Genomic DNA, 118,962 nt, shown 5'->3' on the forward strand with positions numbered 1-118,962 from the left:
ATGCAGAAAATGTTTGCTTTGAATTTCTTAAAGGAAAGGAGAATTTCAAGTTTACCGATACTGTCACTCATTGCTGATAATATATTCTACAATAAATACATTCTCCTTGCACTCTTGCATCTGCTTCTTAAGGAAATTCTGTTAGTGACATATTGCACTTTACATTCGATAAAATCAGATGACATTGTTTGCTTGTAGTTCAACATATTTTTGATTGCAAAAACACCCTCAGCATAGTTATTTAAAAAAAATGTATGTACAGGAATTTCGCCTACATTTTATAAGGGGAAAGCACTGTATAATATTTTCTTCTTGAGATTTTTCTTCCACATCGACACGATTTGTTTGACTGTCTTTTGGCAGAGACCTCACCTTGATTACTTAGTTTTCGAATAAAAAGGCTTTCGACCACTCCTCGGAACAACAAACAAGAGAAATAAAAAAAAAACGTGTGAATCGAAAAAAGGGGAAAAATCAGGTCAGAACAACTCTCTTTATAAAAGTGACTTGAGAATGATCAAACCTATCATCGTTGATTGCTTTTTCTCTATAATTTATCATTCTCCATCACACAATGCATCTTTGAAACAATATATTTAAATAGACCCTCTCCGGAAACTGAGTTGGAATAAAAATCAGCCTCGTAATTAACTTTTATGATAATGATGATTATCGTTATTATTTTTCGTACGATAATATATAGCTTATTTTAACCCATTTATGCGCCGAACTTTTGTTTCAAAAATCTGATGCAGGAAAAGAAGCTTCAAAAGTTATTATTATATTTATTACAAAATGCAACAGATTATTTTTTACAATGTAATCATAATAAGCTTTTTTAATAGAATATCTAAAATAAAACACGTGAATTAATAAAAACAATATAAATTTTTCCTTTCTTTTAAATTTTCTCTATAATTTATTAATCTCCATTAACAATGCGTTTTTGAAAAAATGAAACTTGAGACAGAATTAACAATGCAGGCAAAAATTAATTTAATAATTTTTTTTTTACATTGTTAAGAAAAAGACTTTATAATTTATATTTAATCAATATGTTTCGATCCATAGTTTGTCATCATCAAAAATGATGTCAGATACATTTTAAAAAATAGAGAAAATACAACTATTTTCTTGGTGAAAATGATTGTCATGCACTGTTAGAAATTTCTCGGAAAAAATAGTTGAATAAAAATATATTTATTGTTATTTTACCATATTCAAACGAAACAGTCAAATAACCGTAAATAAGCTAGTATTCAAACTGTCTACTGTGAGAAAAACCGTTTATTAACTGCTTTTTCTTACTACGATTAAACAACCAGAATTTTATCGCATCAACTTGACTCACCTAATGAAGCCGCTTTATTCCTTTCAGCTAGGTACATATTATATAACCGATATTGGTAATCTGTCAATTTCATGACTGACAGAACGAGTTCCAACGCCGTAAATATTTCTTCAAATCTCTTCAACTCATAAAGAGTTTCCAGTGTCCCGCACTCTCCAATTTGTGACCATTAGAATATAATACACTCATTCACGAATAGATGGCAGTACCATACACCTGCTTAATACGAAACTTATAGTATTTTCCATCTTTTACGATAGGTGAAATAACCAGGTGAACTCATTAAGCCATATTCCACGGTTCATTTGATAAAACTCAAACACAAAACTCATGCTCATTACCTAATGAAAAGCCTAGATCAAATGTCCAGTTAAATTTCTTTTTTTTAAAGATTCCTAAGACCATACTAGTTGTAAACGGTTTCAAAACCGCAAAGGTAAAAAATGTTCTATACTTTTAATTGGATGGACAGAATGACCATTATTAAAGAACGAAAATTTTACGAATGTGTACTCCATTCTAAAAACATGGGCTAGAGAAAAAAAATAGTTTGACTTTAAAAACATTCTCGCATTTTTGAAACTACTTATTTCTTATGGTAACTATTTAAAACAATTTTTAAACTTTCACACCCACTTCTCTACCCCATAACAAACACGATTTTGAACTGAATAGGAAAATAAATAAATCAATCGCTCGAACCCCAACCGAAAAAATTTGTTTTAGAACCCGTCATTTAGTATTATTTCAACAATGTGTATATTAACTTCATTACATTTTTTCTTCTTTTTGCAATGATTTTGAACATAAGAAATCATATAGCGTGGCATTTTTGTTACAATTGCATATAAATAAGCTTCCAGAAAAATAGATTTTGACACAATAATAAATTTTAAACAGAAACTATTGAAGGCATTCTTTAAAGGTACCAATTTTATAATAAATTCTGATGTGAAAGTTTTGAAATATATTGAGAATACGAAGTAAATTGTTTAATGAAATCTACTTCTTTTTGTAATAAAAATACAAATTTCTTCAATAATTAAAAGATTTCTTTAAAATGTCCGAATCACTACTTATGATGTACATTTAACTACATCTGACAACCAACATCTAACTTATTTCATAAACAATTTTTTCATGACATAACAATTAAAATTACAATTTCATAACAATTAAAATATAAATTTTTAATTCCTTTTAAAATGGTTTTAATTTTTATTTTTAGAAAAGGTTGAAGTTGTTAATACAAATTCTTAAAAACTGATAAATCTTTCTTTTTAGCATAATATTTCCATCTCTTATTCGAAACTAGCAAAGCTCTTTTTTTCTTTGATCACAAAATTTCAAAAAAGTAAAAAGTATACGCAAACATTTCAACACTAATTTTTGTCAATAAAAAGTAATTCAAAACTTCTGATAAAGTATTAGTTTGTTAAAATATTATGCTATTCATAAAATATATTTCTATTTTTTTTTAAAAAAAAGTAAAGTAAGTCGTTTTTATAAATAAATTTTTATTTCAATTGTTTTTTTTTTAATCAATTATATTTTCCTTCCTTTTTCAACGTAAATAGTGTCAAAAGCAATGATTAACTAACGTAATAAAGTAAAAGTCAAAACCTATCGTTCTTAAGATTGACTGCTCTTTTAATGCTTCAAAAAGACTTAACTAGTAAGCAGACACACACACACACAAAAAAAAAACGATGATTTGTTTATTTACAATTTACTTTGTCTGGATTATTGTCATAAAGAAATTTTTTTATTGTAATAGTATTGTTTTCGTCTTTTGCTAAACTAACTGAATGGAATTTCTCCTACATATCCTTTGATACAAAAATGTATGTTTTTATGAAATATAAGATCATTTAAATTTCACGCTTTATAACCTGATAAAACGTTGAACGATTTTTAAGAGGGATACACATACTGGAGAAATGTAATTGTGAACACAATTTAAACCAGTTGCGAACTTCAGAAGAATTTCTTATGAAACAATAAAATTCCGGCATTTGGCATTTTCTAGTATGTCAGTATTATGTTGCATCTTTTTAATGTCAAATTAGATGACTGTTGTAAAATTGTTACAGTAGATGATTACTTAAAGCAAAACCAGAAGTGGTGTGATTTTATTACATAAGCATGGAAAGGGGTTTCTGATTTGCTTATTTTTGCTGAAAGTAGTCCAAAATGTACTAACGTAATATTTGAAAAACCCCTATGATAGAAAAAGCAAATTAATTAGCTCTTTAAAATTTCATTTAATTAACTTAAACTTTAAATGCACAAACAGTCAGAAAATAAAAAATGTGAACACCCTGAATAACTTTTTGATCGAATGATTAGAATTTAGCGTAGTAGGATTCAATGTTTATGATTTTAATGTGTAACTATAAATATGCAAATGAGTGAAAGCAGGCTATATTTTAATAGGTTACGGAATCAGACATAAACATCACTTTGTCTGAATAAACATGCCTTTTTTTCCGATGAATTCTGATTCCGTACTTTTAAATATATGAGGGGGGGGGGGGTAACCACAATCTGGAAAATTTTGCTCCAATAATTTGATGAGGAGAGAGGTCGACAGTTTGGACTTCCCCTTTTTAAGTATTTCTCGTAACTTTTGACCCAACTTTCAATCGCTCTCTTGACTAAACTATTGAGGTCACATTTCTGCTATCTCCCATACTTTGAGGGTTAAGAATCCAAATTTGTAGTAAAAAATATATATTTAGCGAAAGTAGGTTTTATTATCTAATTTCTCAATTTAAATATCGTCCCTGCTAATGAATAGGCTTTTTAAAGGTTAAATATTAAAATTGAGTCTTAGTTCGTTAGAATCCCATTATTGAATCTCAAAAGTTATTCAGGGTGTTCACTTTACTCACAGAATTATGGCGATAGTTGTTTGGTTTCGTTAAAGGTTAAGCACTCACATTTCTGTGTAGAATGCAAACCGTTTTGTTTAAAATTTGCTATAGATGAAATCTTACGTTTATCAGAAACAGCATCAAATTAATGTAATACTTTTAAGAAAATCAGATAAAATTGAGGAAATTCGAATGTCCACTGTCTTCAAATGACTACAAAGATAAATTTACATTATCGAATAAAGGCAAATTCTCATCATTATTTACTCGCTTTGGTTCAAAATGTCGCCCACTTTCCGACTAGCTAGAGCATTCAAAATTCTTTTTCTACGTAAGTTTTAATCTTTTTTTGACCACTGTAAACAATTATCGCAAAAAATGTTTTGCCTGCAATTAAAATTTCGACAGCTTTCCGACTACCAAGAACATTCAAATCTTAATTGGAGCTCTGCTTCTGACGGATTTAAATTGTTTCCCATAATTGTGTCCTCGAAAATTTGAAATCTTTTCCATTTTTCGACATGAGCTAGCTAACAGGTTCAAAATTGCCATAAAATAATAAATTTAAATAAAAAATCTTAAAACCCAAGACAACTCATAAAGACTTATCTACCATGGAAAACCTATAAATGTCAATTTCCATCGATAATCCTTCACAAAGTAATGTGTTTAATGTCTGATAAAAAAAAATAATAATAATAATAATTTTGTCTAGTTTAGTCAACTTTTAAAACGTAGTTTGTAAAATTTATATTGTTACACTACATTGCTATTTAAAATGTATTACAAAGCTTTTAGAACAAAGTATAAGTTGACTTTTCAAAGATCAAAAATTCCTTTTCAAATCCTATTTTCAATGTGATATATAATTTAATCTCATCGTATATTCTTTACATATCAAGAAACTTTTTTTAAGAATATTTTGAATGGCGTTCAGAAAAAAATTATGCATAAAAAAATTAAGATAATTTATTCAATAGTACTCGAATATTTTTAACTTGAAAATATTTAGCAGATTAAACCAAACAATCTATCTATCAACATATATATATGGGTGATTCTCATGAAACATGATATTCACTCCAAGATCTAATACTATAATACTAAAAGAACTTTTTTTAAAAAAAAAATTAATAAATAGCATTGCTGTTAGCATTTTAAAATGACTTTGCACTAGCATTGACTGTTTTGTAAACTTAAAAAAATTAATTGAATATCAAAATGTCATTTTCCTGCCATGTCCCAAACAATATTTCCAATAATAACTAGCTTCAAAACTTCCCATACATTTTTCAAAAGCTAATTTTTTTTATCTTATCCTACGTAAGCATTTCTAGAATATACGCAGAGGGTATTGTTTACTAAAACTTTGTTTAAAATAATTTTTCTGTCAATAATTTGTTTGTCCCATGAAAATCTGTCATTCTCCTGGCTACTTTTATTTAGTGATTTATAACCAAAATAGATAGCGCCAGGAATCAATATCTTACGTTAATAGATTGATTAGATACCCTCCTATCTGAACATGTCTTGTTGCATGAATAAAGAACCAATTTTCTGGCTCAAAATCTGTTTCAAAACTTTTTTCAAGGAGAGTTGGTTTTTATGCTGTCATTTTCCTGGCTTCTTGAAATCATTAATAATAAAATGTACATAGATTTATCTGAGTTATTTTAAGAAATACTGTTGTTTTCTGCAGAATATAAACGTCTTCGGCCAAAATATTAAATTAAAGTTATATGCTATAAAATGGCGAATTTGTCATTATCCTGGCTGTCATTTTCCTGGCTTATGAATGCCAGGACGTTAAGTGTTACCAGAAATTCTTTTTAACTGTTCATATTGTAAGGGGGAAAGCAAATATTAACATAATACCAAGTTTATGTATGATTGTAACATGCTCGGATGTAATCAAAGTTATTTATTTATTTAATGATTTATTATTATGCACAAATTTATTCTGTACATATCAGCGACAAAATTTTTTTTTGTTTCTTTCTACAGTGGATAAAAAGAATTAATTTAAGCAATTTATGGTTTATCTAACATAAAGGCTTAAGTTCAGTTGCTTACTATTATCTTAAAATGAGTGTTTTTTAAATTTCTAAGGTAATATGTCATTTTCTTGGCATTGAAGATTTGTTGAATTTCTATTTTATTTTTTTTCTCGAGCAAATGTCAATAAACTACACTGCTGTCTATAAGATATTAATAAGTGTAGCTAAAGAAGTATACAAAAAAAATTTTAGACTATTTTGAGGACTTTAAATTTGAAAAATTTTTTTGGTCCGAATTGTCATGTTAGAATCTTTCCCTCTTTCATTTCCATGTTAGGAAGCATTAAATGATTTTCCTTAATGCGTAGGGTTACAAGGTAGGCGACGATTGAGCCTTTTCACTCATTTTATGTTAGTACTTAAAGCAGGAGCGATTGTTTTCGCATGACTCATGCTGTATGATGTATTCCGTATAAGATCTGCCGGAACCATCCGAAGTTTCGTCCACCCCCCTCCCTTGTCGAGTGTGGATGTGAAATGTTATAGCCACAAGCCTACCTGTAAATATAAAATTAATGAAGGAATAATTGGTATATTGGCGAAGGAATAATTATATATATATATATATATATAACTTAATGAAGACATAAGGACTAATGTAATTAAATTCTATATAAAATTCTTGTCCAATTGTATGTTATAATTGAAAATTTTTTGTTAACTGAATTTATGCTTTTTTCATGCGCAAATCCGATTCGGGCAAATCCGTGGCTAAAAATTTTCTAATAATTAATAAAGAATTTTTTAAAATATTTTTTTTCATTAAATGTTAATAATTCAGCTTAATTTAATATTATTAATATTAAAATTCAACCTTATAAATTATAAACTTTGAATTATGCAGTATAATATTACTAATCATATTTTCAAGGACATTATTGCTAAATAGTTTTCTTAAATAAATTATTCTTAATTTGAATGAACTCCGCCTTCTTAAAAAAAAAACTCTTCCAAGACATTTTTCTTAAATATACTCCTCATAAATAAAATTTCATATGTAAAAAAAGGAAATCATTTATTTTCTTAAGATAATATTTTAAGCTCTTGCGTTGTTATGAATCTTAATAGAGTGATCTATAATCATTGCCCTCCTTAAATATTTCTAAAATTTGTTTGTTTGAATTTGAAAAGTAAATAAGAAAAATATTATCAAGTTTTGAAGAATAATAATTGATGCCAGTCAGGACAAAAGACAGATTAAAATAATCAGAAACTTGTTTATTTGAGAAAGAAACTGATAGATGATATTTAAAAGCTACCCAGGTAGCATAATGATATTATCTGACATTAGAAAGATGCAATATGCCCTGACAGAAAACGCTGAACTCATGAATCCTATCTTTTAATATTAGAGATAATATTATATAAAGTAGTATTTGATCTATCTTTCAAACTTTCAAAATCATCATCTATTTCATTACTTTTGGCTCAGGGCTACTTTTACATGAAAGGGCACCCCATATTACTAATATTTATGAAAGAAAACAATCAATCAAACTATTCCTTAAAATATCAATTTTCACCAATGCAATTTTATGCTAGAAACGCAAGAAAATAGGAGTCGAAGTTAATTCTGTTCGCGATCGATAAGAAACTGGAAAAACTTTTTTAACTGTTGAGTTGTAACTTCTTCATCGGTCAGCAACTGGAATGAATTGCTTCAAAGGTATTTATAATTTTGTAAATTTATTTAAACTTCGTAACAGTTACAGAAAACATTAAATTAGTAGTGTTTCTTCCTACAGTTTAAAATCCGCTAGAGAAATATCAAAGCGTAATGTGTTCGAGAGGATGTTATAAAAGCACTCAACGTACTTACTAATCTTGACCTTGGTATTAAAACACTTAATTACTAATTTAATGATCATGCCTAATTTAATGATCATCCAATTAAGTCAATAAATATTATGAATTATTTTCATTATGATAATGAGTATTTTTCGTATAGCAGTTAACTTCTGTGTTAAATTCTGTTTTTTTAGTGCTCATAAAACAATGTTTACTCAGTCATTCGCATCTCATAAAATTTTTCTACAACAATGATTAAAATAAAAAATGATTTCAGTTAACAAGTTTGTCATGCTAAAAAAATTATTAATTAATCGGCTGCTCTGAGCTCAATTAAAACCATTACATTTTAGAATGCTTAAAATTTTGTTCCTAAGACGAACACTATTTTTACTTTATTAAAATTTCCTTTTTAAAATATTGTAAAATTAGGAGTTAAACATCATTATTTTCATGAAATTTAGACTGATCTGCATGTTTTGATACATCATTATTTATACTAATTTGTAAATGATAGCAAATGATTAAAATGTAGGGGAGAGTGGGGTCAATTGTAACAGGGTACGATTGTAACAGAGCAAAAATTTCGAGTGTCTGATTCTAGATTTGGTTCCTAGGTGGCGCACAAGGTGTATTTACTAAATCTACATGTACACCCCTACTGGAAACCATTTTTATGTACTTTTGAAAGAATTACATCACAAAAGATATTTTCACGCTACGCAAGTACTTTTTTTGGTATTAGAATATTATATTGTAACAAAGTAATTTTGTTTAAACAAATAAAAATTATTAATCGAATATTTAAGTGGACACCTTAATTAACATTTCAAAAAAAAATATTAGTTTTGTTAATTAACTAGTATATTTTTTAACAAATGAAGCTGAAATTACGCCTTGGGAACGATTGTAACAATAAGTAAAGGGACGATTGTAACAGCTGAAAATAAAATTCATAATTTCAATTGCAATTGCTTAACCCCTTTGGTCCCATTTCTTATGTTTACAAACCATTACTTAACTCTTGAAGAACCACCAATAGTTTCCTATATCATTTATATTATGTTACATGTGCATTATTTTATTTGTCACCTTTCACAGCATAAATTAAAATTTTTAACCCCTTAAAGTTAAAAGTTTAACCCTTTAGGTCTCTGCTCATTATTATTTTTACTCCTAAAATATCACTACTATTTTGCTCAATAAAAAATATATCACAACTATGATAATATGTATAATTAACTATGTTTTAGTTGAATTTATGAACTGTTACAATTGACACCGTAAGTGGGGACAATTGTAACAAGTGCACGACTGTCAAAAATTGCTAATAACTAATATAATAACATTTAAAATAGGGTATTTATTTTTTTTATAGTAGAGGATAGTCTACTTTACTCGTCTGTCAATTAATACTAATAATACATTGGACTTTTTGTTAGTTGAAAATAGATAAGTAAGAAATTTTACAATTGACCCACTCTCCCCGACTGTTACCCTTCACACTTTGGTTAGGATGTGATCGCTAAATTTAACTTTGGTAACAGTTACCCAGGTTCAACAATAGACAAATAACCAAGGAATTACAGGAAACACTTAACATTTAAAACTAATCTTATTACAACTCTAAATTTTTAACAAACATAACTCCAATCATTTCCAAATGCTAACATGGGCATAAACATCTTCAAATTATACACTATTTCAAGTTCCAAATTTTTCTACACAAGATTAATCCTTTCAATATAATGCAATTTTAAAATTCTAAGGCATAACATTCCATTAATCCAAATCAAAAAAAGGCAAAGAAGAAATAAAATGCAATCTCATTCTAAATCTACTAAAATCACTTAAAATTTAGATTATTGTAAAAAAAATAAAACAATATTCACAAAGTCGTGTTTACTTTTAATGAAGAACAGTGTTGGAAAGTAGGTACAATCTTTATTCAGGAAGTTTTAAAAAAATCTGAAAATTTTCCGTTGCCTCTATGAACTTATGCAATATTTTGATGGTCAAGTGTCACTGTGCATTATCTCCAACAACAACAACAAAATGAAGAATATTGAATTTGAGATATCTTTGAACACGCTCAAATAAATGTTCACTTCAAATAAAAAGAACTAAAGGGTTTTGCAGCGTATTTATATAGATATATATTTTAAAAAAAAGAGAGAATAAGACTTTTACTTGAGAGCGGTAATGAATTGAACTCTTTTAGCTAATACCCATCCATCCATGATGTTTTTAGGTATCGGTACGGAAATCTACCCATTAAATTTTACTTTAAAGCATATCACAATTACTAAAATCATTTTCACTTTAATGATCAAATATTTGATGCTTAATAGTTTTAAATTTAATGTTTTCAAGTTTCTATTTTTTTTCCTCCAATAATTTTAGCTTCATCTCTAGAGTTAATCTACAAGGAAAGAACTTTCGAGATGGGCTGCTGGACACTGCCAATAGAAAAGACACACTCCGGTGGAAAACTGGGAGTTTTAAGTTCGATCCTGACAGTAAACGTTTGATCCTGTGACTGAAAGTCCTCTTGCTGGATGTTTTGAAGACTATTACTTGTGTTGATCCCTACTTTGTGTGTTTGTGAGGTATGCACATTATTAACTGCTGCGAATCATTTTATAAATATTTCAAAAAAGTATTTAAAGATTATTCGGTCTGTCGCTCGGAAATATAGTTGCAAATAAACAAACACTTGTAATTGAAGGAAGGAAATTCTAAATTGCATGAAACGACTCTAAATTGCTCTTTACAGAACGCTACTCTTACAAAATTTATTTTTGTTATAAAACATGTTATATATATATATATATATATAGCATGATAAATAAATACAAAAAAAATTAAGAAAAACAATAAGCATTCTTTTTTGTGGATATAATAGTGTGAGTTGATAAAAAGATTATATCTTTTATTTTCCTGATTTTTTTAAAATTTTTGTCCCTTTTTTCGGGATTTTTTTTCCCGGTTGCTTGTTATTTTTACTATTATTTTTCTTTTGTTTTTTCCCCTTCTTTCATTATTCTGTAATTTTTCCCTTGTTTTCTCTACATTTTGAACTTATTTGTATTTATATATCAGTTTAAAATTTTTTTAAATATTAAAACAAGGTTTTTGGGAAACATATTCACTATGTTCATAAGGCATAATCTCCAATCAGTGAAATACAAGCAATGGAATCATTTTATATAACATGTTTTATAACAAAAATAAATTTTGTAAGAGTAGCGTTCTGTAAAGAGTAATTGATGGCAGTCTTTAAAACTAAAGGCTGCTTTAGAATATGATGTGAAAAATGTTATGTTTTTTCGTCTCGTTCTCGTATGCAATTATATGTTTGTGCAAATTTAATTGAATTTTTATAAAACACCATATTTACTACTTTTATCTGGTTTGGAAATATAAATGTTAGGTAAATGTTTTGGCTAAGATTGCTGGTTTAGTACATTTAAATAATGATGGAATTGTTTAAATTTGTTTAAATTGTTAAATTTCCTCTCAATTCACATGTAATTATAACTTTATAATAATACATGGGTAGTTTTTGTTCAGAATATGAATAATGTATGCTATTTGTGAAATTGCAAGAATAAAATGAGAGATGACTAAAGATAATAAAATTGGCTTAAGATTGATATAATTGGCTCATTTCTAAAGAGAGAAAATTAAGAATACATTTAAAATTGAAAATAAACACTTGAAATTGATTAATGATATAAAATGTATCAGAAACCTCATTAGATAAAGAAAGGAAAAAAAATTATCAATAAAAGTTTAACTAGTCAAGTATTGTTTCTAAATTAAATTTGTAATATATATTTTAAAAAATCAACTGGACACAAAAGATACTTTGGAATATTGGGGGGGGGGGAATTCATAAATGTAATTTTATTTAGTAATTCTGTATTTCTAAGTAAATAATGCGTGGAATGACATTGTAAAATTATTGTTCTATGTTTCACTGCTACACAAGAATACAGAAAATGAACTAAAATTATATCGCCTAATTATTCTACTTCCATCCAATTCTTTCCCTTACTTATTCCAAAAATAAAAAGCGACGCAAGATAATAACAGAAAATATAATATTATATAGCATCTATACCAATGCAAAATTAATATTACGGCGAACGCTAGATAATATTAGTTTGCATAGAATCTAACGTTTTATAATGCTGAGAAAACAAAGACCTTTAGTATCTTTCTAATATTCGTTGCAAGTTGCGCAAGATAACGTTGGATTTTTTTGCTTTTCTGATGTTATCTAATATTAGGTGCTACTTGGGTATTTCATTTCTACTAAAACGCTTACTTTTTCGATGTTAATGACTGAGCGATATTTTCAGTGACGATGTTTACTTTTCATTAAGGATCATTTTTCTAATTTTTTTTTTCTTTATTACCTAATGACACATCTTTGTAGCGCCGAAAAGGTCTCCAATTGAAAGACTTTCGAAGTCAGTAGATGAAATATATTTATCTGAGGGATATTCCGATATACGACATAAATGTAATCCAAGGGCTCGTATTTGTTTTCATTAGTTTTCGATCCCTGGACGAAGTAATAAAAAGTTTGAAAGCTTCAACCTTAAAGCAGAATCTAACATAGAAATCAATTTAATGAGAAAAAAAGTAATTTTGACTTTATAATCAGCGAATAAAGAGTTAATAAGATAATTCGAAACGAAGGAAAAAAAAAGACTGTTTCAAATAAAAAAGACAAAAAAAAAAACAAAAAAAATATTTTTCCGATCCAATAGATTAGATGAAAATCCAATAGTCCATCTACCTCGACTTGGCGCAAAAATAAAGGGACATTGTTTGTCCTCAATTTTATTCCCTCTCTTCCTATTCTTTTAAGAGAAAAGAGGATGCAGGAGGGAAGGTGACGTCGTCCCTCTCAACGGGAATGGTTGTTGCCCGGGTGAGAAAGGGGCGCCCCCACGCGTTGCCGCCCCATCAGATGATGATCAGCCACCCTTCGCCAAAGTTTGAAGGTAAGCAATGTATCATTATTTTAAACAAAATGCGGGATTACTTTTGCGATCATTTCTTGACTTCGAAGTTATATTCGATTGTTAAGACACATCTTATTGGGGTATTCATCGTAAGGACAATCTCTCTTATTTATTCTATCTCGTTTAAATGACTACAAATAAGAATAATGTTTCGGAAAAAAATTTATCTTAGAGATTTAAAATGTTCGTATTTCTTAATTTTCCCGCCAGTTAGCTTTTTTTTTTTATTAAATTTTTTTTTCTCTTCTCCTTGTATGAAAACAAACAAAACAACGTTTTCATTCAGAGAATTATCATAATTTCGGAAATTTAAATCCCGATTTTTGAACAGTTGAAAAACAGAATGTGTTTAATTTCATAACTTTTAAGCCCCTTTAATGCCTTGATGACCAGTTATGCTTGAGATGCTTCTAAATGCCTCTTTAAATTAAAAGAATATTGACATAAATTTCATATAATTTTTAAGCATTAATTTCTTTCAAATTTATTAAAAGTTGGTAATGTGATATTTTTTTAACTGCTGATGGCCTATTAAGTGATTAATTGAGAACAGAGCACTTATTTTTTAAAGCCAGGCTCAAAAATATTAATTTATTCGAAACGTTAAAAAAACGAGAGTAATTTGTAGAACAACTTTTGAATTTTTATTTTCTTAAACATATCATTTTAAAAACACAATTATAAATACTTGATTTCTTTTTTCTTATATGAACTTTTTTTTTAAAAATTAAAAACAATTAGGGAAAGGAGTTTTTTCTTGGCATGTTGCATTTTATTTCTTATCATTTAATATTCTTACTTAAAGTTTAAATGAAAAAAAGCGACCTGGCAGTGTTTATTGTTGTCTTGATTTCCCTGACAGAAAATACTTTTTTTCTATATTTGTTCTGATTTCTTACTTTTTTTCTGATCTGAGTGTTCAAAACATCCCATGTTCTACAATCTCAAACGCAGATTTTAAATTAATTGCAGATTCAAATACAGATATGAAGTAAATTCAAATTAAGCAATTAAATGAAATTAATTTTAAATTCCAGCATCTTTTACTTTAGTTAATAAAGACATTAAAAATTTCATAATTCAATAGTTCAAACTTACCGTGCATTAATTATTTATACATGGTTCAGGCATATAGCTTTTCGCGTAGGAATCATTGTTTCAAACGATATGGGAATGTGATAATTTTATTAAAAATAAACACAACTTTAAATTTTGCAAAGTTAAATTTTTATAATAATTTATTCAAGTGTCATACGTCTTTTTAACGTATTCAGCTAATGCCGAAACAAATCCTATATTTTTGCAATCATTTTGTTGTTTTGTTGTTGATGAAGTCTTGTAGTTTCACAATAAGTGATTCCTCTCTTTCATATGATTTTTAAAATGGATTGATTCCAATCAATAATACAGCAATCATATAAGGTTATTAAAGAGGAAATTCGGGGATTATTTACTACCTTACTTTATGCATACTTTATACCCTAAACGAAATATTCACTGTGTTTTCATTTTGAAATGATTTAAACTCTGCTTTAAAATTATTTGATTAAAATACGATTACAAATCTTACTTAAATGTTGCTATGATTATTATTAAGAATATTAACAAATTGATGTTGGTTATGTTTTTTCCTAATGCAGCAGTACCATAAAGCTTTCTACATACTGATCTCAAGCTAGTATGAGTTACGGTTAACAAAATTATTTTGGAAATTGTGAAAAATTTATGTTTAGAACAGAGTAATTAAGATGTTCAAAATAGTATATTTTAGTGTTCCTTCACGATAAAACTTATTACATTAAGCAAATAAAATTATACTTTTCTTTTAGTTCGTCTTTTTTCCGTTTTAAAAGTCTACTAGCATGCTGTAGTTTAATATACATCTCCAAAAAAATTCCGATCTTTCTTGATTTTTTCTATGGACGTGGATTGGACTAATGAGTTAATATGTTGGAATATTACTTCAAATTTCCAAACTATCATTCGTGGTATACAAAAGTTATAGATAGGCAAGTTTTTAAAAAAAATTTGATAAAACGATTAGACGCAGATTTTAATCAGTGAATAATTAAGAATTTTACTTAGCTTTTCTTGGAATATTTAAATAAAATTTCTTTATTCTTTTAATATATGTGGGTGAAGATATAAAATCTAACTTGCTATATATTTAGGTAGTACAGCACTCAAAGTTGACAGCGTTTAACCCTGAATAACTTTTACGTAAGGGTCGAATTTTTAAGTGCATTTCCGTGCTTTGGGGCTCCTCTTAGATGTTATAATTGTGGGCTAGTAGTTACCGACAATGTCAACCTCCATCTATGAAAAGTAACTCGACATAGAATCGAGTTAACATGTCGTATATAGAATTGGAATTATATTTTTCTAGTGGTAGATATACACTACATAATTAATTGGTACAAACGAGGATTCAAGTTATGAAATTAGAATTTTTTTTTAAAAATGTAATTTTTCATTCGAAACATATTTTTTCTAAACACAACAAAAAATATTCTGCATTCGAATTGCTGACCCCTTATAGCCACACCCCGATATGGGGTACGTCAGCAATCTGAAAGAGTACGATATTAACAGTTAAAAGTTTGATATTATTTTTTGCGTACTTCTTTGTATCTCAACTAAGAATATTTAATAGCTGTTGGAAGCATTTTATACTACTTGTTTGCTGGTCAGCCTACACGCACCGACCCCACCGGCTTTGCGTCTGGCTGGATAAATACGTCTATTAGGCTAATCACCCCACAAAATATCTAAATGGATCATTTATTCTTATTATCTTTTAGAGACTGAACTTGACACTTCTATTTTAGTGAAAACACGTTGTTTTGCTTCACGGTTAATTGAAATAATTACTCCGAAAAGAAACTATATATATATATATATATATAAATAAATTAAATATAAGAAAACACTAAAAAAGTTAAGAAAAACAATAAGTATCATTTATTGCGCTTAAGCTGCAAGTAAACAGCACTCATTAGATAAGTTCAAAATGAAGAATAAAACAAAGAAAAATTATAGACATATGAAAAAAAGGGGATGGGAAATAATAAGTAAAAAAATAACAAACAACATATTATTTAAAAAAAAAAAAAAAAATATATATATATATATATATATATATATATATATATATATATATATATATATATATATATATATATATATATATATATATATATATATATATATGAAATTTTAGTTAAAAAACCGGAAAAAAAGCCGAAAAAAAAAAGATATAATCTTTTCTTCAGCCCACACGATTATATCCGCAAAACAGAGTGCTTTCTGATATTGTATCAATAAAGCCAAAGCAAAATACACTGGTTATCATAAATTAAGGAAAAATCACAAAAATAGCGATAACTCTTTCAAAAGTAAGCCAAACCGTGCAAAATTTGCATATGTTGTCCACTAAGAGTAGCTGAGTAAAATTGCAATATGCAAATTAGTGGCGCTGCACTCGGCTTACGTCATCTGCCTGGAGCATAAAAGTCCAAGTTTGAGAGAAAGCACACAAATTTTACTGTGATTGCGACATTGAAAATCTGAGATAGCCAATTCGTAATAATGACCTCTAGGCATCATTTGCCTGAAGAACTACGATGGAGAGCCATCGGGAGACTAGAGGCAGGGCAGAGTCAATCAGAAGTGGCCAGATGGCTAAATGTGAGTCCATCTGTGGTTCATAGACTTTGGAGGCAATTTCAAACCACAGATTCGGCATCTAGGAGGTTCAGTCAAGGACGGCCAACTGTTACGACCAGTGCCGATGACCGATATTTGACATTAAGTGCACGCAGGAATAGAACCGCTACTCCGACACATCTTAGATCCTCTCTTGCTGCAGCCACCGGAAGGTTGGTGTCAACGTCAACTGTGCGCAGAAGGCTCCACGAAGGTGGTCTGTATGCGAGACGACCAGCCATTTGCGTGCCGCTCACATCACGCCATAGGAGAGACCGTTTGCAGTGGGCCCGACAACATGTCCACTGGACGTCAGATCAATGGAGGCCTGTTCTCTTTACGGATGAGTCCAGGTTTAGTCTAGAAAGTGACAGTAGACGTTATTTGATATGGAGAGAACCTGGGACCCGTTATCATCCATCAAACATCCGTGAAAGAGATGCATACGGAAGAGGCAGTGTCTGTGTTTGGGGAGGCATATCTTTAGGAGGGTGCACATACCTCCATGTCTTTCCAAGGGGAACCGTGAATGCTCAGGTTTATCGAGACAACATCCTTGATGCTTATGTGCGCCCATATGCCGGGGCAATTGGTGATTGCTTCCTGTTACAGGACGATAATGCAAGACCACACAGAGCTCGCATTGTTGATGATTATCTTCAACAGGAAACAATTACTCGCATGGAGTGACCAGCTCGATCCCCGGACTTGAATCCTATCGAGCACGTTTGGGATGCTCTAGGGAGGCGTGTATCTGCCATCAATCCGCCCCCTCAGACCCTTGCCACGCTTGCAACTGCTTTACAAGAGCAATGGCTCTCACTTCCTATTGAACTGATAGACCGCATAATTGAAAGCATCACACATCGCTGTTTGTGCTGTATTGCTTCTAGAGGCAATCATATTCCATATTAAAGGTACTTTTTCTATTGCAAACCGATACTTCCAATTTGTTTATTTTATACATGTGCTAATTTCTATACTACTATTAATGTCTGATAATTTCTTTTTATGTTGTTTAATACCTTACTATGTGTTGTATATTGTGGGTAAGTTTCATAAAATTCCATGTGTAATTTCTTGAGTTATCGCGATTTTTGTGAATTTTCCTTAATTTATGATAACCAGTGTATATTAATACAATAGTGTGAGGAGCACTCAAAAAAATTTTTATAAAATAAAAATTATTTACTAATAACTTCTTCATTAATTTTTCCATGTGCAAATCCATTTCGGGCGAATCCGTGTTAAAATTATCGACTAAAATGTTTTTCTTCGATAATTTATCAAATTTTTCCATGCGATAATCCATTTCGGGCAAAACAGGCCATCCATTTTTGCAAAACAGGCAATTTATGTTTCTCTTTTGTATTTTATACTTTTTCTGAAATAAATATTTATTTATTTTTTAAAACTATTCATGGTCAACTTTTTAAATTATCCAGTATAATATTACCTTGCACACATCCATTTCGGGCCCATCCTTGTAACTAACAAATCAGTGTACAGCAAAGCAAATCACTTCAGCAATGCAGTAAGGACGGCACTTTAATTTCCTCTAGTTACACTCAATTTGCGCTTTTGTTTTCATATTTTGTAATCTGGCAATTTTGTTGCGAAAATATTTTTAAATCATTCTTAAAAAATTTCCCGTTCATGTAAGTACATCTAATTTCACTACTCGCCTTAGAGGTTTTGTTTTATACTGTTTTTTATTTTTATTTTCTGTTTTTACGTGTTATTTTTACTTATTGTGTTCTATTTTATTTGTTGTAATTTCTGTAAAAAAAAATTTTGAGCGCTCCTTACACTATTGTATTAATATATTTTGCTTTGGCTATATTGATACAATATCAGAAAGCACTCTTTTTAGCGGATATAATCGTGTGGGCTGATGAAATGATTATATCTTTCATTTTCCGGTTTTTTTAAAAAAAAAATCATCTTTTTTTTCTTCTCTTTTTTTAATCAGTTGCTTGTTATTTTTATTATTTTTTTCATTATTATTCTCCCCCCCTTTCTTTTCATTTGTCTATAATTTTCCCTTGTTTTATCTTCATTTTGAACTTATATATATATATATATATATATATATATATATATATATATATATATATATATATATATATATATATATATATATATATATATATATATATATATATATATATATATATATATATATATATATATATATATATTTACAGAAGTCAAGCTACTTTCTCTTGGTAAAATGCGCAGTATTGGTGCAGCTGTAATCGTCAGCAAACTTACTCATATTTGCATATTTGGTACCTATTAAAATAAACAAATTACCATGATTCCAGTAGTAATTGTGACCAAAATTAAGAGTCATTGGTGCCTGTAATAGTAGGGCGACTTAGCACGTTCCCCTGTAACGAATAAGTACTTTTTCTGCATTACTTTACTTTATTATTAGTTCATAGCTTTTTATTTCATTATTATTTCAATTTAGACCAATTACCAAACTTAATCAAGCATCAATCACCTGAGTGATTGTTTGCTCATTTTTTACGGTTTCCTAAAAACGAATTAGTAACATTTCTCTTATCAAAGAATGAACCAACTCGCAAACCTCTTATAACCAAAACAGGGCACCACGTAATCATTATAGTAAATTAAATTGGATTACTCTCAAAATCGGCCTAACAAACATACCACAGCAATATGACCCTAATACAATAAACGATAAAACGGAAGCTTTCATCACTGACGTCACGAGTGATATCACAGGGATTTGTGGAAGGGCAACCCGCAAATCTAACGGACTGACGAACTAGCGATAGCTAGAAAAAGAGTGAGAGCCATGAGGCGGAGGTACCAAAAATGCACGGAGGCTGCTAGAAGTTGATTATAAATCAAACTTAGCAAAATAGAGAAAGCTGATTAGACTTCGAAAAAGAATAGGGGTCAAGAAATATGTCGAAAGTTTCACAACAGAGTCGGCTTTTGGGAAGCCATGTAAGATTGCATAAAACTTGAACATCAGATCACAAGGAAATATCCTTACCGTCACTAGTGATGGGAACGAAACTTCCGACTTCAAGACCTCAATTATTAACATTCTGAACCATCATTTTCCAATGATACATAATCCAAAAGTTGATATCAGACTCAGTGGTACTGATGAGGACGAATTCACTGTACCTGAAATTGAACATCAGATGTCTTAAACCTAACAAATCTCCTGGTCCTGACTACTTTCCAGCTGAGGTGTACAGAGAATTATACTACTGCAATAAATCTTGGTTTAGAGCAATCCTCAACAAATGCTTTCAACTAAGAATTTTCCCCTCATGTTGGAAAACCGCCCTGGTATGCCTTATCCCCAAACAGGGAAAGGACCCCCGACTAACACAGAGCTATCGACCTATCTCCCTGCTCTCTACCTGGGGTGAGATTTTAGACAAACTATTAACAGAACGTCTAGTATATTTCCTGGAATTCAACAATAAGCTAAACCCCAACCAATATGGCTTCAGGAGAGGCAGGGGGACAGAAGAGGCCTTAGGTGCAGTGGTTGACTTTGTAGATCAGGCTAAAAGTGAGGGGAAACATGCCGTGGGGGTAGCTTTGAACTTCGAGAATGCTTTAAATACAGCTAATTGGCAAGTCCTGAAGCACTGCCTGAATAACCTTGGGCTCAGTGATTCGGTGTTGGCCCTTGTTTACGATTTCCTTAACAACAGACATGTCTGCTATTATTTTAGTGATCAATTTGTTATTTTACCAACTAATATTGGTGTTCCACAGGGATCATCACTGGGACCAATTTTATGGCTAATTTTAATTGATTCTCTTGCAACCAGCTTTGATTTTAACGATTGCAAACTACTGAACTTTGCTGATGACGTCTTCCTTTTAATGAAGCACACCATTTTTATCGTCTCGATAAGCTGGGGACCGAAATTATTCAAAATATGGTTAATTGGTCCGGGAGCCACAAATTAAAATTCTCACCCGACAAGACAAAACTTATAACCTTCCCCAAAGACGCGAAATATTTTAAGAGAACACCTCGCTTAAAAATGGAGGGGACCAGGACGGCCTATGTAAGATGCGACAAGACATTGAAATACCTTGGTGTGGTGCTCGATCCTCAGCTGAGCTCGATCCCACACCTGGAGTATCCAAGAACAGATATCATCACGTTCTATGACCTAAAACAGTTCAGTAGAGCCACATGGGTACTTAGTCCGAATATCTTAAAATTGATATACCTGCAGGCTATTGAAAAGAGAATCATTTATGGTGCCTCCGTGTGGTATTAAAATAAAGTTAAAATAAACCAGAAGCTCCTAACTATCCAAAGAATTCCATTGCTCAACATCACTAAATGCTACTCTACAACTAGCACGGAGGCACTACAAATACTTGCAGGAGTCATACCTATTGACTTAAAAATTAGAGCAACTATTTCAATTAAACGACATACCTGGTCATCAGAGGAATTTAACGACAGCGACTATCAAACAAATGAACTTAAAAGTTATATCCCTTACTCAGTCCCTGTGTATGACCCTACGAAATTAAAGATCGTTAGTAGGGGTTTCGGCTCACCGAGGGGCGTTGTCTACGAGTTCTACACCGATGGCAGTAAGAAGCAGGTGACCGATGAAAGCACAGGCGCTAATGAAGATCGGGTGGGCTGTGGTTTCTTGGTGAAACTGGATAACCATACTATTTAAGAACAGACCGCACGTTTAAATAATGAGTGTAGTATCTACTCCGCCGAACTTACGGCAATCAAATTGGCTATCCTTTGGGCAAACAATAACAATATTGAACAATACACCATGTTTTCTGACTCAAAGTTCCCCGTTGCAGGCCCTTGAAAACCCAACCCCAACAGTCCCCTTTGTAGAAGAAATTAAGGCAATTGTCCAAAACAGACAATGCTTATTCAATTGGATTAAAGCCCACTCGGGGGAGCCTGGCAACGAGGAAGCAGATATTTTAGCCAAAAAGGGCACCTTATTAGGCAGGGTGGACTTTCACTACACCATAACAAAACCCCAGGTCAAACATAGACAGATGCAGGTCTGTAGGATTTTATGGCAGGACAGGTTGGCGCAGCTCTGCAAACGCGAGACACATGCACTATTTGATACCTACAGTTAACGAACGTTTTTTATCCAGCGATTTTTATTTTAATCAGTTCTTAACTTCCCATGGTGTATTTGGCGATCACCAAGCTAGGATGTTTCAAAAATCCTACACGTGTAATTATTGCGGTCACTATCAGACTATTAAACATCTGATGCTTGACTGTCAAAAATTTGCAACCATTAGGGGAAATAGTTTTGACAGAAGAGGCGACATAAGATCTTGGTGCAGGACTAATAAACAGAGGCAAATTATTAAAGACATCATTAAACGCACCGTGAAGGACGCACTCGCCCCTGACGACATTTTGGATCCGCTCTACACGAACTAAACTCAATCCCGGTTGCTGGGCTGCCCGCCTGTACGCTTCCCGTAATTTTGACAATGTTTTGTTGTTTTATCTATCTTATTCGCTTTTTAATTCTGTTTTAATCTATTTATTCATTACATTGTGCTTTTTAATTGGCTTATTTACATTGCCTTTCCTTGCTTTGCAAATTTTAGCGTCGCCTTTTAATTGTATTCGATAATTGTTTGTTTTACCACTTTACATCTTTACGGGAGGTCCCGTCGGCTTCGGCACTATAAGGCGGGACTCTCGGAGCACTTTAATTGTTTTACTGCTGTTGTCATCAGACTCTGTAATGTTTTCGTATTTTTGCACTTTTTGTATTTTATGCACTTTTCTGTTTTTATTGATTTTAATAAACTCGTATTTACTCGTATGCCCTAAATTGGGGCAGGTCGGGGTAAATATTTCATCAAAGAATGAACCTAATTTACAAATACAGAAAAAGACAAAAAGGAAAATTAACAATTAACATTAAAACATTAACACAAAATGGAAAAGAGCCAAAAGCAGCTAAAACCAAATTTGCTTTGTTTTAATTCAGTTATTTAAAAAAACAACTAAAGCAGGAAGATGCCATAAAAAGCGATAAAAATAAAAGATATGTGTGTTGGTAAGACAGCACTTCATCAGGGAACACACTGCCTGCCAACACACAGGAGCCTTTCTGTTGCCAGTGGAAAAACCAAAACTGACAGTGCCCCGAGGCCCCATAATGGAGAGACAAATATGAGAAAATTATTATAAGAATTGAAAAGCACAGAAAAATACTGAACCAGCAAACACAACTTAAAAGTACACATAGTAAGACTTAAAAATGAAACGCTCACTTACAAATAAAGATAGTTATAGTTATGTTGTTGTTGCTAATTCCCATCTGGTCTGACGGGGTCAGACCAGATCAATGAATCCGTTGACATTCAGAAAATCCGAAACCAGAATGGGAGAGGAATGAATGTCATTCCAGTCCAGCCCTAAACAGTTCAAGATGTGCTCAGGTGATGCCTGGTTTTGTTGGCATTTAGGGCAAAGAGGAAAGATTTTTTGATTTGCAGAAAATGTGAGACTTTTTAGGTGTCCACTGGCCAGTCGGGATAAGCAGGTGTTGGTTTGCCTATCACCAGGGAGAGATAGAGAGAGTCCTGGTCTTTCTGCTTTATACCAGTAGTGAATAGGTGGAAGCAGCCACTTTTGTTTGTTCTGGGCCTTTTGCCTTGCAAAAAGTTCAAGGTATGTAAGCTCTGAGGTGGAGGGAACTGGATGGTCTAGTCCCTTCTTTGCAAGAGTGTCAGCCAACTCGTTGCCGTGGATATCGACGTGGGACGGGATCCATTGAAAGTGGACCTCATGCTGTTGGGAAATGAGCTTTACTTTTTGTAGGATCGAAAAACTGGTTTTATCTCCAATGAGGGCCCAATTTTTGAGGTGTTGAATTGAACTACGGCTGTCAGATAGTATCCAAGTATTTCCAAGGTGCCCTTCACTCAAGATTTTCTCTAGTCCCCTGTTGATTGCAATTAGTTCGCTTCGAAAGACGGAGCAAAAATCGGGGTTTCGTTGATGAAGAGTGTAGTTCTCTCGAGGTGTTTCAATAAATACCCCACTGCCAGTCTGTCTATCCATTTTACTGCCATCAGAGAATATTTTGATGTCGTTTGGAGGGATTTTATTGATGATTTCCAGGGACAACTGTCTGAGGAAGTCAGGCACACAGTCTTTCTTGTCAAGCATGGTAGGGAGGCTTTCATGGAAACTAACATTGGAAAGATCCAAGCAAGTACTAAGATTGCTATGAAGATAAAGAGGTTCAATATTTTCAGCGATTAACAGTTGTGATTTAACATGACTAAAAGAGTTATAGTTATAGTTAGAATAACCGAATCATCAGTAAGAAAATATTATATTGTGTTATTAATTTTCTTGATAAAGATTTTGAAAGGGGTTGAATATTTCCCAAATGAAGAGAAAATCGGGGTTTCAGTTTTTTTTAGATATTGCAAAACTGTAAAGAAAAGAATTTGCAATTATAATTTCTATAGTAAAAATTTAAAAGATTTAGAGGATATTTGTAAGCAAGAGCATTTTTAAGATTTTGTTAATAATGACTTTAAGCACATTGTCACTGGTGACCTTAACCTAATTAATAATAACGGTTTAAGATTTCTCATGGGACTTGGGACTAAGTTTAGACCAAGAAAGAAATTTCTTGCTTCAATCAGTAATAATTTAGATTGTTTTATTGCAAAACGCTCAAGAAAATTTAATTGACCAGTAAAGGGATTTAGTGAATGGAAATTTTGTGTATTGTATAATTTCAAATTGAATTTTTTGAACAATAATATAAAATACCAGGGTTTTTATTTGAATTCTGATATTATTAAATATATTAAGGAATTGAGATATAATTTTATTATTTGTGTTGCTGATAAAACCTTCAATAATTTTTGCTTTATTTCCAAAAATTTTTTTAAGCATTTAATGAGTCAAGAATATTTTTTTTCCAATGACCGCCTGGGGACCAAGACGTTATTAAATATTTAAATTACGATAATATTAATAATATTCTTACATGTGATTTTGAAAATCTTATCACGAGTATACCTCACAATAATTTAAAGAATATTTGTTTGGAAATTTTTGATAATTATTTGATTAATGAAGACGTTAATAAAAAGGATTGGATAAATTTATGTAATGTAAACATTTTCGAAACATATTTTTTAATGGTATTTGCTTTTACAGACAAATTAAAGGCTTTTCAATGGAAAATTGCTATTCAAGTGCTTTTTCTAATATTTTCTTACATTATTATGAACATAACATAATTTACATTATTATGAACATTACATTTTTGCAACACAATTCATTAATTGGATTTAGATTTATTGATGATTTAATTATTTTTGATTGTAATGATTTTGATTTAATTGTGCATATTTTTTAGATCTTGATACTAAAATTCTCAACAATAAAAATTTCATTGGATTATACGATAAAAGAAGGGATTTTAACTTTAATGTTTTTAATTTAACACATTTTAATCCAAACCTTTACTTTAAGATTGTTAAGAATATTGTGATTAGTTTAAATTTATTTGTAATAATCAAGCAGATTTTCTTTCAGCCATAGGGACTTTCAGGATTACCTAGAGAATAATAATTTTCCTTTTAATTACCTTAATTATGATGTTTTATTTCAAAATATTTTAAAAACGTTCAAATAGTTCGACCGATATTGAAGCCCGCATAAATAAGCAAATTTAGGATTTTTTTTTTCAAAGCAGATGTCAGCACTTTTTTAAAAAAAATTTGCTCATTAAATATCACCGATATCTAACAATTGTCTTGAGAATGTTTCAGCAGATGGATCTTGAAGAATTTGGACGCGCATATTTACTTTTAGTTGAACTTTTTCAACATTACGCCACAGTGGAGATGATTTCAAGCAAGCATTGATCTCATCAGCGTACGTTGAACATGGAATGATATGAAGTGTTTGTCTGAAATCACCTGAAAGGAGTAACAGAGTGCAGCCAATTTTTTTGTCACGGTTTTTTATATCTTTCAATGTTCTGTTCAACGCCTCAAGCGAATGTTTATGTGCCATAGTTTATTCATCCCAGATGATAATTTTATAGTGTTTCAACACTGTGGCCATAGACGATTGCGTTTTTATTTTTTACACTGCATTTGGGTTGTTTTGAATATTTAGTGACAGCTTAAATACTGAATGAGCTGTTCGGCCTGCGTCTAATAAAGCTGCCGCAATGCTAAATGATACAACGGCGAACGCGATGCCATTATTTGATCGTATTTCACCGAGAATTAGAGAAATAATAAATGTTTTGCCAGTTCCACCTAGTGTATCCAAAAAAAATCCACCTTGTCCTGCCGAAACTGCGAGCATAATGCGGTTATAAATGCTCCTTTGTTCCTCATTCATTAGTGGAACATTGCGAGTAACAATCGCTGCAATTTATATCGCATTGTCTTAAAGTTCTCGATTCATGTCAGTGTTTAATAAATCAGATGCACTTCGATTTGGCGAAGGCATACCGAAATGACTGAGGGGCAAGTTGGCAATAATAATGCATAGATCCTCAATAGCAATCAGTGCTTCATTGTACATAGCATCGCTGAATGCTATCGTTAGATAGTTGCAACGTGTGCGATGTTGATACCATATATCGTCAGTCATCGAATATTTGTGATTATCCCATAACGTTTCTATACAGGCCGGGAAACATGTAGTTAATACTATAGCAAATAGTAGACGAATTTGCTTTGCAGTACAGTTCAATGCTGCTTCAGCAAGCATACATTCCCACTGGTTGTCGTCTTCCATCAAGCCGAGTGAAAGGCATGCATCTTTATACGTTGGATGCTGATGTCAATCGACTTTACGTATATCTTGAAAGGACAATGAGCCTGTGACATTAGCCAACAACAGTCGAAAATAAAAGCACGCAGCCTGCCTTGGATTGACCGAGACATGCATCAACTGGTGTACCTTGCTTGCGGGGTGTCCATTTTTTTGTTTGAGCCCATGTGAAATAGTGTGGTACTTCCGAGTAGAGTAATGTCCGCGCAAAGGCACCAAAAGCATCCGCACGATTACGCAATTCAAAAAATTCGCTGAGTGTAGTTTTTGGTGGATTTATAGCTCGGTCAATTGCTGTCTCGTTCGTGAAATATACGCTCTGACCGTTTTCAAGATGGACGGCTAAATGAATAACGGTTGGATCCCGTTCATGAATTGGGAAACCAAAGATACGCCAAACAGCTTCATCGTTGTTATTCACTGGAAGAGCAGTCACATTGGTATTTTCAACTCGAAATACTGCCATATCACTGCCTTTATTCACATACTTGCAAATATATTTGAAGCTCTTCTTTCAAGAGCGAGCATAAGTATTATAGATTAACATGACTTGCTGCAACGTCCAAAAAATGAAAAAATCTTAGTTATAAACCTATTCTCAGACCTACTGAATATACATATAAAATTTCGTCAAATTCGGCCAAGCTGTTTCGGAGGAGTATAAACACTAAATCTATGACAAGAGATTTTTATATATACCTAAGATATAGTTTGTTGAACACAGCTGTCTTTGTTTCTATAAAATAAATTTTAAACAAAAAACTAAATAATTTAGTTACTAGTTTTATTCCCCTTTAAAAAAGTACCCGAAAAACTGTGAGAGATCAGGTAGATAATGGATAAAATAAATAAAAAACTAAAAAGCAAGTTGCGTCAAATTTATGTTTAAAAAAAGTGCTATTTACATCATGCATTTTTATAACCTTCACTATCGGGTTTACGGGTGTTAAAAATAAAGATAATTTTCAGTGATAATTCATTTTAAAGATATCTTTACAGTAATAAATCAAGTGCAGTTTCTCCTTATTTTTACTCATTATTTTCACTACCGTTTCACTCTCTTATAAATAAATAAATAATCAAAACGTGATTACCACATTTTTTTTTGTAATGTCTAAATTAAAAGTTATATATTAAAATGTAGCATGGAGTGTAAAAGTAAATGTATAGATTAAATGTATTAATGTGCCATCTATATTTAAAAAATTATAGTGCTAAAAATATATATAAATTCGTCAAAAGATTACCAAAAATTTAGTTTAGTAAAACTTGCAACTTAAAATAATGTGTATATTTTAATGCATTCTTTTAAATATAATTCAAGGAAAAAAATTATACTCTAAGAAATTTCCGTAAAATTAGGAGAGTTGACCGTAAATTTGTACAGCCAGTTCTCTTCAGTTAGAAAAATAATCCTTGTGATCCCTCTTAACTTACTCTGGACGGGGTTTGGTGGTTATAGCATCTGGCTAATTATAATTAAATAATAATTTTTAAGCTATTATTTAAGTGTTATTTTATTAGTAGCATGTTTATCTCATTTCTTTAATGGCTTAAGAAAATATAGACTAAAATTTGACAGGAGAGTATATCGCACACTTTAAATTTGGTACTACTTGATTTTCACGACGACTGCGATAAATTGAAAACCTAAAGTGTAGCCAAACTAAGAATTACGTTTTTACTTTCGGTTCCATTTAGGCTTTGCATTCAAACCGCGTGATATAGTAATTAAATTTTTTCCAATTTAAGCATTGAAAATTTTTTTTGATGATTTATAAGTTACCGAGGAGTGGAGAAGATGCTGTTTTGTTTTTCCTGAAAAAAGAGGCACAACCTCGCTATATAATGTGCGTAAATGGATACGAAATGAAATTCCACGTAAAGGAATTTCATTTCGTATCGATATGCAGCTCTTTATTTGTTTTCACCAAATAAAGAGCCTTTCTTAAGTTAAGAATAAAAGACAAATAATCAGAGTTCGACATCCTTTAGAGTCTTATCTTGCGGAATTGGAGAATTCATAAGAAAGACAAGTCTTTTGATTTAGTATTGAAAGCAATCGTGGAGATATGGAAGCCACAAACTAAATGCGAAAAATTTTAGCTTGAGATTAGAGATAGCGCTTGACTCAGGAGATAGCGAGTTCGTCTCCCAACGAGGTGAAACGGGTTCGAGTCCCTGCAATGGCTGGTCCATATGAATTCCTCACCCGGCTTGCACCAACCACAATGCTGACACAAAATATCCTCTGCGGTGGATGGATCATGGGTTAGAGTCCCCTTGACGTCAGACAAACCTTGGAAGGTTTTCGTGGTTTTCCTCTGCATGTAATGCAAATTCAGGTTAGTTACATCAAAAAGTCCTCAACAAGGGCAAATTTATCCCAATACCTGATCCAGAAATTCCCTTGTCTTCTGGATTGGGTTCAAAAGTACAAGGTTACGGAATTGAACGTTTATAGTCGAAGCCCGACATTGATGGGTCCGCTGCTCAACCGATAGTTATAAAATAAAATAAAATTGTAGCTTGTCGTTATTCTTGGCATCATTTTAATAGCGGTCGCCGTGGAAATCAAGTAGTATCTTAATTTTATATAATTGTCTTGGGAAACATATTTTAAAATCAGAGATTTAATTAAAACTGCATTTATTCTAATAGTTTTTACTTAAAGTCACTTTTTAAAAATGAAGAGATCTTACACATTAAGCAAGCACTCCCGTAATATTAATTAAATGCTAATTGGATTATAGAGTTCCTGACGATATAGATAAGCGAAAACTTTTTTCACAGTTCAAAGATTTTTTTTTCTTTCTTTCTGCATTGTTTAGTTTTTCTTTCTTCGACCGTTTCTAAAGATTTAATTATTTTCTTGATTAACACAGAATGAAAGTAAAGCTACTATATATTTGTTTTTCTTGGAACGACTTTAAGAAATATACTTTTTATGATGAGAAAATTGATTAAATGTTTTTACATAATTGAGAGTTCAGTTAGAAGAAGTTTTAAATTATTAAATTACTTGCTTCAAATTGCTTCAAATCTACAAAAATTTATCAGAAAAAAATTTCGATTCGTTTAATAATCCATTTAAAATGCTTAAAACTTTCAAAAAAATCTAACAATAAATTTAGTATTTTACCGAGAATATTTAACATTAAATATCATTAAATTAAACATTATATAATTTATATTTAATGATATTTAACATTAAATTTACCATTAAATTTAGTATATTAATGCTGTATTTTATATGGTATTAACAAGCAGCTTAGAACGTTATATTGAAGTGGAGGTTATTTTCTCAAAGATAATTCGCTTTGCAATCAGGGAAATAAATGGCGAAGAGAAAATAAGCAAAATATACTTTGAATTCAAAAGTAAGAAAATGTTTCGATTGGGTCAATTACTTCTAGAACCTGCAATTGATTTCATCATAGGTCGATATAATAGAAATAAAATTATCATTCAACGATTATAATATACACGCATTATTAAACGTAATACCCTTCTGAGTATTACGGTATTTATGTAAAAAAGTTGACAGATATTGGATGGGTCAACCCCCAATCTCTAATTAAGGAAACATTCCAATATTAATTTCATTGGCGTATGGAAATAATAAATTTGAACTAAACTAAGAAATGTAAAAATAATAACTTAACTCGGAAATATTATAAAAAAATATACAGATCCAGATCAATATTCAAACATAATTTATTCATTTACAACAACTTCGATGTTTGTATACATAGACAGAATGTAATAATTTTTATGCAAAATCTGAAATTTAAATATATTATACTATTTATACATATCACAGCATTCATTAAAAAAATACAAAATATTCACTCAAAAATATGATAGATAGTATGTTTTTGTTACTAATAGAGTGCATTCAATTCAAACTTATTTTTAATTCACAGTAATTTAAAACAAAAATTATGTTATCATATGCCTCAATGCTTACAGTTTTAAAATTTGCGATCATCTGAAAATAATTTTCAATATTTTAATAAGATGCGAAATTTTTTGATATACTCTGCCTCATCTGAATTAAAATTTACAATATAACTAAATTTGTTTTTTACTAACATAATTTACTACTTGATAAAGGGATTAAAATTTCACTCTGTTTGGAAAAAAAATACTGTAATTTTTTTGCAAATTAGTAAATGGTGGTGAGTATTTGAGAAAAAGCACTATTCTTAATACATATTCATTATTATATTCATTATTATATATTCATTATTATATATTTTCTGGTGCTATTACTTTAACTTCATCATATTTTTCAGTTGTTAACCCCTTATATTAAAAACACAACAATATGTAAAAATATTACATACAAATAAAACTTTGGAGCCTTTTCACAAAATAATAATTGTTTTGACAAACACAGGTTCTTCATTCTCAAAACTTGAAACTAAATACATTCCTTTGTTCTGAGCTGTTCTTGAGACTAGTACTTTTGAAGTTTGATAAAACTGTTCATAATCTTCTAGAATTCTGGTAATTTCGGCAAAATAAATATTTTTATCAATAGGTTTGGCACTGGTTATAACAATATTTTTTTCTAAGCCTCTTTCTTGACTAAAAGCATTGAAGTTGTTGGCGCCTTTGTGCTAATGAAAGAAGATTATAAATCGTGTAATTAATGTAAAAGAATTGAAATAACATAAAATTTAAATCCTTACTTTTTTAAAACATAGAAAGATCAATCAAAGCAAGTCATATTTTAAATGCTATTTCTAAAATACAATATTAAAAAAATTGCGAAATTGTTGCTCCTATGTAAAAAAAAAAGAAATTTTTTTTTGAAACATTTCACCATCTGAGAAATATTTTGAGGCCAACTATTATTCGGGGGGGGGGGGGGTATTTTTATCTTAAGCCTCCTTTCACCCACAAAAATCCTGGAAAGGAAAGGAAGGTTCTGATATTTAAAATATTATTATTATTTTATTTTATTTATTTATTTATTTTCTCTGATAAAATGTGTCGAAGCACCTAAGCAGAATTTCTGCTCATCGTTAATTGAATTTTATGCAGGGTACCCCCTCAAAAAAATTGCAGAAGGAACTGTCAATTGTTAAAATATTAAATGAACAGCATCATAGTCACTTGGATAGATCAAAGAGTTTGTGTCGAGTCTAAGAGGGCGAGATATGGCAGCTGATGAACATACAAGCAGTATTCATATGGATGGTATTAAAACTCCACATGTATACTGCTTGTGAGGATTATCTTTTCTGTTAAATTTCTTTTGTTCCATAGAAGCAGATATATTTCGGATTAAAACTATTACTTCTGTAATTAAAAAAAAACTTTTCAAAAAAATTATTATTTTTTAAAAAAAAACTGTAAGTAGTATAAAGAATACATATGACCTTTTTCATGATCAATAACAATATTCGAATTCATGTTTATGCTGACTTCTCCCCCCCCCCGCCTCACAAAATACTGATGTGGGCTGAAGTAATATACATAAAACTGCAACAAAAAAAAAAAAGATTGCATCGAAAAATAACTATCGAAAGCAAAGTATTTATGAACATCTAAGAATTTTTTTTATTTAGATTTAATAAAAAAAAATATTTATTAATTTTTTAAATCCGATATTTTGTTGTCGGATGCTCCGCTTAGTTAAAAAATATTAGGAAGAAAATCTGTTTTTTCAAAAAATCATAATTAGAAATCAGCTTATTTCTAAAGGCTATAAAAAAATCTTATTCTTGTCAGTATTTTGTTCAAAATTTCAGTAAGATTCTTGGCGAATAAGAAAATGTAGCGTTTTGTTCTTTTAATGCCAATATTGGCCACTTTCTTTCCTATCTTGTGCACCCAACCAACTTAAAGAGACCCAATTTCCATGACAAAGGCTCGAGGTGAAACGGAGTATAATTCGCTTTGAAAATTTTACTACAAAAGCATTTAAGAATGCATAGACAAAAATTCGTGTAATTATGTGACATTTCAAGCGAAAATGAGCAATATAGAACATGAAGCACATGTATTGATAAAAAGTTTTAATACTAACAGAGAGTACTTACTATTATTAATTTCTTTTGTTCGTTAGAATGCAATTAAAACACTGACCTAGAAAATTTTCACCGGCAGTAAATTTGGCGGAAAGCTATGCTGCTTACAATTGCCGTATTTACCGTTTATTTGTGATTGGTATTGTACTTTCTGTGCTCATAAAATGGATGCATCTCCTTATTTACTGAAAAAGAGCTAATATAGATTTTAAAATATTAATTATTCATGCAACGAATTCCTAGAAGAAATTTGAAACTAACACTTTCAGAATGCACATCAAGATTTTTAAAGATGATATGAAAGAAATGAACTGTAATTATTGCAAATAAATACGAAAAGTTTACTTACCTGCAAAAGAAATAAACAATTTCAAAGACAACTTGCGTGAGATGATAGCAAGCTTCGACAACAAAATCGTCCATTAGTCAACAGTTACAAAATAAGTTATCGGTCACAGTTAAAGCTTGTGCCTCTCATAGTACGAAAGTTTGGTGCAATCGATTGAGCCATGAATGTATTTCTCGATCATATTTACCAATTTATGGTGCAACCTAAATAAAACAATTTTTCATTTAACCAATTTATGGTGCAAATAGAAACTTTGCACCAAGTATTGTTTAAACATTTGCCGAGTTTCTTTACAGTGTATGTTCAAATAGGTGTTTACATTCATATTTTAATTGCAGTTTTTAGAGTTAAAAAGCATTGCTTGCATTAAAATAAAACGCATACGTTAAAGGAAACAAATTGCATAAAATTGTTTGCGAGTGAACATTCCTTAAAAGAAAATTTCTCGTAAATGTTCAGAATTCTTATTTGAAAAGTTTTGGTAAAATTAATTTCGTAGCGAAATTCTAAACAGCGCTCAGGAGAGAAAAAAAAAACGTATTATTTAGCTTTATAGTAACATCAATTTAAGTATACTGTTCATACAACATGACTGATAGTGCTTATTAAATTAGGAGGAGTTTATTAATAAGACATATTAGTAACAGTTTTAGTTTTATTGTTCATTTTAAGAATGAATTTTTAAAATTTGAAATAAATCATTCCAGAACATGTAATACAAATTCATGGCTTAAATAAAAAAAAGTACAAAACGAATAAAAGAAATCACGTAGTATATAAAACTAATATAAAACAGCTAAAAGGCTGAATTTGACTCTAAATAGCCTTTAAAAATGCATTGTTGAAATTTTATACTTTTATTAATGAATCAGGCATTTTTTGTAGATAGTAAGAGGCTACGCATTCCCCAGTCGCTACGCTCACCACCAACCTCTGTAATTGTTTCTTATTCATCAAAGTTTATATCATTTTTTTTTTTTTGAAAGTCAATATTTTCCACAAAAAAAGAAAAGAACACCATCCTTTTAGTCAAGAACATTTTGTCAAAAAATATTTATGTTTGTCCTAACGAAATGAAGGCTTACCTGAATTTAAAAATTAGTTCTTTGCATTTGAAAACAAAATTGAATGGAAGGAATACATTGTGGGATTCAACAACGAGAAATAATATAATTCGTTTACGAGACTTTCACTTGTGAAAAAGTTTTCATCTCACTAATTTTTTTTTATATTTAAAAATTTCTATATGAATGTTAAGATTTATAACTGGCACACAACATCTATCTTTCTCTCTCGAATTAAAAATAGGTTCTTTTAGCAAGTCAAATTTCAGCCAAATAGTTGTATTTCAGTGGACAGCAGATCAGCTCGCATGGTTTTTTTCGTTACAATTTCAACGGTTAATAATTCTCGAACTAATTGAAGTCAAATTAATAAAACAATAATAATTTCTTTCCTTATTAATAATTCGCTTAAATTTTATTTAAGGAACCTAATGTACGTTTTTCTTACTCGATTTTGCATGAGGATTCCAAAAATATGGATTAAAGACGGTGATTACGAAGCACTCTGAAACAAAATAACTTTATATCTCATTCAATTATATTTTTCTGTCTTACCACTTCTCTTTAAAACTTCTTCGTCTCTCAGTTTTAAGTACCGATATCGAAGCTACTAGTCATTTAAAGGTTAAAAAAGAAGATTTAAGACTAATAAAACGATACTCTCGAACATAAATGACTTTAAACCGAAAATAAAATACATAAAAAGAAGTGATTTAGAATTTTTGTTCGGACTTTCAGCACTATAAAAGTATATTTTTAGAAAAAAATCAATAGCTTTAGAGCATTTCACCCTTTGATGTTCCAAATGCCCTTTGGATATTTCATGTATATTGAAATTTCAATGACCGTTTTTTTATTTTCAGTTTTTTATTACTTTATTTTTATGGGTGGACAGTAAAATAAATAAAAGGAGCAAGATATTGCATATTTCCTCCTGAGGCATAACTTTGAAAATTTTTAAATCTTGCCCTGGAATCTTCATTGATTAGTTTTACATCTTCATGACCAAGAGCTGTAATTAAGTGACTCAATACTTTTATGAACATTTTTTTTTAATTTGGAACACAATTATGTTCACTTCAAAAAGTATTTTACAATAAAAAATTAAAATTTTAAATTGACAATTTTAATTACATAATCATTTCATTATTTTCATAAAAACAAAAATAGCAAGGCAAATTATATAATATATATATTATATAATATAAATAAAATTATATAATATAAATGATATAATATAATCAACTTCAATAGCAAACGGGTTCAGCAAAAATTTCTTCGACTTCAACTACCGAATCCACAGCTCTGTCAACAACCAGGGCTGTGGAATCATTTACAATACTGAAAGGTTTATCTCGACTCTGACTTATACTCAATTGAAATTTCGACTAAACCCTAAAAAAAATATCCCCATTTTTACGTAATAAATTGTAATTTCAAATTTCATTTTTTATCTTTTATATATGCAAGACTGCCAACTTTCTACTCTTTTTGTAAAAATTTATTCTAGTGGTAGCTATATTTATGCTTTAATCCATTATTTTTTATTCCTTTAAACTTATTTTCCGCACCACTACAAACAAATGATTAAAAGTTCACATGCTTTGTTCCAGTTCTCACGTAGTGAAGCTTTTAAAATGATGGCAAAATTATCGAAAATTCTGAAAGCTTTGGCTTTTAAATGTCTACCGCTCTGGAGAATATTTTACAAAAAGCGTAGTAGTTGAAAGACCTGTATATGATTAGAGTAGGCGGTTTTTTTTTAAATTTAAATTACGTTTGATATTATCTCAAGACAAAATTCTTGATGGGACCATCAAGATATTTTAATGGTTTATGTTGTTTTCTTGGTGGCCTAACACTATTTGATAGTAACCATCATCCAACAATTCCTATCATGTTGTAATGGATTTTGATGAACTAACAAACTTCCATCATTTCATGTTGGAAAATGATATTTTACTATATGATGGTCAACCAACATGTTATGTTAAAAAATTTTTGACCAATAAATTCCATCATCTCATGATTCAAAATGTTGCTTTAGTATTATTATGGTCAATCAACAAGTTATGTTTGAAATTCTTGGCCCAACAACTTCCCCCATTTCATGATGGAAAATGTTGCTTTAGTACTATGATGGTCAACCATCAAATGACTTCTTGGTATTGGTGAACCAACAACACCCATCGTTTGATGGCGGAACGTATTAATTTACACTTACTTGACTAGTAACCTATCAAGTAGTATTTGCTGTTAATAATGGAGTTTTTCATCCTTAATAAACCCATTTATAATAAACCATTTCACAATGAATAATAATGTATTCTTTTTCTCATGCTAACGATATTGTAATTTTTTTCAACATAAAGTAATGTTTACATAACAACTGTATTTTAAAAATAAGAATTTGTTTGGTTATAAACACCAATTGTCGGGTAAAATAAAATTAAAAGTTCATTCAACGAAAATTACCAGAAAAAGTCTATTACTTTTTCTATGAGGAGAGAAAGAGTAAAGTGAAGATGATGCCATAATATCGACTATAATAGCTGTGGGGAGAGTAGTTATCGACCATGTCAACCTTCATCTATGAAAAGGTACCCCGACATAGAGTCGAGTTAACATGTCTTATATACTAGTGAATTGTAGTTGTAATTTTGCAGTGGTAGATACGCTACAGTACTCCCCCACCAGATAGAATTCGATAGATTCTGTGATAGAATTCGATGAACGAATACCACTAGTTGATTCATTGCTGTTTTTTGTGAGAAGCCGGGAGAGCTATATTAAGATCACCGTATTTTTTGAGTGCTGAATGTGAGAGGTGTATTAACTTCACGGTCGTAGTCGCTCCTGTGTTGCCGTTAGCAGTCAAGTATATGCAAGCCGACGTTGTGCGTGATCAAGACGAGAGTGAGTAGCAACAGTGCGAGGAGGTGGATAATGTCGCAGTCACAAGTAGCAAGTCAACTGTTCAATGTGTATCATCCATCGAAGTAGGCGTTACTGTCTAGGTAGGCGAGTTCATATCGAAGTGGGCGTTACTGCCAAGGTAGGCGTGTTCACATCACGTCCGAAGGTCACCAATGTGGGGTACCTTTTCATAGATGACGGTTGACATGGTCTGTAACTCAACTCTCCCCACATTGGTGACCTTCGGACGTGATGTGAACACGCCTACCTTGGCAGTAACGCCCACTTCGATATGAACTCGCCTACCTAGACAGTAACGCTGAATGTGAGAGGTGTATTAACTTCACGGTCGTAGTCGCTCCTGTGTTGCCGTTAGCAGTCAAGTATATGCAAGCCGACGTTGTGCGTGATCAAGACGAGACTGAGTAGCAACAGTGCGAGGAGGTGGATAATGTCGCAGTCACAAGTAGCAAGTCAACTGTTCAATGTGTATCATCCATCGAAGTAGGCGTTACTGTCTAGGTAGGCGAGTTCATATCGAAGTGGGCGTTACTGCCACGGTAGGCGTATTCACATCACGTCCGGGTCACCAATGTGGGGAGAGTTGAGTTACAGACCATGTCAACCGTCATCTATGAAAAGGTACCCCGACATAGAGTCGAGTTAACATGTCTTATATACTAGTGAATTGTAGTTGTAATTTTGTAGTGGTAGATACGCTACAATAGCTATACAGCTTTCAACGCAGATGACACCGGAATTCTCATAAAATCCAAAAATAAATGGAAGACTGGTGCGTCAAGTGGAAAACAGCAGTTAACGCTGAAAAATCACAAATTCTAATTGTACAAAAAAGATTTGAAATATTTCCACAATGAAAATCAAAACTTTTTTAAAATTCAAATACCAATAGTTCAAAAAGCCCAATTCCAGATCACTATTATGACTAAGATGATGTGAGTGTCCGGCAGTGTTGTAAAACACACTTTCTTCTCTTGCTTCGGTGAATAACTAAAATGATCATCGCTTGTTAAGGTAAGATCCACTGTTTGAAGTTAAATGAAAGAAGCCCGCCAAGCGAAGAGAGTGTGATTGACTCAACATGAAGCCGAGTCAATTTTAATAGTCAATTTTAATGGGCAGTCTTGAAGGTCCCAACAAAAAACATGATGGTTTGTGATGGAAAATTATAATTGGTAACCAGTAATTTATGTTGGATCGTGATGTTTTTTTTTTTGTTGACCCATTATAAGAATTCATGCTATGTTGGCCCAACACGAAATGGTGGCAATTCTTAACTTGTGTTGTTGGGCAGATATGATGGCCCCATCACGCTGTATGATGGTTTCTGATGGAAATTCAAGGTGGTAACCATCCTATTTATGTTGGTCCATCAATGGAATACCATCATGATTTAATAATTTTGTACTCAATAATCAAATTTGAAAACAATAAGAACTAGTTAGCATCAACTAACACTCTCACATACCTAAACGCCTTCCATCAAAAAAACTACGTAGTAAATATTCTTGAGCTAGGAAACTATTACAAATGATACATTTAATTCATTTTTATTTTTAGGATTAATTTAGTAATTTAGTTAAATAAATTTGGTCAAATTAAAAGAAAGCTTATTAATAACTCATGCATAACTGTAGTATTTTTTTATTCAATAATTTTCTGTGTTCTTTTTTAATAATTTAGTTAAACATAGACTCAAATGTTCTAATATTATTAATTAAATTTGTGATAAGTCACACTTTAAAAAATTTTTTATAATATTCATTCGAGTATAAATTTTGTTTACATAATTCATAATATTCCTCTAAATAATTTTCAAAATATCAAAAACCTTATTTTATTTCTTTTATGTTGCAGAAACTAACCTTTTTTCAACTGGAGTCAGAGTCGAGAAAATATTTCCAACTCTAACTCCCATTCCTGCAAAATTTTATGCGACTCCGACTTCATAGGCCTGATAATAGCACTGACGGCATTTTATCTCTTATCTCCCTCTATTTTTACCCCCCCCCCTCCTCCGATTGCATTTCGAAACTAATCAATTGATCCCAAGAGCTCAGTTTCAGGTATATTCTTGCAAGTAATTAACATGTTCCTATTAATAATTAATGAGTTTGACTAGGAAACCTTTCACTGGAATAAAGTGCTACATTATAGTCATTTTCATCAGAATAAATTAGTGTTACATCCCATTGAAATAATGCTTAACTTTAGTTTGTTGGTAGAAAGTTGTAGTTTTCAACAAGACATTAAGGGTATAAAATTAATCATATTCAACTTTTGATGTTTTAATTGACAGTAATGTCTTAAAGAATGTTGTGTAGTCGTCGTGCATATAAGAAACCTTGTGAAAAATAAAGTTGAAAAAAATAGAAAAGTTATCAAAAAAGAAAAACTTTATAGACATTTGACGAATCATTTTAGAGGACGGAGACATGAATAAAAACTTCCAAGACCTATTTGATTGTCGAAAAAAAAGAGCATTTGAAAGGCAATTATTGGAAAAATAAAACTTTATCTGACGATCAAACAGGTTTCGATGTTTCTGATTTTTGCTATCATCAATTGTGATTCACTAGATTTCGATAACGTATTTATTTTTTTCCCTTGCTTATTTTTTCCTATGTGTTTACTTTTTCAAATCAAATTTCGACATTGGGCCTGAATAGCCTGGTCGGTGGGGCACTGGGCCCATGTCCGAGAGTTCGTGGGTTCGAATCCCACCGGCCGAAGACTCCCCGTGTAGTAAAGTGACTGATGCATGTTAAATCTGTCAAGTCGAAAAAAGTCCTCCATGTTTCCATAACAAATCAATACCTCTGAGGGTACTGGGTTGGAGATCGATCGTTCTCTGATTCAGGTCAAAATTACGATCCGTGGCTGAATGAATGGATGCATGAATGGGTCCGCCCTATAAACAGGTGTGGCAGAATTCTTGGCCATAGATGGCGCCACTGGAAAAACAAGAACAATCGCACCGCTAACAATCGCACAAGAACAATCGCTCTGCCTAAACAAGGCATACGTCAACAACAACAACAAATTTCGACATTGAAAACTGGATAGAAACTTCGATAAAATTAAATTTAGTGTAAATTCAAATCAAAATATAAAGTTTCATGTTTATATAATAATATACTATGCATAATATTTACATGCTTCCATATAATTTTTCTTTATAACTATTGAACGTGTGAGGTTAGTTATCTTGAAAAGCTTTACCCGATTTCTTTCCCCAATTACAACACTCTTAATTACTTGTTATTAGAAGCCAAATGGATTTTTTTCCTCCAAAAATAAAAGATCGCGCTTTTGGAATTTATATTTTAATTCTACGAGCTGTTTCTATTATTTGTGATGTTGATTTATGCGTCTTTTTTATGACACTCTGTATTTTGCAATTATTTGTGATGATAGTTCATGCTACTTTTGTAATTGTACTCTATTTATATTTTAATTCCGTAATCAGTGTCTATTATTAGGGGAACCGGAAAGTAATGTCGCTTCGGTGCATTTGATGTTTGTTATAAAGATTTTATTTTTAATCAATAATGTATCCACCTTTGTTAGCAACGACCTTTCAATGCTAGATCAAAAATGAATTGAAATGGATTGGGGAAAAAAAATGAATTGGTTTTTAAGATTAACGGATATTTAATGCCCCGAAACGACATTACTTTCCGGTTCCCCTCATATTAATGATGTTAATTTATGCCACTTTTGCGATTACACTCGACTTATAATTTAATTAGCCAAATAGTTTAAATTATTTGTGGTAATTTATGCCACTTTTGTAATTGTGAACTCTATTTATACTTCAATTCCAGGAGCAATTTATATTATCTGTGCAAATTTATGCCAATTTGGTAGTCGAAATCCATTTTATTTTAATTCACTAATCTACCATTTGTGATTATAATTTATTATTATTATAATTTATTATGTTGTATGCCTTTTTAATATTAATTTTAATTAATTGATAATTAATTATTTTTATACATCTACTAGTCAGTCAATCAATGTTACGTTATAAAAGGAAGAAAGTTTTAAACAATTATTTGCTACTCTCTAAAAAAACAGTAACAGAAATTATATTTTAAAATTCATGAACCAAGAATAAAATGTAACTTATCAACCCAAATCCTTCATCGCTTGTCACAAAATTCTCTTTTCAAAATAAATCATATTTTATTCATAAGAATTTTAAAAATAACCATTTCGAACACAACCCTCTTTCGACTTTTAAGATAATGACATCAAAATGAAAAAAAAAAAAGAAATAGAATTATTCTCTGAAAAGTTTCCTCGCCAATTGAAATGTTGTCCAGATAGATCAAAGTGGAAAATGTTTGGCCAAGTTGATTCTTTCTTTGGCTGATTCAGCGGCACGGAAACAAACTCTTATCCATATTAGACAAGATCTTCTTGAATTCATTCTCCGGTCACGTTTTTATGAAGAACTCGGAAACAACTATTCCTTGACTCGCATTTTTTACGATCGGTCGCCAATAAGCAGAGGAGCCTCAAGTATATACTTAGTTCCAGGAATTTTATTGGATATTTAGCACTTTTTGCAAACATTATTTTTCTCTCACACAACTTCAAAACACACACAACAAAAACGAGCAAGGTTGAAACAATAAAATTTAGATTGCTTACTAAATTTAAAAGGTTTAAAAGGATTTTCGATTTCAAAAACTCAGATTTTTATTTTATTTCTGAAATTGAAAATGCAATTCGCGATCGCAACGAACTATAGGGGGCGTTGTTGTATGAGACTAATACCTGCGATTTCTATATGAACAGTCATTCAGTTACTCTAGAGACGTCGTTAATGTAGCACGTAGCATTGCAACGTTCCTTCTTTATTGTGGCTAATTAAATTTAAAAAAGAAAAATGCTTGATATTCTTTCTTATGCAAACGAAAACAAAATGGTATCTCTTTTTATTAGAGAAGGAATATCCAAAACACATCGGAAAAAAATTTGTACATTAACAGAAAAAAATATGTATATTCTTATAAGAGTTAAAACCTAATGCCCGAGAAATAGTTTTACTAAATTTAATGATATAACATGAAAGGCCCATTTAAACTTTACATTCTATAGTTTTAAGAATCATATTACTTCAAAAATTAAAATGAACAAAAAGTATACACAAGCCTCATAATTTTATGAAATTTAATTTTGTAAACACATTATTTAGAAACTAAGAAACGTAAAATAAAGAAAACTGACGAAACAAAAACAAAAAAACAATTCTTTTTTGTCGCCATTTTTAGTGCTACGAAAATTCGTCTTTGGGATTTGCCAAAAACAAAACAAGATGCAATTTTATTTTTTCAGGAGGGAAATATTTTACCGAAGAAACGAAAATGTACCAATTCCCACAACATAAAACTTTATTTGGGTAAACGTACGTTTTGGAAATGTTATTTCATTTGGAATCTTATTTATCAGAGTTCATATGGCGATATGATTGTTTTGAATCTATGCTAAACTCTATATCGGCTCATTTTCCACCGAAATCCGATTGACTACTTAAATAAAGTGTTTTATTTTATGAATTGTCGCATAAATTTTAAGTGTAGATTAGCGGCACTTAAAACCGCCAAATCTGTAGCGGCGGTGGCGTTAATACGTAAGTACCGAATTTTTATCCCATACTTTTCTGAATCATATTACTTCAAGCATTGGAATATACAAGAAGTATACATAAACACATAATGTTATGCCATTTAATTTTTCAAAAAAAGCATTTTGAGAACAATTTTTATCAAAAAATTATAAACTAAAAAACGGAAAATAAAGAATTCTTAGGATAAAAAAACGATTTTAAGAATTCTTTACATTGAAATAAAAACTTTCATATTGTTTCTTTTTTTATTATTCTTATAGTTCTTAATCAGACGTAAAAAAAACCACTCTGTAGAGAACCATCATCAAATGAAAAAAAAATATTTACAAGCATATTTTTTATTGTAAAAATCATTGCACTTACCTGATTTATAATTCCCGGAGAATTCCAAAATGATAAGTTCCTTGTTTGAAAACTTTATTCTCAAATAATAGATACATAGTTTATCCCTTCATTACTTTTAGATAACATACTACACAGCAAAATTTTATAATTGATATGAATTTGAATATGTAGCTAAAAACACAATAGCTGAATTCTAGTGGAATTTATTCTTTCAAAACTAAAAAATACTTACCAAGAAAACGATTAAAATTAATTAAGAATCAGCACAAATGGCACTATTTCATGTAACTTGGATAATTTTTTATTGTTGTTTTCCGAATTATATGGATACAGAAATTTATACTATTCTATAACGAAGAAGAATATGCTATAACTATTACAATTCTGTATGTTCTGAATTCATATTTATTCACTGGAATGACGAAAGCAATGTTGACTTCACTTTAATTCGTAATGAATTGAAGACAGAAGAAATGCATTTTACCTTAATACTCACATCTGTAACAGTATCCGAAATCGGAAGTCATCAGTTGCAAGTTTGTTGATAATAGAAATTAAAAAATATTGAGCAATTTTTCTTCAAATGTTTGGCGTGTTCTGTTCCTGAAAGATTTACTAATATTTTGGAGATTTTTTTCAAGTTCTTCGGCCTTTTCCTTAGGGAAATTTTGTTTCTTATTTGCTGCTAGAAAATGGCGTCTGATTCTGTCAACGATTTTGATGCAACTAAATGAAAACGTGATAAATTAATGTCTGATATTTACAGGCTCCCGCTAGACGGCGTACTCGAGCGTTGCGATCGCGAATAATGGTTTACAGTAACAAATTAAGTGTTTTATAATTTAATTCTACTTATGCTTACTATAATTTATGCATGACGTAGCTGTAATTTAAATTGAATGATGCCTAACAATTTTAAAGGAAAAAGAGGCGTTTTAATGAAACTTGAGAACCAATGCAGGTCGATCAGAAATACAATGATTGTCGATTCTAATGACATTTTTGTTTCTACCCTGGAATACTACCTTCACTTTTACTTACTTTATTACAAAGCTTTTTTTCGTGTTTTTTTTTAAAACTTTTTTTTATTAGTTGTCAGCTGTTTGGAATGGAAGTTTGTTCGCATAAAGGAGTGAGTCAAACATACTAGAGTTCTGGTGCTCGAGAACTACTCGAGGTTTTAATTTCGCATTTTTTGTGTGAATGTGTGATAAATTGTTTCCCATGGAAAAAAAATACGGGAACTGTTTAAAGGCCAGAGTTAGTGAAACATAGTGCATAGACATGGAGGAACACATTTTTCTTGCTGAGCAATACTTTAAGTCCGTCATTCTTTGGTTGTGTAATTTTCCGTTTGGGTGACCAAAATTGACTACTCAGATTATGTGATGAATCTTTGTATCCTTATTCAAAAATTAAAAAAATGTAAACGTTTATACCAACCATCTCATAGCCACATACGACGACAGAACAACACATTTTTATTGTTTGAAAAATAATATCCCTTTGCATAACTTTTGATCAGATTTTCAAGGGCAAATTTTAAAATTTTTGAAAGTTGAACTTAATACGCCATAATGAGTGGAATTAGTTAACGTAGTTTGTGGGCCTCATTCTGTAACTTAAGAATTTATTTTTCACCCTATTGCTAATTAATGTTATTGGCGAAAATTATTGAGAGACTTTCTAAGTAACTAAAAGCTACAGAATAAATAGAAAAAATGAATGCAAAGCTAAGAGAAGGCCAAAGCTCACTCCGATATGTTGCACCAATAATAATGATGGTATTGATTGAAAATTAGATATTTGTCATGTACACTGTTAGAAATTTTTCGGCAGAGATAATTAAATAGCAATTTATTTCATTGTTATTTTAATGTAGGCCACCAAAACCGTCCAATAACCACAAAAAATGATATTCCGTGCCAACTAGGACCACTTTATGAAGCCATTCTGTTTCCGTGCTGCTAGGTACATACTGTAGCTGAGGTGGCTAATCGGACAATCTCATGTCCAGCTGAACAGGAGTTTGAATCCCAGTGTTGGCACCACATTATTTGTTCCATTCTCTCAATATATGAAGAGATTCCAGTGTCTTGCACTCTTCTTCCATTCTCTCAATACATGAAGAGATTCCAGTGTCCTGCACTCTTCTTCCATTCTTTCAATACATGAAGAGATTCCAGTGTCCTGCACTCTTCTTCCATTCTTTCAATACATGAAGAGATTCCAGTGTCCTGCACTCTTCTTCCATTCTTTCAATGCATGAAGAGATTCCAGTGTCCTGCACTCTTCTTCCATTCTTTCAATGCATGAAGAGATTCCAGTGTCCTGCACTCTTCTTCCATTCTTTCAATGCATGAAGAGATTCCAGTGCCCTGCACTCTTCTTCCATTCTTTCAATGCATGAAGAGATTCCAGTGTCCTGTACTCTTCTTCCATTCTTTCAATACATGAAGAGATTCCAGTGTCCTGCACTCTTCTTCCATTCTCTCAATACATGAAGAGATTCCAGTGTCCTGCACTCTTCTTCCATTCTTTCAATGCATGAAGAGATTCCAGTGCCCTGCACTCTTCTTCCATTCTTTCAATGCATGAAGAGATTCCAGTGCCCTGCACTCTTCTTCCATTCTCTCAATACATGAAGAGATTCCAGTGTCCTGCACTCTTCTTCCATTCTTTCAATACATAAAGAGATTCCAGTGTCCTGCACTCTTCTTCCATTCTTTCAATACATGAAGAGATTTCAGTGTCCTGCACTCTTTCACCGCGTGCTATTGGAATACGAATAAGTGTCGCATCGCCCACAGATGTCCGTTTAAGTTTTATTTTTATGTTTTAAAACTATGCAATTTTTAAATGGTTGCAGAACTGTGTCATTTTTATTCGTGTTTTTTTTAACTGTACCAGATGTAAATGGATTCAAAACCGTAGAGGTAAAAAAAGGATTCTAACCATACATTTTGTGCTTAATCGGATGGACAGACTGAAGCCGGTTATTTTACCGTAATTTCAGAATGAAAGAATTCTAACAGTGTAGTTGTACTTCTATGAGATTGCAATTATACTTTGAACATTTGTAGCTAAATAAATCAAGGTATATTTTTCTTGAATGCCATATATCATTCCTAATTGTAATATGTATAATTATTTCAAATTATTTTTAAATATCTAAAAATTGCAACCGAAATAGTTTGCGTGAAGGGTAAGTAGTTATCTTAAGAAGACGCGCAGGTGAAGTCCTTCATGGCTATTTCAACAGAATCTGAAGTTTAGGGAAGAAATGAGTGTAGGTAAACACAAAAGTAAATGACGAAGTTTCAAATTATTATATATATATGGATTATTTGAGCTAGCACAAGGGGGAAGTTACCATGTAATAATTTGTTTACGTTTTGAAACTTTGAAAACTTCAACTTTTACAGTAGGCTTACCTGGTCTCTTTTAAAATACCCATGGAGGTGAAGCAGAATTTGAACTGAGCAGTTTTTCACGCCATATAGTGTCCTCTTAAAGAGTGCACTGCTTTGCAATTGCTTTTGTTATTTTTGCCTAACTCAATAGTATGTATATCCGAGAATATTTTTTTCTCCTTGAAGTGCAAGATGAAACTCATAGAACAGATAAAACCCATTTTGCATTATCGCACCTGAAGATGAAACAGAAATTCTTCATCTTGCACCTCTTCACTTCGTAGGGAGCATAAGGCCTTAGTCGTGACTCTTCATCTCACTCTGTACTTTCTTTTCATGTTTTGTTCATGGTCTTTAAATAATTCGTCACGTAATTTTAGGTTAACCCCTCTGTCGTTTACCTCAGAGGGTGTCTAATCCAGCACCTGTTTTACTATGAATTCTTCCGGCTTTCTGATAGTGCATTCTCTGATTTCTATTTCTATCTGTTTTTGCTTACTGATTTTGAATAACTCATTGCTAGATATTTTGTGTAACCATTTGAATTTGTTATTTGAATCTGATACAAGTTGAATATATATATATATATATATATATATATATATATATATATATATATATATATATATATATATATATATATATATATATATATATATATATATATATATATATATATATATATATATATATATATATATATATATATATATATATATATATATATATATATATATATATATATATATATATATATATATATATATATATATATATATATATATATATATATATATATATATATATATATATATATATCCTTCCACATTTTTATGTTATTAAAAATAATCTTGATTTTCCTGGCATTTTTTGAGGAAATAATTGTTCCTCATGCACCTATGTTTTCCTTAAAGAAATTACACATCTCTTTATTTGAATAAATATTTCTCTATGATTCCTTCTTTGAATGTGTTCATTAGTTCAGAAAATACAATTCTTACTTTTAATTCCCAAAATACATGCGTGATAAATAAATAAAAAAATGTAAATGTTCGGTAAAGTGAGTTATTTTCTGGAAACCGTGAAGGATAAAATCCATAAGAATATTCCTTTTGGAGGAATTGACTGCTAAAGCAATGGATCATATAACTGGATGAAAATTTACTCTGAAGGATAAGGAACATCGTTTTCAAAAGCATGTTCTGTGGATAAACGACTTTTTCTTCCGGGGAAAAAAAACCCAGATTCCGGCGGAAACTAAATCAAGATTAATGTGCGGGACGTCAGTTAAACCCTTTCCTAGGAGGATACACAGCTTATGAGAAAGTCTTTCCTCCAAAGATAGATTCCTTTCGGATGAAGAAAACTGGATATTATTTCCTGCCTTCATCAAATGTCTCTTTCTTATAACATCAATATTTCTTTTTTTCATTTCTTTCTTTTTTTTAATTAAAGTAAATTTAAAAATTTAATTTTCTAAATAAATAAAAAGAAATATATAATGAACCAATACTTCGAGGTTTCACTCATTTAATTGATTTTTCCTTAAATGCTTATCTATTTTATTTGTTTCTGATGGTAACATGAACTCAAATCATCTTTATCTAAGTCTTGGTTGAAGTAAGTTTATCCGGTAAAATACGAAATAGTTAAATATCGCAGATTTAGTTTAAAGGACAGAGTCAATTACTTTTCATTCCAGATGGTAACATAAATTTAAATCATCTCCATTTTGTTATAGAAAGTATTTTAAAAAGAGGAGATGTTAAAAGGGTGAAAACAAATCCTAATCATATTTTCAGTAAAAATGTTGTAGATTCTTTCGATTCTTAGTCACTGAAAAGGGCCCATTTGGGTGTCGTTTAAAAACTTGTAATAGAAGAACACATAAAAGCAGTCGAAAGCAAATTTTAAAATCCTCTATATTCTACCTAAATGATAGTCCAATACATCATTCCTGGGGTTTGAATTAGTTAGGAATTCGTTATTTAGAAGAAATAACAATGTTTTACAGATATTTATGAGTCTTAACTATTCTTATTTGTAGGCTTTTAAGTCCATGTAAAATATGAAGAATTTTATGGCATGTCCATTTAAACGAGCTAGGAATAGAATGCATTTTACTGTTTGTCAAAATATGTGTTGTAGCAACTGGATTGATTTGAAAAAGCGTAGAATGAATTAGTAATTTATTATTTGTGGTGAATAAGTTGATAAACTAATAAAATATTTAAAACAAATAAGCACCTATTTTTGCACTTAAAATGTTTTTTTTTCTTCTTCTTCATTACAGATGAATTGTTTGGCTGGAATAATTTATTACGTCATTTCATCATTCCTACACACAGCTGCTCTAAGTAAGTATGATCCCTCCCTTTACTCCGTATATCTCATCATCGCCCCGCTATTGAAACTCGCTCATTCGATGTTAAAGAATGGCTTTATGTCAATGTTGGTTCCATTTTTGAAATAAAGCTGTTAAAATAGGGTCAAAGAAGTTTTTAGGTATCTACATTTAATTAAATTTATGTACACGTATCCAAATTTCCATTCGTATAAACTCGGTTTTTAGTTGGTTTATTCACATTTCAATACTACCTTACTACTTGAAAATTATATTTGGAACAAAAAATTCTTAGAATACTCAATTCTACAGTTCAGAGTTAGGAGTTGGTTTAATACAACAGTTTTGAGATTTTTATTCTTTCACGAACTCGTAAATTGTTTAACATGACTGAATTCGAATGTAAATAATAACATTTTCCTTTTATAATAACATTTACATTTTCCTTTCCTTATACATTTTCCAATTTTTGTTATCTCGATGTTCCTTTGTTTTTCGAGTTATCTTATTTGAAACTGCATGAGTGTGAAAAATACTACTCTAAAGTATAAAAATACGGACAGTCGTAAAAGGGCTCTCTGAATTATTATATTTCAATAAGAATGATTTTTTCGTTAATTGAGCAACAACATGATTTAATGAGAACTTTGAAATAAAGTAGTTTACTTTTAATAACATTTTCACGCTTTTCAATTTTCTTAACAAAGCATTGCATTCCAAATTAAAAGAGCTTCGCGATCGAATAAATGGACCGCAGCAATTCCCACTCCATTCCAAAATCTAATTTCCGCTCTCGTCTGCTTTCATAATCGACCTCTTAACTTCCCCACACCGCCCACACACCCCTAGTAAATGACAAGAACCGTCCACAAGTCGATTATTTTCAATAAAATTCGCATTTACTGAGGCGAAAGACTGAAAAGCCCGTATGATGGAATTTCAAGAACAGATGTTAATAAAAGGTTACACGATAGAAAATTGCAAAACGACTAGATTATTAAATTTAGAATTTGTTCAATTTATTCAGCCTCTTTTAAATTGAAAAATTGAACACACATAGCCTTTGGAGTTGTAAATATTTAAGCTCCTATATAAGTGCTATTACAAAATAAATGCTGCTACAAAGCCATTATTTGAATCAATCGCTTGTTCTTAGCGTTTTTGGGGAAACTCGTCAATTCAATTCAAACTTTTAATCTCACTGTAAATGAATTATTTGTCTTTAAAGAAAGAATTCAGCTTATTGAATTTAGAATTGATGCCATGTATTTCACAGTCGTCTCTTTTAAATTGAAAAATTGATCACACAAACCTCTTTCGCTGTATTCAAAATTTAAGTACTTACAAAGGTAAGTGTCATTACTGAAAAGTGATATTGTACAATTCCAAAACGAATGTTTTTATTTTATAAAGTCATTATTTAAATGAATGAAGCATTCATAAACGAAGTCTTGGGACATATCCGTTTAATTCTGAATTATTTGCTCTTTACTAAAAGAATTCAGCCTATTAGATATAATTTGGTCGACGATTGTTTTTATTTTTATTTTTTTTATTTTGAATTTAAAATAAAAAGTTGGACACAAAATCTCTTGGTAGTGGTTAAAACGCAATTAATTTATGAAACCGTGTTCGTAGACAGAGAGCACTGGCTTCCTCAACTTAGCTCAATGGGAACATTGAGCTAAGTCGAATCCTAACGATGACTAAATCACTCACGAATCGCAACGATTATTATGTTAACGTAAAATCTCCCCAGGGGATAGAATCTCCTTGCCTTTCCGTTTAAGTTTTCTTAGTTTACGCTGTGTTCGAAATATGATGACGACAGAGTTTAATATTTGTAACCGTAAGTTTCATAAGAGCCGACTTCTTACTATTGGTTTTAAGAGTTTCCTTGTATTTAGAATTAAGTTAAATATTTTAAGCTAACGGTGTTGAGCATTTGTAGCCGAAAATTTCATACGGAAGAGTTGTTTAATGTTTGTTCTATGAGCTTCCTTATATTCTGGGTTGGATTCAAAATTAAAAAATATTGGTAGCCACAAATACGAGTTAATAGTTAAATGTCAATTTCAGGAGCTTCGTTACATTTTGAATTGAGTTCAAAATTAGAAGGTTACAATTATAAGTAGCCACAAATTTAACAAAAATGAGAAGTTTCTCTTACGCCTGATGGAATCGACTTGTGTTTCAGGTTGGGGTCGAATTTTCAAAGCTATGCCTTTGAAGATTGGTAGTTGCAAATTCAACACGAATAGACTGTCCAATGAAGTTGAATAAAATAAATGCACATATTTGTAAATCAAGATTCTTTAAATTGTGTCCCCTCATAGGGAGTGTTTGTCATTGCAGGCAAGTGCATCTTCCAGTTCCAGAGTGAGCAAAGCGAGAGGGGAAACTTCTCGTCTCCCATGTTCCCCAACAACTACTCCGAGTCCCTCGAGTGCATTTACAACTTCCAAGGAAAAGACCACGAAACACTGAGGCTCACTTTCCACCACTTTGATCTGGAGGCACCATTCAAAAAAGGGTAGGAAATCAGTTGATTCACTCCAAATACAGGTTGTTTATAAATTCCCGAGCCCATTTTGATGTTTAATAACTCATAAAATAATGAAGATATAAACAAACTTATGGCATTTATTGATGGAATGACTCATATATTTTCCTTTTCAGGTTTGAATATCTTTACTTTTGTAAATATCGTCTGCACGTGTGGTTAATTTCAGATAATTTCATTTTCCAGTCTAAATATCTGTACTTTTCTAAATATCGTCTGCTCATTAATTGCATTTTTCTCTCTTTTGTTTTTGGCAACTATTGCAGTGTTATGTTTACTTTTGATGTGTTTGTTCTATGTAGTACTTTTCTATGTGATGTTTTATTCGAGCGGATATTAAGAAGAATGCATACACACCACAAGAAAAAGCACAGATTTTATGGTGGTTCATAGAAACGAAATCGATAGTTCAAGCACAGAGAAATTGCAGAAGAATTTACCAAAAAGATTCTCCATCCAAGCAGCATCTTGCGGCGGAAAAAGAATTTTCAAGAAACTGGAAGTATCACAGATAAGAAACGTTCCGGACGTCCCTGCACAAGTAATTTTGACGTTGAGCGCGTCAGACAGATATGTCAGACAGACATTTTTAGACAATCCTAGAAGATCTGTGAGATCAGCGGCAAGAGAATTGGATATGCCAATTTCGACCGTGTAGAAGGTTATTAAGAAACAATTAAGACTGCATGCATACAAAGTTCAAATTGCTCAAGGTTTGGAACCGGACGATAGGCCTAGGAGGATGGCGTTTGCAACAGATATGGTAGAAAGGATAGAAGATGCTGCTGATTTTCTGAAGCGCATAATGTTCTCCGACGAAGCATCCTTTCATGTTTCTGGCATTGTTAATCGCCTTAATGTGCGCATATGGGGATCTGAAAACCCCCATGAATACCGTGAGACACAAAGGGATTCCCCAAAGGTTAATGTGTGGTGTGGACTAATGCACGACCGAGTCATTGGGCCTTTCTTTTTTACAGAAAAGACGGTCTTATTAGTCGTATACTTAGACATGCTGGAAAACTTCATATTTCCACAACTAAAAGAGTTTCAGCCACATGTTTTTTTGCAACAAGATGGTGCACCACCTCCTTAGGGTATCATCGTTCGTAGTTCTTTGAGGGACCATTTTCCAGGAAGATGGATTGGGCGAGGAGGTCCAATTCCTTGGCCACCCAGATCACCTGATATAACGCAGCTGGTCTTTTTTCTTTGGGGATTTATAAAGGGCAATGTTTACAGGAGGATCGTGTCGAACATTGATGACCTAAAAGCCAGAATTACAACTGCAATAGCCTCTGTGGATGCCGACATGCTTACCGCTACCTGGCGTGAAATTGATTATCGACTTGATATTCTCCGTGCGACGAAGGGGGCACTCGTGGAAGTTCGTTGACAAGGATCATGAAACTTTTTGAGTCTATCTAACCATTTATGTTATTAATTTTAATCTATCTTTATTATTTTATGAGTTATAAGGCATCAAAATGGGTGCGGGACTTAATAAACACCCTGTACTTGAATCAATTATTCTAATCACTTAATTTGTATTAATTGGTAATAATCACTTTAAACATAGATTCAATTCTACTCTGTTGGTTTCTATAAGTAAATAAAAATAATTTATTATAGTTTGTGACTTTCATTAAGTCGAGCAGATAAATCTCTCATATAGATAAATTTAATATATTTTTATTATTATCAAATGCCAGTCGTTCGGTTGCTATGTCATTAGACCACGGTCTCTCCAAAATTTCTCCACTTGACTACAGAAAGAAGATTGAGCATCCAAATGCAAAGCAGTTATATCCTGGCCAGTCTTATTAAAAGAACAAGCAGGAGAGCCATCAATGTTCAAACAAAAAGGATGGAAGCGAAGATAATTATGTCTCTCAGGAGTTTAAAAGGTTGTAACAGCTGCAGAGTCAAGAATAAGCTGTGGTTTAGAGAAGGACCACCTTTTGAGTGGAAAACCTTGGAGTACATTCCAAGGTTTTCCACTCAAAAGATGAAAAACCGTTTCACGGATAAGGCATTTGGAAATCCTAACTGTTTCCAATTTCAGCCGAAGGTTTCTGAGGAGCCAAAGACCCCTTCTTGGTAAGATAGTCAACCTTCTCATTCACCGCAATGTCACAGTGGGAGGAAATCCACTGATTATAGTAATTCTCGAGCAAAGTCCAACATTTCAGAGTTCTGGGAGACTCTTTATTAGAGGAAAGAACTTACAGTGCAGTCAGGGAAAAAAACACTACTCTGATCTTTCAAAAGAGTCTCATCGAATATCAAGTTATTTGGTTGTTACAAAAATGGACTGTTACTTGCCATCAAAATGAGTTGTGAAATTTCCAACTTATGTTTTTTATCTTCTGAACCGTTCGAAGTCTCTAGACCTTATCAAAGTCCAGAAACACTGCAAATACAAAATATCGATGATCTTTAATAGGTTGACTCAGGAAGTCAGTCTGTTAGGCAGTACACTGCAATCTTCTGAAGCCTGTCTGAGTAAATTGTTTTTTTTTTCAATATGCTAGTTCAGGCGAACTAGCATATTGCGAACGATCTCCAAATTAATATGCACTGGTAAAATAAATTAAGAGAATTTGCATATTTTATCGAATTTCATGAAAAACACTGAACTGAAAGTAACTACTTCTAGACCAAAATACAAATCTTGTACATCAAATACGTAAGCGCACACGCGTGTGTAACAGAACCAGAAGAGAAACAGGCTTTATAAGTGAGCTTAAGTTAAGATGCATTTCGTTCGCTAGCACACCTTGGCGAATTTCTTGGTGATATTTTGCAGCAATAGGTCAAATTCAAATTGTAAAAGTAAGGATGAGTAACCACCAACGTTTAGATGAAGGAATGAGTTGAGGCCAATCTCAGATCCAGATTTGTAGAGAGTTCAATTTAACGTCCAGCGTCGAGTGTATAACTTAAGGAAACAGTTCTAGGATACAGGATACATCGAGAGAAAGTCCGGGCAAGAGCCCCGACGGCCCCAGAAGATCACCATTTTTCCATTATAGCGAGGCGTAACAGAGGGGCTACAGCTTCTCAGCTCTCTCGTGATTTGTATGCAGCCACAGAAACCCATGTATCAAGAGTGGCTGTTTCCAAATGATTTCATGAGAGAGGGTTGTTTGCAAGAAGACCTGCTGTTCGCATTCCGCTCACTTCTACGAACAAGAGAGTTCGTTCAGCATGGTGCAGAGAGCATAGAGATTGGAGTATAGATCAATGGGTGACAGTTCTCTTCGCTGGTGAGTCCCGGTTCAGCTTAAACACCGATTCTCGCCGTACGCTCATATGGAGAGAACAATGGACCCGCTACGTACCCTCCAATGTCCACGAAATTGACCATTATGCCGGAGCTGGTTAAATGGTCGGGCAGGCATCATGTTGCATGGCCGCACATCTCTCCATGTCTTTGAAAGAGGCTCTGTGAAGGGTGTGAGATATCTGGATGAGGTCTTGGAGCTCTATGTTTGCTTTTTCAGGGGTGCAGTTGGCCCTGAGTTCATTTTAATGACGATAACGCGAGGCCACATTGAGCTCTTCTGGTCGACGAAATTTTTGAGAGTAAGGACATTCGCCGGATAGATTGGCCAACTAGACCCCAGACCTCAACCCTATACAGCATGTCTCGGACGCTCTGAGGAGGGCAAGCGCAACTCGCTACCCCATCCGAGAACCATCCAGGGAATGAGAACAAAGTTTGAACGAGTGGGACCAATTGTCACCGGAAATGATAAACTGCCTTATTTCAAGTATGAAATCACGCTGCAAGGCCTGTATAAGGGGACCACACCCCCTACTAACCATTTTTTTAAAATTTATTCTGCTACCACTGTTTCATTCCTTCCTACTCCAGCGAGTGTTACGCACGATCATGCTTGTGTATTGCAATTGTTGAATGGTAATTCGTTTTCTATTGTGTCAATGTATGTACATATCAAATTTAATTAAAATCGGTCCAATAGTTCTAGAAATAATAAACCAAGTCTACAAATTCTTATAATTTCTTACACAAGTGTACTATATTTTCATTAATTTGATGAGAATTAACGTACAGATGAGACTCAACTGATCCTAATCGTCTGAACAATTACTTACTCTATTCGAATAAATGAAACGGAACAGGCGTATGAATGAGGTTCGATCCCTTTTAAATGACTCTTTTTCATTGATTCTGTTTAATCATTTTAACATTTATTTGAATCGTTTGCTCTTATCATTTGTTTGAATCAAATTATTTTTCTTAAATTTCAATAAAATAATTTTTTTAAAGTGTTGTACTGTACAAGTTCTTTCTGTGTAGGTATCTGCAACAATTGATCCCACTTATAATACGCAATGATCCTGGAACTCAATTTCACTAAGAAAGCAGCCTCTTAAAATCATAATTTTCGAAAATGCACTTTTGCAGGTGCCTCACGGACTATGTGGATGTGTCCACGATAACCATCGTAGGTAGCAAATTCCTGGTGGGACGTTTCTGCGGCAATGACATCCCGAATTCCATGCTCTTCATGAATCCTCGGGCGGAGATCATCTTCAAGACAAACCACGTGATCCACAGCAAGGGATTCCACGGATCCTACCATTTTCAGGACGAGAGTAAGATTTCACTTTATCACACAATAGTGAGTTATTTTCATGGTAAGGGGCATCTCTGTCAGGAAAGGAATGTACACACAACTTTTGCTTTAATTTTACATAATACAGTAGTATTATCATTTTGAATCATTCTCCTGAAAGTAACTTAGCATGTACAATTGGAAACTAAGAAATATGAGAACGGTTCCATGCTTTTTGGAATGCGATTTTAAAAGGTAAATGATATTTCTGAGTCCAGTAACGATAAATTCTAAAAGCTGTTTCTTCTACACATTTAACAGCATACATATTACTAATTTGGGTTTAGCTGTACAGAATTAAAAAAATATCACCTTAAATAACCTTTGTTCTAATGATCATATTTTCCTGAACTAAATGTTAAATGGAAGTCTCATGAGCTATTCTGCTGATTTCGTTCAAATTTTATATTTTGTTATTAAAAACTTCATTATCTAAAATGATTTAAAAATTTATAAACCTTACAATTCAAAGTTGTTTCGAATCTTATTGAACGAAAAACAATAAAAGCAATTAAAAACTACTTTTTACATGGGATTATCTTTGGATGAAATAAATTTATAGCTTTTTGATTCACTTAAGAAATTCTTTAGTTATGGCGAAAGATGCTAAATGCAAAATTAACTTTAAGGGCCCCTTTATATTATCGTCCTAACCAAACTATCATCACCGTATTTCCGAGATTAAAGTTATTTGTCTAAAAAATAGGAATATTTATTGAAAGAAAAATTATTTTCTTTTGTTTGATTCTTAGCATAAAACATCATAGGCACTAATTAATTAGCGTGTTAAAAGTCAGAATCTCGGACCAATAAGCCTGAGTTCCTTTAAATAGTATCCTGTAAGAACTGTGGTGTAATACCTATCCGAAAAAACTCTAAAAACTGTATGAATTGTTAATTCCCTATCGAGCATTCTTACACACTTCAAAGGCTGTATTTAGCACCAATAATTTCTAAAGCTTACAGCAATCTGCTATTCGTTGATGATGTGTTGTGTTTTTTAGAGCTCCGTAAATTAGGCGAATAATTAACGTAATTATGCAGCTAAATTGTGAAAAATGATGGTAGGGCATATTTTAAACGAATAACAAATCTTTTTCGACCATTATTAATAGAAGAAAGGGCTAATAATTAAGCTATTTAAAAATATGGCGGTGTACTTCTTGTCGGATTTAATTGACCAAGCATTTTTTAGTATCATGTAAGCTTCAATCCTCTTTCCTTATTGATAAAAAATACTGATTGTGCTCGATTATTTGCCAAGTACTCATAATTTCCAACTTCTTGTCAGATTGATTTGACAAACTACTCATATAAACTGTTACAAAATGCATGAACACTTTTAGTTTTAGTCTCTTAAGATTTACAAAAATACGTCAATTGTATAAATTGATTTCATGATATCGCATCCCGCAAGAACAGTGTCATAACTCTAAAATGCAGCATTTGAGAAAAATCAACTTAAAGAATATTACAACACTTATCCTGAATTAGACACAAAACTGACACAACTGCCCTCAGCTGGATAAATTGTGAGTTAGAAATGTGACACTTTTTGAGCTTGACGGGACACTTCATACATATTTTTCATTGACTTAACCTCAAAATTGCTGTTTTTTGACTTGTGTCACTTTTCTTTTCTGGGGTGAGATATTTAACATTCATTTACTTCGGTTTTGTTCGAATTCTGTCTGTGCTGTATGTACGTTTGATTAGCACACTAATTATGTTTTAAGAAATATTGTATATATGCCCCCTAAATTTATGATTCTGGCTTAATATTGTATCATTAAAGTAACTTTTCTGTATCAAATCTTTCTATAATTATAAATTTAGTCTTACTGAATAACAAACATGGAACTATCTTTTGCTTTGGTGTAGTGGAACACTTAGTAAAACACCACTTAAGTGTGAAATAGTTGCCTCCATTTTTTGTGTTCAGATACTCGAACATTTTCAAATCCGAAAATTAGATCAAAAGTTATTCAGCATTTCGGCTTTTTATTTTGCACATTGTGCAACGAAAACTATATTAGTAATACATATGCTGTATATTTTAAGCCAATCTGTTAAAAAGTGAAGAAGTTGTAAGATCTGCAAGTTTAAGAAACTTTATTTTGAAAAAAGGAGTTTTGAAGTTGGAAATTTTTTTTTATCCATACTCCCATCCAGTTTTTTACTCAGAAACTTTTCTTCTAGATCAACTTTAACACCATGATCACTAATAAAAAGGTTGCAATAGTGTTAAGAAATCAGGCAATCATAAGCAACTAAAAAAGCAGCACAACAAGATAAAAAAAAAAAGCAGGAACTTCTTAGAGTTGATTGTTTTCCCGACTAAGTTTTTAATTTTTATTATAACCAGAGTACATTTTAAATATTTTTTCATAATGTTAATTTAAAGTATTTTTTTTTCTTCTTATTCTTATGATTAACTTATTCAAAATTACTGCTGTATTGACTGGTGATTTTAATGTAAGTATAAATACTAAAGAAGGGAGAGAATTTGGCGACGTCTTAAGAAACGTACATTGGCTGAAATTGAAAACCAATCCAGCCAATTGAACGACACGAAGACAAACATCAATTGATACATTTTTTTCTACTCATGACTTGAAATGTTGTGGCTTTTATGAAAATCTATCCAAAAGAAGAAAAAATAAATACATTTAACCAATAAGTAACAAGTAATCACAATGATGCGATCACAATTTTCTCTTTTTTGTAACTAATTTTCATTATATTCTTATTTTAAACATTTTATTTACTTATTAGTTTTAATTTTTGCTATTAAGAAACTTTTCTTAATTTGGTACAGTTTCCAATTTAATTACGCAAAAGTAGTTTTGTTTAAATAAAAATTTCCTTGAGACCTCCCGCCCCCCATTAAGTGACATGTTCCATCATTAACGAATTGGGTAGCAGAGCTTAATAATTCTTTTTTTGTAGAAATGATACCCCCACCAAAATCGACCATGAACGTTAGCAATTGTGGCGGTATAGTGACAGGAGTGGGTGGAATAATTGTCTCTCCTGGCTATCCTTATTATTTTCCAAAGAATATCGAGTGTATCTGGCTTCTGAGAGTGGACTATCATATGAGGATCTATGTTCGAATCATCAAGATGCAGCTCTACGGAAGTATAGGTAAATATTCACTCCCCCATTTGCATGTTTACGAAAACTTCTCTCACTGAAATAAACAAATCACTAGTAGAAATATTTTCAATGTAAGTTTACAATGTGAATATAAAAGGGATTTATTAAAAGGACACTGTACTGCAGTAAAAGACCTTCCAGGCAAATTCTCAATCAATTACGTTTGTAATTTAAAGTACAAGATTGTCCAGTGAGTCTGTCATCATTTGCTTGATATTTTGAATGGTTTGCTTTTAGTTTATCTGAACTCACGCTTTCTATACTTTAAACTTTAAATGACTAACAGAGGTGGGGAAAATTTAACCATTAAGGGTTTCTCCGCTGGTGTAGCGTCTTCATAAGACAGTCTATACTCTATTAAAAATGTTTTTTTTTCATTTGTGACGATTGGAATGTTTTTCAATTGAAAATTTAGAATATAAAATATTACACAACTTCCTTCATTTTTTACACATTAAATGGACGAAGATTTTACTTAAGGAGATTTTTGAACTTGCAAATACATTTTTAACTTTTTTTCTTCCAAATTTTGCTGGTGGGCATAGTCCCAGATAAATTCTTGATTGGAATAAAAGAAAATTTTTACGATTTTCGTCTGTAATTTGAACCAATAATATTTAAATTGAAACTGAGCATTTTTATTTTGTACTGTATAAACTGTTAATCTTTAAAGAAAAATAGGATTTTAATATTTATATGGAGAAGAAAACCATGAAATCTTATAAGAGGTTTAGAACAATGTACGGACATTTCCTCTGATCCCCCTCATCATAATTGGTCAGAAAGCATTAGATTCTCAATCTCACTATCTGTAGTCTAATCTAAATTCTCCTTTTCCTTCTTATTAATGATGCATGAAGAAGAATTTTTACTTAATGTTAGCCACTCTAAATAAATAAGACGTCCAGTTCGTTTGGTTAGCTTTTATATATTTTCTAATAACATTTTTATGTGTGCATGAATTTTGGTAGTGTGTAAGGTACTGTTATCATGTGCGTAAGGTATATCAGTAAATTTCGGGAAAAAAATCCGTTTTAAGATGTTTCCTAAAGAGTTTACAGCATATTTGAAAATTTTAAATTTAGTTCAATCTGAGTCTATTTAATGCAAGTAAATTAAAAGAACTGAAATTTATTTCATATTTTAAAATATGTCACAAGGAAAAGTCTTAATAGCAATTTTGAAATAGCAATTTTGAACGAACAATTTTGAAATAGCAATTAAAGAAATAGCAATTTTGAGCGCCTTTAGTTGAGCGCATTTCCAATCGATTTGTGTATACTACCCACAAACTATCAAACAAAACAAAACTTTAAATTTAATTTATATAAGTTTTGTTCTTGAATCGCAATAAAGAAATATTAAAATCCACATAATTAGAATAAAAAACATTTTATCTATGTCTACGCAAACCACAAAACTGTGATAATAATGCATGCTAGGCATTCCTGTGATGGATGTTCAAAATTGTTAAAGTGTTTGAGATAACACTTGGTCAATATTAGTTTTAATTAAATCAGCTAATTCATCATCTCACCTCTGTCACCCGCGATCATATATTACGCTCCTTAATTGTAATTCTGGGAGAAAATGATGCATAAAGCGTTGGTATTCTGATCGCTAATTGCTTTATCTTCAAATCTAATGATATTCCACTAAAAGAACTAATAATTGCTGAATTTTTTTTTGTTTTCAAAAATTAAAATTAATCTTTACTTTTTTTTACACTTTTTAATATTCAAAATGTACATACCTGTTTCTGATGGACTCAGATTTCTGACCCCCAAAATATAGGGGAGTATACACAATCTGGGAAATAGAGTCCTCATAGTTTAGTCAGGAGAGCGGTCCAAAGTTTGTACCCCTTAATATTAATTTTACTTTTTGCGTATTTTCCCTCATTTCGGAAACTTTTTAAGCAAATTTAAAAATTTTTTAGCACACTTATAAAAGCATTTATCCAAAAAAAATAAATTCTACGGAAAAAATACATTTCAGTATACATTTATTATTTTTTGTTATTTTATTAAATCATAGGCCAAAAAATTTTTTAATTGTAAGGTAAATAATTTCTTACATAATTTTAAAGTGTATAATTTTGCATGGCGAAATAACAAATTTGAATAAAATCGGTTGAATAGTTCCAGAGAAATCGAATTTTAACTATACTATTTTTTTAAAATTCATTTTCTCTGGAACTATTTAACCGGAACCATTCACTCTACACAACCATGGCCAAGCCTATAGCTTGATTTTTTAGAGCTCTATTTTTTAGCAGCTCTGGCAAGAATGTCACGTAATTTTAACTCTGGTCAGAAATCGTGGAAAAAGCCTAGGTGTTTTACCGACGATTCTCCAATTTTCCACATTACAACCATTAGGAGGACTTTCAGCAGTGACAGGATTGACATCATACACCCTTCTGTATATACACGCAGACTATTTAGTCACCTGCCAGGATCGAACTGTTAACCCCCTGTTCTCCAAGAAGCGGCGTCTTTACCGACTGCTCTTATGCACACCAACTATTCTAAGGACAAAAGACTTTTCTTGGCTTTATTACAGTTGTTGTCTAAATATATATAAAGAAATCTAATGATGGTTTCGCAGTTTTTCATCGTAAATGGCGCATTTTTATTGGCCAGAAAATCACATGGTAATATCCAGTTTTTTCACATTAATTTTCATATTTTTTGGTTGCCATTAACACAAAACTCATATAAGTCATAAAGATATTGCTTTCCGAAAAGTATTTTTGTATCGCTAATTTAAGGGTATTTACCTGTACCGTTACTATTATGCTTTTAATTTTGTTTGTTTTCTAAATGAAAAGCTTATTAGGATTGTTATTATTATTATTAACCTAATTCTATGTAACATTTTAAGATGAAGTTATTTAAATCGGCGTCCGATCTGATTAACCGTTTCACAATTACTATTTTTTGATACATTAATATACTAATATGAATGACGGTTAAAGAGATTCGTTTAATGATTTAGAACATTGTATTTAAAATACATCAGTCCATTTGGTAAACAAAAATATTAAATTACTGTTGTGAACTCACCAAATTTGTTACAATAATGTATTTCAATTGTGAATCTTATATATATATATATATATATATATATATATATATATATATATATATATATATATATATATATATATATATATATATATATATATATATATATATATATATATATATATATATATATATATATACAGTAAAACCTCGCTACAACAATATTTTGCGGACCAAATAAGAATATTGTTGTAGAGGGATATATTGTTATATCGAGGGCCCACATAATTCTGGGACGCAATGAGATTTTTTGAAATTTAATGTTATATATTCATTAACTATAAATATATTTATATATTATCGAAAAAATTAATTTGCAAAGTGTTTATTACGGTTAAGCATTAAAAACAATTGGTAATAAATACAGAACATAAGATTGTAAACTTACCTTAAAAAAACATTTTTATTGAAAAAAATCAGATATTTTTGTTTGTTTACTCATTTTTCTGACTGTTAAGTCAACCAACAAAGTATGCATAGAGTCCAATGCCCGAAAATGATTTTCATTTGTAAATGGAAGACTTGAGAAAAATGTCTTTAGAGATTTTACGGATTGAAGAGCTTCATGGGGTGACAATACGGACTGTGATACACATGGATCATCATCACCATCTTCTTCCTCATCATTATTTTCCATTTCATCCGTAATTTCAGAGAGAATCTCTTCATCACTAACTCCTGCGAAAATTGTGAGATCGTCATCGGCAGTTAAATAGTCCTCCACGTTAACACCATATGTTTTACCCATTTTTTCCTCAAGTTGGGATAAAGATTTTTGAAGATTCAAAACAGATTCTTGATTATCTGAAAGATCACTGTCTGTGGAATTTTCTTCACTATTAGAAACAATTTCATCTTCCAAGACACACAAACCGGCCTTTTTCCAACAATTTTGAATAGTTTTTTCTGTTACCTCCCACCAACTACCAGCAATAATATCACATGCTTCCTTGACATTCACAGTTTTAAAAGGATCTTCTACTTTATTTTCGATGTTGACAAGTATCGATTCAACCAAACGCTTCCTGTAGTATCCTTTGAAACACTTGATTATGCCCATGTCGAGTGGCTGCAAAATCGAAGTGCAGTTGGCCGGGAAATAAACAATTTCGACGTTGTGTAGTTTTGGAATTGAGGTATGAGCGGTGCAGTTATCAATTAATAAAGCAATTTTTTTCTTCCTCTTTTTCATTTCTTTATCTAACATCAACAACCATTCAGAAAAAAACTTAGAAGTCATCCAAGCTTTTTTATTGGCTTTATATTCCACTGGAAGACTTTTCACATTCTTGAAACACCTCGGCTTCAATGATTTGCCGATAACAAGAGGTTGAATCTTGTGTGTCCCTGTGCTATTGGCACACAGAAGAACAGTCAATCTCTGCTTTGATTTTTTTCCGCCGTAACATTTTTCACCCTTAAATGCCAATGTTCGATCGGGAAGGAGTTGAAAAAACAGCCCAGCATCTGCGTTATAAACGTTCTCTGGTTTATACTTTTGAAGAATATCTGTCATCTTCTCTTGCTTCCATTCATTTGCTTCGTTAATCGGAGCAGATTTTTTCTCTCCGTGAACTTCCTGGAAAGTTATTCCATGTCGATCCCGAAAACGCATTAGCCTACCATTGCTAGCTTTAAAAGTTTCGTTCCCTAGCATTACTGCGAATTTACGTGCTTGTGTGCATAACAAGGGACCATTTATCGGGATATTTGTTGCTCTCATCTCTTGAAACCATTTTAAGACGGCAGCATCAATGTTTTCATTAGTTGCGACTTTTAGTCGTTTACGCTTTGGATTAATTAAATTTGAACTTACAGTATCTTCGATCTGTTTTCTTTTCTTTAGAAACGTTGCAACTGTAGATTGAGATAATCCGTATTTTCTAGCTGCATCAATCTGTTTCATTCCATCATCAATATCTTTAATAACGTTAAGTTTATCTTGAAATGAAAGTTGCTTTCTCCCTGCCATTACACTAGTAAAAAATATCCAATACACTGAAGACTCACCAAGCTGAAAATGTTAGCAGCACTAAATGCGAAAAGTTCTGATCGTAGAATTTGCGCTAGCTCATGAAAACACCAGGTGTAGTTTAAATCAGGGATTAAGTGACAGTGATGAACGATGACCAATGGTCAGTATACATTTTTTTCTCCTCCTCAATTTCAATAAACGTGCTCCACCCACCTTCTACAGAAACAGTACCTTCTCAGGGTCGCAGGTGTTACTGTGATGTGTGTGGTCATTTATGACTCATGATGTTACAATGGTGATTTCTTAAGAACTGAAGGAGGCAATTCTAAAACATGAAGCTCTTAGGGTGGTCTAAGTACCTCAACAGTGGGGGAATGAAATTTGAATACAAAAGCCATTCTCTGATGTGCAAAGAAATAACAGTGGGGTGAAAGATCATAACCAGCAGTGACCGTTTTATCAGAAAAGATGAAAAAAATGGTAAAAGATGACAAAAAGGCATTTTACATTATTTGAAAACCAGTAAAAAAAAATGGAAAATAATGTTGAAATTTGAAAAAAAAAATCGTTTTACAGAGGTTTACTGCTTCAGAGAATATCGTTATATTGAGAGGAAGATAGCATTAATCCATATGCAAGTTTGGCGGGACCACGGAACATTATCGTAATAGAGGGAGTTATTGTTGTATCGGATATCGTAGTATCGAGAGTTCACTATATATATATATATATATATATATATATATATATATATATATATATATATATATATATATATATATATATATATATATATATATATATATATATATATATATATATATATAGTAGGATTTCAAAAATATTTGTATGCCCACTAATAGATATTAATATTATCATAAGGGAAATATTTGGGCATGAGATTTGGTGGCACAAGTGTTCCTTTTTGTACATATATGTTTAGTAGAATAATTTCAACTGTTCTGTGCCATAAAACAACAATTATTGCAAGCAATCATCGGGATTGGTGAGCGTCAACGAACAGGGAGCTCAGCCCCCTAGTATTTGTACAAAAAATAAATAGCAATAAAAACGCATAAGAAGGAAATATTATTAGCATTTATTTATAGATAGAAGAAAAAAATTAATTTAGAATTTTTTTTTTATTGAATTGTCTTCAGACTCTTCGAGATGCTATGCGTTAATTTATTTTGTTTCATTTCTTAAGCGAACTGTCCAGAGGCTGAATTGGCCATCTATGATGGCTACTCCAGCATATCGTTCAATCCGAATCTTATGCAGAAGTACTGTGGAGATCTTCGATACTACAAGAATATCGAGGAACAGACTGCGCTCTCTGCAAGGAACAGGCTCTTGCTCAGGTCAGATTTCAAACAGTTGTGTTTAATGCACGACATACGCCATCACTATTTTAGTACACTGTTGGAATTTTCTTGAAAAAAATGGTTAAATAACAATTTATATCATTGTTATTTTACCCTCTTCAAACAAAACAGTCAAATAACCATAAATAAGATGGTATTCAAACTGTTAGAAAAATCGCTTATTAAATGCTCTGACCCAATACAGTTAAGCAACCAGAATTTTATCTCACCAACTAAGCCCATCCAATGAAGTTCCTTACTGCTTCATATCATAGCCGAGGGGGCCAATGTGTCAATCTCATGAACGGCGATTCCAGTCCCTTCATCACTTGAAGAGTTTCCAACAAAGCCCATTGCATAACGAAAAGCCTTGATCCAATGTCCAGTTAAATTCGTTTTGAAGCCATACTAGCTCTAAAAATAAACGTATAGTTTTGGTTTTATAATCACATTAGTTATAAACTGTTTCAAAACCATAAAGGTAAAATATTACCGTAGATCTTTACCATAGACTTTACGGTAAATTGCATGGACAGACTGCTGTCGGTTATTTTACCATAATCTTAGAATGAAAATTCTAACAGTGTAATAAAACTTTTAAATTGTGTAAATAAAAATAAATAAAAAAATTAAAGCCATATTATAGTTAATTGTGAAATAAAAGTTCTTCGACTATCAATGAAAAAAAATTATCCAGCGCTTATTTTTTTAATATTTTTCAAGAATGAAGATAAGAAACAAGGATTTTACAAAAGAAATCGCAAATCTATGAGAAAATAATACAAAAACGAATTTCAGAATTCGACAAATCACAACTTAAGAATGGTGGGAATCTTTCTTAAGTTGCGTACACCTCCTTTTTTCATCAACAATTTTTCAGATTTCAAATCAAATTTTGTTCTTAAGTCTCCTAAATACTAATTTTCTACCCTCCCTCACAATGTGGGTACTTTATGCCTTCATTCTAGAGAAGGACTCTAAAAATATATTTCAAGGGTAGGTTCTACGAAGCACCATGTACATTCTTTTTAAAGATTATTTATTGTCTGACCTACTAATTATAATTTGGCCAAATTGAGCTCAATGATTTAAAAGTGTTGTGTTTTACAGATTCAAAACATCGGCGGCTCAAATCATGAAAGGAGAAGATTTAGACAAGAATGCTGTTGGTTTTAAAATTATCTGGACTGCAGTAGAATTTCAAGATGAGGGTAATTTTTAATATTTATTTGGGAGATTTTGCACTTTTACGTTAGCTTCCTTTTACGCTCCCGTACGTAAGATTGGAGCACGTTAATTTTAAATGCTTTACGTTATGTTGCCTTGATTTACTCTACTAAGACAAAGCTACAAGCACTCTGTTTATAGCTGTGTATTTAAGCTTACCTCCTTTGCCTTTGATCTTACAACATTTGATTCATTAAATGAATGAATAATTTTATTGGATTTTATTTAACTTTAAGCTTGTCTAATTGCACTAATTCCATAAGAAACTAGATAAATTTTCGCTATTTTAAAATTATAAATTATATTTATTTAATCTATGCAATTTAGTTAAACGAAGTTAAATAATCAATAGAAGTGCAATAATATTTTTTAAGCATTATTATTAATAATATTAATAAGATGCATTCTTTATCGCTGAAGAATTCAGAATTCATCAAAATCTATAATAAACCAAATTTTTCTGCTCACAGAACCGCAGTTTTATGCAGAGCAAAGCATCTTGAATCGTATACCACAGCTTTAAATAAATAGTCAATATCTATTGTAAATGTTTGCTTTGATTTTACAGCCTAAGTTTAAATGATATTCTACTAAGTTAGTGTTTTTAACTTAAGGGTTTTTGCAATTATTTTTAAAAAAGTAATCATATTTCAGAAGGTTCAATGAGCTATATAAAGGAGCAAATCTCCTTAAATTACTTTCGTGATACTATTTTGATCATTGCATGGGGACACTCTATATAATTTAATGTGTACAAAATTATATAGTGCAAACGATAATTTCAATAGCAATAATTTACAGAGTAATTAATCCCCAATCAATAATTCAATAATTCATTCCCAAGCATTAACAATTTCCGAGCAATAATTTCCAGGGTAACTATAAATACAAAAATGAGCTACTAAGCAAAATCATATTCTATATAGATGCAAAATTATACAATTTAAGAAATTTCTGAACAATATGTATATTTTATTTCCCCATTCTTTATTTTAATGCTTTGGTGCCTTACGTACAGTGCGTAAAATAAAAACCGAACCAGTTTGAATAACTTTTGATCTAATGATCTGATCTTCACCTTCTAAGACTCAATCTTAACGGCTAGAGGGGGTGATTTCAAAACTGCTAATTAATAATTGCAGACTATATTTTAAATTGCAAAATCAGACACAAAAGCGTATTTTCTCTAAATAAATATGTACCTTTTTTACTGCGGATTCGGATTTCTAACCTCAAAAATTTAGGGGTTAGCCGCAATTTGGGACACATTGTCCCAATATTTGATCAGGAGAGCACTCCAAAGTTTTTACCCCTTAACGTTAATTTACTTATTGCATATATTGCTATATCTCGAGAAATTTTGAAGCGAATTGAAAACTTTTGGACACAATTATAAAATTTCTTTATCCACATGCAAAAATAGTTTTTAGTAAATCTTTATCATTCTTTATTATTATTTTAATAATGGTCGAAACAATTTTGAAGTGTATACAATTTCTTGCATCATTTTGAAGAATCTAATTTTACATGCAAAATACAAAATTTGAGCGAAATCGGTCGGATAGCCTGAGAAATCGAATTTTAAATGTCTGACTTTTTTGAAATTTAGTTTCTTAGTTTAGTTTAGGTTTTTTGCATAGACGAAAAATTGTATTCTATATCGATACAAAGTCAAGTGATTTATGAACTTTCTTAGCAATACATTTATTTTTTTATCCTGGTTCTTTATTGTAAGACTTTGGAGGCCTGTATAATATATACGTACAAACTAAATCATATTCTACGTATTCTAAAATAGCTCAGATTCTAAGATAATTTAAGGAATTTTTGATCTAATAATTTATGGAAAGGCTCATAATATTTTTGAACGATGTTTCATAGAAACAAAATCATAGCTTAAGTCATTTTATACAATAAAATTTTTATTCTCGACAATTTTTTACCATAAATTCGCATGAAGAGTCTTTTTTTCTTGTTACCTAATTTCGCTTGCTTCAGCTTAATTTTTTTAAATTTATATATTCTTGAAAAAAATGATGAGTTCGAAGTTTGGAGAACTAAGTACCACTTACAGCATTAAAAATTAAAAAAAATTGAAAACAATTTAAACTGATGTAAAAGCTAGAGGTAATTCATAAGGCTTATCTTTAAACTTATTTTTTATCCTCTTTTGTAACATAATTTAGAAAGAAAGATTATTCAATTATTATTCTTCATCATTAGGATAATTTCTTTTATTTTACTTCAAAGAAAAATATTTCCTAATTATTAAGTATGTTTAATAAGAAAATTTTAGCTCTTATATGCTATTGTCCTTTTCGATGCTTATTTATATGATTATCAAATAGAAGAATTTTTGTGGGTCTTTTCATTTTATTACATTTTTTCCTGGATATAGTGTATTTAAAATATAATTTGTAAATAATTTTAATGATTTTCAATGTAAGCAATATGTATTCGTACATATACTATTGGTCAAAATGTATTCGATATGATAGCATGAAGCAAAAAGTGTCAGATTTTATGAATTCTACTTCATACTACTCTCTCAGTCATGCCTTAAAATTGTTTCTGAGAAGAACGTATCATTAAATGAATGCATTCAAAACGAAGACAATTTCAGATAAGAAACACCGCAAAACGGAAACTACTTTATTAACAACTTTTTTCACAAATTTTTTGTTACATTTATACAAATACTTGATCTAGTCTAATTCGGTCTTGAGGATTTCAAATCTGAAATTAGCTTTGTTCAAAAGCTACAGACTCTTTTTAAAATGACATTTCTTTTTGTCGAAATGTACAAGTTTAGAAACGTTATATATAACGGAGGGTCGCGTAAAGGTTAGGACAAAGTTCTAGGGCAATTAAGGCACATCATTAGGATTAAAAATGTATAGAAACCTAAGCCCGGAAATGTCATTGTACGCGGCTTGGGGCATTTATCCTATTATGATCTGTTTAGGAGCACCCAAATAATAGGAAATAATTATAGTGTTCATAATAGGGACGTGCCTAAGCTGCATATCCGAGCATAAGTTCTCATGCAATTCTAATCTTTATGATGTTCCTCAACTCCTATAGAAGTTCTTCGCAACATTTATGCGATCCCATTGTTATATAGAGCGTTTTTAAACTTGCACATTTCGACAAAAAATAGACTAAAAATGTCATTTAAAAAAGGTCTGTAGCTTGCGATACAAAAGTAGCTAAGATCTATTTCAAAAAATGCAGCAGAATATGGAAATAAAGAAAATGGGTTGCCTTATTGTTATCTTTTACTGATTATTGTTTATTATGACGGTTGATCATTCATTGAAGTTGATTGTCTATCCAACAGCTGATAACCTTTGATGGATTTTCTAACACCTTTTAAGTCAGTCAATTACTATTTTTTGAAGAAGAACTGTCTTTAAAAACTTTTTGCAACATTCCAATAGCTTTTGTAGCAGAAATTTCAGCTCAAAAAAAATTTATGTGTGTTATTTCACCGTTTTAAAAATTTGACAAATTGAAAATTTTTCTCTCATTGAAAACTTATATACTTTTTGAAAATAAGTTAACTATTTCTAAATGATTATAGAAGCTGCAAAAAATTTGATAAAAGTTTGCAATCTATGTCAATAATTAATAAATTATGAATGGAACAGTCTAGTTACTTTTTCTTTTTGATCAGATTAGTATATTACAATCTGGAAATTGGTTAAATCGATTAAACAGAAGTCCCCAAAAATTACGCAACAAAGAAAAAAGTGAATCTTCTGTTCAAAACCTGGTAAAAATGAGGAACCAATATTCATTTTTGGTTCATAATTTATTCAAATGAAAATTATTTAAGATTTTAGTCCAAACCATAACTGTAACGTATTCCTTTAACTGATTTTCTCTGAGAACGTTATGAATTCCAATATTAAAGCGTTCTTTTTAAGGAAAAGCAATTAAAATTTAACTTAAAATTCTAATTCAAACTGTAACTTAAAAGATTGTTGAGAAAAGAATGGTCAGTTGAAATGGTGGGCATCAAAAATAGAATTTGAGTGGAAAATGAAACTTTAAAACAAAACTTAAAAATTTTGGTACACACTATTACTGCAACAATATGTAACTATTTCAAAAACTGTACAGGATTTTAATTTTATGGGTACCTTTTTAAAAAGGGAAAAAAAACTTTAAATTAAAACCTTATTATTTCAGCTTACTCTATAGCCAGTAATAGATAAATAATTCAAATTTCAAAGTGCCATTTTTTCTTTTTAAAAAATTGCGCAAAATTTATGATTATTATTATTATGTAAGTATATATGTCAGACAAATTCTCAAAGATAGCAATTTAAAATTTTAAATTAAATTATTTCAAATAATCGCATTTAAAAACAAACTTAAAAAAAATTCACGCAAATTGTTGTCACAGAAACACATAGTCGATTCGAATTTCTCGAATCTCTTTGATTAAAAGAGGGAAACTTTAAAACTAAACATAACGACTTTAGTTCACGCAATTAATATTGCAACAACAGCATCTAATACATTTTTTAAATGCATTAAAATTGAATTTTAAAATATCTTTAAAAAAATCGAATTTATTACAGAAAGTCATTATCAATTAAATTTTTATTTTCATTTATTTATTTTTATTATTATAAAAATATTTTTATTTCTTTTAAGAATTTTGAGGTTTAAAAATTTATGGCTAGTATTATGGTATTCTGATATACGAAATAAAACTTATAATTTAGTCAGAACTACCATAATTATCCTGTGAAATATGCTGAAAGGAAAACGTAATAAAATGGGAGACTACCGAATAGAAATAACTATTTTATTAGAAATACCATAAGTGAAGTGAACAATGCACAAAACGAGTCTCATAGAAAATAAGAAGAAACTTTTAATCTAGTGGTCGGATTTTCCCAAAGATGCAGTCCACATTTGAGGGGGCTCATTTCGAATTTTTTAATTGGAAAGTTAAAATCATTCCTTTTGTCAAAAAGTTTAAATTTTGAGTTATATATATATATATATATATATATATATATATATATATATATATATATATATATATATATATATATATATATATATATATATATATATATAAATGAAAAATGAAGATAAAACAAAGAAAAATTATAGACATATTAAAAAAGGGGGGGGGGGGAAATAATAAGTAAAAAAATAACAAACAACAGTTTAAAAAAAAAGGATTAAATTTTATTTAAGAAAACCGGAAAAGAAATATATAATCTTTTCATCAGCCCACACGATTATATCCGCAAAATTAGAGTGCTTTCTGATATTGTATCAATAAAGCCAAAGCAAAATATATTAATACAATAGTGTGAGGAGCACTCAAAAAATTTTTTTTACCAAAATTACAACAAATAAATTAGGACACAAAAAGTAAATAAAATTTTTAGCAAACAATTTTACCCACGGATTTGCCCGAAATGGATTTGCACATGGAAAAATTGTAAAGATTAAGAAAGGAAATTATTCTGTAAAGGAATTTTTTAGTAAATAATTTTAACCTCGGATTTGCCCGAAATGGATTTGCACATGGAAAAATTATACAAATTAACAAAGAAATTATTTAGTAAATAATTTTGGCAATGGATTTATCCGAAATGGGAAAATTATATAAATTAACAAAAAAAATGTTTAGTAAATATATCCACAAAAATATACGATTAATTCAATGATTTTATATAAAATTTTATTACTTTAGTTGGGTATCCATCGTTTTTTATCAAATTTTGAAAGAGTTTATCGATTTGTTTTTTGGATAAATAAATGTTACTACATATTCTTATAATTCTGTTGATTTCCTTAAAAGTGGTATTTAAATAGATGCTCCTAGAAGCATTAGAATTCCAAGTAATTAGTTTATAAATATTAAAATTAAAATGATTTCTTTTATCGTATAAATCAACAAAGCAGATATTTTCAACTTTTACAATACCCAAATCCAAAAAATTGATATTAATATTATCATCTTGATTACGAAGTAAGATTAATTCCTCAGGGTATATATCATTCAATAAAATAGTAAAATCTTGGAAATTAAAGATAATTAAGTCATCAATATATCTAAAAACAAATTTAATACTAAGAGTATAATTTTTTTCATAATAATGCAAAAATAAGTTAGCTAAGAGAGATGAATAATTAGAACCTTGTGGTATTCCATTAATTTGAAGAAAAATATCCTTTCCATTGTAAAGATAATTACTAAAAAGACGAAAATTAATCAGAATTTCCAATAATCAAAATCGCAACAAAGGATACTTTTAAAATCATAGTAATAATTCAAAAGGAGATCTTTTAGTTTAGAAAGGGGAATGCTATTGAAAAGATCCTGGAAATGAAAAGTCGCAATAAAATTAATTTAAAACCCTCTACACCAGTGTTCCCCAACGTGGGGCCCACGCCCCACTGGGGGGAAATTTGATTGTTAATCTGGGAAACTCGAAAATGGACTCGACACGAGGTTAACCCTTTTGCTCCGGACCATTTAAATGCAATGCTAGATTTCGGTGCCAAAATTGAAAGAAAAAATCAAATTCTTAAATAATTGCAGCCAATAAATATTATAAATTCTTTTGACGAGACCAGAATATCAACTGGGTTTTTGGCATCGTCAAGGTAACCTACCTGCAGCAGACTTCGCGCGGACTTTCAAACTTTAAAGAAAAATTTTGAAAAGAGGACAACAGTAAAGTCTCTATTTACTGCTCACACTTCAACTCATAATCGTATTCTTGAGGCTAGTTATCAATTTTTTTTATTCATCGCTAAATCTGGAAAAATCATACTACAGAAGAGAATTTAATAAAACCGTCAATATCAGCATCTCTCAAAACGATTCTTGAAAAAGATGCAAAAGCTATGCCACTCAGTAACCATACTGTTAGCAGAAGAATAGACGAAATGAGTGAAGATATTGAAAACAACATGCTGAAAACAAGAAAATTCTCAGTGCAAATGGATGAATCAATTTTGATAGACAGTGTGGCAGTATTGATAACTTACGTAAGATATATTGATAAAGGGCATTTTGCTGAACAAATGTTGTTCTGTAAAAGATTAGAAAGCACCATGACCTCCAACGATATATATATAATTAGCTAAAAAAGTATATAGATGTCAATAATATACCAATAAATACAAAACATCTTGTGCTGCAGATGGTGCTCCTGAGAAAAATGGCCGCTCAAAATTGATGAAAGATGAGAATCCAGAAATGATTCTCGTGCATAGGGAAAACTTGGCAGCTAGAAACATCTTGCCTGTTCTAAATGAAGTACTACATTCAGTAATAAAGTGCATCAATGATATTAAAGCTAATGCCAAATGTGAGCTTCTCTTCAAGCTATTTTGTGAAGAACAAAATGCAGACCATGTTAGACTTTTACTTCACACTGAAGTAAGATGGCTCTCTAAAGGGAACTGCTTTAAAAGATTTATGGAACTTCTTGATATTCTTAGTGATTTTTTAAGTGACAAACCTAAAATGAAGTATCTGCTAACAGTCGATGATAAAGCATTTGTGAGTTATTCACTCGATATCTTTGAAAAACAAAATATATTAAATAAGCAACTTCAAGGAACAAATAAAACTCTTGTTGATGCAAAAGCGAAGATATTTGGTTTCATTACCCTTATTGAGTTATGTCAGATATATATTATTGGCATTATTAGCATTGGCACCAAAAATGTGAAGTAAATACCACTTTACTTGTTATAGTCGATCATCTGAAAGTTCTATCGGCTGATTTAAAAGAAAGATTCTCTGATTTAAAACAAATTGATTTTCCAGCATGGATGATGCAGCCAAAGTTAGTGGATTTGTCTGATATATCAAATATGCAGTATCAAGAGGAACACGCAAAAATGCAAAATGATGAGTCAGTTAAAACTTTATTTAATATAAAGGGAGTGATGGCATGGCTTTGTGAGGAAATCAAATACCCAAATTCAACCACATGTGCAAGAAAACTATTGCTACAGTTTCCATCTTCATATTTAGCTGAATTTGGATTTAGGGCTGTAAATGATTTACTGCTAAAAAAAGAAATCGTCTGGATATAACACAACGGGGATACTTGAGACGGAAGCTAACCAAATTGGAACCTAACATAAAATCTCGGTGCAGCAAGGATCTCACTAAATTAAAATATTAAATTATTATAGTTAAAATCTTTATTAAAACTATTTGAATTTTAGTTTTTCGTTATATGTTTTGAAAATTTATTTACTGTGTTTCATTAACAATTTCCTAGTGATTTCTTTCTAAAACCTATCATTTAAGTTTCTTAAGTGAACAATTAAATTTTTTAATATTAAAAATTATGTATATGTTACATAGGGGGACATAAGAATTTTAGAATGGCTTAGGTGGGGCATGTCACAAAAAAGGTTGGGAACCACTGCTCTACACTCAATTTGCGCTTTTGTTTTCATATTTTGAAATCTGGCAGTCTTTCTGCGAAAACATTTTTAAATCATTCTTGAAAAATTTCCCGTTCATGTAAGTAGATCTGATTTCGCTACTCGCCTTATAGTCCATTTTTATACTGTTTTTTATACTTTTTCTTTTATTTTTTTCTGTTTTTACATGTTATTTTTACTTTTATTTACTTTTTGTGTTCTAATTTATTTGTTGTAATTCTTGTAAAAAACAATTTGAGTGCTCCTCACACTATTGTGTTAATATATTTTGCTTTGGCTTTATTGATACAATATCAGAAAGAACTCTGTTTTGCGGATATAATCGTGTGGGCTGATGAAAAGATTATATCTTTTTTTTCTGGTTTTCTTAAATAAAATTTAATACTTTTTTTTCTTCTTTTTTTTAAAAAAACTTTTGTTGTTATTTTTTTACTTATTATTCCACCCCCTTTTTTTCATATGTCTATAATTTTTCCTTGTTTTATCTTCATTTTGAACTTATCTAATGAGTTCTGTTTACTTGCAGCTTAAGCGCATTAAATGAAACTTATTGTTTTTCTTAACTTTCTTCGTGTTTTCTTGTATTTATATATACTAGCCGCCTAAGGCGGCCAGCTGTCCGCCACGCTAAAGGTTTCCACAAATAAAGTTTTTAAAACATAGCAGGAAATCTGAAGATTAGTGGACAATTAAAGTGTTTCTGTCCTGCAATTTTGTCTTCATATCCAGTTCTGCTGCAGATGTGTTATAGCTCTTGAGGATGTTTGAAGATGTAACTTTGCTATGGTAACCTAACCTATAATATAACTATCAGGTGGAGACTTGTTTTTTTTTCTTAAAAAAAGGCCTCAGAAATTGTAAAAGCATACAAAAGTTGCTTTAAATACATGAAAAGAACACGAAAACGAATTAATTTTTTATGGTATCTATTTCTCTATAATTTTTTTTATGGTATCAATTTCTATTTCTATATCGCTACAAAAATTAACGTCGGGTAGACTATATTTGAGGGTGCCCCTTGATTCTCACCAAGTAGTGATCGCGGTTGATCGCCAAGCTGGGTGATGTTGAAACCCAATCGTGATTCTCAACGGTTTAGATTTTAGCTTTATTAATGTTCAACGGTATACGTAATTTCAGAGGTCCATTAGTTCTTCGTTAGATACCGGCTGGTAAGGTTACTTTTACTTCTGGTCAATAAGATCGAAGGTATGTGGGCAGTCATAAAAAGGGACTTTATAAAAAAATGTCATCACCAGTTCGGTACCACAAACGCCATTTTCGATTCATATTTCGCCGAATTTATGTAACGATGGAGGTACACAGATTCTATTCACGATAAATTTAGACAGTATCTAACTGTTATTAGATAATTCTGTGCACCTAAATCTGAGTATATTCAAGCTTAATGAAGAAGTGAGTTGTTGTTTTTTTCCTTTTCTTTCTGCACCTACTCCATTAATTTTTGCTTCGAGTCGAAATCCTTTTTATTGGATTTATTAATTTTGCTTATATTGGGTTCATTGCAAGCTTTATCCGATGTTTTGTTGAAATTTTCCAATGTTTTTTGAAATATCATTATGTTTTGGCCGTTATTTCTGTTACCACGGTGTTCTGCGCAAACAGGAATAGCGCCGAACATAAGTCACCAATTTCGCCAAGGGGCATCCTCAAGTATAATTTTCCCTTATCGTCTTCACTTAAGAAAAAGAAAAGAAAAAAGAGCGTGGAAAGAAGAAGAAAAACTTATTATAACAATTATGAACAGCGACAAATATATCAAAGCGTAGCGTTCTATTTACGTATCTAATATGTTGCCACATTTTTAGTACAAAAGTTAAAGTTTTATCCACTTTGATAAATGTAAACTAATGCGAACCTTACAATTAAATTATTAATTCCATCGTATATTATTGGTTTAAGTTGTCGAAAATTAATATTTCAATTGTAAGGTTCGCATTAGCATACATTTATAAGAGTGGAGAAAAGTATATGCATTTTTTAATAGTATCTTGAATATGGCTCTTTGAAGACGAAAAAGCATAGATTTTCTTACAAAATGACTGATAACTTAGAAACTAATCCAAATTTTTGAAAAAGAAAAAAAATACTTCTTCATTATGTCAAAACACAATTATGTGCCGAGTTTTGTGCCTGGGCGAGGCTTTTGGGGCGATATAGATATATTGTGATTACAGACACACACACAGCCGCGTTTATTATTATGTATATATATATATATATATATATATATATATATATATATATATATATATATATATATATATATATATATATATATATATATATATATATATATATATATATATATATATATATATATATATATATATATATATATATATGTATATATTAAGCATTAAAATATTTTATTATGAGAAAAGATCCATTCAGACACGAAATATTTTGATTATCCGGGATCACATTAAAGATTATCTAGGATCACACTGGGAAACTATTAAAGATATTTATACTGAATTCACGGGGGGGGGGAGAAATAAAAAGACAACACTTAAACACAATGTATTGAACATATTGGTGGCTAACTGGATGTCGTTTAATGTAAGCAGCATTAGTAAATGCATCTACAGTTGTTAATATATAGTTTGCTGTAGTTATTATATTTGCAGTTGTTTTTGTTTTGTAGTGAAAATTAAAGATTAAAATTGTTCTCAATGTCATTCATTGTAAATAAAAATTCCTTTAATTTCCGTTTGAATTCGCCTTTGTACGGAGCGTTCAGCAAATCGATGGGTGGATGGACTTGAACACCAGTGAATAATATTTTTGTATCGATGAAGAATCGGAATAATATGCTTCATGTTTTTTACACTCGACAGTTAAATGGATTTTAATGATTAAAAAATAGATTAAAATTAGGAATGCATTAAAAAGAGATTAATAGATTAAAATAATTTATAGATTAAAATGAAATACATTAAAATTAAATAGATTAAATTAAGGAATCGGAAGAATACTTGAAGATTTTAAATTATTAACATGTACTACAGTATGATAGATAACTAGTAGCATTTTGATAGATTTCTTTTTTAAGTACAGTAAGTTTTTAATATTTGTATAATAGTCACCTCCACAAATCGCTTCACTCTACAATGCTAATTCATTTGTGCAGAATTTTAAATTACGAAATAAGACATAAAGACGTATCTAAAATAAACGCACCTATATTTCGATGGATACCAATTCTTGACCCGCACAAAAGTCGAGAGTTTGCACCCTTTAAAATTCGTCAACGGTAGTCGAAATGTGGAAAATAGTGTACAAACAGTTAAGGTAGAAAAGATGTGTGTTCCTTGGTGTTAGCTTCATATCTCTGCGTATTCTACCATATTGCATATTTTTTTAAACTATTGCACACATCTAGAACTATTTCAGAAAATCAAAATTTCTTTTCCATAGAACACTAAAACTCGTTTATTCAAAGATAATTGAATTTTCATTTTTTAATAATTATTTGTTGCATTTTTTATTTACTTTAATGGTGGTTTAACACTTTTTAAACGGTAAGGTATAAAAATTTATACATCATTTTTTAGAATATTGTTTCATATGGCAAATTGTAAAAAAATTTTAAAAAAATAGGCCGAAATCTAATTTTAAAAAATGTGATATGTTTAAAATTTGCTTTCTCAGGAACTATTCACTGAAATTCGGTATTTTGTCATATAAAGTAACATTATTTTAAATGATATAAAAATTTTGAATAAATTCAAAAACTGTTTCGACAATTTTTAAATAAAATAATAAAAAATAAATAATAATTACTAAAAATTATTTTTGGCATGAAACTATCTTTGAAAACGAATTTTATAATTGTGTGCAAAGTTTTTTCGATCAACTTATTATGCTCTTAAGATAGAGTGAGATACTAAAAAAATTAACAATAAGGGGTACAAACTTAGAACCAACCTTGGGGATCAAAAATTTGAAACCGTCGAAAAAAAAAGGAATGTTTATTCAAATAAAGTGTGCTTTTTGAGTCAGGTTTTGTAATTTAACATTATTTTAAATGATATAAAAATTTTGAATAAATTCAAAAACTGTTTCGACAATTTTTAAATAAAATAATAAAAAATAAATAATAATTACTAAAAATTATTTTTGGCATGAAACTATCTTTGAAAACGAATTTTATAATTGTGTGCAAAGTTTTTTCGATCAACTTATTATGCTCTTAAGATAGAGTGAGATACTAAAAAAATTAACAATAAGGGGTACAAACTTAGAACCAACCTTGGGGATCAAAAATTTGAAACCGTCGAAAAAAAAAGGAATGTTTATTCAAATAAAGTGTGCTTTTTGAGTCAGGTTTTGTAATTTAAATTATTGTCTGTACTAACAAATTAGCATAGTTAAGGTCACCCCTTCGAACCATTAAGATTGAGTCCTACTATGCGAAAATCTGATCATTAGATCGAAAGTTGTTCAGTTATATACTTTTTTTACATATTAAAATAATTTTTAAATGTCAATTGCATTAGATTTTTGGTTTTAAACACTCTAATTTATTTTAATTATTTAATTTATATTTAACTCTTAATCAAATATTTTATTTTATTTAGTTTGTTAAAAAATTAACCATTTTTTTTAATTTCAAAAACGTATTTGAAGAAAACTATTATTGTTTAGACTGGACATGCTGAAACATAAAATAAATAGAATAAAGAGAGACAATACATTATTCCCTGAGACATCCATTTTTTAAAAACTGGATTCTGTGAAATTCTCCGTGAGGAGGCTTTTAATATTCTCATTTAACATCCTACTACATATATATAAAATTTCTATTACTTTTATCGACACTGTGAAAAGCTTTGGTGCCTACCATTTTTTTGTGTTGATGTAAACTAAATACTGAAGTTATCGTGCAAAAAGTTATATATAACTGCCAAAACAGCAATTGTTTGACAGAATCGGTGTATATAACTAAAAATGCGTTTGTTTTTTAAACGAAATGCTTTTGCAATGAAGTTAATAATTATGGTCATGAGAATATATGTTGTCACCCAACGTGGAAACAAAAAATGAATCAATAAATAAATAAAACTGTAACGGTGAAAAAGTAAACAAAATATGTGACTGCACAAAGTGTAAAAAATTTTTAGTTTATCTCAAAACCAAAAATGGTGTTAATCAAGCCCCAAACTTTTTTGTAGTAAACCCATTCATCCCGATAATTGACAGGATAAGCCTCAGGAAAGTCGAATGTGAAAATGAGACATTTTTGGTGCTATAAAACTGGATAGCTTTTATTAAAGGAAGAGCATTTTCACAATCATTACTCTCTTGTTATTCCAGCGTTAACTGCATTTTTATGCATTCACGTTCATCATTATCATTTGCCAGTCGAAAGATGTCTCTCTGGAAATGTTGATGGATCGATTATATAAATGATTACGTGATGGTTTAAACCCACAAAAATTATTTTAGAAAAATAAAATTTTTCAAAAATCATTTTTAAAAGTGTTGTTTCCCTTTTAAACTCTGATCGGAACTGTAATTACTCTGAACGAAATCATTTACTTTCATCGACACTCGAAGAACTATTTATCCATGGATCACTCACTTTAATTACCCGCAGTCTTTTATTCTTATTACTGATACTCGCATTATTATTTACTTCGACTGGCAGTTATTTTTTTTAATTGCTATTTACTTTGATCGACAGTATTTACTATTCTGATCGGTACTGCCATCAATAATTACTATTTACTTTCGTCGTTGGTATTTATTTTAATTAGTATTTACTCTGATGGAAAGAATTTATACTTATTTATGGGCGTTGTAAGCCCCCGAAGTTTGAGGAGGACGAGATTAAACTACACAATCACAATAGTTCACTAAATTTCACACATAAGAAAACATTCTCCAATGTGCTAAATGCATGCAAAAAGATTCGTTACTCTTTGCTCTTAACATTAAAGAATTCAAATCTATAATAATTCACGAAAATTTTCTTTATTTGTCTGAAACGGATCTCCACCTCCAGCGAAGCTCTCACTCAAAGCTTTGACTGGCTTTAAATTATTCTAAGTACACTATCTGCCAGAGTTGGCCAAAAATGTAATAGATTACACGTTTTGATTACAGGAATCAATTATTTGTAATCGTGATTACAAGGTAGCATAATTTTGATTACAGCTGTAATCATGATTGCATAGTCGATGACAGTAATCAATTACTTGTAATCTTGATTACAATTCACCAAAATTTTGATTACAACTGTAATCATGATTCCTAGTAATTGCGATTGCGAGTAATGACAACAAAAACGATTACGAGTAATTATGATTACAAATAATCAAAACATGATTACATGTAATCGCGATTACAAGTAATTGCGATTACTTGTAATAAAACTATACCATTACAAGTTATTACGATTGTATACTATATAGAATTTATTATGCAAGTATGTAAGGGGTTACATATTTTCATGTACATAGAATATACGCACGCATGAACGTGCAATTTGTGATTCCTATATATACATGTAATTATGATTTCATGTAATTTGATTACATGTAAAATGCATGCATGTATGCATGTACATTTATATGTACATAGATATATGGTATGTACACGCAACGTGTGTACTTATGTACAACGTACATATGTACTTGTATAACTACATATTTTGTTAATACTTTTGCTCATGTAATGCATGGATGCACAAAAAATGTTTATATGCACAATGTACGTATGTACGAAGTATACAAATACATAATTACAAGTAATGTATAAATGCATGCGTACATTTAAATATATGTACTTACAATATACACATACATTGTGCATACGTTAAAAAAATTTACATAAGTAAAGTTATTAAAGTTTGTTTTAAAATTTATTTTAAGACATATGAAACTCGACCTTATATTTCTCAGAAAGCAAACGATAATCTTATTTTAAATTTCTAAATATTATTTCCCCACATAAAATTTACCGCTTTTTTTTGCCATTTAAAAAATTTCTATGAACCATGCATTATGTTATAAAAAAAATAAATCTGTTGTGTCAAACATTTTATGAAAATATTTGAAAATCACTTTTTATTCAAAGAATTTTAAATGATATAGAACAATTAAAGCTGAAAACTAAATCTAAATTTCGTTTGATTTTGTCATTTAACTTGCTTGAGTCATTATAAGTTAACTTACATGTATTTTATTTATTTCATTGTAGACATATTTAGACATACATGTAATGTACATGTGTATCTACACATGTACAGTGTGTGATGTACGTGTAATGTATGTACGCATGGACAATGCATGAATGCATGAATGTACATACACTCATGCATTATACATGCATATATAGTGCATATGGATATGCATACATGGAACATACGTGCATTGTACATGTGTGGATACATTCATTGGACATATATACATTGCACATATCGCATAGATTGGAATAACATGTATGTGCACTTGCGAAATTTGTACGAAAGAATTATGCTCAACATATTTAGGCACATATGTACAGTATGTGTACACACATTGTACATTATTTGAGCATTATATGTTCATTACATCATATGTACATTATATGAATGTACATCTGTACACTACATGTATATACATCTGCGCAATACATGCATGCCAAATGCTTGTATGTACATACGTTATGCATGTCGAATGTATTTATGTCCCTCTGTACAATATATGCATGTCGATTGTAAGTATGAATATATGTAAAATATAAATACGCCTAATGTACGTAGAATCGTACACAAATGCACTATGCATATTTGGATACATACATTGAACATGAGCATATTGTGTATATGTACATGCATACATTGGACATGCATATCATGCACATGTATCTATACATATATTGTGCATATTACATACAGGTATAGGACAAAATGATAGGAACACCTGTGAAAGAATGGAGTCGTTCTCGACCGTCCAATAAGCGGCGGGCACGTGTCGCAACAATGTGCCACCTAGTGGTGAGGAAAGGCAAGGTATCTGTCTAGCATTTGGCAGTGTGAGATTTGCATGAGAAAAATCTGTTTCTAGCAAAACGAGGTTATGTCCGACCTCTCTGATCTTAAAAGAGGCATGATAATCGGAGCTCGCCTGGCTGGAGCGTCCGTGTCCAGAACAGCGAACCTTGTAGGTGTTTCAAGGACCACTGTATCAAGGACTCTGTCGGCATACACAAAGTTGGGTAAGGTGCTTTCGGCGAGGCACAACAGCGGCAGGAAGTCGAAGTTATCAGACCGTGATAGACGGGTGTTGAAAAGGATAGTCGCTCGAAAACGCAAGACTACACTGCCGGTGATAACATCCGAGATGAATACCCACCTTCAAAACCCTGTATCCATGAAAACTATTCAACGGGAGTTGCATGCTGCTAACATTCATTGCAGAGTAGCTATTCCAAAACCGTTAGTTTCAGCGCGGAATGCTTTGAAGAGACTACAGTGGTGCCAAGACCCCCTAAAATGGACACAACTGCAATGGGAACAAGTCATCTGGTCTGATGAATCCTCTTTTACACTATTCCAGACCACCAGACGTGTGTTCGTGTGGCGAACGCCGGCAGAAGTATTTCATGTTGACTGCCAGGTTCCAACCGTGAAACATGGAGGTGGTTCTGCGATGGTGTGGGGCGCTATATCTGCCCGTGGATTGGGGCCTCTCGTTGTCTTGAGGGGGGTGGTCAAAGGGGACCATTACCGAAGCATTCTTGCCGATCATCTTCACCTTATGCTTCATACTCTCTTTCCGGGAGAACGTCCTGTGTTCCAAGATGACAACGCCCCTGTTCACACGTCTCACTGTGTTCAAACATGGCTAAATGAGCATAATGATGAAGTGGACCATCTAACGTGGTGTCCTCAGTCAGCTGATCATTGAGCCTTTTGAATATCATTGAGCCTATGTGGGGTTTTTTGGAGAAAAAAGTCCGTGATCGGTTCCCTCCTCCACGCACACTCTCTGAACTCGAGACAGCCCTGCAAGAGGAATGGCTGCAAATTCCTATGAACTTTGTTCAAGACCTTTATTTGTCAATCCCACGTCGAATGCAAGCTGTCATTCAGGCCAAAGGTGGCCCAACTCCTTATTAATAAAATATTTTCATTTTTTCACAGGTGTTCCTATTATTTTGTCCTATACCTGTATATACCTATATTGTACATGTATACACATATTATATTGTTCATAAATAAATCGTACATGCATGCATGGGACATATATTGTACAGACAATGTATGTATGTTTGTACAAACAACAAGTACTTGTATATACATGCGTACATGAACATGGATATATACATTTTACAAGCACAAATATTTGCATAAAAAGCATATATTCATTGTGTATAAATGTACATGTCTACATTGCTTGCACATACATACGTAATCATTAGCTATATACATACGTACGTATATTTTATACATACAATACAAGTGTATGTGAGTGAAACTAAAATGTCTGTACATATGCATTAGATAAATACCTATGTACATACATTTTCGTTACATTCATTCGTACTTATTGTTTGTAAATACGTACAAAATGTATCATTATACCATATATTATACTATCATTGTGAAATATAATCATATATAGGTATACAATAGTCTTGTAATCGTATATTTAGATAACATGTAATCGTATATTTTGATTACTTGCAATCATGATTACAATTAATTGATTACAGTAATTGGTTATGTAATCACGATTACAATTGTAATCAAAATTATGAATGTTTGTAATCATGATTACAAGTAATTGATTACTGTAATAGAGTACTGTAATTACGATTACAGTTGTAATCAAAATTTGTAATCATGATTAAAGTAATTGATTGCTGTGATTGAAATATGTAATCGATTACATTTTTGTTCTACTCTGATGTAATCAGAAATTTTGATTACTTGTAATCGCGTAATCATGATTACAAGTAATTGATTACAAAGCAGTAATTATCTGTAATCAATTACAGTTGTAATCGATTACTGTAATCGACGCCCAACTCTGCTATCTACCAACCTCCGCCAGTATATATCGTGTAGGGAACAACATCGGCATTACTCCCGTGCAAGATGCCTACTGCACTATTTTGGATGACAATTTGCTTCCTACGTTGTGGCAGTTTTACGGGGTGAACCCATGTTATTTCCAGGACTACAATGTCAGCTGTCATGTTGCGAGGGTCACCAAGGCTTGGTATAGTGCCAATGGGGTTAATCGAATGGACTGGCCTGTCCAGACCTGAACCCTATCGAGAACCTCTGGGACGAGTAGGATCGCCGAATTAAGGGGTGTATTACCGGTCCAAAATCGGTGAAGGAACTTACATGTCTTCTCCAAGCCGAGTAGAAGAAAATACCACTATCTGTCACACAAGGACTTGTGGAAAATATGCCCCGGAGGGTTCACGCTGTAATTGCCTCTCATGGAGGCTCTACCAACTATTGATTATGAATAAAGTTTGTTTTTCTTTTCAATCACACGTGTCCAAATACTTATTGGTAGATAGTGTAGTATTTACTCTGCTCGGTCTCATTTTCTCTAATTACTATTTACCGGTACATATTCTGATTGCTACTTACGATTATTCTGATTGCTACTTACTCAGATCGACAGTATTATTATTATTTTAGTCTATTTGTTTTGATCGTACAAAATAGAACAGTTTGCGTCTTAAATTAGATTTCCTGGGCAAATCATTGAACTGAATCATTAATAACTTCATTTTAAAAAAATACAGATAAATTATGTTGAATTGGTATCATCAAGTTAAAATATAGAGAGAGCGCTTCCCTTTCGACAAAATATGTGTCATTTAACATTAAATGATCAAATACAAATTTTACTCAGGGTAAAGCACAAAAATATTGCATCTCTTTCAAATAAACTAGACTGTCCATAATGCTTTTTATTAAATTTAGGAACTTTATTTACTTTGTTTTTAAAATAAAAAAAATATTTACGATTTACTTTTGATAAAAATAAGTAGAGGTTTTTGTGAAGTTGGGCTATAGCTTTAGGTTTAAAAAGTGGTCTTAACATCAGAAAGTGAGCTCCGCTGAGAAATAAGGAATTTTAATGACGTCACGCACTGTTGTTCATAACTGATTTGCCGGCAATTTCAAACATTTATCATTGAACAATATCTTCGTTTGACAGTCGATTCTTTCTATTATTATTTACTTTTGAATAATGCGCTGTACCGAGATGTAAAGGTAATTATTAAAATGGACCTAATGTGTCAATTTTCAAATTCTCCTAAAATGAGGAACTAAAAGAAAAATGTATATATTTGACGGCATACCTGCAAGTGACGTAGTGTGGGTATCTTTTTCCTGATGAGTTATTAAAACGTTGCATTAGTTTACGTTAGCAATTGTTCTTTCCATTCTATTTCGAGAGGGTAAAGCCCGTCAAGTACCTTACAAAGTAACACATTCTATATTCTCTCACAAAGATTCTTTCATTATATATTTACACGAAGACAGGCACGAAGCCATGTAGAACATAAACAAACTTATTCTACATTGAAGTTGCCAGGTACACAAAACAAATGTATATCATGGTTACAGTAAAATACATAAACAAGTAATAAATGATCTAAGCTTAATAAAAGAAGTAGACAAGAAAGAATTAAACTTCAACAAATTCGGTGCGGCTCTGTATTTTATTAACTTAACGTTCATTAACATTCTCAGTTATGTAGAGCTCAACTAATGCGCCATTTTGCTGATAATAATTAGCTGGCGCTGACGTCATAGGCCGAATGTCTTCTTCCTCTTCTTGGAGTGCAAGTATCCAATTAAATGCGGCAGTTATCGAACAACAGCTAATATTCGACTAAGTGTTCCTTTTTAATATTCGTTTTTGCAAAATTTATTAAAAGCTTCTTAATTGTATCATGAAAGAATGTTTTGTTCGTTAGCGAATGTTGTCATACAAAATTATCAAAGAATTTGGTCAGGAAATATTTATGAATTTGTCACGCGTAAATATTTATGTATTCATTCTAAATATGAAACCATCTTCGCAAGTAAATATCAGATGACATTAAAGAACTGAAATTTTTATCATTTTTCAAAACTAGTAAAATATACAACTTAGTTATATTTCTAAAACATAAATGACAATGTTGATTGGTTCTTGAAACTTATTTATTTTTAACGATAGCATATTTTTTATGATTTAAATTTCATAAATATTTATACCTAAAAGTATAAAAATTCAAGAGCATAAATGATATCTAAAAAAGAAACTTAAATTTTGAGGAAAAAAAGCTATTTAAATTTTTTGGATGATATATAAATTAATTTTTGGGAATTAATTGTTAAATTTTCACATGGCTTGATTCCTTCTTACGCAGATAAATTGCTTATGTGCATCTTTTGAAGTCTTAAATAATTTTTAACTTCATTGAAATTCATTATTAGGTTTTTGTAATTTAATTTTAAGGTGTCATGGCGTCCGAATGTTGACAAAAGTATCAGCAAAAAATTTATTTCTTAAATTTAAATTTTAAATAATTTCAAACACACTAAAAAAAATTCTTCTCTCAATCTGTATAATGTATAAAGTTTAGAGAGCAAAAAGTTTTTCCAGCAGAAACAAAACTTTTTCACGTTTTATGTTTACATATGTTATTTGAATCCCTTGGGATTTTTTTTCTGAAGATAGAACTAAAGTAATTTTTTTCAATCATCTTAATTTACTTTAGGAAATTATGCGTTGATTAAGCTTCCACTAAATTATTAAAAATGTTATATTTGCGAATTTAATTTCGTTTTCAGACTTTTTTTTCTTTTTTGCACAAAAATAACCATAGAAAATGATCTAATGTATGTAAGCAAATGGATGCACAGATTCATAGCAGTAATCATTATGCTAATTCTTTTTTTAAAAAAATAATGTAAAAACTTGCAGCTTTAACGATTTAAAAGTTAAAAAATTTTGTACACTTTTTTGGGAAAATATCTGCATCTATTATCACAAAAAAACAAAAAAAATTATTACAGAAAGGTACTAACTCGAAAAGATTAATTACTCATAGCCACCCCTTGGCAAGCCACTACATATGATTTTTATACAAGTTTAAAATGCATATGCTCTAAATAAGGAAAAACCTTACCAGTATGCCCTAAATAAGGGCGGGGCGGGATAAAATTGTTCCATGTACACATATATGATGCCTTGGCGTTTCTGGTTGGCACGCGGCAGATCCCGATACGGACATATCCTCCATTGTTTTTTTTTTTTTTTTAATGTTAAAAAAATCTGAAACATAATACTAATTTTTCAAACAATTAAGGGGTGAGTGAGTCTGTAAAAACACTTTCTTATTTTATATAAAACAGGTTTTAATGCTATGCATACTCGCCTTCTTTAATGTAATTTAACTGATTTTGAATTTTTTTGTTGTTCCCTCCTTTAGAATTGATTTACGGCTTCAAATAAGAGTATTTTTTCATTTTTAATTATAAAAAATTTTAAAACATACAATATGTTTTGTCCCAAATTAAAATTTCATATTAACTAAGTACTGATTTGCAAACAATTTTTTTACTACGTTAAGTTTCATTCTTAGCATTGATAACAACTAGTGAAAAGTGTTAGTTAAATTTTAAAAATCAAATGATATTATTATTGGTAAAAAATCTGCTTTAATTTCTGTAACAGTATTGTAATTTCTTTATTTGTCTCTTTTCTTACTTAATGTTATGTATTTTTCTCATTCTCGTCATTTTTTTTTCTCTTTCAAATCTATCATTTCTTATTTCCTAATATAGTATGATTAAATCCATATATTTCATTATATATCAGAAAATAAGAAATGATTTGAATGAGGTTCCTACTTTTGATGATATCCTTCTTTTGATATTAAAATTAATTTTAATAAATCATGACTTAAAAGTGAAAGGAAATTTTTTTTTATTAAATTATTTTCTATTTTTCATAAAAATAATAACTAGTCCTGCATGTTTATCTGAATTATAACGTGATAAACACCATTAATTTAATCTATCAAAAAACTAAACCTTCACTACCTTTTGACTTTTAAGTGTTAATAAATGATCTAAAGCAAAAATATTTAACTTCGATCAAATAAGATATGAACTATTTATAATAGTTTTCTCAATCTGACTTCCTTTCACAAATCTGACCTACCACTTTCCCTGCCGTGGGTGGCGTCACAAATTTACTGAGAGGGCTATCGGAAGTAATCTATCTATCAACGTTGTTTAAAAGTTAAAATTAGTCTGTGTTAAATACAGTTGTTGTCAAATAATTTGCTCGTTTAAATTATATTTTGTTACTTTGACATTATATGAATGCTATTCTTATAAATAATTTCCCTGTAAAAGTTGTTAATTTTACAAAAAATAAATACCATTGTTATAAAATAATTTGCCAATTAAATGCAAAATAGCTTTAATTTTGTTAGTTTCCCAAATTCAAAAACAATTGTTATGTAAAATATTAGAGTTAGTTTCAGAACTATTTATATGTAAAATAATTTTTAACTCAAACTGTTTATTGATAAATGGCATTACTTATTCTGTTATGATATCCCTGTCAGGAAAATGCAAAGAGTTTGTGTGTAAAGACAGTCGTTATTGTATGAGCTCTTTAGACAACGCATGCTCAGAAGTACGAAATTATTGCATCGACAAATCACTTGTGTGCGACGGATATCCTAACTGCAGCAATGAAGACTATTCTGATGAAGATAGATGTAAGTAGAAATTTATTAGATGCATGGTGAATAATTTTATAGAAATATTATACAAAAAAGACTTCTTTTTAACGACCTCCGTTTAACCGAATAGAACAAAAATTAACAAATAACAAAAATTGTAATAAGTAAATTAATGTATTAATGAAATAGAATAAATAAATAAAATGGAATAGAAAATAAATAACATAGACTAAATAGATAAATTAAAAAAAGAAAATTGATAAATAATTAATAAATCATTAAAGCACCCAGCAATAAAATTTAAGTTAACTTAGGTTAACTTAAGGAAAGAGAAATACGGTGATTCAGGATGCAGTCAAAAAACAACTTGCATATCCTTACAGAAAATCTCGTCAGAAAATTAGTCAGCCGTTTAGTTATACTTTATACATTTGTTCAGACATTTTTTCCCTTGAAACAGTTGCAAATGCATCAGCAACGAGTGAAATTAGAATTTTGGTATTCGCATCATCATTTGAATACAAATAACGAATATTCGTAAATTTGCAACGTTATAACAATGTTCTTCACTATCACATTCAAAACCACACTATAGTATTAAAATTAAATACCATTTGGCTGTACTGTTAGTGGGAATAGCAACTTTAATCTTTCGACGTTAGAGATGGATTATGGGATTGTGATAGAGACTTCAAAATAATCTATCAATATGTACTCCTATTTTAATGCATTTAATGTCGGAATCATGATATATGCTGATCCTAAATGTTCTCCCCTCGACATTGAATTTACAATCGGATCTATTCAAAAGAGAATAAATAAAAGATTTGTAATGTTGTTGTTTTTTTCCTATTTCAATTTCGATGTAAAAATCACTTCATAATTCTTTAGGTATTCATAAAAAAATGTCTACACTTGATAAGATATTTTGTTGACAAGTAATAATAATTATTTACCGTGGATTTACCCGTAATAATCGTCATTTCAAATATTTATACTGAAAAATAATTTAAACAGGGTGTATCGTAAACACTGCTCTTAATATGTATCTTTTAGAATACTCATCAAAAATAAAAACAAAAAATATACTCATTGGGGTGAAAAATTAACATTCAAGCGATGGGGAAAAATTGCTATCGGTATCTGAAAAATCGCGGTATGGGAAGCCATTGTGATAAACATCAGAACAAGTTTTATTGGAGATTGAAACTCGAAATTGATTCCAATCATCATTCAACTTTTCTCTATTTCCTCCCACTTCCCGCAATCAAACTTGTTTTATTGTTCATTAAATCCGTCTTCCTCTACTGCGATTTCTCAGATTTTGATAATTTTTTTGGGGGTGTTTTTTAGGTTGAATATTAATTGACCATCCTCTATCTGCATTCATTTTTCATAAAAATTCTAATTATTCATGCAAAGGTCCAACTTAAAGAAACACTCCGTATGCCAACTAAAGACAAATAATAAAAGTTGTAATTTTATCCTAATCCACTATCGAGAAAGTGAAAGAGGAGGAACTGTATTCACAACTAAATATTAATTATTCCAAAAAAGCATGAAAGTTGGTGATTATTTGAAACACAGCATGAAATGTTTCATCGACTCTGTTTCAGGTAATATTCCACTGTTGGCGGGTTGTGGAGCAGCAGGTGGAATACTCCTGTTAAGTTTTTTAATTGGATTTTGTCTGTACAGAAGACAGAGCAACCTTCATGAACACCTGTCTCATTCCCATTCACTGAACATGCAGCTGAGGCAGTTGGAACACAGCCCTTCCTATTCCGGCAGGACACCCTTCTATCCAGACATACCTCCTTCAAGCATCAGGTTAAAATATTTCCCACTTTTCTCTTCCCAATCTTGTCATATGCAAGTGTTACAAACTAGGGAGGGAGGTGAAGCATACCATAAATGTTTAGAACAACATTGCAACTCATGATGTGAGAAAAAATATTGCCGCCGAGAATGCTTTAGAAATTTTTCGGAAAAAATGTTTGAATAACAATTTGTTTGATTGTCCTTTTATCATAATCAAACAAAACAGACAGATAACAATAAATCGGATGATATTCAAGCAGTTAATTGTGAGAAAAACCGTTTGCTTTCCCCTAATACGATTAAACAATCAGCATTTCATCGCACCAACTAGGCCCACCTAATGAAGTTCCTTGCAGATGGGTACATATTATAGCAGAGAGAGCCAATCTGTCACTCCCATGACCGACAGCACGGAGGTTCAAGTTCCAGCATTTACACTAGGGGTGCACAACCTGCGGCCCGCCTTCCCTATATGTGCGGCCCGCGGCCGCAATCTGAACAAAATTTTTAAAGCAAAAACCATTTTTTTTTTCTTGAAAAATAAAATTCAGTAATGTGAAATTTACGCATATAAGTTTTTGACGCACCCAAACTCAATCTATATAGTCGATCGATATAGTTTTTAAATGGTTAACGCTACGGATTTACGCATAGTTTTGAAAATCCCTATATTTTTAATACGTCATTACTACGATGTACGAATTTTAGTTATCACTTTTGACGCTCTTCGTGTGTGCCGATTTCATCTTAAATATAATGACTTTTCGGTAGTTATTGCAACCCATTTTCACATCGCGATTTTTGAAAGTTATGAAACGCTTTATTTGATCAAACTTCATGGAAAATCTCATACTGACTTTGTATCGACTTTTGATCCTTCTTTCGGCTGTTATTTCTACGCATTTCATTAAAATTTTGATATTTTAGCACGATATTATTGCGAATCGCTCATTTAAATAACCATTTTTGACGCCGTTTATTGGTACCAATTTTATCGCAAATCAAATTATTTTTCAATCGTTACTTTGGCAATTATTGCTACACATTTCTAAGAGGTTTTGAAAGTTCCAATATTTTTATATGCTATTGTGACACTTCAATTTCGAATCCCGCATTCAAATACATGAATTTTGACACGCTTTATTTACACCAATTTCATCGTAAATATAAAGGGATTTTGATAATTTTTTTGGTAGTTATTACTACGCTTTTCTCCGTGATTTTAAAAAAAATCTGATAGTTTTAATACTATAATTTGACAGCACTCGAATTTTGAATCGCGCATTAAAATAATACTTTTTACGTGCTCGTGTGGCGATTTTTACATAATATAAGAGCTTTTTCGAACGTGTTTTTTTTTCTTTCCCGTTATTACTGCATTTTTAGTCGTGACTTAGAGTATCTTGATATTTTAACATGATATTACAACTCTTGAATTTCGATTCTGTTTTAATTTTTTTTTGTAACTTAATTACGTATCTCAGCAATTGCACATCGCATTTCGTATTAACATTACCGAGATTCAAAAATCACTCATCGCGATTCGTATTCACGAGATTTAAAATCACATATCGCGATTTGTGTTCTGGAGTGTAAAATATCATACGTTGCTACTCTTCTCGCAATTCAAAAATCATACACCGCTATTCATATTCATGCGATTTAAAAACCACATACCCCGATTCATATTCACGCATTTTAAGAATCATAGGCTGTGAGTCGTCTTTTCGTAATTTAAAAACCACACATCTCAATTCGTATTCACGCGATTTGAAAACTACGCATGGCGTTTTTTATTTACGCAATTTAAAAATCATACATAGCAATTCGTATTCAAGCGATTTAAAAATAACGCATTGCTATATGTATTTACTCGATTTAAAAATCGGGAAAGGAAGAACACCATCTAGGACAGATTCCAAAACTGATTTTATTTGCTCTAAGTTTAATACTACCTACAACAACACCTTCTGTCGGAAGATTGTTTTCCAGAATTAATTTGCCTGTTCAAAATTGCAGAGCAGTCTTTAAAAAAATCATTAAATTTTCATTTAATGGCCCAAAAAAGTTATCATATTACCAAGTAGCAACATCTGAAAATTTTGCAAATTACGGGATAACCATTACGAAATTTTTTAAGCCATTTTATATCATTCATGATCATATGCTGGGAAATGATTTGTATATCATAAAATTTTAGCTGTAAAGAAATGTAATCAAGATAAGTTTCGTAAAGTAGGTACATTTTATCAATTGTTAATATATATCTGTATGAATTGTAAATAGGAAGTGTCATATTAAAAAAAAATATTCGTCATAAAAAGTTGTGAACAAGTATCTTAATAGTTCTTTTAATATTAAGGAAAACAGTTCCTACAAAATTAATATTTTCTTTCTTTTTTTTTCTTACATCTCTTAGCCCCTTCCTCTTATAATTAATTTAAAATAAAATAAAAATGTTTTAAAGTTAAAGTATATTCTCTACTAAATGCTAAATCTTATTTTCCGCTGAGGGGGTTTTGGTATAATTAAAATCATTTTTAACCCTTTAAACTGTCTTTAAATCAAAGTATTCAGCTTGCATTTCTTTATATATAAGAAGAGAGGGGAATGATAACACACAGCCAATCACAGAAGACTTCTGGTTAGTAACGCACAAAACAACCAATCAAAATTGAGAACGCATGTGAGTGTAAAGGTAATAATTTTTAATAATGCCGTCTGCAGAAATCTTACAACTAAACTTACCAGCTAAATCTTGTTGCGATTTTTATTTTGTATTGAATGTGTGAAATATATTGAACAGAGTTTACTTTAAAATACTTATCTTTTATAAAAAATGGATCGCCGTGAATATCTAAGGCGATATCAACAGCGACATAGAGCTGAACATAATTTAGCAGTACAAAATCACCGGGAAAATAATCGCAGTACTATCAATACGCGACAGCGAAATGCTCGGCGAAGAAACGTTGAAGAGTCAAGACGTTTAAACGAAAACGAATAATATTGAATAGAAATTGATAAAAAATTTTGTATATATGGAGGTTTTGTAAATAATTTTTAATTTTATCATTGTTTTTTCTTACTTTTAATTGTTTTTTACTTACTTTCAAAAAATCGCTCAGCCAAAAATATTAATTAACAGTTCATATTTGTTTGAGATATTTCTTAATTAATGCATAAAAGTGCAAATCATTGGTACAGAAAATGATGTGAAAAGAAAAATCAATGAAAAATGTACATAGCTAGGTTTTGTGAATATTCAGAGATCTATTGCAAATAATTTTTAATTTTATTGTTTTCACCTTTTTTTTTTTATAACAATTCAGACAAAAATGTTTATTGATCATTGATAACATAATTATTTCATTTTATATTTGTTTTTTTATTAGTATTCAATATGACCAAAAAATTAAATTGCTTAATTTAATTTGTCGAATTTCAGTTACGTATGTTTTTATTATATAATTTGCTTTTTGTCTGATTGAAACTAAAATATTTTGTCAGTTGACAGTATTGTAGTTAATTGGGCAATTACTTGCAATGGGTTTTGCTTTTGGAATATTACTCAGTAATATTACTTATTAATATTACATGTTTTTATTTGTTTGCCATATTTTAAAGTTTTTTTTCATTAGGTTTTAATTGTTTTCAGTTTAAAATTTGAATTACTGGGGGGGGGGGAGATGAAGCACCATATAGGGAGCGTCCGGCATCCTATAAGATCAACAATGATTTGAGTTAGTAGGGGTAAAAATGTATATGGGTTTCCACTTGGCGAAATTGGCGACTTATGTTTGGCGCCTTTCCTGATTGCGCGGAACACCGTGGTAACAGGAATGGCTGCCAAAATATAATGATATTTCAATAAAACATTGGAAAATTTCAACAAAACTTCGACCAAAACTTTATAAAATTGCAATGAACCCGATATGAGCAAAATTAAAAAACCCAAGAAAATGCCTTTTGAATCAAAACAAAAATTCAGAAAGAAAAAGTAAACACAGAAAGAAAACACAGAAAGAAAAGGAAAAAAACAACTCACTTCTTCCTTAAGCTTGAATATCCTCAGATTTAGGTGCACCGAATTCTCTAATAGCAGTTAGATACTGTCTAAATTTATCATGAATGGAATCTGTGTACCTCCATCGCCACATAAATTCGGCGAAATACGAGTCGAAAATTGCGTCTGTGGTACCGAACTGGCGATGACATTTTTTTCTAAAGTCCCTTTTTATGGCTGCCCACATACCTTCGATCTTATTGACCAGAAGAAAAAGTAATCTTACCAGCCGGTATCCAACTTAGAACTAGCGGACCTCTGAAATCACATATTAAAAATAACGCTAAAATCTAAACCAATCAGAATCACGATTGGGTTTCAACATCGCCCAGCTTGGTGATCAACCTCGATCACAACTTGGTGAGAATCAAGTGGCACCCTCAAATATAGTCAATCCGAGTTGGGCTCTGCCACGTGTGTTTCGAATACGGAGATTTATCTCCAGCTAATGCCCTATAGTAATGTGTTAAATAATATTGCTTCCTCGCTTTATATAAGTTTAGATTATTATTTGTAGTAAAATTGCTTTATATAAGTTTATAATGCTGATAACAAGGACCTCTGACATATTACAATCCTATCATATTCTCTCTATGTGATGTTGGTTCAGAAAAATTGGCAGCTAATAGAAAACGACTTCGATTTTGTTCGCGAAGCGAACAAAAATGTAATTGCGTAGCAGTGATCAGGGGTTGGCAAGCGGTCGTGAGCAGGGGGGGGGGGAGCCCTCTAGTATTTTAATAACTGGAATATTAATTTTTTTAAATATAATTCTATGAGCAAATTCTTTAATGTTAAAAGTTTTGTTTAAATAGACTTTTGTATATGATTAAAAAATTTAAGATGATTATTAAGATTTAATTAAGGATTTAATATGAATTTCATAACAAATATAAAAACATGAATTTTCCCATATTTTTTTATTATTTCAATTTATCTAAATTTTTCCTCATTAATTGATTCTGATTTTCTGATTCTGTTTTTTTCTTAAGTAATCAGTTTTGTAGTTTCTAATTTTGAACATTTGAAAGTATTTAATTTTATGAAAAGATATTACGAGGTTAACTGAAAAAGGAATTTAGTGCCTAAAACAATGATGTTTGTATAACAATTGCTACCAACAAATGATGTCCATATGTCTGTCTAAATACCTAATCATGCGGCTCTGCATTGGTCAATCTGTTGTGCATGCGGCCCTTCACTGAAAAAGGTTGTGCACCCCTAGTTTACACCACAACATTTCCTTCAACACATAAAGAGTTTCCATTGCCCTGCACTCCCGATTTTGTGATCCTGGGCTATAAGAATACGATACTCTCATTCGCGCATATGTGGCAGCACCACAAAATTTCTAAACTATCTCCAATGCCTACTTAAGTTTTTTTACGGTATTGAAACCATGCTAGTTGTAAATGGTTTAAAAAAATATAGTGTTTCCTTCATGCTTTTTTAACCATACTAGTTGCGAACAGTTTCGAAACCCGTCATGGTAAAAACTGTTCCTTACCATAAATTTTATGGAAGAACTGACTTTTCCTGAAAAAAACAGCTAAATCTAGGCTTATTAAAATGCAATTTTGAGAATATTTATTCTAAAAAAGTACTGCCCTAAATGTGCATGAACAGCCAATTCATAAGTAGGAAAGCGCCTTAATTGGCGAAGAATGATAATTCCGGTCATGATTTGCTATCCAATTCTCAATCCTTACGATCTGCCCAACTTTCACTCAAGCTTGCAACCACTGCAATGAGTATCTATTTATCGGATGTTCTGCTTCTGAAATAGAGTTTAATCTCTAGCCCTTAAAACTTTTCCTAATTCTTGGGGGATTCTCTCGATAAAGTTAGTAATCCCATGTTTTTACTATTAATATTCCATATTATAAAACTGCTGTATATATCGAAGTGGCGCAGAACAACGCGTTCAACCATCAAGCTAATCTCCATAGTTAGAATTTATATAAATTTTTTGGTACATTTTACAGCGAACTCATTTCAGAAGTTGTGTGTAACTCAACCTAACGTATATTAATAATTGAAATAAAGGAAAGGTTATTTCTTCGGAAAAATGAATACTCATAATACTCATACTTTTTTCGCAAAAAGCTTTATTGTTATACCAAGGTAATACTTGAAAATTTCTTTGTTCTCACCCTGTACATTTCACCTTTTTGTAAAGGAAAAATAGGGGCGAGCTGATTACCGTCAATAAAAAAACAAATGATGCATTGTTTTCGATATACAGTGAAACCTGCCAAGTTGACCACCCTTGTAAGTTGGGCACCTGCATAAGTTGACCTCAATTATCAAGAACGGAATTTTTCCTATATAATATAAAGAAGCAAAACCTTTGCAACTTGACCACCTGTCTATCTTGTATGTTGACCACTGAAATAAGTCAATTCTGTCTAGGAGTATTATGAAATTCAATTCTAAAAACCTCATAAGTTGACCAGAAAAAAATTCAGAAAATGTTCTGTCATTTTGGCAATGTATTTAAAATTTCATTTGTTTGGTGAAATAGTGTAAAAAGCTAATCTAAACCCTTTTGTGAGTTGACCATCAGGGGAAACAGTAAGGGGTCAACTTCTTACCATTTCTTTCATCCGTTCATTGAAAACAGGTGTGTTAGTTGAAAAGTTGCTCTTCCTGTTGCAATAGTGAGCATTTGAATAAATGAATCCTCTGAATCTTTGATCTTTAAGTGTAGTAAATAAATTTTAAAGTGTCCAAATAATTTTATTTTGTGAAAGTTTTCAAATTACATGTTTTCGTGTTCTGATATTTTAAGAAATTATATTTATTAAGCACTTCACATGCATAACTAACCAAATAATTTTTAAAAAAAAAATTTGTTAAATATTAGAATTATATGTATCAAATTGAAGTTCATTCAGGTTTAAACACATTTCTTAGCATATTCATTTGCATATTTTCTGAATAAAATTTTTAAGTCAAGTAAAAAAAAAATTTCTATATATAGCAACATGATATAGGAAAAGAAAAAGTAAGCAATGACCCACCCCCTATATAAGTTGACCACTTGTCTAAGTTGACCACTAAAACAATGCACCACAAGTGGTCAACTTACGCAAGCTTTACTATATTCGTTTATGCTGAATCAAGTGGAACGGATTTTGGGACAAAAAGACAGAGAGTTGAGAAGTTTTATGAACAAAATGTCAGTTGTTTGGCATAGGGGCCTATACAAATTATATAATGTTTTCTGAGTAATTTTGTTATCGAGTGAAATCAAACTTCAGTCAATAAGACTCAAAAATTCGAAGGGTTTTTGAATATGAAAAATAACATTGTGAACATTTTTAGACTTTTCATATTGATATAAGTATCTAGACCAAAGACGTATTGTTTCTTATCCATTTGAGTGAGCTGAAACAAATTTAAAAACAATATAGCCAACAAAGGAAAGGGTAAAATTTTGTGCCATGTAAACTAAATATTAAAAAAAAAAATGTGAATAAAGCACAAATGAAAGTGCATAAAAATACTTGCCATGCAATAGTATGTCTATTTATGTACTTCCATTTGGGTTTTATCCACTTTTTTTTTACTTTAGGTATAACCAGTAGTTAGAAACGTGCAAATAAGTACTTTTTTGTACTTGTTTTGTATTTTGTTTCCATCAATCACAGAGTGGTATCACTTCTAAGTCTTCCATTTATCCTAACGAAATACATATAAGTATTTCATTAGCTTAAACTGAAAATTCAGATGTGTTAATCGATACAAGTCAACCGTTGTACATAAAAAGATTATTACTTCGATACTATCTTCTCTAATTTCATCTCATTGAATGCAACGTCATTCGTCTGTATCGATGATATTCTCCTCCCCCCCTCCCCTCAACAACAAAAGAAAAGAATATGTAAGGAAGCTTTTGCTGGTGTCAATTATAAAGACATAAGAAAGCTTTCAGTTAAAAGCCCTAGATGTTAATTTTCTGAAAAAGTTACATTATACTAGACTTTTCACTAAGTAGATTTTTTTTGGAATTGAACCGAATCTAAAAAGCCAGTTACTTAAGCAAGTACCACGAGTCCCAATGTTTTTCTTTCTTTTAATCCTTTCTTCTTTTTATTTTTTTTTAATTCTAGAATCTGTGTAAAGATTCTAATGAAAAGCAGCTAACAAGATACTCTCCTAACGAGCACCGAACATAAAGAAAAGAGTGGAGGGGGGGGCTTCACTACTTTTTTGCTTTTATTTGAACATTTCTTTAGATGAAGTAGTAACGAAGCTAAATCTTCATTTTTTTTCCTTTCTAGGGTCGATAAGCGTTCTTTGCGCTAAAAGAATGTCACACAAGTCACAACTCTAGAAAAGAAGATATGCTCTTCAACTACTAGGATGAACTGAACAATACGTATGTTCTAACGATCGATATCAACATTTTTTTCATCCCCTGTTTCTTTGCCATCGGGTCAAGTTTGAATGGGGCGCAAAATGTGGTTTTTATGGGCTGTTTATATGGATGCTCATAGATAAATGAAGGGTCCTGATTTACTTTTTAATCCTCTACTGCCTGTTGTAAATTTTTAAAACTAGAAATGCAAATTATATAGATTTACAACTTTTACGCAGCTATCACTGAAAATTTTAGAAATATTTCATAAAGAAACATTACTACATAAAGGATCAATTTTATAAGAATTTTTTCAATATAATTCGAATTCGTATACATTTGACAATATTTTCCTAAAACGGAAAAAACACAGAGTAAAACTTAAATCTTTAATCATATTACTGAAGTCAAATTCTTAAATGTAATTGATGATTTGAAGGCTTATTTAAATTATAAATGGTGGCAAAAAGTAAGTTGAAAAAATTTCTGTAACAATTCGTTTGCGGGCAAACTAGCCATGGAGGTTTAAACTACACACGTTTGAGACTAAAGGCATGATGGTGCCAATGTGGTTCGCAATGGGAGCCGGCCGTTTTTATTTCCAAAACAAGCTTGTGGTTATCGAGTTGAGTGAACTTCGAGCCACCACTGGGAATAGAACATTTATCCTTCATAATGTTAACATTGCGCACCATAAATGGTGGTAGACATCTTTGAAGTAATGTGTCACGTCCCACAGAGTACTCAGCTTTTTCAATGCAACAACAAAAATTGCATGAACCTTTCAAAACCGTACATAAGATAGGTATTTTATTTTATAAAGATACTTTTACTAAATCAAAAATTTATTTTCAACAAAATTTTAGATAAAGAAAAGCTCTTGTTTTAATTTCGCCATCTAACAATCAAAGTCAGTTTGCTATGTTTTCTGTTTTATAAAATACATCACCATACCGATCAATTTTGTAAAATGAACGTTGAATCGTGAATATTTTTTTAATTAATTTACTAAATTTTTAATCTAAGTGGAGATTATTTAAGCAGAGCAGTGGAGGGTTTACTTGTAGCATTTACAAAACTTTTCGTAGACATTTTTACCTGATCTTAAATAGAATTTATATTTTTAAAGATCGATACGTAGAAAATATTTTCTTTACCTCTTTTATCAATCTTACTAAAAGTGCATTTTTTTTCTTAACTTTGAAGTTCCTTGATGATATTTTATATAAAAAAGAGAAACTGCCTTGTAATAGATTGTATGTGACTTTTATAAAATAAATGTGTATAGAAATTAATTAATTTATCAGCAATTAATCTATTTAAATAATTTGTCAAATAACGTAGCTTATTCTAATGTTCACAGTCGTATTGTCGAGTTGTTGCTGATAATATTGTTTTTTAATAAACAATTTTTCTCATATTAATAGCAATTCTATTTAAATAAACATTTTTTTGCAGTTCAATTTCTTATATTTACTTAACATTTAAACTTCCGGAAACATTAAGAAGTTAAAAAAAGATTTTCTATCCGTTTTGATAACAACGGTGATTGATTAGTGATAACGATTATGTAATAATCAGGTACATGGGGGGTACAAACCATAGTTTCTTTATTACTTGAGCATTATAATTGGGATTACGTGAAATAATGATGGAAGAAATATAATGAATCATTCGAAGCAATCGTGGTTTCTAAGCATAATTTACGATTTTTTTAACATGTAATCGTGATTAAGATCAATCATGATAAGGAGTTGCAAAGGATTATAATTGAATGAAATTATTTAATTACTAGTAATCAAGTAATCATAGCCCACTATTTAAATTACATTTATTATTAAACTGAAATATTTTTGTTGGGAAACCTTTATTTCATTATACGCAACAAAAAATGAAATATCATAAAATTATTATTTATTTATATTGTAAATTGTGTTTCGTGCTATAATATATTGAAAGAAACACTTAAGAAATATACCGCTGATACATTGTAATAGCAAGTAATAAATATGATCACTTGTAATTAATAATCATATAATTACTTTTAATAATGTTTTCCTGCATTCGTTGTCCATGATTAAATAATTAATTGTACGCTTTCATGATTACTTGTAAACGCTGATCATTATTACTTTAAATCATAATAAAATTAATAATGTAATAATTATTATTATTATTATTATAATGTAATAATAATTATTATTATTAATATTTAATTAAGTAATCTTGATAATTAATCATGATATTTTAATTGCGTCAATAACTGCAATCAAAATCATGATTGCATGTAATAACTATTAAAAACAATTCATTACTTTTAACCAATTAAATTTTTATATAACTTTGCTTTTTGAAGCATATTAAAACGAATAAGAGAAAAAAAAAATCTGGTAAAATTACGGTAGTGTGTGGTAATGACATTTCTGGTGACATGATATTGACTATACATCATGCAATATATTCAAGAAATATTACAAAAAACATTGTTGATATCTAAATAAACTAAAAGCATTTGATGACCTTGTCTTTGATGCCAATATTAATATATCAGTACCAAATATTGGTCTACGCAAACTATTTAACAAAATATTATGAATTTTATGTTCTCAAAAAAAATATGATTTATTACTTACGGCTATTGGTACTTTTAAAAAAAAATAATTCATTTATGAAAAATTTTCCATACATAATGATTCATAAAGGGTGATTTATGCATTTATTAATAGAGAGGGATTCCAAATAAGTGCTTAAAAATTTACATTTAGGTCAAGAATATGATATGACTAAGGATGATGGATACAGAGTGTATTTCATATAGACCGCCGTATGCATTTTTGGATCGATTAGGGGGACTGGAAAGTAATGTCGTTTCGGCATTAAACATTCGTTGGACTTAAAACCAATTTATTTGCTTTATTAATTTTCTATCCGGCATTGAAAGGTTGTTGCTAACGAGGGTGAATACATTATTGATTAAAAATAAAATCTTCATAACAATTATCAACTGCACATAAACGACATTACTTTCCGTTTCCCCCAATATATCAAACATGACTGCACATTGGAGATATGGAATGCACATGGGGAGTCGCAAACGAATATTTAAAAGAGGATAAAATATAAATGCTTAGGAAACGTAAAAAATTTCAGCACAGGCAGGCATGTGTAATAAACAACAAGATAAATTTAATTGCAAGCAGAAACAGTGAAATTTTGAAGGACGATTATTCGAAACAATTTCTAGTCTGAAAAAACCTGTTTTGATGTTCCTAGATTCAATCGTCAAATTTCGATTTTTTTTTTTTACCTCGCTATAAATATTAATTTGCGATTGCCACTATTTATAACTTTTTGCTTACACTTTTCGTATGGATTCTAAAAATGCATATTATGGGCTGATTTGCAAACGAAATGTAAATGCGCTGCATGACCAAGAAAACCAGGCTGGAATACAGGTCGCAATTATGATAATTTTATGGCACAAATACAGGAGTTAACACAAAATTTTTATTCAAAAAAAAAAGTTTTAAAGCAAGTGAAGCTATAATATGCACTTCCCAAAGTTCTCAAAAATGCAGTTTTAAATAAATGGTTTGTGGGCATATAGCGAACATTGCGCTTCTCCATAGGGTTCTTGCTTGTTATCATGGTCTTGACCTGTATGTAAATTATTTATAAACAATAATTCGGAATCAACCTGTATACCAATTTAATATGTTCTTTAAAGAAAGAAAGAAAGAAATAATAAAATTGCACCAAAAACACTTTTATTGCGAGTGAGTTTATAAAACAGATTGTTCAACTTTTGCACTTTTCTTCTTTATTTCTTTAATGAATATTATAGAAAAATTTCTTCTTAAATATTGTAAACTTTATACTTTCATTATCCTCCAAAGGAGCAATATATTGGACTGCATTTGGTACTGCTTTGAAGCTAAAAAATAATAGTACAATATACTCTCGATATCTCGAAAACCTTGTTTTGTCAAAAATATATTTTCATTGTTGGCATTACATATCTACATAATGTTAATTTCAATTCCTACGCCGAAGCCTTGCCAAAACCTTGTTCTGTCAAATTTTTCTCGAAATAGAAAGGGCATTTTTTCAGAAAAATCTCTATGTAAAATTATTGTAAGCTAATTTAATGCATAAATATTTTTGTCTTACTTTTAAAAATAAAATTATCATTGTTGTATTTAGATTTATAATCAACTATCATTACATAATATTTATTTCTTATGCTTCATGACTTTACTTTTTAGAACGATATTTAAGGATATATTTTTCTACTTTTGAAAAACATTTAGTTCTGAACTTGTTATCTCGAAAACTCGCGATCTCCAAATTTTTTTAGCTTCTCTTCAACTTTGAGATATCGAGAGTATATTGAATATCATTTTTTTCCTGTTTGTATGGCTTTATAAAGCGATTGTCTGTGTAAAAATTCAATTGATTGTGTAATCGTGTAACATATTATGACAAAATGTGAATCGATGCAAAGTAAAAATACCCTACAATATTAAAAAACTTATTGCTAATTAAAATTTATAATTTTTCAGATAATATTTAAAAATAATTAAAAAAAAAGTTTATTAAGTTTTATTAATTTAAATTTTCTCTAAAATTCTCATTTGTTAGTTTATTTTCTTCTTATCTACGTAAACAATGAAATCTCCTAGAAAAGCCAACTCTATGCAGCGACTTCCTCTATTTACGATCATTTTTGGGACCCCCATAATTCGTTCCATAGACTTTGTTCGAAGAGACCATCAAAACTTCTCCCAGCGACCTCTCAAACCTCTGCACCAAACATGAAAAAATATAAAAACAAAAAATTTAACAAAACAAATGAGTAGATAAAAATGTATTCAAAATATGTGTGTGAGACTCTTTATTTAGTGATTTCTTTTTGACGATCTCTAAAGGACAACTTCATGTTGGAGTGCACTCAAGACGATGTTATTCAATGATTTAGTTTTAGAGTTGAAAGTTAAATTAGAAAAAAAAATTATTTTAGAGAAAAATAAGCATCTAAATCAAGCAAATCTCTTCTCATTTTTTAAAGCTAACTCATTTTTATGACATAAAATTAAATACAAACTTAAACAAAAGTGCATAATTGTTCATTTATTTAAAATAGTTCTATCATTCATAATAAGTCAATTTGTTTTTACACATAATTATATCAGTAAGGATCAGACGCTAAAATTCATTCATCGATCCGGTTTTTTTGAAGCCAAAACAACTAAAATAAAAATTATTTGCGAAAAATGATGCACCTTCGATAACATTTTGAAATGAATGGAAGGTAACCCCTAAGAACCTCCATTAACGACCGAGAGAGAGGTTTCACTGCAAGTAAAAGTCACTTCTTTTAAATAAAACTTGAGGTTCAACAAGAAATACTTTTAAGTGTACGTAATTGAATATCTTACACAGGTTAGATCTCGACTTTTGACAATTATTTTTGAAAACTTTTAACAATCAGTCCCTTTCATTAAAGAAAGCTTGTGAAGGCTCAAAGCGAAATGATTCGGCGGATTTTTGAAGACACAAATTTCTTCTTTCGAATTCATCTGCCAAAGAGTGATAAACAAAACAAAACATTTTTGCCTTTTCAATAAAAAGCATTTATATGTATATTGAATGATGTGTCTAGACTGTTATCTAATTTTTGTATTTATTTATATGGAGTTGAAATATTAGAAAATAAATGTTTATATTATTGATGTGTAGTTATTTTTTGAAGTGTCATAAAACTGCATTCATAATATTTTAAGGGTTAAGCTCTTCTAGCGAATTTTCAACCAAAGCAATACAATAAATCAAAATTTAGAAAAAAGTTTTTTTTGCTCAACCATACCAACGACAGAGTTACATTTTCTTTATGTTCATAGTTCCATATACAACGTTTAATATTATTTATAATCTTGTTAAAAGAAGAAGTCAGCAAATATTAATTCTACTGATAAGATTATTAATAATTATGAGGAATTTAGGCAGAAAAAAAACACGAAAATTCTTTATTTCGAAAAAAAAAAATTTAATAATATACAGTGGAGAAAATTAAAAAAAATTCCAACTTGGCACTCGATTGACACGTGATATTTCCGAACATTTTTGTCGCAACCCTTACTGATCCTTTCTTCTCTTTTTTAACACAATTTGAGTTTCTGCTATTTCACTTCAGGTCATGTAAAAACACAAACATCTTTGAAAACTGCAGTGCCGAAACTGCAGTTATGACCGTTTGATGCGTTACTTAAAATTATTTTTACGAATGTGGGTTCAGTAATATAGATCTATTATCTGTATAGGATATACAGACTTATTATCTCTAGATATTAGGTTCATGTACATAGATTTCTCATACTTTCTTAAAATAATATCAGATAGGACCATTCCTTGGTTATGGATCTTCGCGCACCTCCCGAAGAAGAGGCAATGAAAAAATAATGGACTTTGATGGTTGTGTCCTGCTGACCCAGACGAAAATAAAAAAGACGCGGAAAATGTTTTGCAAGCATCTTTTAAAGAAGCTTAAAGAGAAATAAACAATTTTAAACTGCTCCTCTCTTTTTACCTCTTTTGTGAATTAATAAATGAGTATATACTGCCGTGCAATTCAAAACACAAAGCTTTCAGTGATTCGTCATTGATTCCGTGGTTTGACAACTATTTTCCGCCTATTTTGCTAATGCTATGAATGCTAAAATTGAATTTCAAAAAAACTGGTAACGCAAAATTTATTTTCGAAAAAAAAAATTGCACTTCACAAAGATGCCAAAAATATAAAAATCTCAATTTTGAATTTTTTTGTTGCTTACGTCGATTTTTCAATTGCACGGCAATATAGAGATGCTAACGTCACTTCACTTACCTCCCCACAGGCAATCCAGCAATGATCCTTCAGTAACAGATATCAACCAATAGAAATACGTTTCTATTGAGATGTGAATATGAATCGCCCAATAGGAATGGTGCTCACGAAAATGGATTGATTAGAGAGGTGATAATAGACCAGAGAGATTATAACCAGATGGACGTTTATAACCAGAGGCTTAACTGTATCACTGAGTGGAATGAACTCAGTGACGTCGTTGGCTAGGACATCTCTATAATGGGCACAGTAAAAGGTGTCTGATAGTTTGTCTAAATAACGGAATGAAGAAATAGTGGTGGGAAAAGAGCCACATTCATTAAGCCTAACAGTGTTTTACAAACAAAAAGAAAATCTGTCGTTACCCATCCTGAAATCACCTCCCTAAGAACTAAAACATATTTTTGCTCGAAGAATTTTTTTTTTAACAAGAGAAGGATGGAAAAAGCAGAGTTGAGTGGAGATTAACTAAGAGGAGGAGGACTCCTGGGACAATGCCTCTACACACTTATTAAACTATAACTTCAGTGATCCAACGTTAGTCTATAGAAGTACACTGTGTGCGTGTGCGTGCGTCATTGCGAATGACCGAAATGGGTGATTGTTGACTTCCACCGGTGAATATTGATAATCCCATTCTCTTTGTGGTAAATGTCCAAAATATATACTTAGGTCTAGTTAAGTGCCCGATATGCATTTAACAGGTACTCCAAACGCTGATGTTTCTCTGCGTTGCTTCTCGTTTCTCTGCGATGTTTCTGATGCTTCTCGCTTGCTGCATATCAGGTAGCAAGCAATAATACCTCTTTCTCTTTTTGCAAAACTATTAGAAAATAGAGTAAATAGGTTATCATAGCTTTAATAATACGAAGAGATTAGCTTTGCCCTGAGTAGAGTGAAAAGTAAAAATACATTTTTTTATAACATGAAAAAATGCTTTGTGACGAGTCTCAATTCTAAATGTCTAAACTAAAATTTTCAGTAATAACCATCTATGGCAACGTTACTTTTAAGAAGAAACGAGTAAAAGTACAAGTATTTTTAAAAAAAGTAACGAGTAAAAAGTTCTTATTTTAAAAAGTAACGAGTAAAAATTAAAAGTACTAAACAAAAAAAGTAACGATTTAAAAGTACATTTCCAGGAAATCGAAAATTCAAAGTAACCTAAAATTTTATTGAATAATATTCTTATGTTCTTTAATGTTTTCGCAAAATTGTTGTTAATTATTTTTAATTTTGAAAGTTATGGACATTAATTTATTTCTAAATTCGGAAGAATATTATATTATAATTTTATAATATAATCGTATAATATAATTTTGAAAACAAATATAATTTTAATATCAAACTTTTTATGGATTTACACGAAAAAGAAATTTTATCTATTGATTTTAATTTTTAGTTTATTATTTTTATTTATTTAAATTACCATTGATTTAAAATTGCTTTACTCTATAGAAATGCGTTTTGAAAGCACAAACATAAACAAAGCAAACACGGGGTTTCAGATAGCTTTGTGATCTTAGAGCTAGTAAAAAATAATTGAATGTGCAGTATAAGTTGAAACCGAAGAGTCTACAGTTCTACTTGTAACAATGGCTAATGCTGAAGTCATGCGAGATTAGAAAATGCTGAGTCATGCATCATTTTCCGAACATTTCTGCCTAACGGAATAATTAAAATTTGTAAACGAATTTTAGTATCTGAGGCTAAATTAATACCTTCGAGTTTTCAAGAGTTAAAATAGTAATTATAATAGTTTTCAATAGCACAAATAGTTCTGAAGTTCTTAAAGATTTGACTGGGCGTTGTTTGACAAGGTCGGGCATAAACATAATTTTAGTAAAAAATGTACTACGTAAAAATTTATTCAGTAAAAAATGTATTAAGGCAAAAATTTATTATTAGTAAGTTCAAAAAGAAAATTGAAAAACGTAATAACAAAATCCAAATTTTTTTTATTTAAAATGTAGTAAATAAATGCATAAAACTTAAAAAATGAATGAAAATAACTTGCTAATTAATATTTTTATTCATTTTGCAAAATAATTGCATTTCGAAAGTGGTGTCACTGAGTCTGCTGCGAGAATTTCTCAGAACGTGCTTACCACCACTATGAAAACCATCGGTATTCAAAACCTTTGCTATTCATGTCATCATTTATCACAGGCAATTTTCATAAGATGAATAATGACTGTTCTGGACACACAATTCTGGAGAACACTCCACTCACAATGATACTTGCAGTCAAAAAAAGATCAAAAGAGCAGTCCTTTCCCTTTCGGGAATGACAATTTTAAAAGGTCAAGGCATTTAAACACGATGTTAGCTGTGAATGCATAGATATTGTACATTAATTTTATAAATTAAAAAAACATAAGCATTTTTTCTTAATTTAATTTTTTTTTTAGAAGGCTTACCGAGTTTTAGAAAAAAGTAACGATTTTATTCGACATTTCCGTTAAAAATACTTGTACTTTTTCCCTAAAAAAGTAACGAAGTAAACAAGTAAAAGTACTAAATTTAAAAAGTAACGAAGTACACGTAAAAGCACGTACTTTTTACTTGTACCGGCGGTACAAGTAACGAAAGTAAAAGTACTGCCATATATGGTAATAACACGTATTAACACATCTAATTTAATCACTACTCATACTTTCATTTTAAGTTTAGATAGAACGCATAATTTTTTTTTTGTTTATACGAAGGCGAATGGCATCACAAAAGGGAAAAGTTTTTTTAGGTATTTGCAAGAATATCACGTTTTAAAAAATTCTGAATTTTCAAACAAAATTTATTACAAAGAAGCTGTGAAACAGTATTTCCAAGCTTTCAAAAGTATTTTATGGTAAAAAAGGAATTTTTCAGTGTCGAAAATTAGAAAATGTTTTTTTCGAAAATCTTACAATTAGAGGGACTCAACGCTATAAAAAAAAAGTAAAATAAAAATGTTTAACAAAAACATTTTTATAAGAGAAAATATTTTTTCTGCACTTCAAAAAAAGGAAATGTAAAGCTCATATCTTTATCGAAAGTATTTTTAGATGGTGGAAGGAATTTGTTACGAAAAGGGATGCTCTCTCCACGTTTTTCGTTTTAGTTGTGACAAGAAAAATATTTTCCCATTTTCAGTCCACTTAAAAAATTTGTTTTGATTAGCCATAAATTTTATTTTTGGTAACCACAGAAACGATTAATTCCTGATTTAAGAAAATATTAAAGTATTTTAAAAAAAATTTTAACAAAATTTTTAAATTTTAGGGAGAGAAAATATTACAACGAATAAAGTTTTTATTCAATGAAAGTAATTTTTGTGTCCATTCAGTTAAAGTATAACCTTAGATCTTCTAATACATAAAAGTTTGATTTTTTTTAAAAGACAATTATTCGGGGTGTTTCGTAAAGACCGTCCGTAATGTGTATTTTTAAAATTCTTATCAAAGATGAAAACAAAAACGGAATGAAGGGTCGCAAGTTAATATTAAAGCGAAGAAAATACAAAGATGTTATCGAAATCTGGAAAATTACTGCATAGGAAGGTGGATGTTATAAACATTCCCATAGGAGGTTGATGGTGTTTCTAATAATGTCTTTCAACTCCTATCTATTTCCTTCCTCCAACTAACTTGTTTTGCTGCTTATTATATGCACTTTCCTCTTCTGTAATCTTTCCACAGAGTTTTTTTTAAAATTAATTTGCAACCCCCAATTTTAGATTTTATCATTAATAAAATACTTACAAACACCTTATAAATACCTTACAAACACCAATACAAGACCATTTGTGCAAATTTAATAAAGCGTTTACATGGGTTTGTCTTACATTAATAATTATAAATATAATTCATACATTATATAAATAACAGAACGCTTAAAAGGAGGCGGTGAGAGATATAGTTGCGATAACTGGCAATATATTCGTCAGTTACTTCGCAAAGAAAATACGAAGAAAATAATGCTATACAGGGTGATCAGAATGAATGTTTTGGGCCATTTGGGAACCAATCTAATTTTATGGCTTGTAGAGGTATATATTTTTCAACCTAAGGTGTTTCATTTTACACTTCTGGTCATTATAAATCAACCTGAAGTGTATTTTCAACACTCGGAAAGGTTATTTTTTATTAACGTCATGTGTTCCATGTTCTACCTTAAGTTATTATTTCGTAACTCAAGTATATATTTTTGTATTTTTAGAAGTATTAATTTATCAACCAAAGATGCGACATTTTACACTTCAGGCTTATGTAGCTCAACCTAAAGCTGTTTTTCTAGTTTTTACGAAGGTGGGGTGTTATACGGACCACCTACTTTATTAATTTTTAACCTCACTATATAAAAAATATAATATATAAAGATAATATATAAAAAGATAATATATACACTGGTTATCATAAATTAAGGAAAATTCACAAAAATCGCGATAACTCAAGAAATTACACATGGAATTTTATGAAACTTACCCACAATATACAACACATAGTAAGGTATTAAACAACATAAAAAGAAATTATCAGACATTAATAGTAGTATAGAAATTAGCACATGTATAAAATAAACAAATTGGAAGTATCGGTTTGCAATAGAAAAAGTACCTTTAATATGGAATATGATTGCCTCTAGAAGCAATACAGCACAAACAGCGATGTGTGATGCTTTCAATTATGCGGTCTATCAGTTCAATAGGAAGTGAGAGCCATTGCTCTTGTAAAGCAGTTGCAAGCGTGGCAAGGGTCTGAGGAGGCGGATTGATGGCAGATACACGCCTCCCTAGAGCATCCCAAACGTGCTCAATAGGATTCAAGTCCGGGGATCGAGCTGGCCACTCCATGCGAGTAATTGTTTCCTGTTGAAGATAATCATCAACAATGCGAGCTCTGTGTGGTCTTGCATTATCGTCCTGTAACAGGAAGCAATCACCAATTGCCCCGGCATATGGGCGCACATAAGCATCAAGGATGTTGTCTCGATAAACCTGAGCATTCACGGTTCCCCTTGGAAAGACATGGAGGTATGTGCGCCCTCCTAAGGATATGCCTCCCCAAACACAGACACTGCCTCTTCCGTATGCATCTCTTTCACGGATGTTTGATGGATGATAACGGGTCCCAGGTTCTCTCCATATCAAATAACGTCTACTGTCACTTTCTAGACTAAACCTGGACTCATCCGTAAAGAGAACAGGCCTCCATTGATCTGACGTCCAGTGGACATGTTGTCGGGCCCACTGCAAACGGTCTCTCCTATGGCGTGATGTGAGCGGCACGCAAATGGCTGGTCGTCTCGCATACAGACCACCTTCGTGGAGCCTTCTGCGCACAGTTGACGTTGACACCAACCTTCCGGTGGCTGCAGCAAGAGAGGATCTAAGATGTGTCGGAGTAGCGGTTCTATTCCTGCGTGCACTTAATGTCAAATATCGGTCATCGGCACTGGTCGTAACAGTTGGCCGTCCTTGACTGAACCTCCTAGATGCCGAATCTGTGGTTTGAAATTGCCTCCAAAGTCTATGAACCACAGATGGACTCACATTTAGCCATCTGGCCACTTCTGATTGACTCTGCCCTGCCTCTAGTCTCCCGATGGCTCTCCATCGTAGTTCTTCAGGCAAATGATGCCTAGAGGTCATTATTACGAATTGGCTATCTCAGATTTTCAATGTCGCAATCACAGTAAAATTTGTGTGCTTTCTCTCAAACTTGGACTTTTATGCTCCAGGCAGATGACGTAAGCCGAGTGCAACGCCACTAATTTGCATATTGCAATTTTACTCAGCTACTCTTAGTGGACAACATATGCAAATTTTGCACGGTTTGGCTTACTTTTGAAAGAGTTATCGCTATTTTTGTGATTTTTCCTTAATTTATGATAACCAGTGTATATATTATATAAAGAATAATGCATATTATTACATTTTTTCGCTAGTAGAGATCTTCATTTATCAACCTGAAGTTTTTAATATTAAACCTTCCGCAATAATTGCTTCTTTTGTTAAGGTATAAAAGATTTCAAAAGCATAATTCTTCAGAAATTTTAATAGATTGAATTAAATCATTATAAAATAACACTTACCCAAATTCTTCAGTTAGTAAAAATTATTTATGGGAACTCATAGTTTTAGAAGATAGTTGTCTAAACTATTTGAATTTTTAAAGCTATAAAATTACAAATTTAAATAATTATTCAGCTGAAATTCAAATTACTTTTATTTAAAACTAAAATTTAATTTTTTTTACAAGCCAACAAAATTATTTTAAATACTGTTTCCGTCTACCTGTTGAAACTTGTAATTATGGGAACCTAAGAGAAAAAAAGTATGAATTAGTAAGAAAGTCATATTTACAATAATAGTGGCAGGCATTAAAATATTAGAAATTGTTTCTTTTTATGATTTAAATTAACTGGATGAAACTAATTTTCTTTTAGATAAATAGTATTACTCTTCTGCCATTTCTATTCAATCCTCGTAGCTAAAAAGCATGACAGGTACCCCAGCCACAAAATAAAATACACTGAAGAAAGAACTACCATTAACAACATTTACAGCAGGGCCGTTTTAATAGCAAGCAGGGCCCCCGGGCACTGAAATGTTTTGGGGCCCTATTACATTTCATACTGTTTAAAATAGAACTAAAAAACTTCACATGCATAAAATTAAGTATTTTTAAGATATGCAATAATTTTAACAAAGTTAAACACATTTTTATAGCCCCAAAAACTCAATGCACATAAAATAAAGCATTTTTAAACTAGGCATAATTTTTCTTAAAAAAAAATGAAATGCTAACAAATCCTTAAATAGTAAGTACTTTTCAAAACGAAGAAGCTAATTAAAATAAGTAAATTAAAAAGCATTTATTTTGTAACCGTCGCTGAACAGCCGATCCAATTTTTGGGTTTACCAATATTCAATTCCGCAGCCTTGTAATTTTGAACCCAATACAGAAGACGAGGGAACTCCTGGATCAGTTCCCCCAGAGGTATGACTTGTTATGGGAACATGGAGGAGTTTGTGACTCGACAGACTTAACGTGCATCCATTTACTACACGGGGAGTTTTCGGCCTGCGGAGATCGAACCCACGAACATACCCATACGATACATGGGCCCAATGCCCTACCAAGCAGACTATCCCGGCCAAGGGTTAAGCAAGTTTTTCATTTTTTATTATAACCGTCATTGAACAGCCGACCCAATTTTTGGGTTTACGACTTCTAATGTTCAACTCTGTAGCCTTTTACTTTTGAACTCAATATAGAAAACAAAGGAGTTCTCGTATCAAGTATCGGGAGAAATTTTGCATTCGTGGAGTACTTTTTCAGTGGAACTAACCCGCATTTACATTACATGGAGATGAAGACCACGAGAGCCTCCCACGGTTAGTCTGACGGCAAAGGGACTCTAACCCATGATCCGCCTGCCACTGAGGATATTTCACGTCAGCAGAGTGGTCTGTGCAAGCCGGATGCAGATTCTTATCGACCAGCCGTCATTGAATTCGAACCCGGTTCATATCATTGGAAGGCAAACGCTCTACGCCCTGAGCCATTGCTGCTAGGGTATAGCAATTAAAAAAATTCAAGAGGTATGAATTGTTTCGTCAAACTATTAAAAAGTCGGTTATTATAATATTAATATTTAAACATCTTTCAATGCACATCAGACATAACCAGTTTAAAAGTTGCTGTCGTATGATTCGAAACACTGGCAATTATTACTTTAATTAGCTATAAATACTAAACAGAGTTGGTTGTCAAGCATATTTAGTTGTTGTTGTAGTTCATTTACGTCACACAGGAGCTGCACAACGGGCTATTGGCGACGGTCTGGGAAACATCACTGAGGATGATCCGAAGACATGTCATCACAATTTTGATCCTCTGATGAGGGGGTGGCACCCCCACTTCGGTAGCCCAATGACCTGCACGCGAAGTCGAGCACTTCACGGTAAAACAGTTTAACGAGGACCCGTACCGCACATCCTCGGTCCCTACGCAGACTGATCCAAGTGGTTACCCACCCTCACACTGACCGTAGCCAGTGATGCTTGACTTCGGTGATCTCAAGCATATTCAGAGACATTATCACTTAGGGAGTTGAGCACCTAAAAACTTCATTTTAACGAAGAAAAATAAATTTCGGCTGACTTTTTATTTTTTCTAGTGATAAACTATTCAAACTATTGGTATTTGCATGGTAATCAATCACTATTCTTAGAAAAAAAAAATGCGCACTTTTTACACTAGTATATATCCCAGAAAGCATGCAACCTTACGGCTACCTTCTGTCAGAATTTTCTTTTTATTGTTTGTACTAAAAACCTTTTTTTAATAAGGCAAAAATATTGCAGTTTTTAAACCTTTCATCCTAAAAGGATTAAAAATTATTTTTTAAGACTTTTTTTTTTAAAAAAAAGTGTTGTCACTTAAGTAAAATGGTCGCTTAGGTCCATAATGACGGTTTAGCTGACGTCATACTAACGATAGGATCAAACTGCGTTGCTCATTAAAATTCCATGACAAGGTGGATTTTAGCTGAGCATGCAAGACTTAGTGAAAAGAAACCTTATAATTACCTAGGTTTAAGAGTATTTTCACCTTGAGACTAGCTTTATTAAGGGATTTTTTTCACGCTTGAAAACTCTAAGTCAACCTCGATTTAAGGTTTTTATATAGAAGGTTGTTTTCCAAGGTTTTGGACTAGGGTAATGTGCGTAGAATAGAGCAGATTGCCACAGATCTCGTTTTAAGGTTAGAAGATTTACACGTAAGCCGCATCGCATAACCAACCTTTTTAGGTTTACATTAAAAGGTTTTTGCTGAGTGAAAATAAACCATATTTTGCTATTTGGGATTTATTTAAAAAATTATATAATACAAAGTTGTTTATTCTTAGTAATTTTTTTTTTAAAAAGTAAGATTCTTAAGGGCCCCCTGAGTGCCTGGGGCCCCTGGGCACTGCCCGGGTGTGCCCATGCGTAAAGACGGAACTGATTTACAGAAATTCAAATATAAAATTCCTATCTTACTACGCAATTTTAACACTTTTTATTTTTCTATACATCTGGTACTTGTAAGTTTGATTATTAGATTTTCTTTCTTTTTTTCTTACAAATCTTTAAACTCAATAAACCTAGTCTATATTTTAAAACTTCTTGTCAAACCTCATGAAACTAATAGTTTTTTATAAATTTTTGACGCTGATTCTGAAAGGGACTTATTGTCAATCACACCAGAGTTATTAAAAAATAGTTATTTTAATATTTTTAATCAATGTAATCAAGAATCAACAATCGTTTATTAAATTAAATTTTAAAGTTATGTACCAATTTTTATTCTTTTTTTGCACTTAGTCGAATAGAACAAATTACAAGCTGATAAGGAGCATTTATTTTAAAGTTATGAGTAATTTTTTGTGAGGAAAATGTCTAAAAGAGAATGATTTGAAATAATACTTTTAAAATAAGTTGAGTATAATATCTCCTATATAACTTATAATACCGAGCAGAATCAAAATAATAGTTAGTTGTTACAAACATTTGTTTAAATATAAAAAACACATCCCATAGGATGAAATTCAAAAAAATGCATATTACTTTCAACAATAAATGTTTTTATTTGCAATTGATTTTATTCAGTTCAGCATTAAAAGTGCATAAGAAACTATACTGACTTATTTCTAAACAATTTAAGATTTCCGAAATTTGCTAATTTTTGAAGTAGTGAACCATAAACAGCTGGATAAAAATGCTCATAACCTTGAAATAAATTGCCTTATAAACTTGAAATCGGGTTTAATTTAATTCTGTTCAATAATCTAATAAGTAATAACAATCTGCTCAGCAAATAATTAACGTGGGTAAATTGCGACAAAATAACAATAGCAGTTTTGTGATCAAACAGAAAAAAGTGAGCTAGTACAGTTACTAGTTTTCAATTATCAAATATCTAGCAAACTATTGTTATCAACAATTACATAAATTCTGTAGTTTATAAGTAGAGAATACTTTTTCTTTTTGGTATAAGTTCAGAACTATTTCCTAGCGGAAGGCAGAGCAGTAGCTTGCTAGTCACTTCTTCTTCGATGCTGCACATGTGCTATTTACAACCTAGGTCATCTCAACAACATCAGGGAACTATGGATAAGCTCTGTAAATATATATATATATATATATATATATATATATATATATATATATATATATATATATATATTACAAAAAGAAATTGCATGTTAATCAGATTTAAAATGCAGTGTTATTATACATATTTTCACTCATAAACAACAATATAAACTTTGCAACAGATATCCAAGCAAACGATAAGTATACAGCTATAGTAGAATTTCAAAGCAAAATTGCTATTTTAAAAATCTTTCAATTTTCAATGATTTATTTATAAGAGAAATTATGAAAATTTTACTCAATTAAACAGCTTGTATACTGCTGCGTTAAAACATATACATTTAAGCAAAATAAAAAGAATAGTTATATTTGAATAAATTACAAACAATAAAATATACCGTGCGTAACCTGCTGTAACGTTTCACCAGTAACGTTACCCTAAACAGCGACGAGAAATATTTCGATTGTTCTCTTATTGCTAAGCCTACTACAATAGCCTCTAAGAATATCCTCCAACTAAAATTATTTAAGATCAGGACGCGTCTTTAAACCAAAAATAATAAAATTCAAGTTTGAAAATTGAGGCATATTTGATTAAAAGTGATAAAACTAAATTAATAAATGTCAAGTACACCTACCGAATTTCGAATAGACTTTCGATTGTCAACACACACGCCATTTGCCGGCTCGCACGGAACTCTGGGAATTGAGCTAGTTAATATGAAGTGTACTTTAAACAACCTTAAAACAAGCTTAGGTATAAATAAAATGACCTCATACACCTCAATAAATACCTCACTCACTTTAGTTGAAATAAGGTGTATTTTTTATACCTCGTAAATAACTCACTCTCGTTAGTTGAAAAAAGGTAAATTTTTTTATACCTCATAAATTCCTCTTTTGTTACAAGTGTAAGAAAAACAACCTCGTATACCTTAAAAATCACCTCATCAGTCTGGTTGATATGAAGTAAATTTAAAACAACCTCAAAATAACCTTAGGTATAAATAAAATGACTTCATACATCTCAATAAATACCTCTCTCTCTTTTGTTGAAAAAAGGTATATTTTTTATACCTCGTAAATACCTCTTTTGTTATAAGTGTGAGAAAAACAACCTGGTATACCTTAGAAACTACCTTGTCAGTCTGGTTGACTGTTAAAATGACTTCATACACCTTAATAAATATCTTACTCTCTTTAGTTGAAATAAAGGTAAATTTCCTTATACCTCATAAATACCGATTCTGTTAAAAGTATCAGGGAATCAACCTGGTATACCTTGAAAATCCCCTCATCAGCTTGGTTGATTTGAAGTGAATTTTAAGCAACCTCAAAAAAACTGAAGTATAGGTAAAACAACCTCGTACACCTTAATTACAGCCTTTACGAGGTATAATTTTTATAGCTGTTTTCTCAGCAACCTTAAATATACCTCAAAACAACCTCGATACGTCAAAAATACCTCAAATCAACTTTAAATATACCTTAAATTTTCGTAAGGGATGTCTTTTATTTTGCGCACTGTACGAACCTACATGTATGTTCTCTTCTGTTCATGATTTTTCAGCTAAAAATTATATACTAAAATTTTATAACAAGAATCTAATAATTTAACGAGCGTATATATTAAAAATAATTCGTTAAAATATATAATAAATATAATTCGTTCAAAGCATAATACAATATGCAATATTGT

General features: G+C 31.0%; 1 protein-coding gene across 1 annotated transcript; it reads left to right on the forward strand.

Moving 5' to 3' along the window:
- The first annotated feature begins 12,955 nt into the window (after positions 1–12,955).
- Positions 12,956–101,720, forward strand: LOC107439055 (neuropilin and tolloid-like protein 2). Its single transcript, XM_043047289.3, has 10 exons — positions 12,956–13,090; positions 48,753–48,816; positions 51,159–51,336; positions 55,802–55,992; positions 58,962–59,159; positions 65,443–65,596; positions 66,710–66,810; positions 89,888–90,043; positions 91,624–91,837; positions 100,181–101,720. Exons 2-10 carry the CDS (start codon positions 48,753–48,755, stop codon positions 100,203–100,205), a joined length of 1,281 nt encoding a protein of 426 aa, XP_042903223.1. The 5' UTR covers positions 12,956–13,090; the 3' UTR covers positions 100,206–101,720.
- Positions 101,721–118,962: the final 17,242 nt, after the last annotated feature.

Source organism: Parasteatoda tepidariorum, chromosome 9, assembly GCF_982258835.1.
Source record: "Parasteatoda tepidariorum strain Cologne lab strain chromosome 9, Ptep-v5.0, whole genome shotgun sequence".
NCBI lineage: Eukaryota > Metazoa > Arthropoda > Arachnida > Araneae > Theridiidae > Parasteatoda > Parasteatoda tepidariorum.

Bases quoted from the DNA above. Each gene is read 5' to 3' on its own strand.
- LOC107439055 (XM_043047289.3), top strand. From the start codon at position 48,753: ATGAATTGTTTGGCTGGAATAATTTATTACGTCATTTCATCATTCCTA. The intron at 48,817-51,158 runs GTAAGTATGATC...TTGTCATTGCAG, and splicing joins CCTACACACAGCTGCTCTAA to GCAAGTGCATCTTCCAGTTC. The intron at 55,993-58,961 runs GTAAGATTTCAC...CTTTTTTTGTAG, and splicing joins CTACCATTTTCAGGACGAGA to AAATGATACCCCCACCAAAA.